Genomic DNA, 144,179 nt, shown 5'->3' with positions numbered 1-144,179 from the left:
GGACTTACCTTGGGCAAATCCTCCTGGTGGCGGTGGCTCCGGCAGTGGTGCAGCGGTGGCGCGGCGGCGGCGGTGCGGCGGCCGGTCTTCCGACCGGCTGCCGCCACCGCCATTTCCAGTAAAAAAAAAAATGTGATAGGCTACGTAAAGATTTACGTAGCCTATCACGGCTAGATTTTTTTAAAATACCGTGATAGGCTACGTAAATGTTTACGTAGCCTATCACGGCTGAGTGGAAAAAAAAAACAAAAACCACGCGTACGCAAATGGCGGCACCCATGGGCGCCGCCATTTGTGTTCCTTATTTTGGCACGTCTAGTCTATGTAAACATTTACGTAGACTATGGCAAAAATAAGGGGAACGCAAATAGCGTAGCATCTACGCTATTTGCGTTCCCCTTATTTTCGCCGTAGTCTACGTAAATGTTTACGTAGACTAGACATGCCAAAATAAGGAATGCAAATGGCGGTGCCCATGGGTACCGCCATTTGCGTACGCGCGGGTTTTTTGTTTTTTTTTCACTCAGCCGTGATAGGCTACGTAAACATTTACGTAGCCTATCACGGCTGACTCCAGGGACGCAAACGGTGGCGGCTACGGCCGCCGCCATTTGCGGCCCGGCCGGCCAGGATTCGGGGATGGAGGGACGAAGCGCCTCCCCCCCCCGCAGCCAGAATTTCGGGGGGAGGGATGGAGCGCCTCCCCCCCGGCCAGAATTTTGGGGGGAGTGACGGAGCGCCTCCTCCCCCCCACCGCGAATCAAATTTCAGGTAAGAGACTTTCGTACATCCCTACAATCCATCAATAAAATAATAAAACTAAATGTGTTAGGGTGCAATCCTATGGCTGCTAGGCAGTGGCTAGATGGCCAAAGGATTTTTTGTCTTCTGGGAACCGAGCTTGGAGCCAGCACTCTGAGCTCAGTTCCCAGAAAACTGCCTCCTGGCCCCTGGCCCCGCTGCCTCATAGGTGGCATAGTTCATCCCTGGCTCTGTGCTCATAAGAGCAGCACAGAGTGGGGAAAGGGGGTGTTCCTTGGGGCAGGGAGGAGAGGGGGCAGCAGAAGCACTGTTACTATGCTTCCTATGCACGGTCCGGCCTTCCCCCCGCCCCACTCTGAGGCACCCCAGCTAGATAGCTGAAATCAGCTGTCTACCTGCAAATGCAGGGCGGCCAGAGTGCAGAGGAGAAGATTCCCTCCGTGCTCCGCCTGCCCTGCATTGGATAGTTGGTCACCTCCAAGTTCAGAGGTGGCCAACTATCCCCATAGGATTGCACCCTTAACTAACTCCATTTTGAAGCGTTGTGTTTGAGATGATGTGAGATGGGATAAAGTAATGGTTTTTCTACCCAGACCTACCAACAAACTGGAAGCTGCTTGAGAATGTCCTTGGGTAGTAAAAGACAAAAGAGACCCACTGACCTATATAATGAGTAAAACTGGAGGAGGGATATTTAAGGTAGTTCATATAAGCATGATCAAGCCATATGTTTCTAGAGAGCCTTCGGTTTATCATTTATCAGTAGTCCCAGAGGATGAAACCCATCCTGCCATAGATTTCTTGCAAGCCAGCAAAGAAGCAGGGGGAACAGAACAAATCATATGGGCTGCTGAAACACCTGAAGAAGTTTGCTCTGCCATCATACCACTTCTGCTCATTTGTTTAGTTCTAAGCCAGGTTGGACTAATCTGGTAAATCACACTATTAACACCAGAGATCATCCACCCATTACAACCACAGCTTATAGAATCAATGGGAAGGTGTTAGGTGACATCAGAAAGGAAGTAAAAGAGATGTTGGACCTTGGGGTCATCAGAGAGTCCAGTAGTCCATGGGCTTCACCAACTGTTCTGGTTCCCAAGCCTGATGGAACAATAAGGTTCTGTGTGGATTACAGGAAAATTAACAAGATTAGTTATGCCTAGGATGGATGCCATATTAGACCAACTTAGCTCTGCCAAACTTCTATCAACGATTGATCTTTGTAATGGTTTTTAGCAGATGAATCTAGAAGAAACATCATGGGCCAAGTCTGCATTCATTACCCCAGATGGGTTATATGAGTTTACAATTCTCCCTTTGGGGCTTGCCAGTTGTCCGGCTTTGTTCCAAAGACTAATTAACAAAGAATTAAGGGGGGTGTCAGAGTTTTCCATTTCATACATAGATGCTGCTGCAATTTTCAATCAGAATCTAGATGACCGTCGAGATCACTTAGCGCAGATCTTCAAAACCCTAGAATCTGCAGGTCTCATGATCAAAGCTGCTGAATGTCAGTTTGGTAGCTCTGAAGTATTTATACTTGAGACATAGAGTGGGTAGCGGCAAACCTGTAGAAAACAAATTAACTGCTATAAAAGAATGGCCCGTTCCTACCAGCAAGAAGCAAATTAGAGCTTTCTTAGGCTTAACTGGATACTGCTGATGGTTTAATGCCAAATTTGGGGAGGTAGCTGCTCCATTACAGGACCTCACCCAGAACAATAAACCTGACAAAATGATGTGGTCAGAGGCATCCCAGAGAGCCTTTGATGAGCTGAAAAGAAAACTTTGCAGTGCACCCTTATTAATGTCTCCTGGCTTTTCAAAAAAGTTTATAATAGCCACAGACGCATCTGATTTAGGAATAGGGGCAGTCCTATTGCAGGAACACAGCAACATAAACAATTGCCTATTTTAGCCAAAAATTAAATGAACAAGAAAAGAACTATTCCTCTGTTCAGAAAGAATGTATTGCGATAATCTGGTCACTTAGCAAAGTTCACCCTTATATATGAGGACAGAAATTTATAATTCAAACTGACCACTGAGCTTTACTTTGGCTCCAGTCCATGAAAAACTAAAACCAACTGCTCCAGCATTGGACATGGGCCTTACAAGACGTCCAGATCGAATTTCAACATGTAGCTGGTTGAAACAGCCTGATTACTGATGGGCTATTGAGGCAAGGAACTTCAGAAGTTCAGAACATGGTTACAGACCAGGTGCAATCACCACCGGAGAAGAAAAGCAGTGTGGTTGCAAATCGAGTGCAATCACCACCGGAGAAGAAAGGAAACATGGTTACAAATCAAGTGCAATCACCAACCCAGAGGCCAAAGAGGACCAAGGAAAGCAGGAAGACAGAATACCATCCTGGTCAGAGGGAAAGCCTTGAGGTCGAAGTCACATGGACCAACAGAAGATGATTTTCTTGTTGCTGTTGGGACAGGGTTTTTTTTTCTGGTGAAAGGCTTACAAGTTTTGGTTGCCAATGGAGGGAGGGGTTTTTTTCCACAGGTTTTGGAGTTTTTTTTAAAGGTTGCTTGTGAGTAGGGATGGCGGAGAATTCCACCACGGATTTCAGTGAGGCCGAACACACTGGCATTTGCCCCACTGAAACCCATGGTGGATGTCAGGGTGGACACTGAGCCCATAGAATCCCAGAGTAGTTCTGATTCGGAGGAAGAGCAGTCGCTCCTGGGAGAGGAGTGCGCCCCTTTTTCCCAGGGCCCGCAGCTGACAGAGATTCCTCCCACCCACATTCCTAGATTAGAAAGCAGTCCAGGGAGTGACCCAGCACCGATAGCAGACTGGTTGGATGCGCGGCGCAGACGCAGAGAGCAGCGCCAAATGGAGAGCGCGGAAAGGAGGCGTAGCGCCAGGTTGGCGCTCAAAGAACAGTTGCGCCCAGAGGATCCAAGGGAAGAGGGGAGGGATTCTCCCTAGTCCTTATATTCAGGGGTCTGCCAGTAATTGCCTTTCAAACGGGGACCAAATGTTTCACCTTAGGGCATAGGGATATGTGGTGGCCGCCATTTGCGTCTGGCCAGGCTGCCGTGATAGGCTACGTAAGTATTTACGTAGCCTATCATGGTAAAGGCAGCCATGCAAACGGCGGCCACTACGCCATTTGCGTGGTTGCCTTTACCGTGATAGGCTACGTAAATACTTACGTAGCCTATCATGGAAAGAGCAGCGGCGCAAACGGCGTAGCGGCCGCCATTTGCGTCCTTGCTCTTTGCCGTGATAGGCTACATAAATACTTACGTAGCCTATCATGGCAGCCTGGAGGGATGCAAATGGCGGCTGCTATGATGGCCGCCATTTGCAGCCGCAGCAGCCCAGCTACGGCCAGAACTCCGGCTGCAGCTGGCCCTGGCCGGCAGCTCCGCAGACCTGCTGCGGAGTGGAGGCCGGGGAGGATTCCGGGGGGAGGGACGGAGCGCCTCCCCCCCACCGCGGATGCCCCAGCGCGGAACCAGGTAGGTGTTTCGTACATCCCTACTTGTGAGGAGGAACCAAAGGAAAGGACTTGGAGGGCGCAATCCTATCGGGATAGGCGGCTGCCTCCAAACTTGGAGGCGACCGCCTATCCAATGCAAGGCAGGAAAAGCGCGGAGGGGATCATCACCTCTGCATTTCAGCTGCCCTGCATTTACGGCTAGACAGACCATTTCAGCTGTCTAACCTTGGACCTTGGGTGGGACCTTGGAGCATGGGAAGCGGCAGCCAGACAATAAGTAGGATGTGTCGTACTGGCATTTCCAACTTCCCCGCCTCAACACGTGCCCAAGAACGCCCCTTTTTGGCCACTCCACGCTCCTCTTCTGAGCGCAGAGTGTAAGGCCATTCCACGCTGCCTACAAGGCAGAGTGGGAGGGAGTGGAGGTCGGTTCTCAGGGAACTGACCTATCCTATGGCCGTCTAGCCGCTGACTGGTGGCCATAGGATTGCGTCCTAAGGAACTGTTTCCTGTTCTGTAAACTTATAGCTTTTCCTACCAGCACAAACACTCTGCACAGCACCGTTGAGCCAAGTACTATGCTCCACATTGAAAACAGGGGGAGAGGGGAAGTATGGCAAAACCACCCCATAGATTTGTTTATTTAAACCCTGTGTTTATGGTTTAGTAGCATGTCCATACATTTGAGGTTGCCTGGAGAGTGAGTGAGAATGTATGGGTCTGTATAATTGGATGAGTGCCTGGTGCCTGGTGTCCAATCGGACAGTGAGAATGTTGGATGGGAGGGGGGTGCAGGAGTGAAGGAGTGTCAGTTAAAAGAGGGAGGGGAAGATGTAAGTCATTCAGGTAGGTAGGGATTGGCTTGATTAGCATCATCATCTCCTGGAGAGGTGTGTGTGGGTATGGATGGGGGCCTTAGGCCTCAAGTTAGGTTAGGTTAGGTTAGATTGGGAGGTTAAATCACAATGTAACCAAGAACAAGAACTTCGTATTGAAGAAAACCTTTGTAATTTATTTTAAACTAAACAAATTGTTTTGTTTTACACAGAGTCTGTACTTGATTCATAATCCCACTACTCATACATAACTAAGGAAAAAACTAAAAGGATACATCTCACACACACCACTACTCTTAAGAAATATAAAGAGTATGTTAAAGGTTGTTAAAGGCTGAAGTCTGAGGTGGGTGGGACAACCTGCCGTGGGGGGAAGTAAAAGCAACCTCCCCCTTTGCGGGACCGTAGGCTGGGAGAAGAGAGAAGGGGTTTTGCTACAGTGGTACTTGGCATCGCACCTACAACTGCATATCTAAAGTCCATGCTTCCAGTTTTTTCCTTTTAATAAGATTACATTTATTACCACTGAAGAAGAGCCTGGGGATCCCTTATGCATGAATTTCTAGAGCTAACTCCCATGCCATTGTTAGCGAGGTTCCCCCACCGCCCCACCCCAGATATTTCTCTATGGTGCGTAATCAATGGGGTAGTGACAGTTATTCATAGCAGGGCAGCTGATTTTAATGTTCAATTTAGAACTAAATGACCTATTACCTCAAGAAGTCATCTCCTCAGCTAAGATGTTTTTATACTTGCCTGTGCTTGGGGTATAAATCCCAGACCATATAAATAATTTAGAGCACTGTCAGCCAAAGGTGAAGGCCGGTCTAAAGCGATTTGGTGGAATTAGATGTACTTTAATCAGCCCAGTAAAGTTTATCGCTGCAATTTCAAAGTATGAGGCTTTGTTTAAATCTCATAACAGAAAAGGCTCACAGTATATCACAAGGCATAGTTTATGAGGGCATATAATATTCACATTGGGAATGAGCCTTCCCCAAAGATAGTTTTCTTTACAGTTTTCTTGATAGCAAAGCAACAGCTAGAGGCAAAAAAAATCATCACAACTGCAAAATGTGTGTGTGTGCATGCTGATATCTGTCTGTCTGTCTAGGTATAGATATCTCAGCACTGATAGAAATTCAACAAAATTATCATATTAGATTTTTTCCCAGATTTTTAAAGTGAAGCCTTTGCTTAGATTATGTTTGCTGTTTGATATTGCAAGTAGTAATGGCATCAAATGTTGTATTTACCTGGCTCAGAGTACAAACCTGTCTAGCTTGGCTGCATTTAGGGATGTACGAAAATCACTTACCTGTTCGTGGATTATGTTTATGGGGGGGGAGGTGTTCCGTCCCTCCCCCGGAATCCTGGACAGGGGGGGAGGCGCTCCGTTCCTCCCCCCCAGAATCCTCCACGGCCGGCTGTGCTCCGCAGCAGCTCCGCGGACCAGCCAGCCAGGCCCGGCCAGGTCAGAGCCATCCGCAGCCAGATTTCCAGCCACGGAGGGTTCGGGGGGGGGGGGAACGCGTACGCAAATGGCGGCAGCTACGGCCGTCGCCATTTGCGTTCCTTATTCTTGACGTCTTAATCTACGTAAATATTTACGTAGACTAAGACGGTGAAAATAAGGGGAACACAAATAGTGCAGTGGATGCTATTTGCGTTCCCCTTATTTTCGCCATCTTAGTCTACATAATTATTTACATAGACTAAGACGGCCCAAAATAAGGAATGCAAATGGCGGCGGCCATAGCCACCGCCATTTGCATAAGCCTTTTTTTTTTTTTTTACCCAGTCATTTTAGGCTACGTAAGTTTTTACGTAGCCTAAAACATCTGGGTAAAAAAAAAAAAAAGCGTACGCAAATGGCGGTGGCCGTAGCTGCCACCATTTGCGTACGCTTTTTTTTTTTACCCAGACATTTTAGGCTACGTAAAAACTTATGTAGTCTATTACATGTGTGTAAAAAACAAACAAACCTGCAAATGGTGGCGGCAGCCGGTCGGAAGACCACCCGCTGCTGCTGCCGCCGCCGCCGCCGCCACCGCCCGGAAGATCCGCCCCATGTAAGTCTCATCCCGGGATGATCCGCGGGGGGGGGGCGGGGGGGCAGGCCGTTCCGCCACAGATTTCGGGGGGCCGAATGCACTGGCATTCGGCCTCCCGAATGCACTGGCATTCGGCCTCTCCAAGATCCGTAGCGGAATTCTCTGCCATCCCTAGCTGCATTGCAAATTGAGTGGCATTCTCCCCCAAACATCTTCTGGAGCTTTCCCATAACTACCTAGTAGGTTGAACACCCTGCCATGACATCGGGGAGCTTGGTAAACGTAATTGTCCAGGAACCTAAGGGAACCTGAGACCTTAGTATGGACACTAGTTGACCTGGAGACTACATGTCCCAGGGCTCCTAATATATGGGATGCTGCTGCTGCAGCATCCAAAGTACTGAGGGAGGAATAAAGAGGCCTCCAGCAAGACGTTGTTGCTGCCACTCTGAAGTAAATGGGAGGAAAGGGGGCTGCCTCAGGGGTTTGCAAGTTGGGAGGATCATGGGGGTGGGAGTGGAAAAGCATTTGGACCCTGCCATGCTCCCAATAGCATTAGAAATACAACAGGGTCCAAATTTCAGTAAAAAGAAGCAGCTTTTTCTCATGTTCGGGGGGGGGTGGGGAGAAAGGAAATAGTTTGGTTTGCCAAGCCCACTTCCAAATTCAGCTGAAGGGGAGGAGTTCACCCATCACTATTCCTAAGATAGCAGTTTTCACTTCTTCTTTTTATCATTGGCATATTTACTGAAGAAACCCTCGTGTTTCCCATAGAATCCCTGTGTACTGCAAAGGATTCTGGGGTCATGGCTAGGGTACTCAGCTCAAGGCAATGTAAGCAGTCTTTTGGGGAAGCTGGTCTGCCATTATATATTATATATTATTGCACCCATTTGGTGCACAAGCAACAGCTGCCTCCCATGGACCCAAGGGAAAGAGGGAGGATCTCTCCCTAGCCCATAAGTTCTGGGTCTTCAAGTGACTCTCTTTCAAACAGGGATCAACTGCCTATTCGAAGCTTAGGCCACTCTGCTGTAGTCGCTGGTGATTAGCATCTGAAAGAGTCATTAAGTTGTAAAAGGATTAAAGCTTTGAAAAGAATCCTTTCGTCTGTGTCTTGAGTTGGCTATTGGAGTCTACTAAAAGAGGCCGCCAGGGCGCTCCTGACACCACCATCCAGATGAGGAATACTGGAATGGCCTCCTCTTCAGTGGAGGCTAGCTATGTGATAAGCTGGGAGACCAAAGAAATAAGCAGCCATGGATCAAAAGTGGCACTACCAGAAAGTTGTGGTGGATTTAATTTGCTCGGTGGCACCACTATCTTGATGAAATACTCCCATAAGCCCAAGATGGCACTGTGAGTGATATGGCAAATGCAGAATAAGAATGCTTCCCCACTAATTCCCCTCCATTACAGGGGAACATGCATGAGAATGAGCAAGAGGCTGAAGATCAGTCAAGCAGAGGCAATGAAACCAAGGCCTACAACAAGAAGAGAAGAGTAGTAGTAGTGGGAGACTCCTTGCTGCATGGGATCGAAACCCAAGTATGTCGCAAAGACCCGTGGACTCGCTAGGTATGCTGTCTCCCAGGAGGATGGATTAGAGACGTGACTGAAGGGTTGCCTGCACTCAGAAAGCCCACTGATGGGTATCCCTTTCTTCTCATCCATGTGTGAACAAATGATACTGCCAAGCAGAGATACGAAGAAATCATGTCAGACTCTGAAGCTTTGGGAAGGAAACTCAATAACTTTGGGTCCCGGATAGTTTTCTCATCCATCCTTCCACTAGTTAGAAGAGGGATAGAAAGGGAAAGAAAAATACTCCAGGTAAATGACTGGCTACAAAGGTGATGCCGACGAGAGAGATTTCGATTCTGGGAGGAACATGAGCTATACTTCCTGGAAGATGGACTGTTGATAAGGGACGGGTTGCACCTCACAAAGGCTGGGAAGAATGTGTTTGGCCACAGCATGAAGAACTTTATCAGGAGGGCTTTAAACTGACTCCTACAGGGAAGGGAGATGTAAAGTTGGGGGTAACAATGGATGAAGGCTCATGCACCGCAACGGAGAGAACAGCTCTAATAGCGCCCAATAATAGTCTTCACAAACATGTAGGAAGAAAGCCAGACCATGAAGCACATGGTCTTCGATGGCTATATACTAATGCCCAGAATATGGGAAACAAACAAAACGAACTTGAACTCTTAATACAGGAGGGAAATTATGACTTGATAGGTGTAACTGAGACTTGGTGGGATGACTCTCATGACTGGAATGCAGCAGTTGAAGGATATAACTTGTTCAAAAAGAACAGGAGGAACAGAAAGGGAGGTGGGGTTGCACTATATGTTAAAAATACATATCTCTGCACAGAAACAGGAGGATGAGCTTGGTAGCCCCTTCGGGAGCATCTGGGTTAAAATAAATGGAGCAAAGAATAAAAGGAACATGGTGGTCAGAGTCTACTACCAGCCACCCTATCAAAGAAGATGAGGATGAAACTTTTGAAAAGCAAATAGCTAATGTTTCAAGGAAACATGATGTAGTAGTAATAGGGGACTTCAATTTCCCCAATATTTCTTGGGAGACAAATTCTGCAAAACATGGCCCCTCCAAGAAATTCCTGACTTGTCTGGTGGATAACTTCCTCCTACAGAAGTAGAGGAAGGAACTAGAGGATCGGCTATCCTTGACTTGATCCTAACCAACAGAGATGACTGAATGGATAAAGTAGCAGTTACAGGAACTCTGGGGGAAAGCGACCATGTTATACTTGAGTTCTTGGTTCTAAAGGAAGCAAAAGCCGAGTATAGCCAAACATGTACCCTGGATTTTAGGAAAGCCAATTTTAATAAACTCAGAACAATGGTAAGTAAGGTCCCATGGCAAGTGACTCTAATGAGACAAGGAGTCCAAGATGGGTGGGAGTTTTTTAAAAAGGAAATTCTCAAGGCAAATTACAAAAAATTCCAACAAGAAAAAAAGTGGAAGGCAACAGAAGAAGCCAATGTGGCATCACAAAAAGCTTAGAGATGACCTGAAAACAAAAAAGCACACACAGAGGAAGTGGAAGGAAGGCCAAGCAACAAAGGAAGAGTACAGGCAGGTAGCACAGAATTGCAGGGATGGCATCAGGAAGGCTAAAGCTGAGATTGAGCTGAGGTTAGCGAGGGATGCTAAAAGCAACAAAAAGGCTTTCTTCAGATACATGCATAGTAAAAGACAGAGGAAAGAAATGGAGGTTCAGCTATTAAATAAGAATGGCAGAATGATAACAGATGACAAAGAAAAGGCAGAAGCGCTCACTTCCTACCTTTGGCTCAGTCTTCTCCCAAAAGAGGGTCTATGAGCCCCCTGGCAAAGGTGAAGTACAGGCTGAAGGGGCAGGTTTGTAGCATGAGATTGATAGGCATATGGTCAAGGAACACCTAAATACTTTGAATGAGTTTAAATCTCCAGGGCCAGATGAACTGCATCCTAGAGTAATAAAGGAATGGCAGAAGAACTCTCAGAACCACTGTCTATTCTCTTTGAGAAATCATGGAGGACGGGGGAAGTGCCAGATGACTGGAGGAGGACTTATGTTGTCCCTATCTTCAAAAAGGATAAAAAGGAGGAACCTGGGAACTACAGAACAGTCAGACATCAATCCCTGGGAAAATTCTGGAGCAGATGATCAAGCAATCCATCTGTAAGCACCTTGAAAACAATGCAGTGATTACTCGAGGCCAACATGGATTTGTCAGGAACAAATCCTGCCAGACTAATCTGATCTCATGTTTTGATCTGGTAACCTCCCTTGTGGACTGTGGGAACGCTGTGGACATACTATACCTTGACTTGAGCAAAGCTTTCAGCAAAGTGCCCCATGATATCCTGATGAGCAAACTAGCTCAAAGTAGGGATGGCAGAGAATTCTGCCACGGATTTCAGTGAGGCCGAATGCACTGGCATTCAGCCCCCCCGAAATCCGTGGCGGAACGGCCCGCCACCCCCCCACGGATTCCCCCCCGGGACAAGACTTACCTGGGGCGGATGTTCCGGACGGCGGCGGCTCCAGCAGCGGCTGCGGCAGCGGCAGCAGATGGTCTTCCAACCAGCTGCTGCTGCCACCATTTGCAGTCTGGTCTTTGTTTTTCTTTTTTTTACTCAGACGTGATAGGCTATGTAAAGACTTACGTAGCCTATCACGTCTGGGTAAAAAAAAAAAAGCGTACGCAAGACGTGATAGGTTACGTAAGTCTTTACATAGCCTATCACAGTTGAATACAGGGACACAAACGGCAGCGGCTACAGCAGCCGCCATTTTCATCCCTGCTACCCAGCGGCCGGATGTCTGGCTGCTGGCGGAGCCGGCCGGCGTCTCCACGGAATCCCCGCGGAGTGGAGCCGGCCGGGCAGGACTCTGGGGGCATGCCTCCCCCCCCATCGAGGATTCCAGGGGGAGGGACGGAGGATTCCAGGGGGAGGGGTGGAGCGCCTCCCCCCCCACCGCAAAGCAGATCCGCGAAACGATAAGTGACTTTCGTACATCCCTAGCTCAAAGTGGGCTAGACGAAATAACAAAGGTGGATCCACAGTTGGCTACAGAATCGGACTCAAAGAGTGCTTACCGATGGGATCTTCTCCAACTGGGGAGAGGTAACGAGCAGGGTACCGCAGGGCTCAGTCCTGGGCCCAGTGCTCTTCAACATTTTTATTAATGACTTGGAGGAAGAGGTGCAGGGAATGCTGATCAAATTTGCAGATGACACAAAATTGGGCAGGATAGCTAATACCTTGCAAGACAGAAACAAAATTCAACATGATCTGGATAGACTGGAGTGCTGGGCTGAAAACAACAGAATGACATTTAATAGGGATAAATGCCAAGTTCTGCACCTAGGAAAAAGAAACCAAATGCACAGTCAGAAGATGGGCGAGACTTGGCACAACAACACCACATGAGAGAATTCTTGGAATTGTTGTCGATCACAACTGAATATGAGCCAACAATGTGATGTGGCTGCAAAAAAGACAAATGCTCTTTTGGGCTGCATTAATAGAAGCATAGCTTCCAAATCCCAGGAAGTACTAGTTCCCCTCTACTCAGCACTGGTTAGGCCACATCTGGAGTACTGCGTCCAGTTCTGGGCACCACACTTGAAGAAGGATGCAGACAAGCTGGAGAGGGTTCAGAGGAGGGCAACAAAGATGATCAGGGGACTGGAAACAAAGCCCTATGAAGAGAGACTGAAAGAACTGGATATGTTTAGCCTTGAGAAGAGAAGACTGAGGGGAGATAGGATAGTGCTCTTCAAGTACTTGAAAGGCTGTCACAGAGAGGAAGGCCAGGATCTCTTCTCAATCATCTCAGAATGCAGGACACAGAATAATGGGCTCAAGTTACAGGAAGCCAGATTCCGGCTGGACATCAGGAAAAGCCTTCTGACTGTTGGAGCAATACGACAATGGAACCAATGACCTAGGGAGGTGGTGGGCTCTCCTGCGCTGGAGGCATTCAAGATGAGGCTGGACAGCCATCTGTCAGGGATGCTCTCACTTGGATTCCTGCATTGAGCAGGGGGTTGGACTCGATAGTCTTATAGGCCCCTTCCAACCCTACTATTCTATGATTCTGTGTTTCTATGACTATCATGTGAGTTAATTTAAGGAAATCTCAAGGGCAAGGGAGTTCATCCCACCAGAACACTGGAAGGGGGTCCCATCAGGTAAACCCTCCACAGCCCTTCATACTAAACACCTGCATCCAGATGCGATGGAGATCCAATGTGGTGTAGTGGCGAAAGTGTTGGACTGAGAGTCGGGAGATCCAGGTTCTAGTCCCCACTCGGCCAGGGAAGCTCACTGGGTGACTTTGGGCCAGTCACAGACTCTCAGCCCAACCTGGCTCACAGCGTTATTATTTTGAGGCTAAAATGGAGAGGAGGAGGATCATGTACGCCGCCTTGGGTTCCTTAAGGAGGAAAAAAGGCGGGATATAAATGTAATAAATAAACAAAGCGATTCCTGGTGGCTGTTTTTTGGGGGGGATTTATCCTGTGAGTTCGAGAGGGGACTAAAGCTCTAACTAGAAGTCATGAAAGGGTGTGTGCTCCTCTCCTTGTCTCTTCCTCACAACATCTAAGGGATTCAACATGGTAGCAGGTTCACATCTCTTTTGATGTCTAGTTAGACTGCAGATGCTGGGCAAGTCTTCCCACCGCCCAGGCTTTTGAAGCAGCCAGCCATTGACATAGCACATTGTCCTATCTTTCACCCAGAGAAACTGTGTGAACCCATTCCAGATTATATATAAAATTAGAATAGACATCCTAGACCTGTAGGTGCACTGTCTTCTTCCATGAAAGTACACCTGCCTATATCATGATGTGCTTGCATTTCCAATGCATGTTCGATATAAAGCAGGGGTGTGAACCTCTGGCTGTCCAGATGTTTTTTGACTACAGCCCCCACCAACCCTGATCATTGCCCATGCTGACTGGGAATAATGGGTGTTGGAGTTCAGTGACATCTGGACAGACACACGTCCCACCCCTGGTATCAAGACTAAATTGTCTGATTATGAGCTGCTGTGGAAGTACAACCGTTCTTAGGATCAAGTCATCGTTTGTTCTAAGCACACTGCTCAATTGCCCATCTATTTGTAAACCAAGGGTGTTGAACCTCTTTCAGACCAAGGGCCAGATTCCATTTCAGAGAAGCTCTCAAGGACTGCTTTCCAGGGGTAGGGATGGCGGAGAATTCCGCCACGGATTTCAGTGAGGCCGAATGCACTGGCATTCGGCCCCCTGAAACCCATGGCGGAACGGCCTCCCAACCCCTACCACCTCGCGGAATCCCCCCGGGACAAAGCTTACCTGGGGCAGAGGCGGCGGCAGCTCCGGCAGCAGCTCCAGCAGCAGCGGTGGCAGCTGGTCTCTCAGCCAGCTGCTGTGGCCGCAAATGGCAGCCGTCGTAGTGGCTGCCATTTGCGTCCTGCCAGGCTGCCGTGATAGGCTATGTAAGTATTTACGTAGCCTATCATGGCAAAGAGCAGGGACGCAAACGGCGGCCACTACGCCATTTGCGTGGCTGCCTTTACTCAGGCTGCAGCCGGCCCTGGCCGGTGGCTCCACGGAGCCGCCGCAGAGTGGAGCCGGCCAGGGAGGATTCCAGGGGGAGGGACGGAGTGTTTCCCCCCCACTGCAGATCCCCCACTGCGGAGCCAGGTAAGGGATTCGTACATCCCTATCCAGGGGTGGATGAGGCTGAAGGCAAAGCGGGGGGGGGGGTAAAGACAAAACGGGTTGGGCCGAAAATGCAAAAAATGCCCGCATATTATAGCATAAAGATCTTCCTGCCAGTAGCTAGGCCTTAAGAGAGGCATTTCAACCTTTTAGAATGGGGAAAAAACTGCACCAAAGGCGGGAAGCCATGCAATGATCGGCAGCTGGAGAAAAGGAGCAGGATTGGGGCAAGGAGGCCTGGGCATCTGGGGAACCCTGGAAGTCAGCAGTGGGACCACAGGAAGGCTGGATTTGGCCCCCAGCACTGTGGTTGCCCACCCCTGTTGTAAACATACAAACAAAATGGAGGGGGTTTTGTTGTTGTTAACCGACAGAATGGAAGGAGAACCTCTAGAACCCTTTATGACTTGTAATGTTATTTACGTAATTCAATTCCCTTGTAAGAAAATGTATGTGGATAGAACGTCTAGGGCCCTTGAGTGAGCATTTGAGCAATATTAGGAATGGTGGGGAGCCCCCCCCCCCCTTGGTACATCATTATCTTAAGAAAAATCATACAGTTTCTGATATGAAATTCTGAGCAGTGGAAAGGATGTGTTGTGGAAATGAAGAGAAAAAAATCCTGTTAAGAAATCAAATTCTTGGATTCTTGGATTCTGGAGCTGGGTAATTTATCCCAGGAGGGTTGGATGAGGAGTTAAAATGTCTTCCTTTTTATGAGTTTTTCCCTTTCTAGTTCAGTTTGTTTTTCTCTGTATAAATGGAATTTAGTGATAGTCCCTAAGAAATGTTTGAGATGAGCCCTGGTTATTGATTACATGCACCTGTGGGAGTGAGATATAGGCTGCCTTTACATTAAAGAAAAAATCCACAGTCCTCCCATTGTGGAGCTTTTCTGTGTTTACAGAGGGCTCCCAGACAGCCACCATGTGATTACTGAGAGGTGAAGTTTTTAATTTTCAAGGTTCCATAGAACTCAGTGAAGCAGCACCATCTAGTGGCTGTTTTAATAGCATTACAATCCGACTTAATTTGATAGTTCATTATTTCTGGATCTTTTTGAGATGGAATAACCAGGAAATACCTCTGGATGTGCCCTGGATGTTGACAACATCATGAAAAGGACCTGCAAACCTCCATGAGTGAGCCATCTCAATAGCAGGATAAAAGCTCCATGTGAAAAAGCCCATAAAGAAAACTGAGGAAAATTTATGAGTGATGGTTTAAGTTTGAGTTGCTCAAGTGTATTCAAGTAATGCAGGTAAAAAGCCTTTTGCCTAGGATTTTTCCCCCCTTTGGAGGGTAGCTTTATTATTATTATTTTTTGTAACAGACTGATATTCTCTCTAAATCTAGATATAGATGTATGTATTCAGCCCATGGTTTGCTGTATTGTTTTTATGGAAGAAAGTTTTAAATTTATATATTTTGTGATGTTGCATGCAGCCCCCGAAGGAGGAGATTTTTCTCTGAACACGAAACAAATAGGCACCGTTGTGACTTTCTCACTTGTTTTTCTTTCTGTCTCTTTGTTTGCAGCTGAGCCCCGATGGGCAGACTGGAATCACTGGATTGGGGGGCCATGTTAAAAAATTCACTAGGCTCACTTCTGACCCATCAGATCCTTGCCAAAATATGACAAGGACTGCAGCTTCTGTTTTTTTGTTATACTGTTTATACAGTATTTTGTTATACTGAACTGAACCTAAATCTTTCCCTGTTCCAGAGGTGAGGAGCAGAAGGATTTAGTAATGTTCAACATGTGCAGAAAATCTTTGACAGATGCAGGAAATTGAACCTTGCCCTCTTAAGTATTATTTCCAATGCCTTCACCATAAGACCATGGCTTCTCTCTTTTAAAATGACTTCACTTTTTCCATTATATTTGACATTTGAAAGTTAATATTTTTGCAGGCATTTCCTAATTTTCTAAGGCTTTCCAGAATCTCTTTAAGATAGTTGCACTGTAAAAACTAAAACTACTCTTATCCGATAAGCAAGAGAATGTGTGTATATATATACACACACACACGCCACACACACACAAACACACAGAGAAATACACACAACTGTAATTTCACTTACATGTTTTATTTGAAAATAAAATCTAGTCTAAACATGATTTTGGAACATGAACCAAGTTACAAATTAAAGACACAAAAATACAATTATTCAGGGGCAGGCAACCTTTTTGGGCCATGGGCACATTTGGCAATTTGAGAAAGAGCATTTCTACATGAGGCTTTTATTGCACCCTTGTGACTAGTCACTCATGGAAGTTTGTGGGTCCTTTACATGATGTCGTCAACTTCCAGAGCATCTCCCATAGTTTTTTACCTTTATCCTGCTTTTTAAAAGATAGGAGATAATGCAGTATTTAAATGTAAATCTGCTTTAATGGCATGTGAAATTATGCAGTTCTGCTATAACCACAGCAGCATGAGGTAAATATAGGGTGGCTCCATATGATAAGCTACTCCATCATGGAAGAAGGAAAGATACTCTGGGCTAGTCTCTCTCTCTCTCTCTCCCCCCCACCCAAGCTACCTCACAGAGTTGTTCTATAATAGAAGGAGACATGTATGCTGCTCTGAGTTCTTTAGAAGAATGGCAGGATAAACATGTAATACGGAGTTGATGTTACATATTCTGGGTGGTCCTCTCTGACTGGGCAAATTGGGGTGCCCTCTCTGCTGCCGCAGTGGAGTCAACAAGATGAGGAGGAAACGAAAAAGCATAGCAAATTCTATGCTGAGCACCCCACCCCCCAAGCATTTTTTCTCCCACCCCTTGCTCTCCCCAGTTCCTAGACCAAGCGGATAGAGCCAGCAAATTCTGAGGAGGTGGTGAAGGAGCTGCAAGAATTTGCCAAGAAAGGCAGCGCTGAAAAACAGCCTGTGTCAGCCAGTGTAAGGAGCCAATCTTAATCCTGAAAGAAAATCCAGAAACAGAAGCTCCGATAAATTGCGGGATAAAAAGCCTGGTGTGGTGAAGCCCAAACTGTCCTGGGCACAACTACAAAATGGCTGCGATGGGAGGTGTGGCAAAGGACAAGTAACCTGCCCAAAAGACTGAGTACAAGGCAGAGGTGGGGTCTGAGCCCCAGCACTCCTTTGAACCCACAGTTTTCAGCACCACCAGAAACCTATTTCACAGCAATCTCAGCTGGGGGTACGAAAATCTGTTAATTTTTTTAAAAGTGGGAAGGGTACAGCACTCTGGTGCGTGCCAAGAAAGGTGTCTGTGGCCTCACTGCCCATGGACACCATGCTGCCTATGCCTGGGTGCAGCTATTTTCTTTGTAGTATCTCTTGCTTCCCCATCCGCCCCACCTCAGTGCCCTCTCCCCTTTTTGTCACCTACCTCTGTAAAATCAAACGGCCAGGTATTTTGTCTTAGAAATAATTTTCCCAAGACACAAAACACTCGATTTCAGCAGGGATGGCAGGGGTGCTGGTGGTGAAATCATAGTTTTCGCCTTGTAACACTAATGTAGAGTGGGGGTGGGAAAGCATTTGCAGGGGAGGATTTGTGGCTAGGAATAGAGTACTTCACACTTCCCTTCCCCACTTTCCTCCCACAGCCAGGGTCCAAGCTTAGAAAAAATGGTATGTAAGGGGGGACATGACAGGGGTGTTTAAAATTATGCATAGTGTGGAGAAAGTGGGTACAAAGCAGATCTTCCTCTAGTATTGTGACAGAGGGAGAAAAATGTCTCCCTTTCACAATGCCAGAACCCAGGGTTGTCCCATGAAGCTGAGTGGTGGGAGATTCAGGACTGATAAAAGGAAGTCCTTCTTCCCACAGCATATAGTTAAAATATGGAATTAACTTCCACTTGGACGGCTTTAAAAGGGAATAAGCCAAATTCTTGGAGGACAAGATTATCAGTACCTACCAGTTATGATAGTTATGTGTCACCTCCAGTATCAGAGGCAGTATCTGCCTCTCGATACCAGTTTGTGGGGAACATGAGCAAGAGGGAGTTTTGTGCTTGTGTCCTACTTGTGGCCTTCCTGTGGGCATCTAGATGGATATTGTGGGAACAGAATGCTGGAGTAGATGGGCCTTTGGTCCAATTCAGCATGGCTCTTTTTACAATGTTTCTCAGTTGCTACTTACACATACTTTAAAGGGACAACCCACAAATACATGCATGTATCCTCCATAACTGATATGTATTTCTTGCAGAGGAATACATGTGCAAACAAGAAGCCATCTTTAGAATTCACAGATTTCCAGAAGCATTGTACTAGAGCAGGGGTGGGCAACTTGTAGCCCTCTGGACATTTTGGTCTACAGCTCCCATCAGCCCTAGCCAGCATAGCCAATGGCGAGAGCTGATGGGCGTTACAGGCCAAAATATTGGGAGGGCCCCAAGTTGCCCAGCCCTGCCCTAGAGTCAACATCATAAAATACATTTTTTTAATGATCATATACAGTCCACTTTCAGCTTTTGAGGCTCCCCAGAGTGTGGAACTTGGGGAAATCAACATACATTTAGGTTGGGCATTCATTGGAGCTCCTGATGTCCACTTTCAAAACCTGACTTCTAAAACTTCAGCTATGTTTCAAAGTCCTTTTGTAACACAGGTCCAGTTTGAAGAGATTCCTGCTTTCCAATGTTTTGTTCGCTCCAACTTTGGCAATGTCAGCTTAAAGAGTGGGGCATCTCATCAGTCACCATCTCTCTAAAGTAGGGTGCAATCCTATGCATTTTAGACAGAAAAAAGTCCTACAATTCGTGGGGCATTGGGTATCCTGGCTGGGGCATGCTGGGAATTGTAGGACATTTTTCTGTCTAAACATGCATAGGATTGTGCCAATCACAGTGAAGAGTAGGGCCAAACAACACATTATGAAGAAGATCTGTGACTGATCTTCTCATTTTTTGTGGTGGTAGTGTTTTGTTTTGTTTATTTACTAAAATACAGTCTTTGCTGGGGAGCTGCAGTGATAACACATCACCAGCCCCATGTAATGTTTATTTTGGCCCAAAGGGATAATGCCTTATCTTCAATAGAGTGGAAAAGGTAGATTAGGTTTATTTGATCAATCAGAACTCATTTTCTCCCATTTTAAACTGATTTAGAGAACAACCTCTTTTACGGTCTATATGGATTATTTGCTCAGCCATAATTTCTCATCAGATGCAAATGGAGAGAAATACAAGTGTAAAAATGTCACGCATGCGCATATTGTATGAACTCCAATCACAGGACTGACTCTGATGACTTAACGAATGTTATAATTAAATGTAGGTGTCTGAAGAACATTTGGGGAATAATATTTCCTTTAGCATGTAAAAAATCTTGACTACAAGGCAACTGCTAAGAGATTGTTTGGCTATGTAGAACATCACATGCAAAAGAAATAAACATGGTTTGGGTCTAAATATGCCCTGACTTTAAGAAAAGCTATTTTGAGACTTCTTAAGTAACTAAATACTTGAGCCAAGTTTGAATACAATACAAGATAAGAACATAAAAATAAGGCCTCCAAACCAAGAATGACTCATGGAATTTGGACCATAGCAGATGGCTAAAGGTCGTCTTGTTTTAGGATGGAATGATGCAGGATATTGAAAGGAAGCTAGAGCAAAACTTAACAATTCACTTTCAGAGACGATTATTATTAATTCAGTTTATGAGTCACCCTCTAGCCAAAGCTCTCGGGGTGACATGCATAGATAAGATTATCATTTTAATTAGGAATAGGCTGTTTGGCATGGGGGAGTCTGAGGGAGCATTAAAAAACAAAAACAAAGCTAGGGTTGAGCCAACCCTACGTATGAGAAAAAGGGGCTGGAGGAGTTGTTCTTCAGAAGTACCCCTAGAACCTTTTCTGTTTGCATCACTTTGCCCCATTGATCCTCTTTAGCATATGATTTTTTTTCTTCATACTGTATGATCCAGCCAATGAGATATCATGGGAATAGCATGGTAATGTCATAGCACAATGTAGCAAATTAGATCTGGCTACATGATGACATCATGACATAAGGACAGTGCTTCCAGTCTTCACTCTGAGTAAGAGACACATGCATAGAATCAGGCTGTATAGCTCAGGGTAGCCAAAATGAAACTTAACTTTAATCCCAAACCACTTTTTTACCCCTGGGAACCCAAATATCAAATTTTACAGCTACTTTGATGCCAAACCTGATTGAATCCCCCACCTCACCCCACCCAAAAAGCCACCGGTTTAAAATAAGTGCTTCAGTAATGAAGTACTCAGGAGAACCTTGGCGGGGGGTGAAGAGAAAGGCTCAGAAATCCAGCAACCCAGATGGGACCACCATTTCATTCTCAGTTCTTAAGGGAAAGCTCCATCCTAAACATTGGCAGGTTTATTCCCCGAAGCAAGAAAGCTGGCCTAGCTGAATATCGGCCAAGTTCCAGACAAGATTTGGATACACATTTTGGGATTTTGTGGGACAAATGTGAAGTCCAGATTTTCTCCACACACACACACACTGAGGTTCATTTGATTTGAGCCCATTTCCCTATGCCTAGAGGAGGTCCTTATACAGACTGAGAATAAAGTTAGGAGTTCACTGCATCTGTTTGCCCGGAAGAACTGGAGCAAAGGTGGCAGCTCTCGGAGGAGTGCTCAGCAAATACTACGGTTGAACTGGGCTCTATTGCCTGTTGTCACAGGGCTGGGACGTTTGGCAAAAAAAGCTTCCCCATCCGAGTGGAGCTGCAATGGAAAAAATGGTATCTGCCGATTATCACCAGTCTGCTTTAAAGGGCTCAGGAAAGCACTTTGATCTCTTCTCATACGTAATGAAACATGGACATTTATAGAAGGCTGAGTGTATCTTTTTTTGGTGGGGGGAAGGGAATGTTCTAGAAGGTTCTACAAAGGATCTGACATATCCTTCCAGTCTCGGGCATATAACATTATGGTGGGCCTTCGCATGACATAACGATCCCATTTGGAAAGCTGACCTCTGAGTGGGTTCTGTCCTTGTGACACTCTTTGGGCTCCTTCACATGGAGCTTTTATCCTGCGATTGAGATTGCTCCTTCATGGAAGTTTGCGGGCTCTTTACATGATGCCGTGACCCTGCCATGACCCTCCTGCACTAAATGCCCTTTGTTCCGTTTTTAAGTAGATCGCAGATAATGAGCGATCAAGTTACCCCGTTGTGTTCCACCGGAGTTCCCTCCGTGAAAAAGAGGAAAAGCAGCAAGAAGAGGAGCTAGATCAATGAAAGATAATGGAAGACTCAGATACGGAGAGAAGGAGGGGGAAGAGGGTGGGGGGAAGGAAGCATGTGAAAAAGGGAGTCGTCGTGATCCTGCATTTAAAAAGGAAGCAGAAAGCCCCATTTTAAATGCAGGATTTTAGGCTGGTGTAGAGATGCCCTTTGTATAACTAAAGAATGTAGATTAAAGCTACATAAATCCATTCTACTCTGCCCCAATCTCCAGAGTGGATTGCAGCATTCAGAATGGATTCTACTTCCCAGTCTACTCTGGACATTCACAGTCATTTCTGGCACACCAAGGAAACAGTAATCCACCCCACCCGCGCAATCATTCTCGACGACGACATCCCTTCTTACGTTCCAAGACCTTTAGCGTGCTGACAGGCACTGATGCCACCATATACTCCATATGAGTGGGTACCTCAGAGCAAACAAGCTTAGGCTGGATGACGTCCTGCTAGGCCTCACTTTAGGTGTCTGGTAAACCAGCAGCTAAGGGGCATTGGGGAGGGCATAGCATGGCCTGAGAGTGTCTCAGACCACACTTTGCCAAATTCTCATGCATTTCTGGAATGGGCCCAGAACCAACAGGAAAGCAACAGTCCTGGTTGGGAAAATGCTTTTGCCCCAACAGGAAGCCATGGTTTTAACTAGTGATGCCAGCGAAACTCAAAATTAGGTGGCTCATAAGTTGAATCTGCTGCTTGTATTGCTCATATGTGTACGTCATATGGATGGCTATCCAACAAACCTCGTTATTCAGACCAAGATTGATTACAAGTGCCTGCATCGTCTGTATGACTTTTTCTGCGGGCCTGCAGCCAGAAAGGAGTTTTTCTAAACTTCTTACTGTTTTAGAAAATCACTCATGCTTGTAGCTCCAGAGTTGTCTCTTTTTCAAGAGGAAAATTAAAATACCATTTCAGCCAAACAGGCACTTCCTGAAATGATCACGTGACCCCCAATGTGACACACCCTGGCATGGTCATGTCACCATTCCAGGAAGTGCTGCCAGACTGAAACGCTCTCTCTGAAGCCAGTGGTGCTTGCTAGGAGCACACTCAGAGGGCGTTTCAAAAAAGGGATCATCAGGAGGGGAGTGATGCAACCTGGAGTGGTTGGCTGGCCGGAAGGAGACTTGTGCTTCTTCAGTGGTTTGTATATACAAAACGAGAACTCAGAATAGTGGAGAATTTCCATCCAAGATTGGACAGAGGAATTCAGAGCCCAGTGAGCAAGTTATGGTTTCTGTTGGGGTCAGTTGGCCCATTACTAGTTTTAGCCCACATTCTGGTAGGGTGGCCAATTGTTGTTGTTCAGTCATTCAGTCGTGCCTGACTCTTCGTGACCCCATGGACCATAGCATGCCAGGCCTTCCTGTCCTCCGCTCTCTCCCAGAGTGTGCTCAAGTCCATATTCATTGCATCAGTGATGCTATCTAGCCATCTCATCCTCTGCCATCCCCTTCTCCTTTTGCCTTCAATCTTTCCCAGCATCAGGGTCTTTTCCAGGGAGTTTTCTCTTCACATTAGTTGGCCAAAATATTTGAGCTTCAGCTTCAGTATCTGTCCTTCCAATGAGCACTCAGGGTTGATTTCCTTAAGGATGGACTGATATGACCTCCTTGCAGTCCAGGGGGCTTGTAAGAGTCTTCTCCAGCACCACAGTTCAAAAGCATCGATTCTTTGGCGCTCAGCCTTCCGTATAGTCCAGCTCTCACAGCCATTCATTGCTACTGGGAAAACCATAGCTTTGATTATATGAACCTTTGTCGGCAAGGTGATGTCTCTGCTTCTTACTATGCTGTCTAGGTTTGCCATAGCTTTCCTCCCCAGGAGCAAGCGTCTTTTAATTTCATGGCTACAGTCACCGTCTGCGGTGATCTTGGAGCCCAAGAAAATAAAATCTGTCACTGCTGCCATTTCTTCCCCTTCTATATGCCAGGAAGTGATGGGGCCAGATGCCATGATCTTAGTTTTTTAAATGTTGAGTTTCAAACCAGCTTTTGCACTCTCCACTTTCACCCTCAACAAGAGGCTCTTTAGATCCTTTTTGCTTTCTGCCATTACAGTAGTATCATCTGCGTATCTGAGGTTGTTGATAATTCTCCCGACAATCTTAATTCGGACCTGTGATTCATCCAACCCAGTGTTTCTCATGATGTACTCTGCATATAAGTTAAATAAGCAGGGCAACAATATGCAGCCTTGTCGTACTCCTTTCCCCATTTTGAACCAATCGGTTGTTCCATGTCTGGTTCTTACTGTTGCTTCTTGGCCCTCATACAGGTTTCTCAGGAGACAGGTAAGCTGGTCTGGTACTCCCATCTCTTTAAGAATTTGCCACAGTTTGTTGTGATCCACACAATCAAAGTCAATGAAGCAGAAATAGATGTTTTTCTGGAATTCTCTTGCTTTCTCCATGATGCAGCGAATGTTGGCGATTTGATCTCTAGTTCCTCTGCCTCTTTGAAACCCAGCTTGTACTTCCGGTAGTTCTCGGTTCACATACTGCTGAAGCCTAGCTTGTAGGATTTTGAGCATAACCTTGCTGGCATGTGAAATGAGCACAATTGTACAGTAGTTTGAACACTTTTTGGCATTGCCCTTCTTTGGAATTGGAATGTAAACTGACCTTTTCCAGTCTTGTGGCCATTGTTGAGTGTTCCAATATGTTGGCATATTGAGTGCAGCACTTTAACAGCATCATCTTTTAGGATTTTAAATAGCTCAGCTGGAATACTGTCATCTCCACTAGCTTTGTTGTTAGTAATGCTTCCTAAGGCCCACTTGACTTCACTCTCTAGGATGTCTGGCTCAAGTTCAGTGACCGCACTATCATGGCTATCAGGGACATTAAGATCTTTCCTGTCTAGTTCTTCTGTGTATTCTTTCCACCTCTTCTTAATCTCATCTGCTTCTGTTAGGTCCCTGCCTTCTTTGTCCTTTATCATGCCCGTCTTTGCACAAAATGTTCCCTTGAGATCTCCGATTTTCTTGAAGAGATCTCTAGTCTTTCCCATTCTATTGTTTTCTTTGATTTCTTTGCATTGTTCATTTAAGAAGGCCTTCTTGTCTCTCCTTGCTATTCTCTGGAACTCTGCATTCAGTTGGATATATCTTCCCCTTTCTCCCTTGCTTTTTGCTTCCCTTCTTTCCTCAGCTACTTGTAAAGCCTCATCAGACAGCCACTTGGCTTTCTTGCATTTCTTTTTCTTTGGGATGGATTTCCTTGCTGCCTCCTGAACAATGTTACAGACCTCCGTCCATAGTTCCTCAGGCACTCTGTCTATCAGGTCTAATCCCTGAAATCTATTCCTCACCTCCACTGTATATTCATGAGGGATATGATTTAGGTCATACCTGAATGGTTTAGTGGTTTTCCCTACATTCTTCAATTTAAGCTGAAATTTTGCAACAAGAAGCTCATGATCTGAGCCACAGTCAGCTCCAGGTCTTGTTTTGACTGACTGTATAGAGCTTCTCCATCTTTGGTGCAAAGTACATAATCAATCTGATTTCAGTATTGACCATCTGGTGATGTCCTTGTGTAGAGTCGCCTCTTGTGCTGTTGGAAAAGAGTGATTGCTATGATCAGTGTGTTCTCTTGGCAAAACTCTATTAGCCTTTGTCCTGCTTCATGTTGTAGACCAAGGCCATGCTTGCCTGTTATCCCAGTTATTTCTTAACTTCCTACTTTAGCATTCCAATCCCCTATGATGAAGAGGACATCTTTTTTTGGTGTTAGTTCTAGAAGGTATTGTAGGTCTTCATAGAACCGATCAACCTCAGCTTCTTCGGCCTCAATGGTTGTGGTATAGACTTGAATTACTGTGATGTTGAGTGGTTTGCCTTGGATTCGTACTGAGATCATTCTATCGTTTTGGAGATTGTACCCCGCTTTTCCCATCCTTTATTGACTATGAGTGCTACTCCATTTCTTCTAAGGGATTCTTGCTCACAATAGTAGATATGATGGTCACCTGAATTAAATTCGCCCATGCTTGTCCGTTTTAGTTCGCTGATTCCCAAGATGCCAATGTTCAATCTTGCCATCTCATTTTGCACCACCTCCAGCTTACCTTGATTCATTGATCTTACATTCCAGGTTCCTAAACAATATTGTTCTTTACAGCATTGGACTTTCTTTTCACCACCAGACACATCCACAGCTGAGTGTCCTTTCGGCTTTGGCCCAGCCGCTTCACTCTTTCTGGCGCTACTTGGAAATATCCTCTGCTCTTCCCCAGTAGTATATTGGACACCTTCCGACCTGAGGGGCTCATCTTCCAGCGTCATATCTTTTAGCCTTGTGATACGTTCCATGGGGTTTTCTTGGCAAGAATACTGGAGTGGGTTGCCATTTCCTTCTCCAGTGGACCACATTTTGTCAGAACTCTCCACCATGACCTGTCTGTCTTGGGTGGCCCTGCACGGCATAGCTTATGGCTTCACTGAGTTACGCAAGCCCCTTCGCCACAACAAGGCAGTGATCCATGAAGGGGAGGGTGGCCACTTACGCACCACCAAAAGAGAGGAAATACTTCACCAAAAAAGACTACAAAAGAGGGCAGCAATTTGCGTAACATTTGCATATGCGTGTGTGTGTGTGTGTGTGCAAATGTAGAAATAACAATGTAAATAAAAATATACTACATCCCACCATGGTGTGGAAGATTATGATCAGGTGACCTGTGTTCCTGCTCAGCCTAGTGCTCAGATATTCATGGTTGATGGGCAATTTGAGGGCCCCTGCTCTCCCTTCTTATGGTTCTTTATCTTTAAACTTGACTTGGACGGGACAGCCCTTCAAACAGAGGACACCTTCAAATAATTCTTTTAGGTTCGTTGGTTAGGCTGAGAGATCGTGCCTGTGCCCGGGACACTTGATGAACTTAATGGCTGACTGGGGATTTGAACCTGATCTTCTCAAGGTCTAATTTAACCCACCCCAGACAATGAGTAGTAGCATTAGAAAGGCAGTGTGGTGTAGTGGTTAGAGTGTTGGATTGGAATTCTGGAGCCCAGGGTTCTGGTCCACCAGGGACAGCCTCAACCTGGAGCGCTGAGCTAAGGGAGGCACCAAGCTGAGCTCAGTGACTGTTTTTTTTAATGTACTGTCTGCGGTGAGCTAGGGTGGCAAAGAACAAGTGTCTGTAACCTTTCTTTCAAGGTTTTGCAAGTTGCTTGGGTACTAACTACAAAAATGATCTTCCTTCAGTTATCTTTAAAGTATGTTTCTTTTTCTATTTCCACTTTGTTATCATTTGCGCTAGGTAAAAATTAGCAGGACACAGCTTTACTTCGAGCACTTAGCGCTTCAAATACTGTAAACGCAATTGATGATGATGTTGCAAACTGTAAGGGGTCATCTGGATACTTTTTTTTTTTTACTTATACCTTTTCTTTCTTATTTTTAAAGATAAAAATAATGGGCATTCTAAAATAAAGAATGCTTATCAAAGGATAGGAACTGCTACAAAACCAAAAATATTGTTTTTTGGATACATAGGATATTGTGTTATCCGGGAACCGACCTTGGAGCCTGCACTCCAAGGTCAGTTCCTGGAAAACCGACCTCTTCCCACTGCATAGGATTGCACCCTAAGATTTTGAGCAACGTCATTCTCGATGGAAATCACACCTGCACCAGGCCCCATAAGTCCTCTGGGTGGCCCTGCAAAACTGACTCCAGGGGGAGGGGGGCACAAAAGGCACTCCTCGCCCGGGTCACTATTTCTCCTAGGGCTGGCCCTGTGGTTCCCACTCTGCATGAAGCCCACTGGGTGACTTTGGGCCAGTCACTAACTCTCAGTCTAACCTACCTCACAGGGTTGTTGTGAGGCTGAACTGGAGCAGAGGAGGACCATGTAAGCAGCCTTGGGTTCCTTGGAAGAAGAAAAAGGGTTGTTGTTGTTGTTCAGTCATTAAGTCGTGTCCGACTCTTCGTGACTCCATGGACCATAGCACGCCAGGCCTTCTTGTCCTCCGCTCTCTCCCGGAGTGTGCTCAAGTCCATATTCATGGCATCGGTGATGCTATCTAGCCATCTCATCCTCTGCCGTCCCCTTCTCCTTTTGCCTTCAATCCTTCCCAGCATCAGGGTCTTTTCCAGTGACTTTTCTCGTTGCATTTGGTGGCCAAAGTATTTGAGCTTCAGCTTCAGTATCTGTCCTTCCAATGAGCAATCAGGGTTGATTTCCTTTAGGATTGACTGATTTGACCTCCTTGCAGTCCAGGGGACTCGTAAGAGTCTTCTCCAGCACCACAGTTCGAAAGCATCAATTCTTCGGCGCTCAGCCTTCCAGAAAAAGGGTAGGATATAGCAATAATAATAATAATAATAATAATAATAATAATAATACATGGAAATATGACAGTAAACACTACTTTGAATAATGCAATGTAAAAATTACATGGGGTAACTGAGAATGGACACTAACAGTAGCCATCATAGCCATTATCTGGGATTTAATGCAGCCCTTGAATTTTAGCCAAACCTTTACATAGGATACAATAAGGAAGGGAAAGATACCAGGAAATAAAGGCTTAACTTCTAGATAATGGGAATGTCATACTATGAGATAAGCAACTAAAATATAGCCCAATCATATGACAGTGCTTCACAGCTACTTTCCACAATATATTAGATTAGAGGGAAAATACAAAGGAGGAAAAAGCTCTAAATCAAGATAGTGGATAACAAGGGCAAGTGACATACAGAAAGACTTTTACAGTAATAGAACTACACACTGGGGGCGGGCAGGGGGGATCATCTGGTCTTTGTCAATGTCATTGGCTTCCTTGAATACAGAATAACAGAATCTCCATTCGGCAATTGAAAGATAAGGGGCCAGCATCTTGATGAATCAGAATATCTGTTGCCACTTTGGAACCTTCATTTTGCAGAGAAATAAAGTTCAACCTAAATTCATTCTTGTGTGGGGTCTCCCTAAATTCTACACAAACTGTGAACAAATGGTTTTCCTCTAGCAACAGAAACAATTTCCCCTTAATTGCTAACGTGGCATTAGTCCTGATCTGTTATTAGTAGTGTGATATATGTACCAACTAGAAACACAGTGAACAGGAAACCTGCCACATCAAGAAAGCAACTCCTAATTGCAGCCTCTCTCTGTAATCCTATAAGATGGGATCAAATCTCTACGGGCTGGTGAGAGTCCTCGCATGGTGACGGATCAGGTGCACCCCTCCCCTTTTCAATGCAACCTCCCCTTCCACTTTTGAAGAGTAAGAATCAAGTACACTAGGTATCTGTGTGATCAGGCATCCATGCTGGATTGCTAACATAATCTGTGCTCTCCCTCTCTCTTAACTGGCTTTATGTACCCTCAGTGACATCATCACATCATCTTATCTAATTGGCTACATACAGTTGTGATGTCATCCTGCACATGATTTCTGACTAGGAAATGTGTGCTTGAGAGGGGTAGGGGGTGGGGAGTAGTGCCTAAGCAGTAGCAGAGAGTAAACTTTGGCAGTATTATTTTTAAAGCAAAGGGTGGTATCCCATGTTAGTCCTACTTAGAGTAGACCCATTAAAATGAATGGGACTTAAGTTGGTCAGGAATAATTTAAGTTCCATTCATTTCAATGAGTCTACTCTAAGCAGGAATAACACTGGCTATTACCCAACCCGTTTTCACAAATGGGTGGGGTGGGGGGAATCCAGAAAATATTTGACATACATGCAACCCAAAGCACTACTTTCAATCTGAAAATCATGAGAACATTTGGCAAAGAACATTCCTAAGAGACTTGTGGGTCAGTTTCAGCTCTACTGAGAAACACTTCTATATACATGGAATCCAACTCAGAGTTCATTGGAAAGAAAGAGGAACCTGGTATTAGATCAGGGACTTTTTCACATTCAGTACAAACAGGAAAACAATCCCATTCCTTTTGCTTTCAAAGAGCAAAGAGATACTGCTGTGGAAACAGACTCTTCCATGAAATCTTTTTCATCCTTCAGTGTTCGAGTTCATTCCCATGTGAAATGTAGCACTCCAATCTCAGCCTGTGCAATTTTGCCCCATGATGTGTTCTTTGTTGAATGAGTGCTAACAGTAGGCTTACCAGGCAATGAGGAGAATGACTCCATGACCATTTTTTTTCTTAGCAGACTTTGACCATGCCTCCAAACTCAATTATTTCCCAGCAGATTCATATTTGTGTAAAGGGTGACCAGGGCATTTAGCAGGGAAAGAGATTAACAGACTATGGGTGGGACGAGTTGGTCTTCACTCTGACATAACAGTCAAGCCACACCACCAAGGCATCCACACTCAGATGTTGTCCTTAATGGAGATCGCCTGGATCCCATTTGTAGTGAGGAGCTCTGGGATCCCCTCCCTTCTGATCACCTGACAGGCCACTTATAGAATTTTGGTGACCTTTGGGAATGCACAAAGCAGTAGTCCAACAGCAGAGGTATTCTGGAAAATGTGAATGCCCCAAGGGACTGCATTTGCCCCATTTGTTTATTGTGCACTAAAAGACTGTCGTCACAACTGCAACATGAAAGGTTTTCATAAAAGCCCATGTTCACTGGTGCTGATGGCCATGTCCCTCCAGTGACCACAAATACAGTATTTACAGCTGTATGGGCAGTGGTGAATTTTGAAGTGCAGGCATTCATCATGACACTCCCCATAGCCACACCCCCAATGAGAGTCCGAAAATGCAGGCAGTTGTCTGGATCTATATCAAAGAGCCAGTTCCGGCAGTTTTGTCTTCACCAGGAGCTGGACTTTTGTAACACTAATTGCCCATTCAACACCAGCAAAATACATTGCATTACAACAAATAATAATAGATGGTCGGGAAAATTTATTCCTTCCTAGCTGCTGTGAGAATTGCAGCTCAGCTAGGAGGGAACAGGGAAGTCTGAGGGAGGCGGCAGATGACATCAGCATCCCTAATTCTAAAAAGTGATGGCGCTGTGTCCCTGAAAGCCCTGGCTCCCCCACACCACTGTGCCTGTGTACAGGACTCTTCCACACGGCCAGGTCACGATTGCCCCAATCATGAGGGAAACCCTTGGGCAATTGGGTGCATGTGGTTTCCTCCACCTAATAACTGCAAAAATATTCATCAGAAACAGCTGATTTTTCAAATCGATCCATAATTTGCCACGGAGAGATTCTGTGGGGCTGTTCAGAAACATTCCCCCTTGCATGCACTGAATGCATGGGGTAGGGAACCTCACTAGATGTGCCCCCCCTCCCTGCAATTGCTGACACCCTCACTAGCCATGTCCCCTGTAGCCACACGTATAGTGTTAATGAGAAAAAAGCTGTATGCATATAGTGCAGACTCTGAGCCAATAGCATTTCCTCACTGCTCGGTGACTTTGCCACCTCAGCTATTCGGCTGAATCCATCACTCTAACAAGCAGTGGAATCATTTGGCTCCCACACTGATTAACCTGTGAAAATCTACGTTAGGTTGGAGAATGCCAGAGTTATAGGACTTTTTTCTGTCTAAACATGCATAGGATTGCACCCTTAGCAAGCGTGGGCTGCGGGTACCATCATGCATCAAGTCCCTTTCGGCAACAAACGAAAGTCTACATGTTTCTTTGGAAGTACGTTTCGCTGTGTTTACTCCCCAGTAAGTGGGTACAGGATGACAGCTTTGGCTTCTGTTTAGTGACTGCATGCATGATGGGAAAAACTGGTGGCATACATCCAACCTATGAAGGGTAGAGATAGCAATGCCATATTCAACCCAGATATACCACAGCCAATTTATATCCAATGGTGAAGTTCTGCAAATACTCCACCATAGTTTGTGCATGCAAGCCCCAAAGAGAGATGTAACCTTAACGTGTGCAATAGGGCTGGATGCGCCTGATCTTGTCTGATCTCAGAAGCTAAGCAGGGTCAGCCCTGGTTAGTACTTGGATGGATGGGAGACCGCCTGAGAATCAGGCTTCCTGCATTGAGCAGGGGGTTGGACTTGATGGTCTTGTAGGCCCCTATGACTTCTATAAATACCTTTCTCATTTTCTCTTCTTGAACATAAACTTTTGGGGGGCTATTTTTATTGCACCTTGATTTAAAATTGAGACTCCAGTATCCAGATTCAGCCCCCCACCCCTTATTTAATGCATGCATGTTTTTTTTTCTTCTCACAGCCACTATCTTCAATTTAAAAACAAAGGAACAAGACTGCTTTCTTTAAAAAAAAATGGTAACAGAAATTATAAGGTGCACAACTATCTTAGGTGCTGGGAATGAAAGAAACGAGACGTGAGTGTTGATCGGCGGCATACAATGCAGCCAAGAGCATAATTACATTGTAAGACACTTGCTGAGCAAAGACTTTTGGTTCATAGCTTGACTGTGTGCAGCAATTTCATTGATGAGGCCACTTCAGAATACTGAAATGAAGCAAATCACAAAACCCTAGGTAGCAACAGTTGGTATGTGTGTGTGTGTGTGTGTGTGTTTCAAATTTTTAAAAGTTAGGGATGAATTATGTTAAACTTTAAAGTGGTGGCAATGTCTTCTCCTGTGGAACCCTTCCATGATCCTATCCAGTATTCCAAAGAACATTCAGTAATGCAGGGTACTCTATACCAGACATAGACCATCTAGGAAGAAGAACTGGAGGCATGATCTGGGTACCACTGTCCTATCTCTAGCCTAGTTTTTAAAGCATCAGGTTTTAGTGCTGTTCCTGTAAAGTCTCCTATGACATGGCTAATGGTCTGGCAATGGAGCAAGCACTGACTAGGCCAGGCTTTCCCAACCTGATGCCCTCTGGATGTCTTGGACTGCAACTCCCATAATTCCCAGCCATTCCCTAACATAACGTATTGGCCCCAGGAGTGTAACCAAGCCACTTGTAGTGTTAGAGGGGCCTAGAGATCCATAATGCCTTGCTTAAGTTCATTATGGGTGCAATTTCCTTGCTAGTAAGCCTCTGAGCATATGAAGATGAGTCAAAGGGCTGATAGCCTTGTAGGCCCCTTCCAACCCTACTATTCTATGACTATTCTATGATAGCATGGCCTAGCACATTCCATACTATTGAGTGAATCAAGATATGCCTGGGAAGTGAAGTTTGTTTGTCTTAAAGCTGCAGGTGGCTGTGCTGAGAACCAGACACTTCTAGTCTATGCTGGGAATGAATGCTAGGTGGTACTTGCTGCTGTCATGCTGCCTCATTGCTAACATGTATGGTATAAAACCCATTGTACCCATGGTTCAGGGTTCAGAGAAGCTGTCTGATCCAACCACTGGGTACGCCTGTGTGCTGTAAGTTACTCAATAAAGTACTCCTTGTAAGTAAACCTTGGTCTGACTCATCACTATTTTGGCGCCTCTAAATTAAGAGGTCGAAGCCCACAACTGGGGCAACACACATGCCTGTCAGTTTGGACCTCTGTGATTGCCTACATGCTTAAACATTCTGTTGTGCTACACATTACTGGTAAATGGAAATTTTCATTTTATATGACACTTAAGACATTTCCGCACTCCAAGGGGATAAAAAGATTAATTATTAGAGCTCAAGCTGGTTCTGGGAGTTGATTATAGTTTTTGTGATGGGGTGTGGTAGGCGTGGGGAGATGGCTGCTGGAGCAGATTTGGGGAACATTCTTTTCAGACCCTGGTCAACTGTGCACACTTCCAAATCTCACTGGTGCATATGCTACAATGGATAAAATATAGAAAGGTTCTTAGAAGAACAGCTTATACCGGGGTGGTACAACATAATGCCCATTGGTTTCTTGCAACCTCCTCTCTATTTGCAGCCCTTTGGGTGAATTAAAAACAGCCATTGTCCTTGCAAGTCTTTGGGGAACATGGAAGGACCATGTGTGGATGAGCGCCTGCATTACTGCCTTAGCATGACTCTTCTTCATTGTGGATCAGATGTGCATGTAGGATCTGGAGGCAGTTTTTCTAGTCTGTAACTATCACCCAGCCACACTGCACAGCTCAACTACCTCTGATATTTGTCCATCAGTGAATGCTGCTGGGAGAATGAATAGCTTACATGCACTTGCTGCTGAAGTGGCAGACGACAGAAACAGAACAAAAATGTAGGCTGAGGGATGAAAAGAAAGAAGACGGCAATGGCCCATTGAGAACGCACAGGAAGGATATCAAGATAGGGCTGCATAGGGACTTGCAGTGGTATATAGAGAAAGTACTATGTGATCTGAGAAAAAAAATGGGGCAATATGGGTATAGGGAGATTTCTGGATGAGGAAATAATGGCTTACAGAGATGGAGGTGCAGAAAGAACACCTTTCTGGGAAACAACAGGAGGCAGGGTGAGCTAAGAGACTGTCAGGAGTGCCTCTGAGCATAGGCAGTGGCAGAATAGCTCAGATTCCCAACAGGAACTGGAAAACGTGGGGGAGGAACTTTCCCAGACTCTTCCAGACAGGGAGAGACAGACTCCTCAGGTTTCAATAGTCCAGCTGGATGGAGAGGGCCTCTCTTCACACACCCCTGTGAGAGATAGCGAACAGGGAGAGGTGGGGCTTGGACAGCCTGAATTCTTAGATGCCAGGCACGGATGCAGAGCCATGAGAGAGATGGCAGGGGCAGAGCTTAGGTGATCTGCCCGACTGGCCCGGCAGGAACAGCTGCGTGTAGAGACCTCACGAGATAGAGGGAGATCCCCCCCTTAAGTTAAGAAAGCGTGCCCGCCTTTTCTCAAATGGTGGGCAACTTTCAACCTTCGTAGCTTCCCTTTGAACTACCTGAAGGCATTTCCTTTGTAGACTGTGAGTTACTGACAATTTGCATCTGTATGAGCCATTGAAGTAAAAGGATTAAAGAGCCATGGATAGAAGCCTCTTGTCTGTATTTTGATTTGGCTATTTGAAGTTCAGCAGGGACAGAAAGGAACCCTGACAGTGACTGGGTGGGCTGAGAGAGATCTGTGGGATGGGAAAACAGGAAATGAGGGTAACAGATATGGGCCACAGAAAGACCTGTGGTGGTACAAGGAGAGGGGAGGGCTATAAGATGGAGGGGCTACCAAAGCGGGCTTCAGAGAGACCTTTGGGTTGGTGAGAACAAAAAAGTGGCAATAATAGAGATAAGGGTGCTAGAGTGGTGGTGGAGCAAAGAGAGAGAGAGAGCACACACGCGATAGGAGAGTAAGAGAGAAAGGTGTTCTGAGAGATCTAGAGTGGGGTAGAGAGAAAACTATGAACGCAGAGGGGATAAGGTACTTAAAAAAAAAGAATGGGTTAAAAAGGAAACAATGAGTTAAGGTCATATCAAAAATGCTTTTCTGTCATTAATATAATGATGAGGTTTGTCTATGCCCATATGGAAGGAATGAAATCGAATTGGTGATTCATGTCTTACTTTGCTGCTCCTTTTATATAGAGATTAGAGAGAAATTACTGTCTGATACTAGATCAGATATAAATGTACTTTTTTACTGTTTTAGGGCAACAGAGGATAGGGATACAATCGAGGCTTTTGCAACATTCTTTTTGAATGCTATGAGAATAAGATCTCTTCAGAACTGATTTTACTGTATATTTCCCAAATGTGTTTGTAGACTCTTCGTATTTTTGTATGTTCAAAGTCTGGCCAGTGACCGTAATAAAGATGATGACGATGATAATAATGATGAGGCCTTCCTGATGAGGCCTTCCTGAGCATGATGAGGCCTTCCTGAGCAATAAATAAATTCGTAACTTCAAGGACAGTAGGAGCGGAGAATGCTCAATATTCTGGATGTGTTATGACCTGAGAGCATTTATGCTGTTTCTGTGGCAACTGTAGCCTACCTTGAAATTACAAGTGACGTTCCTGTGACAAAACCATACTCCTGCTGCTCATCGGGCTGGTGTGTCAGAATTTAATGTGATGTTCCTCTGATCAGATGAATCTTTGGAATGTGCCTCCAAACATGGTTTCTTCCTGGCTTGCTCCATCTTGATCAAAATGGAAGAAGGCCCAAGTGTCAAGTCAATTGCCAGAGCACCCGACATATACAGTAGAAACCGCCTCATTGTGTTGGCACAGTAAGACACTGAAATTGCTCCCCAAAACGAGACTTACCAAATACAAAGGGAATGGAAAGTACACAGGCACCTGAACCAGCTCACAGATGCATACTCATTGCTTGATGATTGCAATACCAAGCGATGGCTTGCATGTGTGAATGGATATCACAGATAAAAGACAGCAGCTAGTACACCTCATAGCTCTTCAAGGACCGTGTGCTTCATCAGTGGAGTTAGTTCTTCTGCCAGACCTCTCAAGTGTGAAGTAATCAATTGTTTAGCACTAAGGTCTATCAAGGCAGAAGAATGGGTGTTGACATTCATCCTAACACATTTTGCAAAAGGCTCAAGAAACGGTGGCGACTTTCCCCCACGCTAAGTCTGATTGGAATTGCATTCCATCTGCTCCCTGAGGGTTTGCAGCTCTGTTCCTGATCATGTTACAGAGCAATACAAAAGGTCAGAACTACAGACCCAGACATTGCTATCGCTTTCAGTGCAGGAAGCACTACCATTGTGGTATTCTCATCAAAACGACAACAACACTTCCTGTAGATAAGAACCTGTTGAATGGAGAAAAGGTATGAGAGAAATACAACAGGAAAAATAACCGTTTTCCCTCTTCGGTCTGAAGTGGTGCATTGTGTAAAATGTTTAACACAATGCTATTTACACAAAACCTTCCCACTTGATTTCCTCTCTATATTCTATTAAGATTTCTATCAGTAACTTTAATACAGTATTCCCATGCAGCCCCCGCCCCCCAGTGCTACCTCATTCACTTCAAAGGGGGGGCTAGATTTGTATGCACAAAAGGCATAAGCTGAGAGAGGCGGGGAGGGAGGGAAAGAGAGCGACTGAGCAAGCAGCACAGCAATGAGTCTTCCATTCAAGTGAATGGGGAAGCCCTTGCAGGTATGGAAATTCATTGCAGCACAATATATGAAGAGCAACATTGCATGCACCCTTCACATGTAAATTACAAGTGGGGGAGGGATGGGGGCAAGGGGCTTTACAGTTGTCATCAAGATCCAAGCCTGAATATCTCAGTTAAACAATATAATGTCTTTTTCATCTGGCCTGGGCCCAGGATAAATAAGAACATTTACTTTGGTGGTATATTTATTATTAACATTAATACACTTCTGTTGGTTTTGACCTTTAAAGCACTTGACAGCCTAGGCCCTGCGTATCTCAGACCACATCTCTCTGTATTATTAACCCTACACGCACAACACCACCAACCACTCACACAACACACTGTTGAGATCTATAGGTAGAGCTCTGCTCAGGGTTCTGACACACATTTTTGTATGTGTAGGTTTATTTGACTCTCAATGTTATGCTTGCTATAGATGTGAAAGAGTGGGATCTTTTACATGTAATCCCTGGTAAGAGCTATAAACTCCATGCTGCAGCAAAAACAACTCATTCTGCTTTCTCATACTGTTCAGTAAGCTATAGACCAGCTTTCCAGGAGAGGCTCATGTAAATCAGTATACTGTTAGTATAATGGAATAACCTTCCTTATGTAGAAGCCACCAATGACAGCAATCAAAATATTCCCATAAATATGCAAGCACAGGACCAAATCCTATGAAGAAAGGATGAAGGAGTTGGGTATGTTCACCTACAGAAGAGAAGTTTAAGAGGAAATATGATAGCCATCTTCAAATATTTGAAGAGCTGTAACAGAGAGACGACCCCTTCATGGATCACTGCCTTGTTGTGGTGAAGGGGCTTGTGTAACTCAGTGAAGCCATAAGCTATGCCGTGCAGGGCCACCCAAGACGGACAGGTCATGGCAGAGAGTTCTGACAAAATGTGGTCCACTGGAGAAGGAAATGGCAACCCACTCCAGTATTCTTGCCAAGAAAACCCCATGGAACGTATCACAAGGCTAAAAGATATGACACCGGAAGATGAGCCCCTCAGGTCGGAAGGTGTCCAATATACTACTGGGGAAGAGCAGAGGGAATTTCCAAGTAGTGCCAGAAAGAGTGAAGCGGCTGGGCCAAAGCCGAAAGGACACTAAGCTGTGGATGTGTCTGGTGGTGAAAAGAAAATCCAATGCTGTAAAGAACAATACTGTTTAGGAACCTGGAATGTTAGATCAATGAATCAAGGTAAGCTGGAGGTGGTCAAACATGAGATGGCAAGATTGAACATTGACATCTTGGGAATCAGACAACTAAAATGGCCAGGAATGGGCGAATTTAATTCAGGTGACCATCATATCTACTATTGTGGGCAAGAATCCCTTAGAAGAAATGGAGTAGCACAGTCAACAAAAGGGTGGGAAAAGCAGTACTGGGGTACAATCTTAAAAATGATAGAATGATCTCAGTACGAATCCAAGGCAAACCACTCAACATCACAGTAATTCAAGTCTATGCCCCAACCACTGATGACGAAGAAGCTGAGGTTGATCGGTTCTATGAAGACCTCCAACACCTTCTAGAACTAACACCAAAAAAAGATGTCCTCTTCATCATAGGGGACTGGAATGCTAAAGTAGGAAGTCAAGAAATCATCGGGATAACAGGCAGGCATGGCCTTGGTGTACAAAATGAAGCAGGACAAAAGCTAATAGAGTTTTGCCAAGAGAACACGCTGATCATAGCAAACACTCTTTTCCAACAGCACAAGAGACGACTCTACACATGGACATCACCAGATGGTCAATATCGAAATCAGATTGATTATGTCCTTTGCAGCCAAAGATGGAGAAGCTCCATACAGTCAGTAAAAACAAGACCTGGAGCTGACTGTGGCTCAGATCATGAGCTCCTTCTTGCAAAATTTCGGCTGAAATTGAAGAACGTAGGGAAAACCACTAAACCATTCAGGTATGACCTCAATCATATCCCTTATGAATATACAGTGGAGGTGAGGAATAGATTTCAGGGATTAGACCTGATAGACAGAGTGCCTGAGGAACTATGGACGGAGGTCCGTAACATTGTTCAGGAGGCAGCAAGGAAATCCATCCCAAAGAAAAAGAAATGCAAGAAAGCCAAGTGGCTGTCTGATGAGGCTTTACAAGTAGCTGAGGAAAGAAGGGAAGCAAAAAGCAAGGGAGAAAGGGGAAGATATATCCAACTGAATGCAGAGTTCCAGAGAATAACAAGGAGAGACAAGAAGGCCTTCTTAAATGAACAATGCAAGGAAATCGAGGAAAACAACAGAATGGGAAAGACTCTCTTCAAGAAAACTGGAGATCTCAAGGGAACGTTTTGTGCAAAGATGGGCATGATAAAGGACAAAGAAGGCAGGGACCTCACAGAAGCAGATGAGATTAAGAAGAGGTGGAAAGAATACACAGAAGAACTATACAGGAAAGATCTTAATGTCCTTGATAGCCATGATAGTAATATCCTTGATAGCCATGATAGTGCTATCAAGGCACTGAACTTGAGCCGGACATCCTCGAGAGTGAAGTCAAGTGGGCCTTAGGAAGCATTAGTAACAACAAAGCTAGTGGAGATGACAGTATTCCAGCTGAGCTATTTAAAATCCTAAAAGATGATGCTGTTAAAGTGCTGCATACAATATGCCAACAAATTTGGAACACTCAGCAATGGCCGCAAGACTGGAAAAGGTCAGTTTACATTCCAATTCCAAAGAAGGGCAACGCCAAAGTGTGTTCAAACTACCGCACAATTGCGCTCATTTCACATGCCAGCAAGGTGATGCTCAAAATCCTACAAGCTAGGCTTCAGCAGTATGCAAACCAAGAACTAACGGAAGTACAAGCTGGGTTTCGAAGAGGCAGAGGAACTAGAGATCAAATCGCCAACATTCGCTGCATCATGGAGAAAGCAAGAGAATTCCAGAAAAACATCTATTTCTGCTTCATTGACTTTGATTGTGTGGATCACAACAAACTGTGGCAAATTCTTAAAGAGATGGGAGTACCAGACCACCTTACCTGTCTCCTGAGAAACCTGTACGAGGGTCAAGAAGCAACAGTAAGAACCGGACATGGAACAATCGAGTGGTTCAAAATTGGGAAAGGAGTACGACAAGGCTGCATATTGTCACCCTGCTTATTTAACTTATATGCAGAGTACATCATGAGAAATGCCGGGTTGGATGAATCAGAGGTCGGAATTAAGATTGCCGGGAGAATTATCAACAACCTCCGATATGCAGATGATACCACCCCAATGGCAGAAAGTGAAGAGGAACTAAAGAGCCTCTTGTTGAGGGTGAAAAAGGAGAGTGCAAAAGCTGGTTTGAAACTCAACATTAAAAAAACTAAGATCATGGCATCTGGCCCTATCACTTCCTGGCATATAGAAGGGGAAGAAATGGAAGCAGTGACAGATTTTACTTTCTTGGGCTCCAAGATCACCACAGATGGTGACTGTAGCCATGAAATTAAAAGACGCTTGCTCCTTGGGAGGAAAGCTATGGCAAACCTAGACAGCATAGTAAGAAGCAGAGACATCACCTTGCCAACAAAGGTCCGTCTAATCAAAGCTATGGTTTTCCCAGTAGTAATGTATGGCTGTGAGAGCTGGACTATAAGGAAGGCTGAGCGCCGAAGAATTGATGCTTTCGAACTGTGGTGCTGGAGAAGACTCTTAAGAGTCCCCTGGACTGCAAGGAGGTCAAATCAGTCCATCCTAAAGGAAATCAACCCTGAGTGCTCATTGGAAGGACAGATACTGAAGCTGAAGCTCAAATATTTTGGCCACCTAACGCGAAGAGAAAACTCTTTGGAAAAGACCCTGATGCTGGGAAAGACTGAAGGCAAAAGGAGAAGGGGACGGCAGAGGATGAGATGGCTAGATAGCATCACCGATGCAATGAATATGAACCTGAGCACACTCTGGGAGAGTGCGCAGGACAGGAAGGCCTGGTGTGCTATGGTCCATGGGGTCACGAAGAGTCGGACACGACTGAACGACTGAACAACAACAACAACAACAGAGAGAAGAAGCAGACAGATGGTAGATCTAGTTCTACTGTCAGATCTTCGGGTAATTTACAGTAAATCAGTAATGGTTTCCAACTCCCAACTGTTTTACAATATCAACAACAAAAAGCCTTTTCCACCTCCTAAATTAGGTTACTGAAATCAAGAAAGCTTGGAGGGAAACAAGAGTAGATTTGCATGTGAAAGAATTTGGGTGTAAGCTCCAGTTCTGGTAAGGACACTACCTTGTTCCTCAGTTTTATGTACACCTTCTCAAACCACTATTTTGCACCTGACTCTAGTTGGTGGACCTCAGTCAGGACTAGAATGAAAAATCAAAGCCTAAAGCTCCACCAGCCATGGCACACCTGAAGGAGCAAATTCATTTTCTGTGGCTCGAGAATGTAAGCCTCCCTGCCTGCCCCCCACCCGTGCCCCAAATGGGTTCAAATTACAAGAAAAAGGAATTTCAACTAAATACTAGGAAGAACTTCCAGATGGTACAATATGTTCAACAATGGAAGTGACTGCCTCAGAAGGTGGTGGGCTTTCCTTCATTAGAGGTTTTCAAACCGGTGCCCATCCAGCCTCTATCAGGGATACTGTAGTGGCAGATGTCCTGTATCGGCAGGGATTTGGGCTATACGACCTTTGTAGTCTTCCATTCCAACCCTACGATTCTATGTGCTTGCCAAATGTAGGCATATAGTATCCTATGCTGACACACTGATAGCCAGCTCCAGATGGGAGAAAAATAGCATATTCCTGTTTGAAACTGAATGCTGTTATTGGCTAGCATCCAAAGAACTGATGCAACTAGTTCTGTGTGCTTAAGAAACCCTGGGACATATGTTTCTTAAACATACTTCTCAACACCACATGGGAAATCCCTTTCAAAACTGAGAAGCTTTCAAAAGCAATTTGTGATTTGGGACAAAAGTCTGCTGTGGAAAGAAAGAAATTAACACATTCAACCATGTGTCTAGAAGTCCTTCCGGAATGGATACTGGGTTCAAGCTTTTACTCCCCTGGGGGGGGGGGGACTTGTTTTAGCCAGAACTCCCATGATCCCTCACCATTGGCTATGCTGGCTAGAGCTGATGAGAGTTGAAAAGATTTGGAGGACCACAAGTTGCCCAACACTGTTCTACTTAGTCATGAACCCCCATGGCAATCTTTAGCCAGTCAGTATCTCGCAACCTACCCTATTTTACAAAGCTTTTATGAACACAGAATGGGATAGTCTCCATCCCTGCTTCGCTAAGTTCTTTACGGGAAGGACTAGATTCCAAGTGTCAGAGTAGTCCTCTGGATATGGACCATTCACACCAATCTAGCTGCAGTTTCATGTCAAACAAGGTGAGGGACAGCACAGCACATCTTGCATCACATTCAGAGAGAATACAGAGCAGAGACAGACTGCATTGCCACTCGCACGCACTGAAAATGGATGTCCAATTTATGCTCAGGCTGCCCATTTGAGCAAGTGATGCACAAATGGAGGCATGCTAACAATGCATAGATCCATTTAGCTAGATCAGGACAAATGTCTTCTAAAACATCTAAAAGAACTGTTCTTTAGATGCCCTCAGAAGGGAGCCTCTGAATTCGGAGGCTTCTGAGCATCCAATGTCCTGCTAGGCTGCTGTCAGCAGGGTAGGAGTGACAATGGCGATTTTCACCACTCTGTCCTCTTTTTACGAATTTTCCTCGAGATGGGCCTCTAAGCCTATCTAGAGACGGCACATTGCTGGGGCTGGGACTGGAGAGCCATAAGATTTCTCATTATCTGGCCTCTCCTCTCCCCTCCTCACCCACCAGAACACCCCAATTTATCTCCCTCCTAGGCCACATTTGTGACCTCCGGAAGCAGCCAGCACAGTTCTTTCCTCAGCGGCTGTGAGGGAGGGGGGTCATCATCTCCCTCCTGAGGACATAGCAGTGTCTACAGCCTCGGGTGAAGGATTCCATATAATCCTATGTTCCCTGGGACTCTCTCCCAGGGACCAATTGCTCTCTTAGTTAGTTTGCTTTCGTGCTAACCTTTATTCACTCTGGTAAATGCAGCAGAACAGAGAGCTGTCCAGTGCCTCATCTGGTTCTATTTTTGTGCATGATTGTAGCAAAGAAAATAAATAGCCCTGTTCCTATGCCCTCAACCACATGTTTTATGGCTCTGACATCATTGCAAATTCCCTGCAAGTAGACCAAAGAAAGAGAATGCTTCCTGTTGTGTGCCATAATATTCTCTCTTTTTTTCAGATTGTGTACACACAGTCGCACAGGAAAAAGATCTCCTATTTATAGAAACAACCTTGAGCGTCTTTACCAGCAGGCATCTCAACAGGCAAACAATGTTCGCTTCTGTGCGCCCGCGCTCTCTCCCCCCAATTGATCCAACTGCTTTTCATTATGAAAGAGCACTTCTAAACAGCCTTATGCAACTGTCCAGCAAAGCACACCTGGATAAAACTCAGTCTAATCAAGCTAATGTTTTCGAAACAGTATTTATAAAAAGAGATGGAGATAAGAAGAAATTGAGGTCAAGGCTTAACATTTCCATGGAGGCCAAATCACAGCTGCAACCAAGCAAATCTTCCCAGATTCTGGTTGTGAAGACGCATTGTGGATCTCTGCAGATTTGGAGCAGACCCTGACAATAGCAAAGGGAAGTCACCTCAAGTCAAACTCAAGCAACAGGCTGCCTTCTTGAAGTTGGAGGGACCATAGCTCATTGGTAGAGCACATGCTTTGCATGGTTCAATCCTTGGCCTCATCAGTGAAAGGATCAGGCAGCAGATTCCCCCCCCCCCAATTTCCCTATTTGTGCAAATTCACATTTGCACAAATTTGCACTTGCAAAAATGCACAAATCCCCCCCCCCCCCCCAGCACAGTCTTATGCTCTAGCCCATGGGAGAAATATGCATTTTTGGCTGGTGGTTTGGTGGGTTTTTTAAACATATTTTTCTACAACTACATTTGCATAAGATTCCAGAAATTAAGAAAAATGGTCTGCGAGTCCACGGAATCCACACGACTCAGGAAAAGCCAGTCCATTGCAGAATCCATGGGTCGGGATTCATAGAAAATCCAAACTCACTTGATTCTGTTGCGGATTCCTCTAACATCCGTAATCGTGACGCCCAAACACCGGCGAGGGTGGATGGCTGGAGTGTTTTCCAAAGAACCCTGAAGCCCATTTCTTGTTGTAGGGTAATCATGTGAACCTACTGTATGTGTCAGGACATTCGAGTTTCTCTGGAATTAGCTAAGGCATCAGTAATAATGACGTTTATAAGAGAGAGGCACTTAGATTTAGATTATGGGGCTTAAATGAAGCTAGACCACCTTATAATAACTAATCAGTAAGCATAGTTACCAAGTTTGATATTGGACATCGGGTTAGCATAGAACTTAAGGGTATAAATGGAAGTTTTATCTGATGGTCAGGGTTCCTGTCTTCTATCTTGACTCTAAAAGAAGAACTTCATCTTTTTGGTGAGAGAGGGGACAGGACCTCTGCTGGCAGATTTGTTTTAAGTTTAACTCTTTCTTTTCTATTTCTGTACTACGCAAGAATGGTGTGAATGAATCTTTATAATAAAAAGTACTTTATATCACTCTAACTGGTTGCATGTGTAAATAATACATTTGCACATGAAACTTCGCACTTCATTGTGTCAGGACAGTCATATCCCTTAGCTCAAGTCAAATTGTAGAAGACAGGAAGTAAAACCCGGTATTAATTGAGGTATCTTTCACCTCTTTCAGCCCAAGGGTCCAATTAAATTTTGGAGAGTGTGTTCCAGTGGTGGGCAGGGCAAAGGGGTGGGGCCAAAATACTAAAAATACCAGTGTATTTTAGCTTAAAGCGCTTACTACAAGTAACTAAGCTTTAGGAGGGGCATTTCAGCCCTTTAAGATGGGGGAAAGCATGCAAAAGTTGGGAAATCACCAAATGGTGGGGAAAGTAGGTGGGGCCACCTGGGGGAACCCCAGAGGGCCACACGGGGACTTCAGGTGGGCCAGATTTGGCTCATGGGCCTGACGTTCAACAACCCTCCGCTAATGGTTAATGACTTCCTGGCTTGATGACGAATGCCTTACTTTGCTATACAACGGTCAGCAGCGCAGAAAGGAATTCACAGCAGCCACACAGAACAGGCACTCAGTGGACTTGTACTCCACACAAGCTACTAGGACTAGATCATGCCAAGTATTTCTAGCTTGACCCCTGAAGAATTAGGCCCACATTGTAACCACACTGCACTGGCTATAAGAGATGTGGGCAGGGGGGCGGGGGAGGCATCCCAGGAACAATGTTGGAAGGTATTCCAATGGGCAAAACCTGTTGGTCTAGAGAGAAATAAGAATGGCAATGTGGCAGACACAGACCAATGGGTCACAAATCAAGTTACAAGGCAGTGTCAGTAATTATCAACTGACTGGAATAATATTGTGAGTCACTGCACTATGGAAATATGAATAAAATCTGTCATGGGATTATTTATAATAAAACAGATAAAAGGAAGAAATGAAGGTAATGTATACTTGCTTGAGGAGAAAGTGGAAGTAATGGATTGCTAGAATAAAGGGAGGGTTAGAAGCCTGGAACGGCCTCCCCCAACCTGGGGAGTGTTGTTCTAGTCCTCTGCTTTTGGGGCTAGTCTTTCTATTCTGCTAATTTCTAAAAAATAAAAATCAGAAAGTCCTGTTGAAAGAGATTTCTTAGAAAACATGGCCTACCAAAAGCATCCGGTATCTAATGACATGTGATATTAAGTATCTTTTCATGAGACTGTATTACTGCACTTAATCCAGAAAAACTACCTTTCTGGGTCCACTGACACGAATTATGGCAGCACTGTCAATGAGTGTTAAGGACCAAGTAACTAACCTACAATCAATTATATCCTAAATTATTTACAAATACGTACCATCAGTTGGGAGGAGGATAAGATTGGCTATTATACTGGCCACATTGTACTGAACTTGCATAGTGGTTTTAGATAGGGTGCTGAAAGTACACGGACCTATAGAACACTTTAACATGTACATTCACCAAGTTCCCCAGTAGAACTGAATGGCTTTGCAGAAGCTCAGACTTTGGAGACAGATTCTTCTTTCCAACCACTCAAAAGCTTATGCCCACCTGGCATGTGATATTCCTTTCCAAGTAAACATGTATTGGATTGGATTGTAAATTTCTGAACTCTGTATGATTTAACTTCCAACTGAACATGCATTGGATTATAAAGGTTTTATGCCAACATGATCAGGATGTATATGCGAATAAAATATACAAATATGTCCTTAGGTGTGAAGCCATGTTTGTTCCATTTCCTAACTTGGTTTGTTGGCTTTGCAATCTTAACATTTTAACATAACTTTTTTTCCTGGAAATTAAGCATAGGATAATTACTTTTACAAAATCTGTATCCATTTACAAAACACATCGTAATATATTAAATTAAGGCTGCCATCTCTTACCCCCTTACCTGCAAATAAACCCCATTGAGCTCAATGGGAACTACTTTGGAGTAGACACATGTAGGATTGTGCTGTGAATGTGTAAAACTTCCACCTATAGATTGCACCTTATGAAAACATAAGGTTTCAAATTAAAACTATTAAAGCCAAGCACTTAAAATAAATATTACATTTACAAATTAGAATAACTGAAAATAAGCCTGGCTTATGATAGCTGAATGTCCATAAAACTATGTATCACTAGAACCAGAAAACTCAAATTGTGATTAGCATAGTTGTGATTTTGGCTTCATCCATAGATAGTATCTTTGAGTGCACTTTCACTGGATCACTGTTAAATATTTCATTGGCCTGCATAAATTCTTACCGAACTACTGCCTCCAGAGTTGGCATTTCTATCTATCATTTTTCTTGAATAATGGCTTCAAAAAACAGGGGGCTTTTCATATTAAACCTGCTTCAAATATTTTGCATCCCCAGCTATTGCAGAATCATTTAATGGGTGAATTTCCTACTGTGGCTGAATGAGAGATGATTTTCTACACAGAACCAATGCTGCATCAAATGTACAAATGCGAGAAGTATGCTTTTAAGGAGGGCAGTTGATCTATGACTGCCTGATCTAACCATGTCTTCTTTCATGCCTGTTCAGAGCCTGATTTACTGTTTCAGCACCATTTCCCCCTCCCTCCTCAATGATTCTTTCCTCATCCACTGTGATCCCAGCCAATCAAAGATTACATAAATGAGCACAATATTGTCAAGACACCACAGAACCAATGATATTTGGTGCTTTGACACCACCACTGAAGGCAAACAAGGCCAATTCAGTAAAAGCGATACTTCCTGAATCACATTGCCTTCACTCTGAATAGCTGGGGGAATGGAATGGAGCACGATTACATCCTGGATGCGGGAAGAGGGGAGCACCATCGTGAAGATTGCCATTGCCAATGCAGACACTTCCACTCCCTGAGCTCTCCCCCAGCTTTCAATAAAATCCTACAAAATTGGTGAACACTTTTGCCCACCCTCCTGAAGTCACTGAAAGGGGCAGCTTTTCACAGGGGGCAAAAACCGTCAACAAGGTCCTTCTCTTTTAGCTCAGCCCTGGAAGGGGCTCACAAATTTGTTTCCAGTTCCAGCTAAGACCTATCCAGTAATAGCTTCTTGGCTGTCCATTATCTACTGCTGCTATGTTTCTACTGAGGATGCAGCTCCTTAGAAGGATATTATAGACCTATTTCTATCAACAGAATTGCAGAGATCAAATCCATACAAAGCCCTGAAATTACAAAGCAAGCTGGGAGAAGAGGTTGTGGCTGGTGCCAACTCAACTACAGCCAATCCTTATAGATACTTATCTTGCTAGTATTTACTAACTAAATTCAGCAAAAAACTAATCCTTATAAAATGATAAGTTAATGGTACATTTTGATCAACAGTTTCAGCTTTGGCAATAAACAACATTCCCAGGCAGAGGCTGAGAACCTCTCTGAGATGACTTGAAGTGGACTTCATACATGGCCTTTGAGCCAGTCTCTAACTTTAATAGGATGTATTTAAGAGCAAGGGGGTAGCTTCTGTCAAAAAGTGGCAACACTGCACAACATGGAGAAAAAAATTATATAGAAAGGTCTTAAAGACTGATAATTCACAATGTTAAAAAAACGATGGCTCAAGTTTTTATGTTAAGGTGGTTAGGTCACATCTAGCACCATTATTCGTACATTGATTATTGCTCTTCTCAGTTTATTTCCATATTTAGCAAGGTCGCTCAATTGTGGAAGCAACTGAGCAAAATTTTATTGGCAGTAACTTCTTTAAATCTTTTTTTATAGAGAGGGGGTCAGGATTGTAACAATTAAACAGTTTTAGAACTCAACAAAACAATTGCCACAAAGATGTATTTGTATTTCCACATAAGCATTTGAATTTACTCAAATTTTATTTTGTTTGCACTTCACTTATGGTTACAGAAGGCGTTCCATCAGTTGTGTTTAATGAAAAAATATTTCTTTCAGACAAGGCACAATAACTTAGATTGAAATCTTCTTGTAATTTAATTTTCTTGCTTAAAAAAACTGCATTAATGTACAAAATCTAATCTTAAGGATGTAGATACAATTACTACCAAATACTTCAGTTGACAGAATTATATGAATCGAGCACTATAATACACAACCCTAAGTGTTCCAGAGTACATAAATTATTTTCTGATACTAATACTTTAACATGAGTCAATTTAGACTTGTTTAACCGATCTCCACCACTAATAAATGACAATTGTCATTATTTTCCTCAGTAAAGGTTTGCTTGAAAGCACATCTATACTGCCCTGAATTTTTTATAGGAAGGACATAAAGGAGATTAATACTGATAATTTCTCAGAATAATGGAACATGGATAGAGTAAGAAATTAATAGCAATGTGACAATTTAGACAGAAACTGAGAAATGCTAGGGATCTCGTTATGTTTGGAAATGTTCTGTCCAAACATAACACCAAACAGGTTATTTTTCCTTGCTTTGGTAAAGGGGAAAGGGAATGAAAGACTGATAACACGTGTTCTCTAGGAAGCCCTACAACATACCAACCCAAAGCAATATTTGTAATTTGGTTATGCTCATATTTTAGTTGACAGAATGATAGAGAAAGCCACGTCAGTATTTACAAAACTCCTTATTTCATGTACATAATGTATTTTTTTTTTAAAAAAATCTTTATTGGCACTACCATAAGGCAATGCACAGCTGAGCTCCAATTCGAAATAGCATTTTACATACCAGTAGGGCACAACACACACAAGTTGGGGCTATTATTGATATTTTTCCACAGCAGCTCTTTCCTGAAAAGCCAAGGCACTATTCAGTAAGTGGCTTGCCTCTTCAGGAGGGGGAGTGGAAGTTAATGATGAGAAACCTTCAGTGGAATCTACATAGCACATCCAATGGTCCATGTGCAGTATTCCACATATTCATGGGGCTTTCCAGTTTATCCCTTGTAGCAGCAGCACCCTATGTCCTTCAAATTTAACTCTGAAGACCACGGGCTCTCTAGATAATCACCTCCCCAGAAAGAATCTACTGCCAAAAGGAGAACATCTGCCACATCTCCTCCCCATGTGTGGGTGGAAGTACTTTACGCAAGTACACAGGCCGTTTCGGATCCTAGCCACTAACATTAAGTTGCGACACTGGTGATCCTCCTTGGACAAATCCATTCTGAAAGTGTGCCAAAAAAAACTGTTTTGGGAATGTATTTTGATTACAATGGGTAACATACCTACTGATCTGCGTGAACAATTTTTGTGTTTAAAAGGCAGTATTAAACTTTAATGGAACTCAAGTTAAAAGTAAAAGGTAGTGGCCAACCTCCTGAGAAAAGGCAAAGAAAATCTACAGAGGTAAAACCGCAAGTAGTTTGAAATGTCCAATTTCCCCCACCTTACCTCATTGGCTTTAATTCCAGGACCTTTCCTTTAGCATGTCACATCATAGATACTTCGAAGCTCAAACAACACCCCAAAGAAATATCAAATAGCTATAAAATAGGCTATGATCCAGACAGACATGCATATATTGGGCTCTCAGTGTTATGCTCTTAGCTATGATAGAAGGAAGTCTAGAATGTATAGGGCATGCACTTTCCCGTATACATTAGTATCTTACTTCTACATGCTGGATCACAGCCAGTTTTCTTTCACTTTTTAACTGTTAATTATTTGGCATAGAAGAATAAAATATGTGAGACTGGTTTGTTTACTGTAATTTTGAATATTTGAAGAGGGTTCTCTTACATTTGAGCAAAAACAAAAAACAAAACAATTCTGGGAAAATTGCTGGGGCATTTCCTATTTAATCCTGAGCAAGTGTAGAGAATCCTTTTTATAATAAAAAGCCTACCACATTACTTAGAGATCTATAAATAAAATCTAAGAAAAAATTAAGGCAACATGCATAATATGGAAACGTACAAGTTTTTTTTAAAGGGTCTGTTTAAATAATGAAAAATCCAAAAGGCAAAACATTTTTCCTATAGAAAAAGCAGTCTTTGAAACATGGAAACTCTATAGGCTGCATCAAGTTATTAAAATATTTTGTTCAATGTTTATAATAAAGAAAACACAGTCACAACTAACCACACAATCAAGTTGTTTTGATTGATGCCCAACATTATTTAAATCTATACAACATAAATAACAGTGTTTAAAGATGCAAGTACTGTATTGGTCTGACCATCGGTTTGCATCTGTTACTATGTAAACCGGAAAACCTTAGTTTTTTTTTAATTGATTCTTCAACCTAATCCAAGACCAGAAAAAACAGATTACATAAATAAAAACATAAACGTATTCATGGTCTTAAAAACAACACTATGACTGATTTGGTTAATGTAAAAAAAGATGGATTACAATTTGATGTAAATGTTTAGAATAAGCCACAGTCTTTCAGGTTATTCTTTATGATAACATCAGTTACGGCATCAAAGACAAACTGCACATTCTTAGTATCTGTGGCACATGTGAAATGGGTATAAATTTCCTTTGTGTCTTTTCTCTTGTTCAGGTCCTCAAATTGACACTGGATATATGCAGCTGCCTCTTCATATGTATTGGAACCTTAAAAAAAATAAGATACACACACTTAAAATTCTAAAACAGAGTACTGCACTAATTCCCCACCCCCCTCTCAAGATTTGAAGGATTGTTTAAGGTGCCTTCAGCAAGGACCTACATTTTAAGAAATACTGTGTTGTTAATAGGGTGGAGGAGGAATCCATTCGGGGGAGATCTGCACACAGTGACCAGCTGCGGCTGGGAGTTCAAGCGTTCCAGCAGGGAATCTGTGGCTCGGCTTGCGAACGCAAGAGGGCTGGATTTCCTGCACCGGACATCCCTAGTTGTTAATGGGGTTGTTAATGGCTATGCTTTTACTTTTCTGTAATAGGTGGTGAATTAGATAAATCAGTGTTGTATATTCTTATGGACCTGTCCACAATTTCCCTGTAATATTCTGAAGTTAGAATACAGTGAGGAAATGGGGTTGGGAGACTTGTTATCTTTGCTGAATAAGAGTTCTTTATACTATCAATGTTTTTCTTATTCAATATACAATCTCAACAAATTCTTATTTATTTATACATTTGGTAAAAGCTTCCAGAAGGGTAGACATGTTAGTCTCTTGTAGCGAGATACAACAAGGAGTGCTGCAGCACCTTATAGACTAACAAAAAGATTATGGTATAGGTTTTCATAGATTAGATTCCACTTCAAATGCATGAAGGGTTATCCTCAGCGGGCAGGTGTGTGTGAGTGTGTGTGTAGGTAGATACAGAGGACTGAATAAGGATGATGGTTTCCTTTTCCACTACAGGTGTTAATTCAGCAATCCTAAAATGACCATTAATACCAAATCCTGTTGTGCATTTTGCACATATTTAAACGTCCGTTGAATTGTCAGACTGATATTTGCAGCTTGCTTCATTTTTTTCCTGTACTACATGGGTGGGGAGTTATATCTAGTCCAAGGACCAAACTGTCACCCCACCACTAGGGTGGATGACCTTAGGGTATGGGCCCCGCTGGTGACATCAGAGGTGGGGCTCTGCCTTTTGTCATCACCAGTGCCCTGGCCAAAGTGCTAGTTGCAGCTCTTCTCACTGGCTGGGGAGGCAGCTTCCCTCATCCATTTCTTTCCCCATGTGTGGAAGGCGAAGCAGGAGCACTTTTCCCTTTTTGTGCCATGTCTTTTTAGCTTGGAAGCCTACTTATTTTTATGTACTGTATGTAAGTAGGGGTGGTGCGGGAGTCCAAAAAGGGGGTGGAGTCTGATGGACTACCCCCCCAGCCTCCTGGACCCCGCTCGCTGAGCTTTAGGGCACTGCAGACCTGGCCGCCAAGCACCTGGAGCTCAGCGAATGGCTGGGAGTGTTGTGGCACCCCAGTGCTCTTGCCCAGGCTTCCTCAAGAGGAGGCCAGGACAAGAGTGCTGGGGGCGGGCCGTGTTGAGACCCATCCTGCCTCTGCCAGCTGTTAAGGAAGCCCTCAACAGCCGGCATGGGGACAAAGGGCCTCAGCAGCACCCCAGAGCAATAGCACTGGGGGGTGCACCACGCTGAGGACTCTGGCAGTTAAGCCCTTGTGCACATAAAGCACAGGAGCTTGGCTGCCCGAGTCCTTGAAGCGGATAGGAGGGGTAGTTCAACAGGTGGGCAGGGCGAGCAGGGAGGCTCGCTAAGTGGGTCTGGGCTGCGTGAGCTGGGGGGGGCAGCTGGTCGAGTTCCCCGTGCCCCGGACAGAGATGGGTCCATGCATCCCTATATGTAAGCCACTCTGAAACCCTTTTTGGCTGAGGAGAGGGATAAAAATGCTTTAAACTAATAAAATAAATAAAAAAATTAAAGAGAGATCAAAATTTGGCTCACTAGAAGAAAATAATAAGCCTAAAGCTTTGTAAACGCTGTCTTAGGCTTACACTCTCATTTAACCTGACAGCAAAACAATACCAAGTATTAAAATATCACACTGCTTTATGTAAGAGGTTAGAGCAGACTATATGAGATGTACAGTGAATGCTACTGAGATACAGTGCTATCCAGACCTTACTAGGTAACTATTATTTACAAAACTGTTTTTTCCACTGCTATTATACTGAGAGGTTTCAGATCAATGCATTCACTCTCCACTTCCTCCTCCCCTTCCTGCTCACAATTTTTTTCATAATAATGCAAATACCTGGATATTCTGGGTAACAAATAGTGAGAGGACTCCTTTTGATTTTTTCTTCAAAGAGATCCTTTTTATTTAAGAAGAGGATAATAGAGGTGTCTGTAAACCATTTATTGTTGCAGATGCTGTCAAATAATTTCATGCTTTCATGCATCCTATTCTGCAGTTGAAAGAGATGATGATAAATCAGTTTAGTCGTCTCTCCCTTCCTTTCCATAGCAAAGGCAGGAAATCCAAAATACCCAATTGCTTTTTGAACCCAGAGTGCCCAGACATTTTCCCAGTTTTTTAGCTCTCTAAAAGGGCAACAGCCAAAGGGTCAAATGATATAGGCACAAAATCATCTCTCTTGGAGTTATTATTTATTTCAGACAATGGGATCAATCCATCCAAAATTAAGCACTTTGAAATCCCATTCATATGGGATTTGAAAGTGCTTAACTTTGAATAGGTTGAGCTCCATAATGTTTGTCCTATTCTGATCACATTCCAAAAAACGCATCATTGGAAAGTTGCGCATTCTATCACTGATTAGCTTTCAGTGGGAGTCAACCTAGAAAAGGTTAGATTTCTAACTTTACAAAATCAGTGAGCCACCATTAGACTAGGTCTGAAGATCACCTCACTGACTCTTCCTGTCCACAAATGATAAAACAGGAGAACATTTAATTTAGTAACTTCAAGGCAACACAGGACCTCCCTCTCCTGTTACCTAGGTGAAGTGAAAACTAATGCAGTATGTGCACCTCCTGCAGCACCGTCATAGTTTTGGAAGATCTATACAACATAAGAGGAGCCCCTGAGATGGTTCCTTCCCATGTCACCGTCAGACACACACAGGAAATTGAACAACGCTGGCACTGTAGAGACCATGCTGACTGGGAAATGCTGGGGATTGTAGGACTTTTTTCTGTCTTAACATGCATAGGATTGTGCCCTTAATCACATAATGGCCTAGTTGAGAACTTATTAAGAAGAGCCACGCTGAATCAGAACCAGCATTCTATTCACACAGTGGCAAACCAGTTGCCTCTGGGAGGCCCACCAGACTTGAGTGCAATAGCACCCGCCGACTCATACTTCCCAGCAACTGGTATACAGAGGCATCCTGCTTCTGATACTGGAAGCGTTATATAGCCACGACTAGTTGCCATTGATAGCTTTATTCTTCATGATTTTGTCTAATCCTCTTTAAAAGCCACCCAAGTTGGTGGCCATCACCACTATGTGCAGTATAAAAACGTACTTTTTGCCTGTCCTGAATCTCCCACCATTCAGTTTCATTGGATGACCCCAGTATTTGGCAGAGGGGGAAAAAACAGATGGAAATAATTCATTCAGCTTCTCTGCAATCTCCTTACCTTCCTTTAATACACCTTTAACTGTTTTGCCATCCAACGGAAAGGTCACTGATCTTTCAGACATCAAAGCCAAACCATGCTTCCGCTGTTGTGAATGAGCTTCAAGTTCCATGCTCAAATCCCTCCCCCCCTTACTTTCTGGTTTGCACTAATGTACAAATCAAGCAAGCCATGGTTACTATAAACCAGTAAGATATAACACTGATGCTCCAAACTGCAGATGTTAGACCATGAATGAGCAATAGCCCTCCTCCTCTTGCCACATGCCAGACTTGAGAAAAGACTTCCTAGTCCGTTTCTAATCATGACTGAACTAGGAAAGTGTGGTTTACGTGCTGCTTGTTATACTGGTTTGCAAACCAGATCAAACCATGATTTGCAATCCTGGTTTGTAGGCAATCCTATAGTTTCCTATTTCAGATGTCATAGGAAACTGATTTAACAAACCAGGAAGTCTCTTCTCAAGCCATGCACGCAAGAGGAGGGAAGGGCAGGAAGAAGTAGCTCATGGTCCAGCAAACCAGCGTATGTCTGAACTAGGCTTTAGCGCAGAATTGGAAATCTAGTTCAAAGCTTGGCTACCATTTCTGGTGTGTAAATGAGCAATGGTTTTCTAGTAATCATAGCTTGCCAGATTTAGATGTCATGGCAAACTACAGTTATTACAAACCAGGAAATGTGGGAGGAAATCAGAACATGTAAGGGGAGGAGCAAGATCAAGGCAGGAATATGGAAGCCAAAAGCTCATTCATAACAGTCAAACCATGGTCTGGCTGTAACATGTAACCAGGTGATGTTTTCCTATAATAGTATACTTTTTTATTTTTTACTATGAATACTTTTAAAAGGGTTTATTATTTGGACTTGGAAACAAGTCAGCTGAAAGCAAAAAATAAAGTAAGAATTAGCAGATATTTTCCTTACATGCTGCAGAATAGTTTATTGAAAGGCAATCAAATAAATAAATAAACAAATAAGTTCATTTTCTGTAAATTCATCCTAAGATTTAAATTCTATAAATTCATCATGAGGTTAAATTATACAAATGTTTTAGACCAACTTTTAGTTATTAGACACAAGCTATTAAACATTTTGCATGTCTACTGATGCTAATTAAAGTATTAGGTACTGCCGTAATTTACAAGACAGTGCTACAGAAGAGGAGAAAGAGAAATGTAACTTCTGAGGCAGATAGATAAGGGCAAGAGAAGAGTAAACAAGACCCTTAGCTGGCAAGTTCAAGCATTCCTTTACTCTACTCTCAGAGTTTTAGTAACTCTGAAGGGTTTTGTTTTTTTTTTAAGAGAAAGGTACAAGCCATGGCCACAATCCAGAGCCTATTTATGCATGGTAAATAGCATTTTCAAGCTATCATTTATTCCATATTATGACCTTGAAATATAAGCTAACCTATCCAAATTATCTGTTAACTGCGTAAGAGGATATAATTACCTCTTCCAAGCATCAACACATCTTTAGATAAACCAAACGGATGTGTTCTTAGGAAACAGTAGATTAGGGACTAACTTTTTTTTTGGTAAAGTCAAGTCTCTACAACTTCCTAATGTTCTTTGTTTTCAAAGTGAGTTTACTTGCCATTTCCTCATCTTCAGCAAGGACCAAGTCGTAATCACTAAGCGCCACACAAAAAATTATGGCTGTAACTCCCTCAAAGCAGTGAATCCATTTTTTCCGTTCTGATCTTTGGCCCCCAACATCAAACATCCTGCAAAACAGAAAAAAAGAATTAGTCACCGACTCTCAGCCTAACCTACTAACGGGGTTGTTATGAGGATAAAATGGAGGGTTCCTTGCAAGATGAAAAAAGGTGAGATATAAATGTAACAATAAATAAAATAAAATAGTGCACTGAAGATGGGAGTGTTCCTGCTGCAACACTACCCCTACTTTCCTACTATACTTTCCTACAGTAGCTCTGCTTACAGTGCTTTCTGTAGCTCAGCCTTTAAATTGTAAATAACAGTGATAAGTGCTCTTTCCCCTCTTCTTCTGCTTTTAAATCAGGAAAGAGAGAGGGAGGGAAGTCCACTAGTTACTACTTGGGATAGGGTAGGACGATAGGTGTGTAACTGACATGCTATATACCCTATAGGGTTCTATATAGGGTTCTATATACCCTCTCATTCTCTCCTTTCTGGCTTTAAATGCTAGAAGACAGAAAGAAAGCATGTGTCGAGGATGACCTCTGCCAAAGGACAGAGCTTCATTTCTCAATGAGGAAGACACAACACCGTGCTATGATATGTGTGGAAGGACAGAAAAGAAGATAGTGGTGGTGAAGAACTTCCACTCCAATTAGCAGATGGAAACAAAGGTGCAACCATCTTCTTTAAGACTTATTTGAAAGGCTGTTCTGTCATGTATACTGATTAGTTTAAATTGTATGAAGTATCCAAATGCCAATTTCAATCATCAGTAAGATAGAAATTACGCACCATTTTCATTTTTTCCAGCTTTAAAGAAAAGGAAAACTCATTTGTATCCCCTTTAAATGCACTAAAACTTTGCAAATGAAAATGGTAATATACAGCAAATTAAATATTTACTTGTTCCCTGAAAAGTTTACTATGGACTGCAGAATTAATTCCAACGTCCAGGGTTCCATACAAAGAAACCACTATACTGATTTCCCAAAATAAGGCTGTGTTGACATTCCTGGCAATCAATGCAAGTTGATGCAGTGTACCTTTGTTGCAGTGATATGGGGCAGGGAAAGGATAGCAAATCAGCACTTTAAAATTACACTACAAATCAGCATAAAGAAAACAGTTCCAGTCCTATCAGCACTACATATAAGGGCTTGGATCCAAATGAACTCTCACACAAACAGAACACACTACCAATTGTGCAAAGTCCTCCCCCAACCATTTCCGATTACCCCCCACCTCCACCCCACCCACATCTCATGCTGTTCCAGAGAGTCCAGATCCGCAAGAGCAGGTTTTGGGTGTGGCATGGTGGAACTGCAGTAAGGAGTAATAGGAAAACCGCATCACACAAGCAGAGTTCTGCTTGAAGCTCTCTGGATCCAAGCCACAGAGTTTCACAGCAGTAAAGGATACTTCAGGAGTGATAAGTTTTCCAGAATGGTTTTTTTAAAACTCCAAATACACCATTTAAATGGCAACTAAAGCAAGTAGAAACTAGACTCTGACCATGCAGACTTCATGACTTCAATATGAAACCAGCCTCTTTCTTTTTTTCCTCTCTCCTCTCCCTCCCTGCTCCTTTTTCTAACATATTGCCTGATGAAGAGATCTGGAAAGCCTGCACCTTTTTGTGACCTTGAGTTGGCCTAATAAAGGGTTTTTGCTTAATATGGTTATAACCATATACCCTAGTATTGTAAAAATTGTAAACACAATAACCCTAGTATTGTAAAATTATAGTTGATTGTGTATTGGAGACCAAATATTGGAAGCAACACGTATCCACAGTGGATTAGTAAAGAAATAAGTGGCAAAAGATTCTGATGTATAAAATTACTTAGAAATTATGGGATAAACTAAATCTGTTAAGACTCTCTGGAATATTGGTATTCTTTTATAGACTACTGGAATTGGAAAAATTATGAAAATGTAAGATGAAAGTACTGAACTTAGCTTAAATTGCTCATAAGAGATTATGTGTGTAACTTTTCCTCTGTTTGATTCTGGATATTGTATACTCTTAATTTGACCCTCAATGGCTTTGCTTTTTTAAAAACTGTATTGCAAATATTGTTTAGTTCTCCACCCATTTATAAAGGAACAAAGCTGCCAAACTTATAAACTTTCAATTTTTGTAGGCAAGTACAATACAAACAGCTATGGAGCTAAAGTTTTCCATTTAAAACTTTTCCCCTAGAGCTGCAATAATTGACCTTGGTATGCCCAATGAATTACTCTGTTCACCTTTTTAGAATACTTAATATGTTGAAGCTCCAGCATTTCATATACACTTGGATCTCACCGATGGAAACATCAAAATGGTTAAAAACTTCCTTAAAACTAAAATTCTACATTTTGGCATATGCATAATCCAATGCAGCCAGTTACTCGAAGAGCCTGAAAAAGGTTTAGCTCTCACAGAACTCAAGACATGAATTCTGCATCATAATAGCTCCAAGCACAGAATTCACCAAAACACAACTGGGTTGTGTACTGTTAGGTTGTGGTAGTTCCCTCTGCACATTTTAAGTAGCCTCCAATCTGGGAAGATAGGAATTAACAGTGAAAACCATGAATGTAAATTTGGAAAATGGGCTCATATCTCGTCACATGCTTTAATATATCTCATATTAGATTGTAGGTTTTTCCAGTGGAGGCCAGGAAAATATATACACTTGTAAAATGCAAGTTACAATTACTATTTTTATATTGAAAGCTCTTAAAAGGTTATAATAAATATATACACAAAGTATATTTCACATTTCATGTGGTTACTCACTTAAAATGGAGATCTTTGAAAGTAAAGTGAGTTTCTACTATTCCTGTAGTTTTCACTCTAGTCCTGAGAACATCCTGCTGCGTTGGGATATAACTAGTGTGGGCTATCCTGTCCAAGTCATTCAAGTAGCTGAAAATATAAAATAAATATTGTGCAAAATTTACAAAAAAATAGCAGGCAGATTATTACACCTTTAGAATGTGTAATTTGAAATAATCAAGCAATGGATCTGGGATGTAGCCTTACAGGAAGACAGGGCAAGAGCAGCTGGTAATCACAATAAAAACTTTGCTTTCACAGATTACCTTTACACTCTGGAAACCCCTAAATATTGCAGAGCCTTTACCCTGGCTTGTTTTAACGTCTTACCATCAGCTCTTCTGGAAGGTAGATACTCACGAATCCCGCACTCTTAACGTGTTTGCCCCTGTCAATCAGGCATGATTGAAACAGTTGAGCATGTCTTATTATACTGTTTATATTATAAGGACATTCACTCCCATTATATTGCCCTGATTTTAATAAAATTCCCAGGCAGATCTGATGTTCTACTCCTCCATTCTTCTTTCAGACTCTATGAAGGAACTTACTTTTAAGGTGACAAAATTCTGTGCCCAGGCATGTTCTATTAGGAAGAAGTTGGTTAAATCTTATTGCAATTCATCTTAGTATTAGCTGATACTAATAGATACTTGAAGCTAGTTTTGAACTGAACTTGTTGTTCTATGTATGCTTTGTATCTGTAGCTCATACTGTATTTGTTAGCCTGACTCATATTTTGTATTCCCAGTGGCTGGTCTGTGACCATACTTAAATAAAAGTAAAGTACATGTAATTTTAAAATAAACTGCAAGTACAATAAAGACCAACTTTATGTTACACTAAGGTACTCCTTACGGCAGAGGTTTAAAAAATATTATAGGCAATTTCAAAAAATTATATTCTATACCATCTGGCCCCTTTAATATCTAGTTGTTTATCCATTAAAAATTATTTAAAAGTTTTGTATCGACGTGATTTGCTTAACTACCGAGAGTCCTTAGTCTTCACCAGACCGCCTCTCCGGGAGACCAAGGTTGCTGAGTGCATGTACTGGAGGTTGGGCCCGAAGGGCAGTCTGGGGATTCTGCTCGTGTACCGTCCACCCCGCTGCACGACTGACTCCCTGGCCGAGGTGCTTGAGGTGGTCTCTGATGTGCGTGTACAGTCCCCTAACTTACTGGTGTTGGGGGACTTCAACGTACATTCGGAGGCCATCCTCACAGGAGCACCTCGGGACTTCATGGAGACCATGGCCTCCTGGGAGCTGCACCATATTCTAACTGGGCCCACCCATGTAGCCGGTCATGCACTAGACCTTGTGTTTGTTTCTGGAGAAGCGGGGAGTGATCTGGAAGTCAGGGGTATATCCACCACCCCCTTGTCATGGTCAGATCACTATCTGGTGATGTTGGACTTCTCGGTTCCACAACCCCTCCGCAGGGGTGGAGGACCCATTAAAATGGTCCGCCCCAGGCGTCTTATGGATCCAAATGGATTCCTGAACGCGCTTGGGGATTCTCTGGGGCATGCCAATGGCCACTCGGTCGAGACCCTGGTGGGTGGCTGGAATGCCGCAATCACCGGGGCATTAGATCGGGTGGCTCCGAAACGCCCTCTCCCCCTGAACAGGGCTCGGACTGCACCATGGTTCAATCCGCGGTTACGAGCTCTGAAACAGGAGGTGAGACGGCTAGAGCGCCGGTGGCGGAAGTCTCGCTCCAAAGACGATCAGACACGGGCTAGAGCTATATCTTCAGCCTATCATGTGGCGGTGAAGGCAGCAAAAAAGGAATATTATGCTGCCTCCATCGCGTCTGCAGAGTGCTGCCCCAGGAGGCTGCTCCAAGTGGTCCGGAGCCTGGTCGGTCCTGTGGCTCCGGAACCACTGGAGCATTCTAAGACCTCCTGTGAGGCTTTGGCAAGGCACTTTGCAGATAAAATTGATCAGATTAGGTGTGTTACTCTGCACACTGTGGATACAGTTAGTGAGCAAGAGGCGGCCTGTGGCAAACCGGTTTTGTGGGATCGGTTCCAGCTTCTTCCTCCTGATGAAGTGGACAAGGTGCTTTCATCTGTAAGGCCGACCACCTGCTTACTTGATCCTTGCCCATCTTGGCTCATTATGAGCTGCAGAGAGAGACTGGGTGAAGGGATCAGGGCGGTGGTGAACGCCTCCCTTGAGGAGGGAGTGATGCCAACAGCCCTCAAGGAGGCAGTTATAAGACCACTCTTAAAGAAGCCCTCCTTGGATCCTCAAGTTCTGAACAACTTTCGCCCAGTCTCAAATCTGCCATTTTTGGGCAAGGTGATTGAGCGGGTGGTGGCGGTGCAGTTGAAGGCACACTTGGAAGAAACTGATTATCTAGACCCATTTCAGTCGGGCTTCAGGCCTGGGCATGGGACAGAAACGGCCTTGGTCGCCTTGGTGGATGATATGAGGAGGGCTCTGGATAGGGGTGAATGCTCCTTCCTTGTTCTCCTCGACCTCTCAGCGGCTTTTGATACCGTTGACCACGGTATCCTCCTGGACCGCCTGGAGGGGATGGGCATTGGAGACACTGTATTGCGGTGGTTCCGGTCCTTCCTCTCCGGCAGGTACCAGAGGGTAGCACTGGGAGAGGAGGTTTCGGACCCGTGGCCACTTACTTGTGGGGTGCCACAGGGTTCCATCCTCTCCCCGATGCTATTTAACATCTATGTGAAGCCACTGGGGGCTATCATCAGGAGGTTTGGGGTGCAGTGTCATCAATATGCGGATGACACGCAGCTCTACCTCTCATTCAAATCTTCACCAAGGTTGGCCGTAGAATCCCTGTCCAAATGTCTGGAGACGGTGAGTGGCTGGATGGGGAAGAATAAGCTGAAGCTCAACCCTGACAAGACCGAGGTACTTTTGGTGGGAGACAAGAGGAGGCTGGGGGATGTTGACCTGGTGTTGAATGGGGTACAGCTACCCTTGAAAGACCAGGTCCGCAGCCTGGGGGTCATTTTGGACTCCCAGCTGTCCATGGAGGCTCAGGTGTCAGCTGTGAGCCGGACAGCGCTGTATCAACTCCATCTGATACGGCGGCTGCGCCCCTACCTTCCCGACCATCTGCTCCCATCGGTAGTACATGCCCTGGTCTCCTCTCGTTTAGACTACTGTAATGCGCTCTACGTGGGCTTACCCTTGAAGACGGTTCGGAAGCTGCAGCTGGTACAGAACGCGGCGGCTCGCCTGATTAAAGGCAGCCGCCGGCGAGATCACATCACTCCAGTGCTGAAGGAGTTGCACTGGTTACCAGTTGTTTTCCGGGCCAAATTCAAGGTGTTGGTTTTGACCTTTAAAACCCTATATGGTTCCGGCCCAGCCTATCTTAAGGAGCGCCTCCAGCAACACCAGACAGGCCGCTTAACAAGATCAGCCTCAGATGGCCTTCTCTCTGTCCCATCAGCCAGGACAGCTAGACTGGTGGGGACGAGGGAGAGGGCCTTCTCTGTGGTGGCCCCCACTCTGTGGAACTCCCTCCCTAGGGAACTCCGTCATGCCCCCTCTTTAATGAGCTTCCGTCGTGCATTAAAAACGTGGTTGTTCAGGCAGGCATTTGGGGTAGGTTAGGGTATTTAAAAAAAAAAAATTATGGTAAAATTTTATTTTTAAATTGTTTTATGGGGGTTGTACATCACCCAGTGGCTGGGTGACCAGTCAGATGGGCGATTAATAAATTTAATAATAAATAAAATAAATAAACTATGTTGAACCCAGGTAAAGTTCATGATCTGTTATTTGAATAATTGTTTTAATGAATTCTGTATTGATTTCATACTGATTTATTAGTTTTATTACATTTCTATACCGCCCCATAGCCAAAGCTCTCTGGGCGGTTCACAAACAATAAAACCTCAACGTACAGCGTAAAACAATATAAAATATGAAAGCTTAAAACTACAATATAAAAGTACAACCAGAAGAAAACCTTGCAGCAATGCAGAGATTTAAAATACAGATTTAAAACAGCGGAGCTAAAAGTGCTAAAATGCTTGGAAAATAAAAAGGTCTTCACTTGGCACTGAAACAACAACGTGGGCGCCAGGCAAACCTCTCTAGGGAGCTCATTCCTCAGCCAGGGTTCCACAGCAGAGAAGGCCCTCTTCCTGGTAGCTACCCACCTCACTTCCTTTGGCAGGGGCTCCTGATGAAGGACCCCCTGAAGATGATCTTAGGGTCCAAGCAGGAACATATGGGAGGAGACGATCCTTCAGGTAACCTGGCCCCAAGCCCTTTAGGGCTCTGAATGTTAATACCAGCACTTGGCAGTCAGGGCTACTGGAAAAGTACTGGCATTATATGATCTTGTTGGCCAGTCCCCATTAACAATCTTGCTGCCTGGTTTTGGACCAGCCGATGTTTCTGAACCATTTTCAAAGGCAGCCCCAAGTATAACACATTACAGTAATCCAGACAAGAGGTTATCAGAGCATGGATAACTGTAGTTAGGCTATCTCTGTCCAGGTAAGGGCATAGTTGGTATATCAGCCTGATTTATTCTTGATTATATGTTAATTAAATTCCTGGCCTGAGAAGGTCTCCTTTTGAAGAGACATTTGCTGTTCAAGCTTATACTGGATATTTTCCTTTGTCTTTTTTGGTCAGATGGCTTTGAAATTCTGATGAATAAGATACGTATTCATTAGGGTTGGGTGCGGGGATGAACTACTTCTGATGATCTTATGTAATTTGATCATATGTTTTTAAATATTTTAATAGATACAGACTTTCTCCCTCTTTTTTTCTCTTCCATTGTAAGTTAGTAGGAAAATATATATTGATAGTATTTAATGTTTAGAATTTGATGTATTCAGGGTTCAGAATTAATTTACATAATTATGTATTTATATAATGGTTGTTTCGATTTTGACAAAAAATATGGATAGAAGCCTTCAGTAGAGAAGAACTATTTTAATATGCCTCCAAAAAAGATAGAGGATGATAACATACAGAGAGGGGTTTTAGTGGAAGATATAAGAGCAAGTATTCCTAAATAATTTAAGGAATTTTGGTAAAGCATGTTGTAAAAAGGAAAAATTGCAGAAAAAAAGCTGTTTTAAAATTATGGACAATTTCAAAGAGCTCTGTTCTACACCATCTGGCCCCTTTAGATAATAGCAAGTTGTTTATCCATTTAGAAATTATTTAAAAGTATGTATTTAGAAGCAATTAATAAAGTCAACTACACTAACAGTGAAACCCTGTGTATGTCTACTCAGAAGCCAGTCCCATAGTATTCAACAGGACATACTCCTAGGTAAGCGTATATTGGATCGCAGGCTTGTAATCCCATGCACACCACTACCTGAGAATAAACCCCACTGAACATGATCAGATTGGTTTCTGAGTAACCATGCATAGGACTGTGCTGTAAGGCTGCAATCCTATGTAAAGTTACTTGAAAGTTAGTCCCATTGAGATCAGTGGAATTGCATTAAGATATAGGGCATTTCTACACCAGCCTGAAATCCTGCATTTAAACAGGGCTTTCTGCTTCTGTTTTAAATGCAGGATCACAACGACTCCCTTTTTCACACACTTGCTTTTCCTCCACCCCTTTCCCTCTCCTTCTCCTCGAAGCTGAGTCTTCCATTAGCTTTCATGGATCTCACTCCTCTTGCCACTTTTCCTCTTTTCACGGAGGAAACTGAAGCGGAACAGAACCGTAATTTGATAGCTCATTAACTGTGATCTATTTAAAAATGGAACAAAAGGCATTTAGTGCAGGAGACGCCTTAAATGATCATGGTGGCATGGAATGAGCCCGCAATCTTCCGTGAAGGAGCAATCTCAATCGCAGGATAAAAGCTCCATGTAAAGAAAGCCATAGTCAGAATCATTCCTATAGCCTCAGAAAGAATAATTCTATCAGTTTAACTGTTAAAAGTTCATCAGACTTTCTGGGATCAGATCGTGATTTACCAAATTAATAAATTTAAACTAAATTTGATCCCACAAGTAAAAAACCATTAGAAAAAATGAGGGAATTAAAGCTATGATTTTATCCATAGCTGGGCTGCTTTAATATTATTGAATTCAGAGGTTCCTGTGTTCAGCACAGTATAGCAACATAGATACCTTCGAATGTGATTATCAACTTCCATGTTTAAGAACATTTCAATTACTTCAGTCTTTAATATGTATACTTTAATTTTAAAAGTTTATAAATAGAACATAGATCTGCTGGGAAAAACAATATTCTCCCTGTTCTTGACCGAATGAACTAGAATAAGTATGTTTCTCTTGGATGATAAACTACTAGAATGAGTTCAAAAGTCACACAACAAATGGCTTTACAGGGAGATCTCTCCACCACCAAATATATCAACCTGTTACACAGCAGTATTACTAGTCTGAATCAATAGAAAAGATTCCCAGATGGGAAAATTACTTCAGAAGCTTGTTTTGGTTACATCTGTCTAGGTTTTTCTATCTAGATAATAAAATATTTTATTTATGTCTAATTTCAAAGTGTAGGAGAAGTCTCCCCCTGTTATCTTCTATTTCAACCTTGAACAGTCAGAGAGATTTCAGACCGCTTAGAACTATAAATGATGTCCCACTATGTATAAAACAACCTATGTATGCTTACAGATTTAATTCAGATATTAAAGATTATTCTAATTCTTTCTGAGACCATAAACAGAATGGAAGTATAGGAATTTCCGTACTTCCATTCTGTTTATGGTCTCAGAAAGAATTATTCTATCTGAATTAAATTAGAATTAGAAGCTTTGCTATAAATATATAGAGAAAAAGTATTTCAGGGATGTGAATGTCTTACAAATGAATTTTACCCACTCTTTTAGTATGTAAAGGCCTAAGTAGGACCCAAAGAGAGCTTTACTTTCAGTGGGAGCTTTCCTTTCATGATACTAGCATCTGGGGTTGGGGGGAATAGTAAGGACTGTAGCAGGGGAGGAAAGGATTAAACCTCTCTCCCACACATGCCGTGATCCTGACAAAAATCACGTACACTTTTTAAAAAAATGACACAGATATGGTTGCTAAAGATGCATTTAGTGTCACATATAATTTGTCCCTTGGAAACAGGCAACTGAGTAATTCTTGCCACATGCTGAGATCTGTGGAATTGACTGCAAAGGTTTTGCAAATGGTGCATTAGCAAATAAATGGGGGGGGGGGGGCTAAACTGGTACATTTGGCTGACTGTTGAGTACTATTCAACACGAACTCAGCAAATAGGTCTGATAAAAAAATAAAATATACTTCACACAAGGAAGGTTCCAAATGCTAAAGACTGGTACCAAAGTTCAGGTTTGTAAAAGTTTATTTGTTTATCCTAGGGTATTATTGGCCCACCAAAGCCTTACTAGTGTTTTTTTTTACACACCAAAATTACATTAAAACTAGACAAAATTGTATATTTGACCCAATATGCTCTTTTCTCACAAATGGAAAGTGAGAATAGATATGTCTATTGATATCTAAGTATCAATAGACATAAATAATAATAAATAATTTTGACAACATTTGAGTGATCACTAGGTCCCTAACAACCTCTGTGCATAACACTTTCAGTTTCTCACTGGGATAAAAGTGACCCCAAAGCCATCAGTATATACACTACACTTTACAAACATTTACAAGTCGAAGTGGCATGAAACACCACAGGGCAATTGACAACATTAAGGTTGGAGAATATGTGTAGTATTGATTCCCCACAGCCCTTCTCTGAGTAAATTTTACCCCGTCATCTGAGTGAAGCCATTTTATGGTGGCAGTTATCAGTCTCACTGAATCAACAGGAGCTTAAGAATTTCACTACCTTATCATTTTAAATTGTGTGTGTGTGTGTGTATACGTACGTACGTATGTACGTACATACATATACATACATATATATATATATATATATACACACACACACACACACACACACACACATAAAATACTGAATATTCATTGTAGATTGTCTGATTACTGGTCATTTTAGTTACATTTCAGCTATCTGGCAGCATTATATACTATATATACTTGATATAAAATATGCTACAACTAATATTTTGTTCAGCTAACTTAGGGCGCAATCCTAACTAGATAGGCGGCCGCCTCCAAACTTGGAGGCGACCGCCTATCCAAAGCAAGGCAGCAGAGGCATGTGGGGGGGGGAGGATCATTCCCTCAGCACCTCTCCTGCCTTGCTGTTTTTCGCTAGGCAGCCGTTTTCGGCTGTCTAGCGGCGGGGGGCCTGACTGGGAGAGGAAGCTGCCGTACGACACACTGGATGTGTCGTATGCGCAGCTCCACTCTCCCCACCCTGGAACGCCCCACAGAACGCCCCTTTTCAGTTGCTCCATGGTCCTCTTACGAGCATGGGGGATGAGGCTACTCCACGCTGCCTCGGAGACAGCGCAGACAAGGGGGGAGGTCAGTTTTCCAGGAGTGCAGGCTCCGAGGTCAGTTCCTGGAAAAGAGCATATGCTATGGTCCTCTAGACAGTGTCTAATGGCCACAGGATCGCTCCCTTAGTTGTTTTAACTAGAAAAATCCAATTGATAGACATTAGAATATGCCCATCTCACTGTCTCTCTGAACCATCCTCTAATAACTGATTTCAGTGTTTCTCACTTGTTGCATCTTGCACTTTTTGCAACATTTTTCAGCAGCAAGATGGATTTGGCAATTGCAGTATCACAATAATAGCGGCAAAAGGCATAATTCTTGTTTTATGCTTACTATGCTGCTGAGTCATTAAGCTGATACTCTCTAGATCTGTTGAAACAAGCTTGAACACCACTGTCTTTCCATAGTCTCTTGATAACTCCAGCAAGTTCTGCTGTCATAAAGCCTTCCTCTGCCGCCCCAGCTAGAACAAAGAGTTGACGAGCATCATCCTGTTAAAAAGGAAGAGAAAAGCTGTGAAAAATTCAAGTAACTTTATTCAGTTAGTGAGAATCTGTTATTCAAAGTGTTTATACTATCATAATGCTGTTATATGGCTTTTTGTTGCAAAATGACTTTGGAGGATGAAAAATCATTCCACATAAACCAAACTAACAAACTTTTAATGCCTGTGCTGCAAACAGAGTTGCTGTTGTTGTTTTAAATGGCACTTCCACGATGCCATGTTCAACAAAAGTCCTTACTCGCAGAACTAATCACATATGCATTTTAGTAAGTGACTGCTTCATGTTGATACATTTTTTTTTGTTAATTCACTGACTGGAGCTTGTACAGGTATATTCAGGTGGCTGGAACTGCCCCTCAAGAGTTGTCCAAGTATATGTTGCATGGTATACGTATTCAGGGCAGACTTCTGAAGTTTGCCTTTTGCTTAGTAATTGGTCCTGTTTTGATGATATCCTTTTTCTACTACGCCAGCAGTGAGCAACACGCAGCCCGCAAGACACACACAGCCCCTACAGCCGCCCACCGCAGGCCCCGCCACCTCTTGAAATTCAGGGAGATGCCTCCCAAAAATTATAATAAAACTCCCCCCCCCAAAGGGCCGCTGAGCTGCTACAGAGCACCAAAAGGGTCAAATTGGTTTGCTAACAAGCTAATCTTGATCTTTTTGGTGCTCCATTGCAGCTCCAGATGCCATTTTGTTTTTTAAAATTTTCTCCCATTTTCAGCACCAACAAGGGAGGGGGCATGAGGGGCAAGGGGTGAAAATGACCCCCAGACCTTCCAAAGTTTCCCACCCCTGCCTTAAGCCCAAAGAAAGATTAGAAGTGCATCTTTGTCTGTCCCCTCATGCTTAGAAATATAAGGAGAGGTGAATAACTGAGAAACCCAGTTACCGCAATGCAAAATCTGCTCTAACCCTGGGATAGTAAACTATCTGAGCTATTGCCTAAGGGCAATGGAGATCATGCTTCCTACTACTGCAGTATTTTCCACTCAATTGTTCACTTCTCCCTGCACTGATAGTAGCAAGCCTGCATGCCTTTCAAGACCCATACTTGCCTCACTCTACAATCACAGAAAGAAAATAATGTACAAAAGGACATTGTTTTTTTAATATAAGAATCACAGCTATGCACTTATATGAAAGAGATAGTATGATGAAACTATGAACTTTTATTTTTTGCCTATGATATCTAAAAATACGGTTTTATGAGAATTCCTTAAAATACTTCAGTTTTGAAAGTACTGTACAATCATTTCATTCTGTTGGGTTTTAGAGCTGAACTTAAATTGGAGGCACGTTTCCTGCACCTATTAGAAGTTTTCCCCATCTTGAACTGAAGATTTTATATTCATTTATTTAACTTTTTTTACCCATTCCAGGATTTGGGATATAGAAACTAGCCCTATTTTGTAAAGTGTTTCCTTGTTGCCGAATCAGAAATTAATTCAGGGAAAACCAATTCTCTAGGGCTCTCCCACACTGGAGGCATTCAAGATGAGGCTGGACAGCCATCTGTCAGGGGTGCTCTGACATGGATTCCTGCATTGAGCAGGGGGTTGGACTCGATGGTCTTATAGGCCCCTTCCAACCCTACTATTCTATGATTCTATGACGATTCTATGAGAAAAGAAAAAAAGGTTCTGTCTGTAATTAAAAAAAAAGTTCATAAATTCTTATAAATGGATTTCAGAACTAAGAACAGCATTTAAGGTAAACATTAAGTAAGGAATTACATCAATACTTACAGCCCTGGTGGAATCCCCAAAATCTATCTTCAACCTCCCCATTGCTCTAATGATAGCAATAATGGACTGAATTGTATTACTGTAAACAACAGCTTTGTACTGTTTACATTCCTCTTCTGAATAACCAGCTTCGTGGATAATCCTAAACAAGAAAAAAAAATCGGCTTTTCATTTAATTATATCTATTAATATTATTAACTTTATCGTATCGCTCTTAAAACATACTTACTTCATTTGTTTGACAATTGTACTTTTTCCTGATTCACCAGCTCCTAAGAAAAACACAAACACCCAAAACATTGTTAATGAAAGCCTGCTGTTGGTTCCATATTTTAAACATAATATAATATACATCAACAATTTTCAAGCTGTACTTCCAACGAGGCTTAGAGGTTCTGTAAACAAAAGTAAAGGCAATCCAAATTCCTTTAAAAACAGTTTGTCTGCCACTACTGATCTTCCCTTCCAATACATAGCCACAGGGAACTGCGGGGCATACTCTAGGATGGGGAGGGCAGACTTCAGGCTCGCACAACCCACTTTCTTTTTCTACTTGAACCCCTAGGTGCACCAAATGGAGGTGGATGCAAATGGCCGCTCAGGAGGCAGAGCCAATTACTTACTGAGTGCCATGTAGAGGTCATACACTAGGATGACCTCTACATACAAATACAAATCTACATTTCAGTTACTACAGATCAGGGATTCTAACGGTCTCAGTATAAAACTGTTACTGTTTAACAACTGAGAGTTGGAGACCCATACTGATCTACTACAAATCACCGAGAGATCTACCAGTACATCCCAATCTGCCTTTTGACCACTTCTATTCTAGGGAGCTGTTGCAATTCAGGCATGAGTGCTAAACAGGCCTTGCCAGAGCACCATGCAGACAGCACATGCTAGAATACAATGCAATGCTCAGGAATCAGACTGAAAAGGGAACCTGGAGTATAGGAAGTTTAACTCTGTTCTGCTATACTAAAGGTAATATATTATTTTTAAAATGTGTTTACAATGCTGCTTTTGATACCATTTCATATCAGTAGTTTTTAAACTACATTTTTCTGTACGTTTGGCAGTTTCATTTGCTCATATTTATAATTTCCTCATTTGGAAAAATAAGGGGGAACTGTAACAAAATATTACAGTGTACCTAGCCTGCCATGTTCTCCTCCTGTACACGTAAGTTGTAAGGGGCTCAAACAGAGTAATTCATTCCCCCTCCCCCCGCCCCAAATCCATTTTCTGTTTTTCTTTCCAATTGTCACGCAACATTCCATGGTTCCTGGAGGCCACAGAATATGCTTAATGGGCTGTTTGGGGGTGGAGTGGGGTCCCTATGTTGGACTTAATCTTTTATTTTCCACAATTCTTGGGGTTCATCCAAGCCTAATGATACCCCTCTCTTGTTTCTCCGTGGATGTTTTGGTGCCAAAACTGAGCACTCAGCCACCGGAGTTTGTTGTCAGAGGAAACAAAATTTACAGCTCTGCCATTAGGACAATGACATTAAGCCAACACATGCAAAAACTGAATTGCTAGCCAAATACATCTTGAATCTACTTTCCTACCCCCTTGCTTCACATTAAAATTACCAACTGTTTCCTTTCACATTTACACTGTGGTCTGATTAGTTTACAATATCTCTCAAAAGTAATTAGTATCAAAATTCCAACCTGGCTGCTAACCAGGAAATTAGCTTCTTTGTTCAGTCACAAACTTACTCCAAATACCAAAGTCTGAAGACAAAATAGGAAGTGGATATCACCATTATATCCCCACAAGTGGCATTTCTTGGGATATCTGGCTGATTGCTGCCATAGAAGATGTTGATAAGCTATTGGCAGTTCCCAGTTGCTATGATCCTAGCAACACATGCCTGCGCAAACACAGAAGAATGTGTTTTGGCACTGTCTGTATATGGACATGCCCACACTTCCATTTCAAAATACATGGAAGTTACCTGAGAGTAGTATTTAAGTAACAGGTTTTTCAATAAACAACTAAATTAATGAATGGTAAAAAAAGAAAAAGGATTTAATAAAAATGTTCTGAGATTTCATGATATTGGACAAAAGAGCTAAAAATATAACTATAAGGAAGAACACTACCACGATTTCAGTTATACTCCCTTCTCACGACAACAGGATATAGATGAACTTGTATATAGTAGAAGCAAAGTAGAAATTCGTACAACATGAAAAGTGAAGTAGTAATTCCAACTGAGGAGCCTAGGGCAAAATGCAGAGTAAAAATCTAAACAAATTGTGGAAATATCTTTACCAAGAATCCAGAATATTGTACTTTTCTGTCTGTAGCTGTATCAAATGTAATATATCTTCATGGGAAAACAGTAATATTTACAGGAACTTTGCATCTGGAACTGGACTAATATCAGCAAGGATGGATTTAGTCTAATGCCCTGTCAAAATGCAGAACGGAGGGGGGAACTGTACCCGCTGGACATGTCCCTAAACTGCACATGTTCAGCTGATTTTATGAAAAAGGTCTCTGTATGACTGGGAACCCCGATCACAAAGAATCACATGGGAGCCCCTATGCACATACAGTTGTATGTGCAAAAGGCCCGTTTCATGCATTCAGTCCAACGTATGTATGTTTGGAGACTGGCTAGTGGGTGTGCTGACATCAGGGGTATGGCCAGCATTTAGGGGAAAATGAGTGAAAATGGCTTCAAACTTCCATACATTTCTGAATATAGTTTTCCTCCACTGGTTACCAGACTATAGACAAAACTACTGCACCATATTAGAAAGACCAGAAGAACTAGCCACATTACTGTACAATCTTTAGTAATGTCATTAAGAACATTTGTTGTTGTTGTTTATTCAGTCATCGTGACTTCATGGACCAGCCCACGCCAGAGCTTCCTGTCAGCCGTCGCCACCCCCAGCTCCCCCAAGGTCGAGTCCGTCACCTCCAGAATAACATCTATCCACCTTGCCCTTGGTCGGCCCCTCTTCCTTTTGCCTTCCACTTTCCCTAGCATCAGCATCTTCTCCAGGGTATCCTGTCTTCTCATTATGTGGCCAAAATACTTTAAGAACATTAGCAATACATAATTGTTTTACTAAGAATGTATTGGATTTGTAGAGGAGTTGTAATTGAAAGTAGCTGACAGAAATTCATTTTCTGTTCTCCTGAAAAATATGTACGGCATTACTAGAGATAATATTAGCATAAGTTTTGGGATATTCTTATATTTGGTAATACTATTGATTACGACAATGCCTATGAATTTTGAGTTTTCCTAGTTATTTCCTAGTACAGAAATAGTACAGTGTTTCCTAGTACAGAAATTCTAGAGAAAAAAAATTGTTAAAGCTTAGTCTGTCTTATCTACTGAAAAGCACTTGCATTATATTAGTTCAAAACAATGATGTTAAACTACATTGTTGGTGGAGACAATCCTCTCTAAATCAAGTGTAGGCAACCTGGTGCCCTCCAGATGTTTTGGACTACAACTCTCATAAGCCACAGCCAGCATGACCAATGGTCAGGAATTATGCGAATTGTAGTCCAAAATATCTGGAGGGCACCAGGTTGACTATGCCTGGTCCAAACCATTGTTTGCAGAACTGGAAGCAAGTTTCAAAGTCACACCCGAATCCATAGTTTGCCTTCAAACAAAAATTAGAAAAATAGTTGAAACTGTGGCTTCCAATTCTGGTTTGTGCATACCATAGTTTTCCCAATTCAGATGTCATGACAAAGTACAACTTGCTCAATCTAAAAGCGAAGGGAAGGAATCAGAATGCACAAATTGAGGAATGGATTTACAAGCCTGAGGCTTGCTTCCAAACCTCAAAACCAGGGGTGGGTAGAAGGTAGATCAAGATCTACTAACAGGCTAGCGTGTCTGACTCCCAATTTAACACTGGTAATAACAAAAAGGGTGTTGTTCCCACCCGCCACAAAATAGAGGCTTCTGAAACTAATACAGCTTGGGAGTAAAACTAAAACCATAAACAAATTTCCATGTGAAAAGGCAGCTCAGCTCTGGGACTGGAAACAAATCCATAAGCTGAGCACATGCTCAGGGGCACCCTGTTCCTTAATTCTTACAACATCCACCACCACCCAAGCCAGTATTTTGCACCTTGCTTCTGTTGATGGACCTCAGGGTTCTAGTAAAAAAAACAAAATAGATCCTACAAGCCGAAAGCCTCCCCACACCAGCTCCTATCCAGGAACTGATCCACCATTTAACAAAAAAGGAAAAAAGGCTATATTCCAATTCATTGGGATCAGCATCACATGGAATTTTCCTATCCTGGCTTATCAAGGGTCCATTTTCTTGCAGGTAAACCAAAAATAAACGTAATCAAGTTCAATATGAAGTGTCACTCCTCTTAAAGTCAATTTTCTTTTATAAATACAGTCCATATAGTTAGGAAAGCAGTGATACTGTTAAGATCTTCTGTGCAGGCTCTTCTTCAGATGCCCTGCCAGGTGAAGTGAGCGGTGACAGAAAAGAAGGCCTTGTCAATGACAGCATCGTCATGAAATGGTCTCCCTAGGGAGGTTTGCCTGCTGCCAACTCTTATCTTTCTAGCACCACACAAAACCCTTTGTTTTCTCCTAGGCTTTTCTTTCATCATTATATGTTGTTTTCAACTGTTTTAATGTTGATAATGGAGGCAATCAACCTGCGCACATGATGGTTTAATGTGGGGATGGGATGCAGGCTGACTATGCAGGTAGTCAGCCTGCTTACGTGAGGGCTAAAAGTGGGGAAGGGATGCACATGCAAGCCTGCCGTCAGTGTCCCCACTCCCATTTTCTTGTTCATCGACCTTTCTGTGTTGAGGGGGAAGGTCTGAAGGGGGCTTCTACTTGAGTTCACTATTACAAGCCTCCATGTAATCAGGAAACCTGCTATATCAGGGTTCCCAGTCATGTTTATGTTTCTACTTGCTTTCAAGTGACCGGAAATAGAAGCCCCCTTCAGACTTCCCAGCTTGCTGCAAGAAGATTGAGCACGCACGCAGGCCTCACCCCACGTCCCCATCCCCACCCGCTCCATGCTCAATCTTCTTGCAGCAAGCTGGGAAGTCTGAAGGGGGCTTCTATTTCCGGTCACTTGAAAGCAAGTAGAAACATAAACATGACTGGGAACCCTGATATAGCAGGGTTCCTGATTACATGGAGGCTTGTACAAGTGAACTCAAGTAGAAGCCCCCTTCAGACCTTCCCCCTCAACACAGAAAGGTCGATGAACAAGAAAATGGGAGTGGGGACACTGACGGCAGGCTTGCATGTGCATCCCTTCCCCACTTTTAGCCCTCACGTAAGCAGGCTGACTACCTGCATAGGGCTACTGCTGTATTTTTTTTTTAATGATTTCACCTTTTTTTAATGCACTGCAAAGCTGCCTGGAAAAATCTTTGAAGGGGGGATATAAATTCCCAAATAAATATATAAAAGGTCCCTTATTTGATCCAGTACAAGTTCTTGCATTCTTCTGGAAAAATAACAAATACCCATCAAGTAGAGTATTCTGTTTCCAGCAGTGGGCAGCCAGATGCCTCTGGAATGTCACAAGCAGGTTATGAAGGTGAAGGATGTCCTGTTTGTCACCAGTATGCAGTACTTAGAGGCTGGTAACAGAAAAGCCCCCTCTGGATGCATTGCAATGTATTATTGTATTTCCTCTTTTTCTAGTGAAGACTACAGAGCAATAGAAGGCTGCTTTTCCAGATTAGAATTCTTACTATAAAACAGCCCCAAGTCCATCTACAATTCCTTCTGCCACCTCTCCCTCTGGAGCGAAGAGTCTGGAAGCTGAACTGTATCATCCAATGTCAGGCATCAGAAGACACTGCCCCCTTTTACACATACCAACATATCCCTAATTATATTGTAGCTCTTTATGGATTCTAATTATAAGCCATGTTGGGAACAAAATTATTTAAATAAATAAGTCTTAATTAGCTTTCCACCAAGATGCCCTGAGAGGAGGCTGATGCAATCACATTTCAGGAAACAAAGATATCCCTGGGATGCTGCCTCGCACATGCTGTCCTTTCAACTCCTGTACATTTCCTTCCCAAACATACAACATAAATGCTCAGCAAATGGTAATAATTAAGCACTATTTCCATTCCTTATCACATCTGTCTCCAGCAATTAACACACATCTTCAAAGATGCACTTGAAAAACCCAGTTTTACACTGGCTTGTCAACATTTGCAAGTGAGGTTAAGCAAGAGCTCTCATACCCAATTGGCCAAGCATACACATGTGGGCACATATGCACAGAGAGAATATTTTTGTAAAAGAAAAAAAAGTGTGCGGTGTGTGGGGGGGTGTACATCAGTTATCACCCATTGGGGAAAGCTGATCACCATTTGATATAAGTATGTAAATATCTACATCTTAGCTTAGTAATTTATTGCATCTTAGGGCCATGTTAAGAACTATTAATGTAGAACTCAAACGAAGACATTGGAAGTGTTTTTACTTTTTATTTCCCTATATTATCAATTAAAAAAACTTTTTTTGGTTTAACTACTCTTTAAGACTGGTATTAAACTGCAGCTCAACAATAACCACACATGCATAGGTTTCTCTGCGCATAACTGATCTCAGTAGCAAGGTGTCCAGGGAGTTTGGAAAAATCCAGTCTTTGAAGAGAGAGGGAAGAAAGGGGTGTCGCGGACCTGGCCTTATATAAGGCCATCTTCCCAAGGGTACCTACAGAAGGCTGGTAGAAGCAAGTAACCTACACCTGAGGTACAGCTTAGAGGAATAGTTTTTCATCAGAACATGTGAGACAGTATGCACAAGGAGCTGGCTGAATATGCTCAGATAGGTAGTTTGTCTCTGAATATTGAGGTTCCATTGCCTACTTAGCAAGTTTCTAAAAATATTTAACTAGATGCTTTTGTGGAACATTTCTACTTCCACTGTTAACAAAATCATGTATTTTGTTTTGTCTTCCACGATAGTATATTATCACTATCAGTAAGACTACAGATACTGAACTTGTTTTTCAAAAAATATTTTTTAAAATCATATGTTGCTCCAAATTGCAATAAACGACCAGCATCCAGTTTATAAATCATATGTTGTTATATATTGATCTTAAATCATTTTCCCACTGATCTATTTCAATTTTCTTTTACACACAAAAATATGAACAATTGGAACAAGAAAAATCAGCTGAAGTTGCAGGTGTCATCCAAATATTACACTCAAGACAAAAAAAGGGTCAATTATCATGCCATCTTTTAAACACAGAGTGTCAGGGCAGATGCCACAATGGATCCTGGAGTGTTTAAAAAACACAGAACCAGACTATCAGGAAGCTACACTTATCCACAGAGTCTCTCCTCCCTGAACAAATTCCCTTCTTCCCTTTTAACCACTGTTAAGCAGTTTGTCAGCACAAACGTTAACCATGATTCCAGGTTTACAAAGACCATCCGTGTTCACATGTAACAACAACCCATGATTTAATTAATCCATGGGCTGTTGCCTTACCCAGAGTTAATCCATGATATGACTGCCAAATGAACGAGCAAACTGCAGGTTGTTTTTTCAATTCCTGGGTTGTTGGCTTCCATCCTTTCACCACTCCCTCCCTATATCCCACATACCTTGTGGCACTGAAGTAACAGCATGTAGAGCTGCTGGATTTTTTTTTTTTTACCACTCTTACCCACCCCCTCTGAAGCCTGGTGAACAACCCATGAAGAACCCACAGTTCTGGGTTTGCACGTAACGACACCCATGGTTTAAACACCCAGAGTTCACAACCAAACAACAAACCATGAGTTCTTTTTTGTGAGTTGTTCATGATTAACAGCCCATAGTTAACCCATAGTTCTGAATTCACATGTAACAACAAAGCATGATTCAAGAACCCATACTGACATAAACCATGATTTAGCATTATGTGCAAATGCAGCCTAAATCATGGTTTGAAACAAGCTTCAGATACTACCTTAACAAGAACATATACTAAATAAAGGCAGTTTTGAAACATGACTAATCTAAAAGAAATCATTTCTTAGTCTAAGCTGCACCATTAGCAAAAAAAATAATCAGGGAACAATGATAAACACACAATAAAAATGAAAAGCAAGTTGGTATAGATGACTTCATTGTATCTTGGAGGAAGGGCATCTAGACACATACGATATTTCCACTTTTAGAAAGCAAACATGTTAAGAAAGCATTTTAAATAGTTCAAAATGGCTTCCTTTCATTGTTTTTCAAATTCACACACTCTTGTCCTGATTTCGTAAAGAAACATTTTCTTCTCATATGTCTTCTTAGGATCTTCACCTGGTAGTTTTGTAGTTTGGTAATTTGGTAGTTTTTTACAGCCTCAAATTATCCTCAGACCCAATGTCGATTCTCAGACTGTCGATTCTGATACAGACCACCCTATTCTGAACTCCAAGTTCTCTGGCCTAAGTTCCATCCCTAACACAAACCACCCCAACACCCATGCACACTTTCATACTAGGAGCCTGTGATTATCAAAGGTCACATGACTATTCTCCAACTCCTTTCTAAGACCTCTGGCATTTCAGTAACCCACACATTTCCATAGAATGTCATTGTTGTTTTCTCTATATGCACCATCAATAGAGCTTTGTCAACAGGCTTCATAGTTTATGCTTCTTTAGTCATATTCAAAGAATCAGCTTTGAGAACATAATATAATGTCCAGCTGTCCCTTAATTAAATCAAGATACACATAGTTGACTTAACAAATAAGTCAAGTTGTTCACTTGACTGAAAAAAATGTTTTCAGTTTAAATGATTTAATTGTACCTGTCTTCCTGTTCACTACAATTTGAACTACTCATACCGTTACCTGGAAACCAGCTTATATTTCTAGTTAAGCCTTTCTGCTTTTCAGAAGGGTGAAGATAAACATATGGGCCTATTTAATGGAAAAGGAAGGTAGAACCCTGAAGACCACATCATACTGCAACTTCAAAAAATATACGTGAAATATCAGCTCTTTCAAGTGGTATTTAGAACTACTCAAACCTGGATTCTGTGATCATGTACGTCTGCACATTTTAGATTAAAACAGGAAGTAACAAGGACACCTCAAAAGAAGTGCTATTAGTGAGGGAGGAGGGCTCCTTCTGTGAACTATATATATATATAGTTTAATATTTTGATCTTAATACCGTATATAGATCATATAAGATGCATTCAGCTTTCCCAAATAGAATCAATTGTGTAGTTATTGTAAAACTGTGGTAAGCAGAACATTAGGAATATAGGAAGCTGCCTTACACCGAGTTAGACCATTGGTCCATCCAGCCCAGTATTGTCAATATTGACCGGTTCAGATGATCAGACACCCTACGGTTAACAAACCATGGAGTGTTCTGGTTCTGGTTCCCTCCTGCCCACTTCTGCTTTCTGAAACAGCCCAGGAACCCATGGTTGTTATTTGGTTAAAACTCTATCCCTAAACAATCCAGAGTGCCAAGGTCGCACATCACAACAACTGGGTGTTCCTGGGCTGTTTCAGAAATCAGAAGCAATGGGCACGTATGAGGCAACATGCTCACCGCAACTAACTACAGGTGAAACAACCCAGTTACCCATTACAAGCAAACTGAGTTGCTGCCTGGCAGCAGCTTTCCAAGGTTTTAGGTAGGTGTCTTTTGTAGCCCTACCTGGTAATACCAAGGATTGAACCTGGGAGTTTCTGCACTGATTGCCATCTATTATAGATCGCTGGATGATCAGCAAGGGCTTCCTCACCCCCTAAAAAAGGTTGTTGGTACCCTTGATCTGTAATAACTTAGATGTAGGTCTGTACTGGTATATATCAATCATTCCATTTATTTATTTATTACATTTATATCCCACCTTTTTTTCCTCTTTAAGGAACCCAAGGCAGCGTACATAGTCCTCCTCCTCCTCCTCCGTATTATCCTCACAACAACAACAACCCTGTGAGGCGAGTTGGGCTGAGAGTCTGTGACTGACCCAAAGTCACCCAGTGAGCTTCCACAGCCGAGTAGGGCCTAGAACCCAGATCTCCCGACTCCCAGTCCATCATATAACTCAAGAATGGCAGTAGGTAATTGGCTCTACTTTAAGCCACCATTTTGCAATCAGCTCCAGCTGCTATTTTTGTGCATGGCTCTGATTGGTGAATCTTGGTATTCTAATGAGAACAAAAACAAAATACATCTCATTAGCCTGAAGTATATCCCATTCTGTTGTACAACATTGGAATGAAGAAAAACTCCACATTCTTCAGAGATCTTTTTTTTTTTTAATTACTTTAGACCAGAATTAATCAAAGTACACTTAACTCAGTACTGGATTCATTTAGCATGTAAATCTGAAATACATTTTTAAATATTTACATGCAGAATTTCCTTAATTATGTGGAAGAAGATTCTACACACAGTTTTTCAAAAATGTCTTATAAATTTATTATATGAAATGTGGTGCATCTCTGGAATTTTAATAACCTAAAACTTATACCAAAGATGTACAACACATTCTACAGACATTTCTAGCTGGATCTCCACTAATTTGTCTACTACAGTGCAAAGAAAAACAACAGCAAAACTTCCATCTGTGAGAAAATGTTTATAGACTGCCCTATCATCAATGTTTGGAACAGGGGGTTTTTAGTTTTAGAAGACATACAGTATTTCATTAATGTTATATTAAAATCCTTAAAAAAATTCTATGAGATTAATCAAAGCCAGCCCAAACAGGGATCATTTACAGTAGTTCTGAAAGATGCTCAAACATGAGCTTTTGACAAACCTCCAAGAAGAGGAAATTCTGTGATGCAAATTATTAATGTGTACAGAATTTTTGAAGTGATTTATTACAGTAATAAAGTATAATACTATGTTTTCAGATGGTATCCCAACTTACAGTAAAAATAGAAGACAATGCTGACAGCTTTTTCCAGCACAAACAAGGAAATTAAAGCTCAATACTGGATTAGCACTAAACAGTAATTTGACCAACAAACACTTCAGTGACCAATAGAACATGCATACTTAGCAATGCCTGTCCAGTTCTTAGCAATAGTTTTTTTTTTTCTTTTCCTGCATCCTATGTATTCAGTTCAGCTTCACAAGAGTGCAAAAGAATTAAGTTTCAACTTTAAAGTGTTTCTATCAGCGTCTCACATGGCAGCCATAACATTAAAAAATGGCCCACAAAGAACATGCAAACCAGAACAGCAGTCTACATAAGAAAATTTAAGAATCACTTCATTGCAACCACATCCCTCACTATACATTCTAGCAGTTCCTAAACTTTGCAGTACAAGCAAATAGTGCTGCAGATGAGACAGGCCAATAGCTATCACAGCAACTCATTCTGAAACTCGTTTAAGAAATTGACCAAAGATCCAAAACCTGTGGGATCAAATGGTTATTTCCATTTAAAAATAAATAAATCCAAACTGAAGCCAGATCTAAAATTTTACTCAGTTCCACTGAATCTAATGAGACTCACTTCCAGGAGAAGCTGTAAATCTCATGCAATGACACACAGGAATGACACTCATTAAGAGTAGTGAAACTTACTTCTCCATAAACATGAAGATCAGGCTACAATCCTATGCACATTTACCTAACGGCAGGAGTCAGGGCTCAGCAGTGAAGTACATGCTTTGGATCCAGAAAGTGCTAGGTTCAATCCTAGCATCTTCAGGTAGGATTGGAAAAAAAATCCTAAAACCCTGGAAATCCTAAAACCCTGGAAATCCTAAAACCCTGGAAAGCTGCTGTCAAACAGTGCAGAAAACACTGAGCTAGATGGACCAATGATCTGACTCAGTATTAGGCAGTTTCCTATATACTTGGGTGTAAGCCCCACTGAAGTTGGTGGGGATCTGAGAAAACATATATTCAATCAGGCTAGAACGGCCACATTAGCCTTGACAATTTTTCTATACAAATACCACTTCAGCATATTTGGTTGTAATGCATAGGATAAATAGACCTTTTTGTCACATGTGATTGAGTTTGTATTTTTTTATACAGGATGCGATATAATTATAGGAAAGCTATCATGTGTGAAGAGGCCCTGAAATGCAGCAAAAGATATCTATGAAAAAGGTATCTATGAAAAATAAAGCACTTATGACCTTACTGTCCAGCATAAGCTTTCAAAAGCAACAACTTAAGCTGCAATCCCATGCCTGTTTAGACAGAAAATAAGTCCTACAACTCCCAGCATGCCCCAGCTAGCATGGCTGGCTGGGGAATGCTGGGAGTTGTAGGACTTTTTTTCTGCCTCAACAAGCATAGGATTGCACCTTTAATGCATCAAATATTTGAAGTGGAACTGAGAAAGCTGGAGATCTATGAACTCTTGGGGGGAGGGGGGACTAGTTTGTGTCTTCTTCCACATCAGACACTGTAACATGGTTTTACCATGCAGTAAATGCCTGTTAGTTTTCCAGATGTGCCACATCTGCAGAGATTTCCCTCTTCACCCTTACACAAATTCCATACAACATATGTGGGCCGGGGTGGGGTTAAATGTAAACATTGCAATCCTGAGCCATTCCTTATCCCGACATCATTTATCCAAATATTCTAAGAAACTTACAGCCCAAGCCTAACGCACGTTCCTGTCATATCCCCCGACACTGCGCTGAGTTAACTGCAGCCTTAATACTATCGGTGCTTCATCTAAGCAGCAGTGTGGTTGTGCTTCTGCTGTCAACAGAAACAGCCCGGCGCACATGACCATTCCGGGCAGGCAGACAATGGGGCCCAAATGACATACTGCAGTAAGGGGTACAATATGGTACTTCAGAATACAGCCCTGAAATGCATTTGTGGCTGGCCTCACGCAGCCCTGAGATGCATTTGTGGCTGGCCTCACGCAGCCCTGAGATGCATTTGTGGCTGGCCTCACGCAGCCCTGAGATGCATTTGTGGCTGGCCTCACGCAGCCCTGAGATGCATTTGTGGCTGGCCTCACGCAGCCCTGAGATGCATTTGTGGCTGGCCTCACGCAGCCCTGAGATGCATTTGTGGCTGGCCTCACGCAGCCCTGAGATGCATTTGTGGCTGGCCTCACGCAGCCCTGAGATGCATTTGTGGCTGGCCTCACGCAGCCCTGAGATGCATTTGTGGCTGGCCTCACGCAGCCCTGAGATGCATTTGTGGCTGGCCTCACGCAGCCCTGAGATGCATTTGTGGCTGGCCTACACAGACTAATAATCTCTGAAAGCACTTTAAAACACCCTAATCTTAATTAGGGTGTTCAAAACGTGGGTTCCTTCTCTGTTCAGTCTAACCTGACGACTGCACGAGAGAGAGCTTTCTTGAAGGAGGAGGAGAACGGTGAATTGTGAGGGCGGGAGTCAAAGGGTGGAAGCTGAGTACAAGGGTGTGATCTGGGGTTTAAAAAGACCCTTCGAGTTCCGCAGAGGAGGGGGGCGCACAGCGGGCGAGCAAAACTCTCCGTCAGGCCCTACGCGCCCCAGGAGCATCGTGCGCGGTTTCCGCGCCGTCGAGACCGCGATGGCAACGGGGCGGGGCGGGGGCGAAGGGAAGGGAAGGGAAGGGAAAGGAAAGCAGGGCGAGGCGAGGCGAGGCGGCGACCGAAAGCCGCCCGCGCCGGCCGGCCGGCCGGTCTCGCCTTACCCAAGAGCAGCAGCTTGACTTCCCGGGCCGCCTTCTCGCCGTCCTCCTTCAGGTTCCGGTCGATCATTTTGCTCCGCTCCACCGCCGCCTTGTCCTCTGCGCTGAGGGTGCAGCCCATCTCGGCGGGCTTGGGGCGAGGGGACGGGGGCTTCCGAAACTGAGGAAGCGGAGGGGGAGCAGCTCCTCCGCGGGTTCCCCGGGGTATTTCGACACGGGGGGGCGGCGGGGAAGAAGGGCCCCCGCTCGGAACGGGGGACGAGGGGCGCTGAGCAGCGAGCGACCGTCGGGAGTCCCGGGCTGAGCAAGCGGGAGGCACAGCCGCGGGAAGGGGCTCGGTCCGGCGCCGCACGGCCACTGGGACGGGCCTCCCCGGAGGCGGCGGCGGCGGCTCCGCCCGCCCGACGTCCCACGCCGGGCGCCCTCCCCTCCTTCGCCTGTCCTCGACGTGCCCCGCAGCGGCTCCGCGCCGCCGGCCCCTCCCGGGAAGGGCGCCGCCGGGGCCGCACGGCCGGAAGGGCTCCGCGGGCGGGGCCGCCTCCGTCCCCTCACGCCGCAGGCGAAGCGCCCAGCCTCGCTCGGCGGCGCGCCTCCGCTCTGCCCCGCGCGACGGTGCGGGCTCGCTCGGGGGGGGGGGCAGGGAGGAGAGGGGCGCATGCGCCAAGGGGAGGGCGGGGAAGCAGCCGACGTTACGGGCGGGCGGGCGGACGGTCGCTCGCCGGAAAGGGGGGGAGGGGGGAGGATGCAAACGCTGAAGGGCGGTTGCCATGGCTTCGCCGCCGCTCCCCCCCTCGCTCCTCGCCAGCGACGCCCGCGTGACCTCAGCACGCGCGTTATTCAAACCCGCGCATAAACGAGCAGCGGAGGGGAGCGTTAACGGTTCTCTGCTGCTGGGTGGGGCCGTTGCGAGCGGGGGGGCGCCGAGCGCGGGAGCGCGTCCGCTGTGCCGCCCGCGGACAGGGCCGGCGTCGCCCCGCCCGAGCCTCGCTGTGGGCGGCGGGGCCGGCCCGACCGAGGGTGTCGGGAGCGCGGGCGGCGGCCTGGCTGCTGGCGAAGGCGCTCGTAGACCGCCCCGCGCCGGTGGAGGCTGGCGGCTCCGATTGTGGCGGGGCTGAGCACCCGTTCTGGGTTTCAGCCAGAACCGGCCAGAACTCCGCTTATCCCCCTTCCTTAAAATTAATATACGTCAACCAGCCAGAACTCTGAAGGAGCCCTCCAAAACAAAGATGATCAGGGGACTGGAAACAAAGCCCTATGAAGAGAGACTGAAAGAACTGGGCATGTTTAGCCTTGAGAAGAGAAGACTGCGGGGAGATATGAGAGCACTCTTCAAGTACCTGAAAGGTTGTCACAGAGAGGAAGGCCAGGATCTCTTCTCGATCATCCCAGAGTGCAGGACACGGAATCATGGGCTCAAGTTATAGGAAGTCAGATTCCAGCTGAACATCAGGAAAAGCCTCCTGACTGTTAGAGCAATACGACAATGGAACCAATGACCCAGGGAGGTGGTGGGCTCTCCCACACTGGAGGCATTCAAGACGAGGCTGGACAGCCATTTGTCAGGGATGCTCTGACTTGAATTCCTGCATTGAGCAGGGGGTTGGACTCGATGGCCTTGTAGGCCCCTTCCAACCCTACTATTCTGTGATTCTGTGCTATGATTCTAAGGTGCTACCTAGAACCTGAACTTTGCCTTGCTTGATGTATTGATCTGGGGCTCTGATTCTGTCAGGTCCCAGTCAAATTAGATTATTTTATATTACCAAGATGAAACAAAGCCACTTGTGCAAAAGAATGACAGTTTGTTGTTGGAAAATAGATGCAGAATAAGAATAAATATGCAAAGAACTTCACACCCTTAATCAGCGAATGAAGCTGTCACAGCTGATACGTCTATCTGAGTCCCCAAGATGGACTAGAAGTCGTTCCTCTAGGACCGGCAAAAGTTCTCCAAGCTGGTAGCATGTATATTCCCCCTTGGAGTAAGACCAGAGACGCAAACCAGCCTGCTTGATTTTATGGGGTTCCCTCAGTTTAATTCAGGAGCTGACAGGCTGCCTCTGCCCACCTGGGGGGGGGGGGGTCAGTTTCCCATGGGAAGCGAAACCTGTCTTATCTCAGGATGAACTAATACAGCTGGCCAGAACAGCTCCAAGGTAAAGTGAATTACTGATCTGTGTGAAAGGCCTATTTAATTAACTATAAAGCTGCTGGCTAGGCCAAACTACACAGGTCTCTAGGTAGCTGCCAAAAGCATATAGGAATGCTGTGAAGTCCACAGTTTTAGCTGATCTCAGAACATGGAAGCTCCATAGGCAATTGAGAGAGAAAAAAGGCAGATATCATGGGAAGAACATAATTCCCCCACCCCAGGGAATAGTAGTACTGGCCTAAGTGACTAAAGCTTCATAGGACATCCCCAACACCTCACTCCAACTCAAAGGCTGTCACAGAGAGGAAGGCCAGGATCTCTTCTCCATCACCCCAGAGTGCAGGATATGGAATAATGGGCTCAAGTTACAGGAAGCCAGATTCCGGCTGAACATCAGGAAAAAAATCCTGACTGTGAGAGCAATACGACAATGGAACCAATGACCTAGGGAGGTGGTGGGCTCTCCCACACTGGAGGCCTTCAAGACGAGGCTGGACAGCCATCTGTCAGGGATGCTCTGACTTGGATTCCTGCATTGAGCAGGGGGTTGGACTCGATGGCCTTGTAGGCCCCTTCCAACCCTACTATTCTATGATTCTATGAAAACGCCGAATCCTGCCCTCCAATAGGTCCAGCACTTGGGATGGCCCGTTAGGTTTCTGGCTGGTTCTGACTGAAACCCAGAGTGGATGCTCAGCCCCGCCGAAATCAGAGCCGCCAGCCTCCACTGACCCAAGTGGAGGTCAGAGTCGGGGCGTCTCCGCACCAGGCTGACATCCTGCATTTCAGACGGGGCTTTCTGCTTCCGTTTTAAATGCAGGATCACAACAGACCCCCTTTACACGCACTCCCTTCCCCGTCTCCCCTGCCCCTTTCTCCTGTAGCTGAGTCTTCCCTTGTCTTCCATTGGTCTAACTCCTCTTCTTCCCGCTTCTCCTCTTTTCAGGAGGGAACTGAAGCGGAACACAACACAAGGGAGCAATTGGATAGCTCATCATCTGCGACCTATTTAAAAACGGAGCAAAGGGCATTTAGGGCAGGAGATGCCCTGGGGGGACACGGCGTCATGTGAAGACCCCGCAAATGCCCGTGAAGGAGCCATCTCAATCCCAGGATGAAAGCCCGGTGTGAAGGAGCCCCAAGACAAGACGGCTTTATTGTAACCACCAGTACTGAAAAGGGGATAATAGAGGATTTCCTGCCTAGTAGTATTCGCTAGGTGCTCTGCAAAGGGGACGGTGTAAAAGCCGGAACAGGCCAGAACGGCCCCTTTATATTAAAAAAAAACACGTATGCCACGAATAGTGGCATGTGCTAGAAACATTTGAGAACAATATTTTAGGACTAATCCCCTTGCAATATTAGATTATTATTATTAACCCCATAATGCCCAGAACACATCAGGAATGGAATGGCACAGAACGGACACTTCCGAAGGAGCGAAATCAGCCAAACTCACCAGTCACTCTGAACTCCATGGCAGGGATGCAATACGCCACGAAACGTCCACAGAAACCGTGTTCCGATAGCCATCCTGGGCCATAGTCTGTATTCCGAAAAACACGCTGGAACAGCATCTTCCGAGTGAGTCAAATCAAACTCACCAGTCACACCGGACTAGATGGGACTTACATAATAATCTCCAAAACTTTCATGGAAATCACATTTCAATAGCCTTTCCAGGCCATAGTCCGTATTGTGCAAAACAGGCTGGAACAGCAACTTCTGAGTGAGCCAAATCAACCAAACTCACTAGTCACACGTTAGTAGGTAGGACAGATGTAATAAGCTCCCAAACCTCCAAGGAAACCATGTCAGTAGCTGTTCTGGGCTATAGTCTGTATTGTGCAAAACAGTCTGGAATAGCAACTTCCGAGTGAGCAAAATGAGCCACAAACTGTTGTGGGGAAATAGTCTAGAAGGGCAACTTCTGAGGGAGTGAAATTAACCAAATACACCACTGTCATTTTATTAGATGGAATTGACGCAGTTAGGGTGCAATCCTACGCATGTTTAGACAGAGAAAAGGCCTACAACTCCTAGCATTCCCCAGCCGGCTGGGGAATGCTGGGAGTTGTAGGCCTTTTCTCTGTCTAAACATGCGTAGGATTGCGCCCTTAATCATGAAATCTCCACAGAATCCAGAGGGAAGATCATCAAAGACCATTTCCAACAGAAGCCCATAGGTATGGTGTGGTTTATGCTTAAAATATCAGACTAGGATGGGGGAGACTCCCTCACTCCTGAATCTTAAAATGACCTTTGGCCATTCACATCTCTCAGCCTAACAAACCACACAGGGTTGTTGCAAGGACAAAATTGGGGGAGACCATTATATTTCACCATGTGCTCCTTGAAGTAGGTGGGATATAAATGTAGCAATTAAATAAATATGTTGCCAGAGGCATGATGTAAAGACCGGGTTCAGACATCATGATAACCCACAATATCGTTATCGTGTCATCTGTTGGGTTTTTTTAGTTTTTTTACGCACAATGGCATATTTGGCCGAAATAACTCACGCTGCTAACCCACAGTCTGCATTAGGGGTTATTTAACCCACTGTGGGTTATCATGTCTCTGGTGATCACTGTGGATTATTTTGGCCACCTACAGAATTGTGCCGCAAGAGCATTTGAGATTGCTGCCGCTCTGCTCCTTTCAGGCAGCCTGTATTTGTTGCATGTGGGATTTTCCCTCTTCTGGGGTAATTCTGCAGGGTTTTGCTGATGCGTCAGGTGCCTCCCCAACTAGGAGTGGGTGTGTGTGAAGTTTGGTCCTGATCCTGCAAACTTCCAAGGGTTTAATTGTGCCACCCCCTTTTTGGTGCACACTGGGATTTTGCGCCTTGTAGCCCCTGCTGTGATGTAAAGAATGGCTATTGAGTTTCAGGGGTATCTCTTACAAGCACATGAACAAGACACATGATATTATAACATGGGAATAAAGCAACCTAGCCTAGTCCAAAATTCATAGGTCTAATTCATGTTGCACAAACAAATTGAGAAGTCATACAAGATATTCTGATACCACTTCCTGACAATGGACGGTCTGGTGAACTGGTCCCTTTGATTTCAGTGGGTCTACTCTAAGCACTGGAAAGTCCTGGGATCCAACTCTGTATTTTTAGGATCTTCCTGGGAAGCTAAGATGGTGGGGCTTGGGAGGCTGGCAGAGGACTGGGAAGACAGGTGGAATTAATACTGGGAACTGGAAGGCTGGGCAGACCAGCAAGGAGCAGGGGAAGGCAGTGGAGCAACAGTGGAGGACTGTAAGAGCAGCAGACTCCCGAGGCTAGGGTGCAGGGGGAGGAGGTGTGAGTGTGTTAAGGGCCCTTCACACTGGGCTTTTATCCTGCGACTGAGATTGCTCCTTCATGGAAGTTTGCGGGGTCTTTGCATGATGCTGTGATCATCCCAGGCATCTCCTTTAAACTTCTCACAAGGAACATTCCACAGGGGCATTGTGGGTAATTAACAGGGTATCCTGCAGGCTGAGAGAAAGCATCTTTCAAAGAGCAGCCCAGGCAAGGCATCTGTAGTAGGCCCTGGTGGGGGTAGTCTCGGGCTCTGGCAGCTGCCAGAGGGTGCTGAGTGCTGATGCCAGGCCTGGAACCACCACTGAATAGGGATGGCGGAGAAATCCGCCACAGACTCCAGTGAGGCTGGACTCTAAAGAATCCATGGCGGAACGGACTACCCCCAACACCACCCCCGGAATCCCCCCGGAACGGACCTACCTTGTGTTGGCCGTCCGGGCTGCTGTGGCTGCAAATGGCAGCCGGCGTAGTGGCCACCATTTGCGTCCCTATGCTAGGCCATGATAGGCTACGTATTTATTTACATAGCCTATCACAGCTAAAGCAGGGACGCAAATGGCCATTTGCATCCACAGCAGCCCGGCAGCAGATGGAGGCCCCGCTGTGGATTGGCCCAGCCAGCGGCTCTGCGGACTGGCTGAGGAGTGGAGCCAGCCAGGCAGGATTCCAGGGGGGAGGACCGGATCACCTCCCCCCCATTGAGGATTCTGGGGGGGGGGGACCGGATCGCCGCCCCACCGTGCAGACCCCAGCGGAGCAAGGTAAGTGGGGTTTCGTACACCACTACCACTGAAATGCCTTGGAACGGGTTGCAGTTCTGCTCCTGTGCTAGGAAGCTTCCTGATAAAGCCTTATGTGGTCACACAGGCATTTGTTACATCCAGATTGGATTACTACAACACGCTGTCTGTGGGGCTGCCTTTGAAGAGTCCCTGAAAACGTCGGCTGGCCAGAATGCAGCAAAATCCTTGGGAGTGTATAACACCTAGTTACAACAGTTGCATTTGTTTCAAACTGGCTTCTGGGTAGGGATGTCAGAGAATTCCACCACGGAACTCGGGGAGGCTGAATGCCAGTGCATTCGGCCCCCCGAAATCAGTGGCGGAATGGCCTGGCCCCCCCGGGACAAGACTTACCTGGGGCGGATCTTCCGGGCGGCGGCGGCTCCGGCAGCGGTTCGGCGGCGGCGGCGGTGGTGGATGGACTTCCGACCAGCTGCCACCGCCGCCATTTCCAGTTTAAAAAAAAAAAAAAAGACATGATAGGCTTCGCAAAGATTTACATAGCCTATCACGGCTAGGTTTAAAAAAAAAAAAAACCGTGACAGGCTACGTAAATGTTTACGTAGCCTATCACATCTGACTAAAAAAAAAACGCGCGTACGCAAATGGCGGCCATGGCCGCCGCCATTTGCGTTCCTTATTTTGGCACATCTTAGCCTACGTCAAGATTTACGTAGACTAAGATGGCGAAAATAAGGGGAACGCAAATAGCGTAGCGTCCTTATTTGCGTTCCTTATTTTGGCACGTCTTAGTCTACGTCAAGATTTACATAGACTAAGACTAAATAGCGTAGCATCCTTATTTGCGTTCCTTATTTTGGCACATCTTAGCCTACGTCAAGATTTACGTAGACTAAGATGGCGAAAATAAGGGGAACGCAAATAGCGTAGCGTCCTTATTTGCGTTCCTTATTTTGGCACGTCTTAGTCTACGTCAAGATTTACATAGACTAAGACTAAATAGCGTAGCGTCCTTATTTGCGTTCCTTCTTTTGGCACGTCTTAGTCTACGTCAAGATTTACGTAGACGAAGACAGCGAAAATAAGGGGAACGCAAATAGTGTAGCGTCTGCTACGCTATTTGCGTTCCCCTTATTTTCGCAGTCTTAGTCTACGTAAATCTTGACGTAGACTAAGACGTGCCAAAAGAAGGAACGCAAATGGCGGCAGCTGGCACGGTACGCTGCCATTTGCGTACGCGTGTTGTTTTTTAGTCAGACGTGATAGGCTACGTAAACGTTTACGTAGCCTATCACGGCTGACTGCAGGGACGCAAACGGCTACAGCCGCCATTTGCATCCCTGCTAGCCAGCGGCCAGATGTCCGGCTGCTGGCAGAGCCGGCCTGCGGCTCCGCAAAATCCCTGTGGAGCGGAGCCAGCCGGCCAGGGTTCCTGGGGGAGGGACGGAACGCCTCCCCCCCAACATCAACATAATCCGCGAACAGGTAAGTGACTTTCGTACATCCCTACTTCTGGGCACAATTCAAAGTTCTGGTTATCATCCCCCCACCCCGTTTTTTCCAGATTTCAAAGATGAGTGCCATTGCTTACATAGCCATAACAGCACCATCCGCACACAAGAAGGAGGCTCAGGGAAATCCCACCCTTTGCAGGAGATTCGCAACATATTTAGGAAAAAGCCCTAAAGCCCTTTTCCCTGCCAAATCTTGACAAGGACTGAGTGTGCTCAGCGAGCATGGAATACTGACTGAATGTGTGAGGGGAGGGGGACATCTGGGGATAGGGTGGAGAGGGAATGCTATGGCGTATCCTGGAAGAGTGCATATCTGGCTGACTGGAACCCTGACCAGGAGCGCTCCACACTCTAGCATATTGTACTGTACATGATATTTAATTGTACCAACTTTATTTGACTTAGGTGAGGGATACAGTAGCTGTTTAATGAGAAAGGCATTCTTTAGGGTCCAGCTGTATTATTTGGTTTGATTTTGTTGTAGTTAGCCCTGTTACTCAGTTCAATGAAATGGGTTGATCAGTCGAATGGAGTAGGAGGGAGCAAATCTCCTTCTCCCAAGTGTGAGATTTCCAGAGGAGGAGGATGAAAATGAATGAATGGGGGGTGAGGGAGGGAAGGCTGTACTTGAAAAAAAACACGTATGTAGTATGGTAAACTGGCTGTCCCTCTTCCTTGTCCAGAATGGTGGATGGGTGGCAACAACATGCCACAAGTCACTCCTTGTTGTACTCATCCTGGCAGTGCATTCTCCTGCTTTATGTATGTTCAGCCCTGACAGAGAGAAACCAGAAGCTACACTTTTGATGCTCATGACCTCATAAGTATTTAGACATTGTGGCCTGGCGTCGTTCTGTTCCCTTAGGATGACAAATGTCAAAGCCTTGAGTCTGGCTTCTGAGAAGAAACCTCATGTGGGCTTCTTTCTTACTTTTGTTTGTGTATAGGGTGAAGCTTAGGTGAGAAAAGAGCACCCTGAAGAACAACATGGGGCATACAGCGGATCCCCTGAGTTTGAGTCAACACAGTGGAAGAAAAAGGAACCGAAAAGAAGTGGGATCATGCTTCACATCAGCTCTACTCCCTGTAGGATGACTTTGCCTCTGGGACCATCACAAGCAAGAGCATTCCAAATAGGAGATGGAATCATTGGACTGAGATGTTATGAAGGGATCTGCCGGGACCAGCCCCAACCTCCCTGTGAGGTAGGACACTCAAGACCCGTTCCTGGCTCTCCTTCCAAAAATAGGACTGGCCAAACGCAGACTTCCAGTCCCCCAAAATACCCAGGAGCCACCCTCCTAAGCCAAGAGCACTGAAATTAGCACTGAGGTCATGCAGAGAAATCACACCAACTAAAGGTTTGATAAAGGTCTATTAAGATAAAAATAGAGGGGTGGAGGGAAAGGGAAGAGTGGAAGTAGCAAGTCACACAAAAGGGTACAGGGATACAGTGGCACTACAGATCCAAGTCCCTTTCAGTCCAAAGTGCCACTCTTGTCTGAAAGAGAAAGGTGGACTAAGAAGGTGTCCAGTACAAAATATCCCAAAGAAGGTGCTCTGCCAGCAAGTGGCTAATGTGGGAAGCAGAACAATGAAAAGGAGAAAGGAGGGATCTCCCACTGAATATCCTTGGTGAGGCAACATGACATTGCCTAGAAGAAGATACAAAATAGCAATAAAACAAGTCAGATAAAAACAAGATAAAACAAGACAAAAACAAAAAAAGCAACTCAGATAAAAGTCAAGATAAAATCAGCACATAATAAAACCAGGAGTAAAAACATCAGCAGGGATGAAACAATATAAAGACCTAAAAGCACTAAAACATAGTTCTTGAAAGTAGGGATGTACAAAACTCACCTTTTCGTGGAATCTTTCATGGTGTGGGAGGGAAGCACTCCGTCCCTCCCCCCGGAATCCTCGACAGGGGGGGAGGCGATCCGGTCCTCCCCCCCCGGAATTCTCGATGGCCAGCAGCTCCGGCAGCGGCAGCTCCGGCGGCTGGTCTCCTGGCCGGCCGTGGCCGGGCTGCTGCCACCACCATTGCCATCCTGGCTTGCAGCCATGATAGGGTACGTAAGAATTTACGTAGCCTATCACAGCTGGGTAAAAAAAAACAACACACCAGCATACGCAAATGGCGGCGGCTACGGCAGCCGCCATTTGCGTGCCCTATTTTTCGACGATTTATCTTATGTAAATATAGCGTAGTGGGCGCTATTTGCGTTCCCCTTTTTTTCACTGTTTTACGTAAATATTTACGTAAGATAAGTCGGCGAAAAATAGGGCACACAAATGGCGGCTGTCGTAGCCGCTGCCATTTGTGTATGCTCAGTTTTTTGTTTTGTTTTTAACCCAGCCGTGATAGGCTATGTAAATTCTTACGTACCCTATCACGGCTGCAAGCCAGGACGGCAATGGCGGCGGAAGCAGCCCAGCTGCGGCTGGCCAGGAGACCAGCCGCCGGAGCCGCCGAATCCGCCGCCACTACCGAATCCGCCGCATCCGCCTCAGGTAAGTACCGTCCCGGGGGGATTCCGCAGGGGGGGGCAGGAGGACGTTCCGCCACGGATTCTGGGGGGCCGGATTCTAAAGAATCTGGCCTCACTGGAATCCGTGGCGGAATTCTCTGCCATCCCTACTTGAAAGGTAAAAAAATGTCTTCACCTGGTGCCAAGAAGACAACAACATAGGCACCATGAAAGTCTACCTGGGAAAAGCATTCCACAGACAGTGGGTGATGGGTGGGTGATTCTGCTGAACAAATTTGTGTCTAAAGTAGTGATGACAAACATTTCCCTGATGGAGTCTCCCTTGTATGTTTAACTGCAAGGTAAAAAATGCCCAGTATCTTCTGTTTAACCCTCTCAATATGAAAAGCAGGTGGCTTTTGCTTGGATCCCCTGCCAGCAAGCCCTTCAGCATTAATTCCATGGTCTCTGATGAGGATTTATAGAGTTCCTGAATGGATCAGGCCGGTGTGTGGAGGCTGAATGACCCACTTTGCCGACAGAGCATGACTACAGACAGGCAACAGAAAGCCATGGAGCTCAGCCTATCCAAGGACACCCTCCTGCTGGAAGCTGCTCCATGGATTCAGGACAAGAAGGGAAGATATGCCATAGCTACTTCCTGCCTTCTCTAGGGCACTACATCTGCCCACTGCCCCCCTCAGGATGGAACCTGTCCCCACAACTTAAAGAAGGGACCAGGCACCACAGACCCAGACCCCAGCATCAGTGAGTTTCTCCAGAATTTACCCAACTGTGGGTATTTGCTGTTTCAGTTCCCATGCAGAAAACTCCATGAAAGGCTATCCTCAGAATTTGAGCCCATGACTGAGTAGAGGCTTGCTTTTTCTTGTAGAACAAAAGAAAAAGCCAGAAGCTATAGTGAGGGAAGGACTGGTTCAGGCTGGTTCGAGGGCAATACATTGGGTGTACCCACTCACAGCCCTGTATTTGCAAGGCTGTTCACTAGGGGTGTTGAACCTCTTTCAGACAGAGAGCCACATTTGACTTAGGAGATGCCCTTGGGGGCTGCATTCCAGTGGTGGGCAGGGTCAAAAGCAAAAGGGGAGGGGCCAAAAATTGGCCAGCATATTTCCGCTGAAAGGTCTTGCAGCCAGTAACGAAGCCTTCGGAAAGGCATTTCAACCTTTCAGAAAAAACTGTACAAAAGCCGGAAAATCATCAAATGTTAGGTGGTCAGGGGGGAGGGGTCAGGGGAGGGGTGTGGCCATCTGGGGAACCCTGGTGGGCTGAATTGGGACCCCAGGAGGGCTAGATCGGCTCCCAAGCCTGAGGTTCTGCACTCCTGCCTTTCAGGAAGGCTGCCCATCTTCACCTTTCAGTAGTTATATCTGTGATAACACTATGATATCTATGATAACACTGATATACTTGGCTGGCCTGCATTTCCAGACTCCTGCTAACTGTTCCACACTTTTTTTTCTCAATTGAAATTGGAGGTAGAAGTCGTTGTGATGTGGAAAAAGTCACTTGGAGGGTATAAAGAAAAAGTCGAGCACATTCACAAGAACAGGAAAGAGAAAAAGGGAGTCGAATGTCATCAGCAGAACAAGTGATAGTGCAAACTGAAAGAAGTAACAATTTTTCCCAAGAGGTCAAGTATACAAGGTGAAAAGGATTGAGAGCCTAGAGCAACCCTGACATTGGATTAGACGACATTATGTGGGGTTTATTTGATTGGCTTCTAAATCACACAGGACGCCTATGTGTGTAGAACAGGCACCCTGCTTTAGACTTTCAGTTCCAATGTCGTGGATGAGAGCGGTGGTAGAGATGAGACCAGTGGGCATGCACCCGCTTTCCACCTCACACAACTGGAATCGCGTGAGTAATGAATGCCTAAAGAGGACTTGAGTAGACATCATCATTCAGAGACAGAGGAATGTCCAAAAATGAAGATCCCTCAAAGATATGGTTTGCATTTCAATATCAGGGGATCATGGGTTAGGAACGCAATTGCCCAAGACACTTAGATTTACATTTTAAAGAAGGGCTATGATTCTGGACCAAAATATCCCTGCACCAACCCCTTTCTATAAGCAGGATAAGATGGGCACCTTGGAAAATATGCATATGTTTACTTAATTTGCATATTGATTCATTATAATTATATGGTGACTATGTGCCGCAAGCCTGAACAAAGCCTTTTTTCCCCCAGTCGAAACATTTTACTTCAGATGTTAACGTAGCATCTTGTATGTGTTTTGTGTGTCTTAGTTTTTTGAAATAGTCTCTGGAAATAGCTATTTGCATTCATAAAATCATAATGTCCGTAAGATCAGTGTGTGCTACTTTATACAAACTAATGTGACAATTTTATTCTCTATGAGAGATAGCAACCCCAAAACTGGCTCAGAAAACTACATCATCCATCCTGCCCTGTGTAAGATCTGTTGCTGTAGATAAAGATTCTGGAATTCAGGGAATGTCCACAACCATCTTTGCCTCTGGTCTGACAACTGTGGGACACTAGGTCATATTTAGGACAGGAGCTATCTGTTGCTGACCCCTCATCTAAGGAAATGACACAAGCAATACACCATCCCTTTATGTCATTCTTTTGCCATGTCAAGGATTACCTGCTGTCATTTCTGCAGAATGCTTGAAGTAACCAAACGACACGGAAAATTGCAATATAAATTACATGAAATGAGCTCCTTATTTGTTTATTATATGTAATTACATTTTTATCCCACATTTCTTTTATTCTAGAACTCAAGGTGCTACATGGGATTCCCAGGTGGTCACCCCTCCAAGCAACGACCAGACCGAGACCTGCTTAGGTGGTTGCTTCATGTGCCTTCAGATCATAGCCTGGAACTGTTTGAGAACTTTTTTGGACCAGCACATACTTCCCTTCACAGCAGGAGTTTGGATTAGGTTATTTCTGGCCTTTTCTAGCCCTGAGATTGCACAAATACTGACATATTCAGTTACCCAATTACACAAAAGAAGTGCCATCCTTCGGGGGAATCTTTAGTGGCAAGCTCCAGTAATTGTAATAGGTTTTGTGTCCGCACAACATTCTGAGAAGTGGGTGACCTGTAATTAAATAATGTTAAATAAATAAATAAATCTGTGTTGGAAATTCACATTCTTGGGCTAAAATTTTTCTGAAAACTTGTTCAAAAGCAAAGGTAATGAAGCTTAAACCACCCATCAGTCACTTCAGGCTATACAATCATCTAGGTGGCACAGTTTGATGCCAGTTCATTAACTGCAGAACTCAGCTGGTATCCACTTGTTTCGACATCATAGCTCACTAAGGGCTATTTTTCCCCATGTAATGCGTTTTGTTCAGTGAAATTATCTCGTAAGTTGTTCTCGTGATGAAAACCATGATGTAAGGAGGACTTGTAGCTATGCCTCCTCAGTGATGCAGTCCACATTAGGATTGCTCAGTGTAGCTAGGTAATTTTAGACCCTGGATTTAATTATCTTCGAGTGTGTATGTGTGTGGGGGTGCTTTCCGACGGTCATGTGTATTACTTCAGTTGCAAAGCACACAACAAACATTTCTTTCCCCACCACCATTGCATGGTTTACAACTGCTTCGAAATTCCTGATATTTTAAAGCAAAAAGACCCCCCCCCCCCAGCAGCCTCTCTTTGCTAACCCTAATAAAGGGGGGGGGAATATTCTGAGGATGTGTAGTTTTGCCATTTAAATTCACCAAAATCATGGCACCTTCATGACGAGAAATAAAACGGAGTTTGCTTCCACTGCCTCGATGCTAAACAGACTTACTTGGGAATAAACGCCATTTTGTTATAGAAAAGGATAATATATTTTTAAGTAAAAAAAGAATAAAATGAGTATCTATAACCATGCGCATGCCCAGCCAGCCCCACCCTGATTAAAAATGTCTTAGGAATAATACGAAAGAAAGGATGCTGCAAGAGGCAGTGGCAGCCCCAGTGGGTCCCCAGATGCTGACTCTGGCCCTATTTGCCACTGTCCCCATCACCTGTCTCTGGGTGGTCATTTGGGAGGCCCTCTGGGCTGTGGGGATCTGGACTTTGTCCCAAGGTCCAGCCCCAGCTGTACCACTGAGCATGCTCTGATTCGGGGCTGGCCAACTTTCCTATAAATCTTACAAGTGGAAAACAGCTCCAAAGACCCGGGGATCCAATAGTGCATGACTATCTACCTACTAGCCTTCCACAGGACAATCTGGGTACCAACTGACAATGTGTTATAGGCAGAGAGCAGTAGGGATGCTGGGTCCGGGAGTACATCACCCCCACAATCTCCGGACCGCACCCACCGAGCCCCTGCCTTCGCTCGCGCCTGCGCGTGCTGTCCCAGACTCACCATGACCTGTCTGGCGAGCACCTGCCATTTTGCTCGCCCATTTTTTTAATAGAAAAAAGGGATTTTAAAAAATGTGTATATTTAAATATGTGCAGTTTGGGGCAGGGAAAGCTTAATATCTGCAATATTAGAGTCATAAAGCCTCTAATATTGCACATATTAAGCTTTCCCGGCCCCAAACTGCACATATTTACATATGTGCATTTTTTTTAACTCCCTTTTTCCATTAAAAAAAAAAAGTGGCAAAATGGCGGGCACGTGCCGGATGGGCCCGAGGTGAGTGCAGGCGACTCGCTGAGCTCATGGGGGCTCGAGTGTAGGTCTCGGGGGAGGGGGCAAGCAGGGGCAGTGCTTTGGCGGATGCCTGGAGAGCAGATGCATGGTAGAAACGAGATTGCTGATCAAACAACTCCATCTGACTCAAGTCAGCAACTTAAGCCACAAGGCAGAAAGAAGAACAACCCAGCCAGGTTGACCTGAAATATTTCTTGATCATGCAAAATCCTTTCACCTAGTCACTGTTCTCAAACTGTCCTTATTAATCAGTGTCAGTCCATATTTCCTTGTATCTTCCCTGACAAATCAATGTTTCTTTTTTGGCCCTCTTTTTGGTGAAATCTTGGGCTTCTCTACACCGGGCTTCTCTACACCAGGCTTTTATCACACACTTTTACCGTGGCTTCACGGGATTAAAGATCAGCTCCTTTACATGTGCTTTTTTTTTGGGGGGGGGGGATTTCCTTTGTCTGCAAGTTCTATATGTTTCATTATATAGCCACTAGATGATGCTATGGTATAGCAGAATTGCAGAAATACACCAGCTGTTGGAGTGCTTCAAAGCACTATTAAAACTAAACACTGCATTTTCCCTGTTAAGAAAAAAGCTGCAAGAATGGTTAGAAAGCATGGGAGTGGCCCTGGAAGTTGACAGTGTTGTGTAAAGGACCTGCAAACCACTGTGAGTGACCAATCATGAGTACACAATAAAAGCCTCATGTAGAGAAGCCCAAGTTGTTAGAAGTTTTAGAGTAAGATGCTAGTTTTGCCATTCTTCAGTGATCAGCTCCAGGCTGTCCAGAAGTTAAATCTTGAGGAGCAGAAAATGGAGGCATTAGCCCCAGTGTTAATGCGTACACATGATAATTACGGCACTATCCGGTAGATAGCTTGCCATTCCACACGTTGCAGTGCTGAGCTCACCCCCAGTGCTGCTGATAACTCTTAACAATTATGTCCTACAATGTAGAGCATAAACAACAATCACCCATGTGGAAATTAAAGTGGTGGGGTACTGGTACTTGTAGAGTAAATCAATATGGTACACAGAAGTGGGATTAGAGCAGCCTTCCCCAACCTGGTGCCCTCCAGATGTGTTGGATTGCAACTCCCATTATCCCCAGCCAGTCCAACACATCTGGGGGATGCCAGGTTGGGGATCAGAGCCTTCACCAATGTGTAATGGGCAGGGACAGATTTAGAGGCAGGCAATCTTGGTGATTGTCTAGAACAGTACAGCACAAAAAAAACCCTCTCGTTGCCTAGACAACGACACAGCAGTGTGCTTCCTTGTCTCTGTCACCAACACAATGGAAAACTTTCACCCATCTTGAAGCCCCTTGTCCTTGAAGCACTGATTAAAATGAGAGGGTGGGGGCAGGAGGCAGGAGGGAGTTTCTCACCTTGTAACTGCTCTAGCTTGAACTTCAGACCATACATATTTGTCACAGACCATACCTTTTGAATCTCATGGCCTTTTTCTCTTTATCCAGACCATGTATGTAATTTGCAAGCTGAGGATAACAGTTCATGCATCTGTTGAAGCGGGCTCTAGTCCACAAAAGCTTATGGCACTATAAATGTTAGCTTTGCAGGTCCCAAAGATTCGTCATTACATCGCTTTTATGTTACATTTAAAGATCTACTCGGTGTATTCTGTAGAGTAACAGAAAAGTTATTTCTACCACGTAGGGAGCCAAAAGTGTTTGAAAGGCCTTAAGTGGATTTAGTCAAGAGTTCACAGGGCCAGCTCTTCTGTGAACTGTATCATTTGATTTCTCCTCGAGGAGCCCAGTTTAATGAGCTAACCATCCTCTGAGCCCAGTTTTCAGTCTGTTAAATTAAATGAGCCTGGAGCTACAAGTCCTAAAGTCAGCCACCTGAAGGAGCAGCTTTTTCATCTGCACTTTACAAAGCATGGCGCGACTAGCTTGTTGGATAAAGTGTCAGGGTCTCAGGTGGTGGAAAGACACCAGAAATAAAAACGAAGAAGCAAACGTATTTTGTAGCTCTCTTATATAATGTTCAAGCAACACATTTAAGGGCATTCTGGATAGTGTGGGCTAATTATTACAGAGGAGATGTTTTGCTGTTGCTATGAATGGTATCACTCTATGACCCTACGCAGGTATTCAGCCCAGGGGCGCTGTTAGAAGAGGGCCCACCTGGGCACGCGGCACAGATATTTTGAGCTGTGCCATCTGGATCTTTTGAGCTGTGCCATCCGGATCTTTTGAGCTGTGCCATCCGGATCTTTTGAGCTGCCCTAATTGCCTTTTTTTTTTTTTTTTAACATTTTCCCATTGACTTGCATTGGAAAACCGAAACGGCCATACCTATTTTCTTTTATATGATAAATACATGACATTTGGAGACCTGGCAGCCCCTATATAGATGACTGAATCTGCCCAATCTCAGACAGTTTGGCCTGGTGGTTTTTGTTCTAGCCACAGGTAAAATTTGATTTTTTTCAAGAAAACGTGTCAAAGCAAAGAGCTATACTTTTTTTTGTTCTTCCACATACATGCATGGAATTTGGGAACTGGCAGCTCCTGTGGAGCTGATTGGACCTGCCCATTTTCAGGCAGTTAGGTGCAGTGGCTTTTATGCTAGTCACAGGTAAAATTTGCTATTTTCAAGAAAATCTGTCAAAGCAATGAGCTATATTTTTTTTTGTGCTTCCACATACATGCATGGAATTTGGGGACCTGGCAGCCCCTATGGACCTGACTGAACCTGCCAAATTTCAGACAGTTAGGTCCAGTGGCTTTTGTGCTAGCCATGCGTAAAGTTTCCTTTTCTCAAAGACTAAAACAAAAAGTAAAAACTGCCAAGCTACACAGGGGATTAGAAATCCTAATCAGAAGGTATTTAAGGTGACCATTAGGAGGGCACTATCCGTAATCTCTGGTGTAGGTTTTTTTGAGGTGAAAAAAACCTTTCTCCCCCTACTTTTCTGCTCTTACATGCCCACTGTTGGGAGCTTGCTTGCAATGAAATTTTGAAGGGGGTGAAGGAAGGGAAGAAAGAGCTTCATGTGAAATACTGGTATTTCACACAGCACCTGATTTTACTGCACCAAAGTGGAAACTTTGGCTTCTGCAGAAGTTTAGTAGCTTCAGTACAGCAAAGGATCCAATCAGCCTCCACAAACTTGTTTCTCCCCCGCCTCTTTAATTTATCCTAAATGGCTGTAGGACTCAAATTATTTCAAAAGGAGGGTTAGGGCTATGTGGCATCATGATTGAGGAACTGCTAAGGCTTTTAAACAGGTTCTACAGTTTTAAAAAAGCTGTTTTTTTCAAGCCCTCAGCCACCTTACCTCATAAAGTTCATTTAAGCAGGAATGTATGAAAGTCACTTACCTTTTCGAAGGGTGACATTTGCAGTGGGGGGGGGAGGCACTGTGTCCATCCCCCCGAAATTCTCTCCGGCCGGCTCCGCTCCACGGAGATTCCGCAGAGCTGCCAGCCAGGACCGCCCGCAGACGGACATCTGGCCGCTGAGTATTTTGCCGTGATAGGCTACGTAAATATTTGCATACCCTATCATAGCAAAAAAAAAAAAGGAACGCAAATGGCGGCCACTACGCCATTTGCGTTCCTTTTTTTTTTGCCATAAAAGCCTACGTAAATATTTACGTAGGCTAAAACAGCAAAAAAAAAAAGGAAATGCAAATGGCAGCCGCCGGAGCTGCCGCCATTTGCGTTCCTTTAGGTTTGCCATGATAGGCTACGTAAATACTTACGTAGCCTATCACGGCTTCCGCAGGGACGCAAATGGCATCCCTGCATTAGCCATGATAGGCTTATGGAAGAAGGGAATGGCGGCTGTAGACGCGGCCGCCATTCGCAAGTCAGCACGGACAGCAGCAGGTAGGTGCTCCGTTCCGGGCCCATTTTGCGGGGCGGGGGGGCGGGGAGGCTTCATTCCACCATGGATTTCGGGGGGCCGAATGCACTGGCATTCGGCCTCACTGAGATCCGTGGTGGAATTCTCTGACATCCCTACATTTAAGTACATGCAATCCTTACAAACCCTCCACAGCATCCTAAATTTCTCTGAAGTACTACGTCTCTGAAAGGAGCCACTTGGCTTAGGGAATTTTCTCTACCCCCTCCCACCCTGCATTTCCAGTAGGGATGTATGAAAGAGACTTACCTGGAGTCCGCGGGGGGGGGGGAGGCGATCCATCCCTCCCCCCCGGAATCCTCACTGGCTTGCTCCACTCCGCGGTGAGTCCGCAAAGCTGCTGGCCGGCTCCGGCTGCTGGTGGACTTCCGGCAGCTGGGATGCAAATGGCGTCCAGCATAGTGGATGCCATTTGCATCCCTGTTCTTTGCAGTAACAGGCTACGTAAATGTTTATGTAGTCTATTACTGCAAAGAACAGGGATGCAAATGGCGTCTGCTATGCCATTTGTGCCCCTGCTCTTTGCCGTGATAGGCTACATAAATACTTACGTAGCTTATCATGGCCTAATGCAAGGACACAAATGATGGCTGCTATGATGGCCACTATTTGCAGCCGCAGCAGCCCAGCAGCGGCCGGAAGTCCAGCTCTGGCCAGCCGCAGCTGGTGGCTCCGCAGCCTTGCCACAGAGTGGAGCCTGCTGGCGAGGATTCCGGGGGGAGGGATGGATCTCCTCCCCCCCCCCATGGATCCCTGGAATGGAACAAGGTAAGGGATTCGTACATCCCTAGTCGACAATACCAGGCTAGATGGACCCAGGTCTGACTCAGTATAAGGCAGCTTCCTATGTTCCTATAAACAGAAAGCTTTAATAAATAGGAGGTTTTGGTTAGTTCTTTAAGTGGAGGGGAGATAAATACTGCTCATTTGTACAATCCTATCTATGCCTACTCAGAAGCCGCATTATGTTTAATGAGGCTTACCCTCAGGAAAGTGTACATAGGATTCCAGTGTGAGTTACTTTTGCAGGGAGATTTGCACTTTGATGTTCTGTATGTTTTCTCAGAAATAAGTCCCAAGTTGTGAGCATGGTATTTTAGGCTTAATTCAGTGCCTACCCAAGTCCACCTAATGAATTGACTACCCTTTCAGCTCAGTCCTATGCATTTTTTGTCATTTATGCATTTAGGGGTGTGTGTGTGTGTGTGTGTGTTTGCATAAACTCTATCTTCAGTGGTGAGGGAAAGGCACTTAGTACATGCTCAGAGTTTCTCCATAACTTAGCCCTAGTTTTGAAAACAGAGTCTTTGGCTGAATCCTGGTGAAGTCTTGGCACAAATGAAGTTATGGGGAGGAAGATACAATGAGAGCTTGTGCATAACAAGAAGGAGGTAGAGAGCAGTTGCACAAAACAAGACATCAGTTTTTATGAAGAGTTGCTAGAGGATGGTAGGATGAGTATTCCATGGAGGGGAATAGAATTGGTAGGGGGAGAATGTAAGTGCTTAGTGGTGAAAGAAAAGCATTCTGCATATGCTCAGAGGCACTCTCTATTTAAGAACATAAGTAGAGCCAGGCTGCATCAGACCAAGGTCCATCCAGACCAGCATTCTGTTCACACAGTGGCCAATCAGATGCCCATGGGAAACCCACAAGCAGGACATGAGTGCAATAGCACCTTCCCACGCATGTTCCCCTGCTGCTAATATTGGTGAAATGTAAATAAATTCTAGTCATTGTAAATTTGCATGTATGTATATCCTTCAGGAACTTTGCCTGGGAGACACCTCTGCATTTTCATACAAATTTACCCAAAAAACTATTGGGAAAGGGGTGAAGGGAAAGGAAATCACTCCCTCCCCAAACTGGAGAACTCCCCTTCCACATGAACTGCTGCACCTATCCTTCTGAAAGTTTGCTGGTTTCTTACTTAGGGACAACTCCAGGCTGTCTGTAATTTTCAGAACAATGGTCCACAAGGAAAATAAGGACAGAAGTATGTCCTCTTTTGGAGCCCTCAAAATGTCAAGGCCACCCTTGCACAAAAATCCATTCTGAAATTGGGAGACATGATCTCCTCTGATGGGGCAATGATTCCTGAAACGTGTATCCAATTCTTCCAAGTCATAAAATTTTTATTGGCAGTTCCCTTTTAAAAAAAAGGAAAATATAAACCCTGCACCTATTTTTCTGATATTGGGCAGGTGTAATCCCCTTCTAGGGGGCTACTATGCCTGAAATTACCATCCAGTTCTGACCAAGAGAAAAAAGTTCATTAAAAAAAAAAAGTTTATTCGGTCAGTCGCTTCCGACTCTTCGTGACTTCATGGACCAGCCCATACCAGAGCTTCCTGTCGGCCGTCGCCACCCCCAGCTCCCCCAAGGTCGAGTCCGTCACCTCCAGAATATCATCCATCCACCTTGCCCTTGGTCGGCCCCTCTTCCTTTGGCCTTCCACTTTCCCTAGCATCAGCATCTTCTCCAGGGTGTCCTGTCTTCTCATTCCTTTCCTCCAAAATACAAAACTAAAATAAAATCCCAGCTCTTGCTCCCAGTAACCAAGCCTTTGGAGAGGTACTTCTACCTTTTAGAATGGGGAGAAAAACTGTACAGAAGCTGGAAAACCATCAAAGGACAAATGACTGTGGGAAAGGGACTGGGGACAGGGGACAGTGGCATGGCCATCTGAGGAACCCCAGAGGGCTGGATTTGGCCTCCGGGCCTGAGGTTCCCCACCCCTGCTCTAGGGTCAGGTCCATGACTCACCTAGGGATAGACCAGTGTCCAGTAGACCCACGGAAGTTGTCAAATCTAACATCTGTTCTGCCTTGCACATCCTGGATGAAGAAATCGTTACCCATTAATTTGTGTGGCACTTCCCCACAAAACTGTGCCCCGCATGGTTCACTACGTAAAGATTACGTAGACTACGGCGAAAATAAGGGCAACGCTATTTGCGTTGCCCTTATTTTCGCCGTAGTCTACGTAAAGATTTACGTAGACTACAGCGGCCAAATAAGGAACGCGAATGGCGGCTCCCTATGGGGGCCGCCATTTGCGTACGCTCTTTTTTTTTTTAAAGTCACCCGTGATAGGCTACGTGACGATTTACGTAGCCTATCACGGCTGACTTTGCAGATCTAGCTGTGATAGGCTACGTTAATTGTCACGTAGCCTATCATGGGGGCGTTTTTGTTTTTGTTTTAACTTTTTATTTCGCGGCCAGGCGAGGCGAGGCGCCTCCTCCCCGGCCTGAATTTCAGCCGGGCGAGGCGGGAAGCCTCCCCCCCGGCCTGAATTTCGGCCGGGCGAGGCGGGAAGCCTCCCCCCCCAGCCTGAACTTCGGGGGGAGAGCAGCGAAGCGCCTCCCCCCCACCGCAAAAAGCTGCGAGACCAGGTAAGTGACTTTCGTGCACCCCTAGATTTAAGGCTTGGGCTGTCCGGAGATGTTCCAGGTTACGGTGGTCAGTTCTCACTTCAACTGGGCGCTGTGCCTCCTCCAAAAGGTGACGCCACATCTCTAAGGCAGACTTTATGGCTAACAGTTCTTTCTCCCAGATGGTATAATTCCGCTCGGACCCGCTTAATTTCCTGGAGTGGTAAGCACAAGACTGCAGCTCACCTCCTGCTGTTCCTGGCTGGAGTGGAAGACTATGGCCCCCACTGCAAAATCAGAGGCATCTGTTTGCACTACAAAAGGCTTCCGTGGGTCGGGATGTAAAGGGATCGGCTCAGAGCTAAATAGCCTCTTCAGCATTTCAAAAGACTGTTGGGCAGAGGCGGTCCAGTGAAAGGGAGATTTCTTGCCTTTGAAGAGGTCTATGACAGGAGTTGTCAGTCTTGCATAGCTGGGCAGGAACTTTCTGTAGAAATTGGCAAAACCCAGGATCCATTGTAAGTCCTTTTTTGTGGATGGAGCCTGCCAGGAGAGGACCACTTGGACCTTTGCAGGATCCATCTTGATGCCTTCCCCTGAAATAATATAACCCAGGCAGTAGGGGTGTACAGATTCCCCATTGTCTGTTCCAGTGGGGAATCTGTGGAGGGAGGAGGTGATCTGTTCTGCCCCCCCCCCCGGAATCCTTTGGGGATCCCCCCCCCAATCGCCATTTTTTTTTTTTTTAACTGGAGCAGAAAAACTGCTTGGGGAAGATGAGGAGAAATGCTGAAGCCCATTTAGGTGCCATGCCTGAAAGCAGGTTAATGATAAACCCCACACGAATCTGGTCTGTCTGGAAATCCTCCGGCCGGAGGTGCATATACAGTTCCGATTGGGCATGGAAAATTTGAAACAGTCCTTTGTCACCAGCAAATTTCTCTGGCAGTGCCATCCGGCATTTCCGACAGGGAGGGATCAGGGGCGGAGGGGGTTGAGCGGCCACTTGTAAGGCTTGAACAGCACCCGTCAATTGATTGACCTGATCGCGAAGAGCCTGGTTCTCCTGCGTTGATGTGTTCAAAGCCTGTTCCATGGCGCTGCCCGAGAGCATGGTCAGTGAAAGAGGCCGATGAAGAGAGGAGAGGAAAAAAAAGAGGACAGCGGGCAAGCTGTCAGGATTCCTGTCAGGATTCCTTTTGCCCCAATTGACTTCAAACGCCGAATCAAACACAGACAAGAGGCTTCAGTCTACAGCTTTTAATCCATTACTTCAAAGGGTCATACAGATGCAAATTCTCAATGACCCTCAGTCTACAAGGAAATGCCTTCAGGGGGTTCCAAAGGTAGTTACGAAAGTTGCCCGCCATTTGAAAAGGAAGGCGGTCTCACTAACCTAACTTAAGGGGTGGGGGCAGGTCTCTCACTCTCTCGTGAGGCTTCAAAGCTCAGCTGGTCACACAAGGCCAATCAGGTAGACCATCTAAGTCCCACCCTGGCCTTCTCTCTCTTTGCTCTGCGTCTGCGCCTGGCATCTATTAATTCAGACTCCCCAAACCCCACCTCTCTCTGTTCGCTATCTCTCATGGGCGGGGGTGAAGAGGAACCCTTGTCCTCCGCCAGCCGGACCTTTGAAACCTGAGGAGCCTGCCTAGTCATGTCTGGGCTAGCCTGGGAAAATGCCTCCCCCATGTCTGGCGGTTCTTCTTTAGAATCTGAACTACTATCCCACTCCCTGTGTTCGGAAACACCCCTGACAAATATAACACTTTGTATAACATAATAGGAGCAATTGCAAATAACCATGGCATCCATATACATAATGCCAGTCCATATGGCTTTGTATAAAACAATATAAAATGACCCGATCCAACATCATAATACTAAACGGGAAAGAGAATAAAGCTTAACACTGAAATAAGAACACATTACAAATAAAGCCAAGTGGATCTCCTTTTGGCAAAGGAAACGTGGGGTTCTCCACAATTAACCTACACACATTGGTTGGTAGCCACACCTCTGACTTGTGGAAGCTTTCCTCCCAGCTCTCACCAGCATCTCCTCTCTCTGGCACTTCCCCAGTTCACACCCTGGCAGGTAAAGATGTATTTATTTTATATCCTGCCTTCCCATCAAAAAATGATGCTCCAGTTGGTTAACAACAAAATCCTGATTAAAAACAAAATCTTAATTAAAACATAACAGAAAAACAAATACATTTAAAACACACGGAGGGAGCAATCCTATGGCCGCTAGTCAGCAGCTAGATGGCCTTAGGATATGTTGGTTTCCGGGAACCGACCTTACTCCCATCCCGCACTGCCTCACAGGCAGTTTGGAACGGCCCTGCATGCTGTGCTCGGAAAAGGAACATGGAGTGGCAAAAGCAGGGCGTTCTAGGGGATGTTCCGGGTTGAGGAAGGCAGAAATGCTGGTACGACACATCCTATGTGTCATCCGGCAGCTGCTTTTATCCCCCACTCCACCTTCCCATGGCTAGACAACCAAAATTGGTCTAGCTGCAAATGCAGGGCAGCTGAAGTGTGGAGGGGATTATCCCCTCCATGTTTCTCCTGCCCTGCATTGGATAGGTGATTGCCTCCGAGTTCGGAGGCGGCCACCTATCCCCATAGGATTGTGCTCTTAAAAACAGAACAATAAAAGTAACAAACAGCACCAATTAAAACTCCATTCAGCAACAGACATGGCAAAGGCTTGCCTGAATAAAAATGTATTTGTTTCCAGCAGAAGGATAACAGAGAGGGAGCCAATCTAGCCTCCCTTGGGAGAGAGTTCCAGAGCCTCGGAGCAGCCACCAAGAAGGCCCTATCTCACATCCCATATGCCTCTAATGGCATCAAGAGAAGGGCCACCCCCAAAGAATTTAAAATGCAGGCAGGATTGTATGGGAGAAGGCAGTCTTTCCAGTAACCTGATCCAAAGCTGTATACAACTTTTTATCACAAATTATGCAGTCGAGTTTCCCACATCAGTTTTAACCAGTAATTTGAATTGTGCCCAGAAACAGGCTGGTAGCCAGTGAAGCTGTTGTAACAAGGGAGTCACGTGCTCCCTGTAATTGGCTCAGGTCAGCAGTCTATGAGTATTTCTACACTAGGCTAAAATCCTGCAACTTTACTGGGACTTTCTGCTTCTGTTTTGAATTCAGGATCATGATGAGCTCACTTTACGTGCGCTTCCCTCCCCCTCTTCCCCCTTATCTACGTGTTCTATATGGTTCATTATACAGCCACCAGATGGCGATGTTATCTAGCTCCTCTTATTGCGGGATTTCTTCTCTTCATGAGGGAACTCATGTAATTGGATAGCCCATCATCTCCGATCTTTAAAAAAAATGGGATAAAGGTCATTTAGTGCAGGGGATGCCCTGGAGGTTGATGATAACATGTAAAAGACCCGCAAACTTCCATGAGTAACCAATCTCAATAGCAGGATAAAAACTCCATATGGAAAAGTCCCATCTCAGGAGAGCATCCAAATCTAGAGAGCAAGCAAGGAACTGCCTATCTTTGCTGTCTTTCCTGTTACTGGTGTTTCTGTCTGTTTGCACATATATGTGTATTGAATATGGAAGCCAAAACTCGCATCATTATTCTTTTTCACGTTTTCACCACATTTTGGGGAGTGTAAGGATTTTCTGCAAAAGGGCCAGTTCTCTTCCTTAGATACGGACCTGTAGCATCATCCTGTTACAACCCACTATTAATGCCAGAATACTGTGGTGACATAAGAACAAGAATTCGTTATGCTTTATTAGAGTATAGCAATATCCTTCATTGGAATATAGATATCATTCAGAATACACAAATATATTGCTTTGGGATGTTGGTGAAATCACTGTTTCAATATGTCTATGAAGCCAGGAGAACAGATGTGATATATCCTCCTCACCGCTTTCCCCCCAGCAGAGGTATAAATCAGCTAATGCATGATTCACGGTGCTCATTCTGCTGCTATGTTAATATAGAATTTGCTTTGGGCTGCCTCTGTAGGGAGGCCAGCTAGGTGTCTCTGCAGATAGGAAGAAAACCAGCCATTCAACAATCATGGTTGTGCTATTGATTCAAGAACGATTTAATACCATTAGCAAGCTCGTCACTGTTTGGGGTTGAAAATGCTCTAGAAGATGTCACTAACTGCATGCTCCCATTCCCTCTCAGTGGTGAATTACTGCATTGCTTGCTAGCAGTCAGAGGATTTGTTTTTCCTTTTTAAACTGAGTACATTTTCAGTCACTGTTTGTTTGTTTTTTTAAGTTGTATGGAAGAGAGGGACTGAGAAGTTCCCCCTTCCCCTTTTAGCTCTGATAAGCCATTAGTTTTGCAGGAAGGCCATGCTGAGAATGAGATGATGGGTGGTTGTTTAGAATTAGTCATTCCCCTCCCCATACCTGCCACTTGCTCCTCCCAGGTGAACTGTCAGAAATTCCCAGTGCCATAGTCCTGACCTTCCACCAGGCCTGGCATGGAGGGTACATAAGAACATAAGAAGAGCCATACCAGATCAGACCAAGGGTCTATCTAGTCCAGCAGTCTGTTCACACAGTGGCCAACCAGCTGCCCACAGGAAACACACAAGCAGGGCATGAGCGCAACAGTGCCCTCCCACCCATGTTCCCCAGCAACCGGTGTACATAGACTCACTGCCTCTGGTATTGGAGGTTGCACATAGCCATCAGGACTAGTAGCCATTGATAGCCTTTTCCTCCAGGAATTTGTCCAACTCCCCTTTAAAGCCATCCAAATTGGTGGCCATCACTACAAACTGTGGTAGCAAATTCCATAGTTTAACTTTAGGGTTGGGCACCTGCCGAGGACCCACACCTAAGCAAGGGCCACCTGACAAGACCCTCCTGGACTTGTTCCTCCTCTTCACCATTGCAGCCTGCTCATTCTCCTAGGGGTGTACAGATTCCCCACCATCTGTTCCAGTGGGGAATCCGTGGGGGGGGGGAGGTGATCCGTTCCTCCCCCCCGGAATCCTCCAGGGTGGTTCCGCTCCATGAAGATTCCAGGAGGGAGGGAACCGGCTTGGGGGCCACTTACCTTCCCTCCTGCCAGCCAGAGCCATTCGCCTCCTCCCTGTCCCTGCCGATTGACATGTCTTTTCTTAAAAAAAATAAAAATAAATGGCGATTGGCAGGATGTGCCCATAGACTTAGATGCAAATAGAGTCATGAATTTCTCTGGCATCCCTACATTCTCCTGCCTCTCGCTCTGGCCCAGACAACATGGTAGTGAGAAGTAGGAGCAGTGCTGGTCACTGGTTCTCTTCCTGTCAAGCAAGCTGGTGAAAGCGGTGATGAGAGAGGAGATGAGCAATTGCAGCTGATGCCAATGGCAATGAACAGTCAGACTCAGTGAGGGAGGGGCCCACTGAGGGTGCCTTGCCCCGGTCAGGCTCACTGAGGGAGGGGCCCACTGGGGCAAGACACCCTCAGTGGGCCCCTCAAAAAGGGCCATCAAAAAGATGGAGCCAGCACTGCCTTCTACACAGTCTTCTTGTCTCTGAGGTTGCACTGGATGGAACTCCATTTGGCCCTGGGGCTTCTACTTGCAGATTCCTACTTTATGATGCACAATGGCCATCATTTGACATTTAGAGGTTGTTCAGGTTAATGCAATTTTCCTGAACCTGATACAACTTGCTAGTGTCCGAGGAAAAAGAAATGCTCTCTGCCCATGTTCCCTTCTCCTTCTGTGAAGAGGAATTCTATCCACTGTACATAGCAGTGACCTATTCATGAATAACGTTCCGTCTATGATACCTGATGTGAAAGAAATATACCGTATATGTGCATAGGTGTTGCTACGGGGTTTTAAAGATTCAGGGCCGAGTCCCATAAGACATAAATCTGCATAACATTTGCAGATGCTAATTTATATTTATATAAGCAAATTTAGAATACTTACTAGGACTTATTTACATTTCAAAGAAGGAAAAGCCACCCAATTAATTTCTCATCCAAACCTAGGGATGGGTGAAGTCACCAGAGCCTGCCTCGTGCGCCACTTGCCAGGCCACCTCCAGCTGGCTGGCCCTATTTGTTGTGCCACACAAGCTACCAGATGGTCTGTGGGCACCCAGTGAGCAGCGCATGGCACACCACATCCTGGGAGTAAAAATGGCAGCTCCACTATTTATGGGAGTCGCCATTAGTGACAATTAGACCATTTACTGCTGTCATTTTGCATAAATGGGGCTATTTGCGGCTGCCATTTTATGCAAATGGCAACTTACATAAATAGTGCAGCTGCCATTTTTATGCAAAATGGCGGCTTGTGGACAACCAGGGATCCCCGCACTTGTCCAACTTGGTGTGCACCGAGTCAGGCAAGTGGGGATCCGCGGACTGGCATCCGGGGGGATGAGATGGTGACAAATTGCTGAGCCTCCAGCCCTAATTGGATTTTTGTGACATCCCTAGCTGAATCCCTCAAAAAAAATAAATTCTTTAATTTGCACCCCAGCCCAGATCATTCCAGATCAGTAGTTCCTCTTCAGTTACAATTCATTTGCAATCTCACTGTCCCCCCCCACACACACTTCTCTCCCCCACTCCCACTTCTCTCTTGTTCCTTTGGAAAATTGCCCCCATCCCATGCAATAATTAAGCTTAAAGGAAAATCTTCCATTGACATCAATGGACACCCAGGGCCCTGGGAAATATATCTGGGGCCCAGGAAAATATATTCAGGGCTGGTGCCCCGTGGGCCCAGGCATAACAATGCCCTGTGTATGTAAATAAATCATTGCACACTAATGCCTTTGAGAAAATCCATGACCGTCAGACAGTATTCACAGAAAGAAGCACATCATATTGATAAGTCATGTCAGATTTATTCTGCCAGGATTTGTTTGAAACACAGCTTGTAGCAGAATGGAGGTGGCTGAGAGTGATTCATTGGAGCCATTAAATCTTATTAGCAGGATTGTTTACAGACACTGGGATGGGTGTCTGTCTACAGCAGCTGTCCGGGATTTTGTTTGCTCAGATTTCAGTCTCAAACAGGTTTAATAATGGAGTGTGTTTGTCTTCGCGAACATTTGCGGATGTCTACATCGTAAAAATATGAATAATTTTAGAACTGGAATATATTTCCTTGAAAATAAGTTTTCCTTTGAAAATACTTTTTGTTTTTCAGCAGACTCCTAAAACAAACAAAAAAACCTCCTGGAGGATAAGAACATACCATGTGACTACTGAACACCCACCAAATTATAGATGATATAGAGAGAGTAGTTAAGCTGGTTGTTGCTTGCCTCTACATTGTATGCTCGTTCTCTTGCTATTTACCAGTGGCAATCCCTGTTTTCTTGACTCTGCCCAGTGTTCATCTGTACCTTTGGGGGATGCTTTGTTAATGGGTTGCTTAGAATTGAGTTGCCAGAAGGGACATTTCCGAACTGTGCATCTTGTCTCTATCGCACATGGATAGAAATGAATGCACATAAACACTAAGGCCCTTTCCAGTGCATCCCCTGTCAGCACACCTCAGCACCTCCAATGTGTGAAATAGGGATGGCAGAGAATTCCGCCACGGATTCCAGTGAGGCCGGATTCTAAAGAATCTGCCCTGGAATCCGTGGCAGAACGGCCTCCTGTCCCCCCCCGTCCCCCCCCACGGAATCCCCCAGGATGGAACTTACCTGGGGCGGATGCAGCGGATTGGGCGGCGGCAGCAGTTCTGGCAGCGGCGGCAGCTCCGGCGGCTCTGCTGGCGGCGGCTGGTCTCCTGGCCAGCCGCAGCCGGGCTGCTGCGGCCGCCATTTCCGTCCTTCAAGCTGTGATAGGCTACATAAGAATTTATGTAGCCTATCACATTCTAACCCCTAAATATTCTAACCCCTAAAAAAAAAAAAAAAAACCCAGCGTCCATTTACGTTCTCTATTTTTCGCCGTTCTAGCCTACGTAAATATTTACGTAGGCAATTACGGCGAAAAAAAGGGAACTGCAAATAGCATAGTGGGCGCTATTTGCGTTCCTTTTTTTGCCATTTTATCAGGTAAAATATTTACGTAGGCTTTTACGGCGAAAAAAAAAGAAACACAAATAGCGCCCACTACGCTATTTGCAGTTCTTTTTTTTGGCCGTAATTGCCTACGTAAATATTTACGTAGGCTAGAATGGTGAAAAATAGAGAACGCAAATGGCGGCCACCGTAGCCGCCGCCATTTGTGTATGCTGGTTTTTTGGGGGGGGGATTAGTCGTGATAGGCTACGTAAATTCTTACATAGCCTATCATGGCTGCCTGGCTGGACACAAATGGCGGCCGCTATGGCGGCTGCCATTTGTGTCTGCAGCAGCTTGTCCATGGCCGGAAATCTGGCTGCGGACGGCCCTAGCTGGCTGCTCCACAGCCTGACTACGGAGCAGAGCTGGCTGTCGAGGATTCCGGGGGAAGGGACGGAACGCCTCCCACCCCACCGTGAAAGATTCCATGAAAAGGTAAGTGAGTTGCATACATCCCTAGCTTTGAGCTGTGAAAGTGCAGCCTTCAGCAATGTGGAATGGCAGGGGTGGGATGGTGGAATAAAAAATAGGGATGCTACTAGCATGCCCCTAGGTAACCTCATTAATTCTTGATCCTTTCCTTCCAAGCTTGTTAATCATGGCACCTGTTGTCTCTTTCCCTTAGTGTGTGGGGTTGTGCTGGCTGGTTGCTAGGCTTGCAAATAGGTCTGAGCAGAAAGTAGAGTAATGGCTACTGATGTTACAAAGATACTGATGTCTTCCTTGATAAGCAGCGTATTCCCTTATGCAGTCTATGGCAGAAGGGGAGATTTGGGATAGCTCTCTGCCCCAGGTCAAAGATTTTAGGTTACCCATATAGTCCATCCTTCTTGAACCTGGTGCCCTCCAGATGTTTTGGACTTCAACTCCCATCAGCCCCAGCCAGCATGACCAATCGGGAATCTTGTCCAGGTACAATGGATACTTTTCCATTTGTACAGCCCAAGGATGTGGACAGGGTCCTTGGAGAATTGAGGCCTACCACTTGTGTGCTGAACCCTTGCTGTTCCTGGCTTATAAAAACAGCCCAGGGGGAAGGGTGGGGGGACACAGACTGGTTGAATGGGTAAGGGTAGTGGTGAACGCCTCTGTATGTCAAGATGTCGTTCCTTTCCTAAAAGAGGAGGTGGTAAGTCCTTTGTTGTTGTTGTTGTTTTTTAAAAAACCTCCCTAAACCCCACTATATTGGATAACTTCTGGCCAGTCTCCAATATTCCCTTCTTGTGCGAGGTACTGAAGCGTGTGGTGGCTTCTCAGTTTGAGGGATTTCTGGAAAAGGCAGATTTCAATCTGGTTTCAAGTCCAGTTATGGGACAGTGACTGCTTTGGTCATCTTGGTGGACGATCTATGGCAGGAACTAGACAATGAGAGTGTGCCCCTGTTGGTTCTGCCAGACCTCTCGGCAGCTTTCAGTACCATTGACAATGGTATCCTTCTGGGGCATCCGTCTGAGATGGGACTGGGAGGCACTGTTATACAGTGGCTCTGGTTCTCCTTGGAAGGGTGGTTTGAAAAGGTGCTGCTGCTGGGGCATTCCTGTTTGACGTTTGGCCATTGGCCTGTGGTGTCCATCACGGTTCCATCTTATCTCCCATGCCATTTAACATATGCATGAAACAGCTGGGAGAGATTGTCTGGAATTTTGGGGTTTGGCGCCACCAGTATGCTGATGACACCCAACTCTCTCCTTTCCAAATCCAAGGAAGCTGTTCTAGTTCTAAATCGGTGTCTGATGTTAGTAATGGATTGGATGAGGACAAACAAATTGAAGCTTCATCCAGACAAGACAGAGGTGCTCCTGGTTAGTCAAAAGGCAGATCAGGGAATACAATGGTGGTGGCAGCTGGCTGCCCACCACCTCCTCCTCCCCCCTTCCCTCCCTGATGATGGTAGTGGAGGAGGAGGCTGCCACCACCACCCCATCATTCTCTCCCCCCACTGCTGCCTCCCCTCCTCTTTCCCTGCCATAACAAGAGTGCTTGCAGCCTCCTCCTCTTCCTCCTCCCTTGCCCCTGCCACTGCCCTCTCTCCTCTCTCTCCCCTACCCCAGCCACAACAGCCCTCCTCTCTTCTTCTCTCCTCTCCTCCTCCTCCTCCATTCCCCAGTGACAACAGCAGTGGTTTCTGGTTTCTGCCCTGCCTTAATCCTACTCCTCTCCCCTTCTTTATGGCAGAGTTTGGGCCAGGCTCTCTGGAGAGGCACTGTGGTCACTGTATCTTCTGAGTGGCCAGCAGGCTTCCTAGAAAGTCTACCTGCCCACTGCTGCGCTCTGAGGGGTCCTCAAACTGAGGTATCGGGTGGGTTGTGCTCCAAAGAGCCATGCCAGCTGCTCTTGCCATACCAGGGGAACTGCCAGTATTGTTTTCTGGAGCTGGCTGTGCTTCAGAGGCGCATTTGGTGGCAATGTGAGAGGGGCCTTCTCAGTGGCGGCTCTCAACTCCCTGCTGAGGGAGGTCAAGCTTGCTTCCTCTCTGTTGTCCTTCCGAAGGCAGACAAAGTCCTCTTTATTCACTCATTGGCATGTAAGAGGGTATGTTGGGCGCTGTTTTTATTCTATTATTGCCACTTTTTAATTGTGTTTTAATGTATTGTTTTATTATTTTTATTTATGATTATAAGTCAACTTGAGTGCCAGTTTTCTTGGTAGAAAAAAAAGGTAAAGGTAAAGGTGTCCCCAGCCAGTCGTGTCCGACTCTAGGGTGCGGTGCTCATCTCCGTTTCTAAGCCGAAGAGCCAGCGCTGTCCGAAGACGCTTCCGTGGTCATGTGGCTGGCATGACTGAACACCCAGGTGCACGGAACGCTGTTACCTTTCCCGCCGAGGCGGTACCTATTTATCTACTTGCAATTTCTTGCTTTCGAACGGCTAGGTTGGCAGGAGCTGGGACTGAAGACGGGAGCTCACTCCGTCATACGGCACTTGGGTCTCGAACTGCTGTCCTGCCGACCTTCCGGTCTGCAGTTCAGCATCTTAGCCACTAAGCCACCGCGGCCCCTATCTTGGTAGAAAGGGGGGATACAAATCTAATCTAATCTAATGAATGAATCATTCAATCATGGGAGTTGTAGTCCAAAACATCTGGAGGGCACCAGTTTGGGGAAGGCTACCATAGTCTATTTCCTTCTCTTCCCAGCATTGACAGAAAACTGCTCCTGCCTTCTACAGTAAAGTAATCTCAGGAGAAGGAGGATCAAGCTAGACAGATTCACAGAGATGTGGGATATTATTATAGAAGAGTATTAGATTTACGGTTAAAATGTAAGATTGTTCACACATCAGTGCTGATAGCTGTGAAACTAATTTTAAAATGTTATGTATGGGTGCATGAGAATGTCTTGATACGATATCAGACATGCTAATACATCTTTTGAAACATTATGTATTTGTTTGCGATAGAAATGATCTGGAATAACTGGAATAATTGGATGCAGGATTTTAGCCCGGGAAAGTGGTTTCGACTTGACGTTCACTTAAATCCAATACTGCCCCACCCCACCCCCGAATCTCTCAAATTACCAGTGTGTTGTATGTTTAGATTAGATATATATGGTTGTGGAAAGACATGCAGTATTTTTTTAAGAAGTTGGGAAAAAAGAGGCTTAGGAGGAAACACACTTTTTGTTGTCAAACAAAAAGCACAATAATTATCATTCCTGCAATATTCATTGGAGTATTTTTCTCAGCCTAATATATATGAGCCCCTGCAAAAAAAGGAAAGTAAAATAAAGCCATCCCTAGAATTATCTTTGTATTGGTAGCTGTCTTTAAATAGAAGCAAATCAGATAATTTATGAAGATGAATTGTTGCTTAAGCAAAGCTGATAAGGAATATGAAGATTATAAACCCAAATTAAATTAACATACATTTCAAAATGCTAATGACCTGACTAGTGGATTATTATATTTCATTGTTCACGAACAAATAATAAAGCTTGCAGATGCTAAAAGCAGCTATGTTGTTTTCAGAGAGTGGGAAACAAGTAACTGGCCAGTGGATCCAACATTCTGTTTCTCACATGGTACAGTCATCTCTCAGAACAAAGCCATCTCTCAGTCTAAATGGGATTGTTTGGTTTGCCAGTCTTCCTGAGGCTGCACATGATGTAAAACATACAATTCCATATCAACAACAAGTTAATAAAATCATAAATCTATTTTTTAAAAAACGTAAGAATAAGCCAGTTAAAACCAGCCAAATCCAAATGCCACCAAAACAGCATATTATTATTATTATTACTATTATTACCACTATCACTATTATTATTATTATTATTAAAAATACTCTGTTGCTTTGTCACCCTGGGAGATAGAAAGTTGTATGCAGGAGCTAATATCTTAATGATACAGGATATAAATGTATAGGTAGATAGATAGATAGATAGATAGATAGATAGATAGATAGATAGATAGAATGTTTGCTAATATATTGGGGTATTGGGGTGTGTTGGGCTCTTTTGTTTTTTGTTTTAAACACACAAGTTTCTAGGCCTTGTGTTAGTGAAGAAAATACTGAAACAGTGATATATATGTAATATTTCCAAAATGCAATATTGTAGTGTCATAAGGTGATCTGTGAGTTCTCTTCAAGCCAGGAGATGCATCCATCTTGAAGTCCAGGTTGCGGTGCAGAAAAAATGGTGAAGTAGAGGGAACAGGGTCCTACATTACACAATCTGCCAGTACAAAAAGTCTGCTCATAACATCAGAAATAGTTGACAAGTGAGCTGGAGTATGAGAGAATTAACATGGGTATATATACAAGACGGTTCAGAGGATATCTATGTGGTTCTGTGTGATGGACTTTGCACATATATGGCAGGGTAGTAAACTAAGGCTTTATTTGGGATGGAATTGTGATTGGAATGATTCTGTAAGCAGAAATATGAAGCATATGTGAGTAGTAGGTGTGGGCATTTACATGAGTAGTTCATGGTATATGATGGCATATGGAAATAATTCTTTAGAGTGGGCTAATCATTCTATCATGTTTGAAAAGCAGCTGGATACGATTGCAACCCATCTCAAGAATCAGAATGACTCAAGAATGTGACTAGCTTAACTACAACCTGATCAAATGACATGACAATATTTCTAGTTGTGAAAAAGATTTCTTTTCTTCCCTTTTTCTCTTCCTCTGAAAAAAGAGGTTGCCTTGCACTTCAAAAGGTTCCTTTGCACTTTTCTGAGTATTTTTAGAGTACTAAGAATGATATAAGGACCTGTGTATTTCTCAGAATAATAAAACTACCAGAGGTAATAATGATGCCGCCAAGTTTTGTAATTAGTTGGCTCATTGGTCAAAACTCATTCATTCGTCGTGCTCACATTTATAATGAGCCTGGATTAGGGATGTGCGAAACCACCCCCGCCCGGGTTCTCCAGGTGTCCACTGAATCACTACCCCGGCTTGCACCCCCTGGACCTGCTCTCCAGGCCCCAGGAGCTTGGTGAGTTGCCCGCACCAACCCCAGGCCTGTCTGGTGAGCGACTGCCATTTTGTCCCCTTTTTTTCTTATCAAGAAAGGGAGCTTTAAAAATGCGCACATTTGAATATGCACAGTTTCTTTTCGCTCCCTTATTTTCGTAGAAAGAAAGGGGGGCAAATTGGCTGGTGCTAGCTAGAAGGGGTTGGGGTGAGTGTGGGGAGCATCCAGGATGGTGCCTGCGGCGGGGCGCCACCTCCTCTTGCTCTTGCCTGGTCAGCTGTCAAAGGGAGCCACTTGGGCAGCGGGAAGAGGAGGTGTGGGGGCACCCCAGCTCGCGAACAGGAGACGCCGGTGGAAGCAGTGCCCCATGTCTTCTCCTGCTGCTGCCCAGGCGGCTGTCAAGGACAGCTGACCAGGTGGCCAAGTCTGAGCTGTTCCCGGCCACTTGCTGAGTTCCAGGGCACTCGTCAGCCAGGCCTGTCAGTGCCACCGGAATTTGGCAAGTGGAGGTCAGGGGGCCGAGGGTGAGGGATTTCGCTGGCCTCTCAGACTACATTCGGCGCTCGCGACATCCCTAGCCTGGATCGATGTATTACACATTCACTATTAAGTTCGGAATTGATTGTGAGCTATTTCCTCTTACTTTGCTCTGATTTTCCACCTTCGCTACCATATCCAGTCATAGTCCCCTCCCCCACCTGTCTATATGCAGTGGTGTTTGTATTTCCCCCCTGACCAATCACAGCTATCAACAGCCCCATGTCTTCTTCCGGTGACCGATCACATAGCTTCCCCAGCAGCCCCCATTTCCTCAGCAACAAGCAAAGGGCTGGATGTGTGCGTGCTTGTCTGATCTTGGAAGCTAAGTGGGGTCAGTCCCGGTCAGTGCTTGGATGGGAGACTAGGGATGGACGAAAGTCCCTTACCTGTTCTCGAAGCTTGCTTCGCGGTGGGGGGGAGGCGCTTCGGTTCTCCCCCGAAGTTCAGGCGAGGGGGGGAGGCGCCCCGCCTCACCCGGCCGAAATTCAGGCCGGGGGGGAGGCGCCCCATCCCTCGCCGGCGAAAAAAAAGTAAAAAACAACAACACACACACACACACCCGTGATAGGCTACGTAACGATTTACGTAGCCTATCACGGCTAGATTTCCAAAGTCAGCCGTGATAGGCTACGTAAATCGTTACGTAGCCTATCACGGGTGGTTTGTTTGTTTTTTTACTTTACTTTTTGTTTTGCAACGGTGGCGGCGGCAGCCAGTCGGGAGACCGGCCGCCGCCCCCACCCCTGACGAAACGCCACCGAAACGCCACCGGGACCCGCCGCCGAGAGGGACATTCGGCCATGGTAAGTCCCATCCCGGGGGGGGCAGGGGGCCGGCGGAGAATTTCCCCACCAATTTCGGGGGGCCGAATGCGTTGGCATTTGGCCTCCCGAAGATTTGTGGAAAAATTCTCCGCCTTCCCTATGGGAGACTGCCTGGGAATCAGGCTTCCTGCACTGAGCAGGGGGCTGTTGTATCCCTTCAAATGCGATTAAGTTTTACCCCCTCCCATCCCCTGCTCTGGATGTGTGTGTTTTTAATTAAGGCGTTATCCTCGCAGAATCAGGGCTTCTCCGTGATGCTTTTTTTTCTAATTGAGGCATGATCTTTGAAGCTTCAAAGTTGTGAAGCTTGCAACTTCGAAGCTTCGAAGATCATGCCTCAATTAGAAAAAAAAACATCGCGGAGAAGCCCCGCTTCTGCAAGGATAACGCCTTAATTTAAAAAACAAATCCGGAGCGGGGGATAGGAGGGGATAAAACTTAGTCTCATTTGAAGGGATACAACAACCCCCTGCTCAGTGCAGGAAGCCTGATCTCCACGTGGTCACCCATCCAACTACTGACCAGGGACGACCCTGCTTAGCACCTGAGATCAGACAAGCGCATGCAGGAAAACAGCTCAGCGCTCGAGTGTGAACTGAGCTCATGCATTTGATGAAGCACTGCAATGGGGAAAATGGGTGAGTGTGAATAATCACGTTTTAATGCGAGAGTGTTTAACCCAACAGGACACTGAATTCATTGCAATGGCAGGCGCAGGTCACTTCCTGATTCTCCCCTACAAATGCAACATCACCCCAACATTACCCTTAGGAGAACTGGAAACCTTGTGACTTCCTCTTAATGTGTAGTACTCTCCTGTGAGGTGGATAGATACCCAAGCCTTAGGTCTTCCAGGAAGGTTCAGTATGCTACTACCAGGATTTCATTGGCTCCCAGACAAAACCATTCACAAGCATAAATATACAGCACTGCTTTATTTCAAGTTAAATGATAACAATTTTAAGAAAGAATCACTTAAAAACTCCCTCAGAATGAACAACTATGATAACATGCTAAAACAATAGAGTCTTGCATAGCTTTAAAGGCTAACAACTTTATTCTGGCACAAACTTTCATGGATACTGTCTATCAGATGGCTGAAGTGTTAACCTCCAATAGACAAATTTATATACATATTCAGGGGGATGTAAAACCATGTGGTCGGAGGGACTTAAAATGCAAAAGATACAGTGATAATTATCTTAACACTTGCCATTCACACAGTGTTGTTCGGTGATAACATAGACACCATTGCAGTGGTCCTCAGTCTCTCAGAAATGGGCTCCTGCTCTTTGTATTTGGTTAGAAAGATATCTGTTTGTATCTGGCGAGTTTCTTGGTGTGGTTGACAGATTTCCACTCCACATGGCTAAATCTGGAAACGGTTATGCTGTGAGAGGAGAAAGTTGTCAGAAACGATATAAAAATTGTGGCATGAACTCCTGTTCTCTCCTTGATATGTACACACAGTGACTCCTCCACATTCACCAAAGGCCAGTCAGATGATTGCCTCAACCATGACAGAGCTATGGTTTTTAGTCAGCTGACCTTTAGCCACTGCCACAGGCTGAGGCAGCCATGCGATTGGTGACTGGCACATTGACGTCTGCACGAATCAGATTCTGTGCTTAATGACAATTGCAGCTTTTCAGGCAGCTGTGATTGAGTGTACGGCCAAAACTTTTCTGAAAAGTCCTGAGATTTTCCTTTACTTTGTTGTTGTTGTTCAGTCGTTCAGTCATGTCCGACTCTTCGTGACCCCATGGACCATAGCACACCAGGCCTTCCTGTCCTGCGCTCTCTCCCGGAGTGTGCTCAAGACAAGTTCATATTCATTGCATCGGTGATGCTATCTAGCCATCTCATCCTCTGCCGTCCCCTTCTCCTTTTGCCTTCAATCTTTCCCAGCATCAGGGTCTTTTCCAGGGAGTTTTCTCTTCGCATTAGGTGGCCAAAATATTTGAGCTTCAGCTTCAGTATCTGTCCTTCCAATGAACAGTCAGGGTTGATTTCCTTTAGGATGGACTGATTTGACCTCCTTGCAGTCCAGGGGACTCGTAAGAGTCTTCTCCAGCACCACAGTTCGAAAGCATTGATTCTTCGGCGCTCAGCCTTCCTTACAGTCCAGCTCTCACAGCCATACGTTGCTACTGGGAAAGCCATAGTTTTAATTCTACGAACCTTTGTCGGCAAGGTGATGTCTCTGCTTCTTACTATGCTGTCTAGGTTGGCCATAGCTTTCCTCCCAAGGGGCAAGCGTCTTTTAATTTCATGGCTACAGTCACTGTCTGCGGTGAAGGCCACGTTGCAATATTTTCTCCACTTCTTTTTTCACCATGATTTTTTGTGGTGGCTGCATTCCCTCTCCCCCCACCCCCCAATACCCTGGAATGGAGCTAGGTATATGGGGTATTGTAGAGGATGCAAAAAGGAGCTAGGCTGCCAACACAGTTCATGCTTTGCCCATTGCGATGGCAGTGCAAAAAAACCCTTAGGAGGGGAAAAGAAAAGAATGATGCTGTGCTACAACTAGGGATGTACAGATTCCCCACCGACTGTTCCAGTGGGGAATCCACCCGGGGGGGGGAGGAGTTCTGTTCCTCCCCCCCCCGAATCCTCTGGAGCGGCTCCGCTCTGTGAGGATTCTGCAAAGCCACCCAGCTTGAGGGCCGCTTACCTGCTGGACCCGTCCCGTTCTCTACGCCAATCACGTTTATTAAAAAAAAAAAGGCGATCGGCAGGATGTGCCCATAGACTTATATGCAAACTAGAGCCGTGAATCTTGCATATAAGTCTTTGTGTCCATAGGCTTATACACAAGATTCACAGCTCTATTTTGTATATAAGTCTATGGGCACATCCTGCCGATCGCCTTTTTTTTTTTTATGGTGATCAGCGTGGAGGAGAGTGGGACGGGTCCAGGAGCAAGCAGCCAGAGCTGTTTCACGCGGAATCCTCCTGGATTTATCTTGGCAAATGCATGTTCCCAGATCTGCACGTGCCAAAGTAACATGAATGTGGGGTCAGATGGGACACTGGGTGAGAAGAGTGCTCTCCCTTTCATGCGTGCTGTTTCTCCCCTGCAAATACCCTTCCCTCACCATTTTTCCCTCTGACATCCCTAGCTACAACCCTTGCCAATGGTGAGCCCTACCTGTGAGAAATTGTTGGAGAATTTCTCCTCCCCCTGAAGAAATTCAGGGAAATTGCCCTCCCAATTTCTCTGCCCACAAATAGGGTCGAGAATTTCAAGAGGCCAGCGGTGCACAGCTCTACTTTGTTCTCTGCTGCCTAGGAGCTCTACTTTCATTGCATTGCTATGGGAAAAAAATGTTTTTAGAGAAATAGGGTTTCTCGCTATTTTCTCACTGGCAAAACGCAGTGGCAGTGACCCTAGGCAGCAGGTAGCCCCTTCTCAGCTAATCTGTTGCTCTTTCCCCATAGTGTGAGACACTGGGTGAGAAGATCTGAGATGCTGCTCACCTACACTCAGCCATACTAGGCAGTGGGGGCTGGTGGGTCCCAGTTCTGACTGAAACATAGAGCAGATTCGGAGCCCCACTGACATCGGATCCACCAGCCTGCACTGGCCATAGGACTGCCACTGCTGCCTTGCTGCAGTGGAAAAACTTTCCTGTGATCCCAGGCATTTGGCAGCATATGTTGAGGTCTTTAACTGGAGCTCGGATGTTTATTCTTGAGTGTTTTAGATTGGTTTGTATGCACCTGCTTTGTATATGATATTCTCTGGGAGCCCCTGCCAAAGGAGATGAGGCAGGTGGCTACAAGGAGGAGGGCCTTTTCTGCTGTGGCTTCCCGCTATGGAATGACCTTCCTACAGAGGTTTGCCTAGGGCCTACGTTGTTCTCCTTCTGGCACCAGGTGAAGAAGACCTTTTTATTTTCCCAGTATTTTCACATTTTAGGGCCCAATCCTAGGCGGCCACCTCCGAACTCGGAGGCGACCGCCTATCCAATGCAGGACAGGAGAAGCATGGAGAGGATCGTTCCCTCTGCACTCTTCCTGCCCTGCATTTGCAGCTAGGCAGCTGGTTTCGGCTGACTAGCTATGGGAGGGTGAAGCAGGGGAGGAGGCTGCCAGATGAAACATAGGATGTGTCATACTAGCATTTCCTCCCTTCTTGCCCCGTAACACCCCCTGGAACGCCCCGTTTTGGCCACTCTGCAGTCCTCTTGCGGGTTTGGAGCACAGGGCTGTTCTTTGCTGCCTGTGAGGCAGCGTGGAAGGGGAGGAAGGTCGGTTCTCCAGGGACCGACCTCAGAGGACAGGTTCCAAGGTCGGTTCCTGGAAAACCAGATATCCTATGGCTGTCTAGCCGCTGACTAGCAGCCATTGGATTGCTCCTTCCACTTCTTAATTTTTTAGCTCTGGTGTTTTAAATCTGTATTTTAAATCTCTGCATTGCTGCTAGGTTTTATTCTGGTTGTATTGTTCTATTGTGTTCTTAAGCTTTTATGCTTTATATTTTATGTTGCACTCGGTGGTTTTAATTTTTGTGAACCACCCAGAGAGCTTCGGCTATTGGGCAGTATAGAAATAAATAAATAAATAAATTGTATTTTTAAGGTTTTACTCTTTTGTGAACCACCCAGAAAGCTTTGGCTATTGGACAGTATAGAAATGTTAATAATACCCTTGACAACCTTGTGAAATGTGAGAATAGGCCAATTGTTGCTCCGGGTGATATAATCCTTCGCACTCAGACATGCTGTAGTGTATCGTGCCGGCTGTATTCTTCTCCCCACCTTTTAAAGACTTCAGATGAGGGCTTGCATGCTGAAATCGTGATTGTCGAGCAACTTCTGGAGACAGTGTGATGGGGAAAAGCATCTGATTGCTATAGCAACATCACATATTTGTACTGTTAGCCAATGTGGTAGGTGTTCGTGTGTTTTTGTTTTTGAAAGATCATGAAGATAATTCAATATACTTTTTAAGGCAAATAAAGAAATAATGAATTCATGGTTTTTGGCAAATGCTTCTGATTTATGCTGAAATCTGATGAATGCAGTGGCTGATCAATGCAGCCACTTACTTCAAGTTAGCAAAACATGCACATAACAGTGCAGTCACGACTGATAACTCATGTAAGGATGGGTGGGTGAAAAAGTGACGATCCGGTTTCAAACGTCCACTAAGGTGCTGCGTGCAAATGAATCGTCAAATGGAAGAGGTCTTTCAGTCTTTCTCTTGCATCCATGAGCATGTGTCTATTGGTAACTTATCTCTAGCAGTAGTCCCAAGAAAAGGGAATGGAGCTGAAAAGCACTTCCTAGAAATAGTCAAATAGAGAACAAAACATGTCATAGCTCTGTTGTTGATGCAAAAGGACAGAGTTGTGCGTGCGAGGCAAGCAGCCCTGTGCCTCTTAAGCTAGCCTGTCATGTCCACTGACGTAAGGTTCAGCTGCCGTGCCAGTCAGCTTTCTACGTGGAATGATGAGGGAGCCATCTTACCCTTCATCTCAAGCAGAAAAGTAACCCAGGCCAGCCCTGACACGATACTTTATTTATTTATTACATTTATGCCTTGCCTTTCTTCCATGGAATTCAAGGATGGCATACACAGGGTTTCAAGATTGTCTCCCATCCAAACAATAGCCGGACCCAGACCTACATAGCTTTAGCAAGTTGGACACACTATGTGCTCTCCATAGTACCTCCCTCTATGTATGTTCAGGCAACAGTAAAACAAATGGATAGAGTCATAGGTATCATTGACACATCTCATGGCCAGTTCATCTCCAGATAAGGTGGCCATGTCTCCTCCTTTACAGAGGACAGTTCTCTATTTGAAGGGCTGTCAGAGGACACTCCTCTATAATTTAAATTATAGTCATTATTTATGTTACCTATAAATGAACTGTGAAGGTTTGAAGCCCACCATCTTTCAAGGAGAAAGATCAGGCCTAGAAGCCTGGGACTGGGGTTGTTGGGAGGAGATATCCCTGAGAGCAGTGATTTCATTTCCCTGGTTAAGTTTCAGTTTCATTTCCCCCAGTTAAGTTTCATTTCTTCAGGTCTGAAGCAGTACTTCCGGCTTGGGGGGAGAAGGGTATAAAAAAAGAGAGTCAGAAAGACCAGAGCACAGTCGAGGAGACCAGAGCCAGAAGAGGGAGCAGGAAGAAGCAGCCTGGAGAAGTCTAAGTGCAGCTAGGGTAAAGGAACTTGTATTTTGCAACTTTTATTTTCTCTTCATGCCTTTCGTATCACTCAGCTCTATTATGTGAATACCTTTAGTTGTAATTTGCTTGCTTTAATTTACCAGTAAACTGTTGTCTGACAACTCTGTGGAGTTGAGTGCTCTTCCATATGTACTATTAGAAAGTGAACAGAGCTAGAAATTTGGCAGGACTTGTACTCCATTTACTAAACCAGTCAAGCTACAGCTAGAACTGGAGGGCATATGAGCAGGTCTGCATGTACACCTCACCTTAAAAAAGGTCTTCCGGATTCTGGAAGGAAAACTGAATTGTGGAATCTGTATAAATGAAGTTCATTTTCATATTTTGTCCCATTTGGCATAATTTTACACTCAATTGTAATAATTTAATCTAGCTTTGGTGATCATGGATAGGACAAGGAGCTATGCAAAGAAATGAGGCTTTACTCCTGGCTAGTGGGAATCTTTCCCAGTAGCCCCCCTGGGCTTCTGAGATCTCAGCAGGCAATGCCCACGAACCTTCCCAGCTTCCCTTCGCGGCCACAAGGCCTAGAAATGTGCTCTTTTTCTCAAGTGAAAGATGCAATGCTCGGGAAACTGAGTTCTGTGATCAATAGCATATGCTGGGCTTTGGGGGCTCCTGAAAGAAAGTGAGAGAGAAGGTATATCCACTGGAAGATCACTGGGTGATTTGTGGTACGTAGTTTAACAATAGCACACACACAAAAAGAATACCTGGCATAGCTGGGCTTGTGCTAATCACTTATTTCTCAGCTTCAGTCTTCCACAACTAGTAAATATGTGCATTAATTGGTTGTCTTTGATCAATACTTGGTGCAACGTTGCTGGACAGTTCTTCAGTCTGAATTCCTCATCACCTACTGAGAGGTAGATTTGTACTTACCGGTCATCCCAGACTATGGCTCATGGTGTGCAGTAGGTGAATGGCGATGTTCCTTAAGTCATGATTTACATCCGGCTCTGCCACTGCCCTGAGCCACCATTTTGCATCTTGCCCTTGTTGGTGAGCCTCAGGGTTTTGGCAAAACATAAAATAGACCCCACGAGAGATGTCTGCCCATCGCTGTCCTAGGGAATTGTGGAGTACATAAAGCCTTGACTGTAGTGGGAGGGGCTGTGAGGCATCTGTGGGGTATTGGAGAATGTTACAGAAAACAATGTTATTTGCATAATGCTCCACAAATTTGTCTATTGCTATATGTCTGGCTGCTGAAAATGATGGTCCCATTTTCAATGTATGAAACCAGGTACCAAAACATCTCAATTCTGTTCCTAGCTTTTCTGCTGACTTGGCTTCCAGCACAGAGTTGGGTAAAATTTCACCTTTCATTCAGGTTGAAACAGACTTTTGTTTGAGCTACTAACTTTCATGTAACGCAACTTAGCAGTCGCTGAACAAAAAAGAAGTGTTGGCTGGCAACAGCTTAGTCAAGTTTGAATTAAAAAGTAGTCATATAAAACAAAATCAGAGCAAGTTATTATAAACTCAGAACTCACACTTTGTCATCTGACAACAAAATGTTTATCCTGAGCACATGTGAAAGAGATTTTGAATAAACCTTTAAAGCAGAGGTCAAATGACAGCAGACTTTGTTGCCTATTCTGCCTCTGGCCTGTCACAGAAATTGGACTATTACCTTACATATCTTTGGTGAGCAATGCAGCAAAAGTGGCACATTAATGTCTCCCTTTTAAGAACAGAGAGAAAAGATGGATGATCAAAAGAAAGATAACAGCATGCTGAGATGCTATGGAAGATAGGGATGGGTGTATCAGTCTGTTTCTGGTTCATCTCAATTTCACATGGGTTAATTCATAAATCTGTCATGTTCCTGTTTCTGCATCAAACTCAGGACCGGTATCAGAGGTTGGCATGGTGGGGCAGCTCCCGAGGGCCCAGAAGACCTCATCCCTGAGCATGCCAACCCCTAAGATGGAGGGTGGCAGGTGTGAAATGGAGCTGAGCACCAAGTCAAGTTCCATTCAGAACGTTTCCCTGTGGTGCAACAGCACTTTTCAGTGGGAGCAGAGTCAGCACTCAGCTCCACTCTGCAGCTGAGATTACCCCAAATACAAAGCCTGATATATCAATGTCAGGCATTGCATTTGGGGTAATCTAAGATGGAGGGCTGAGGTGGCTTAGTGGTTAAGACGCTGAACTGCAGACCGGAAGGTCGGCAGGTCAGCAGTTCGAGACCCGAGTGCTGCGTGACGGAGTGAGCTCCCGTCTTCAGTCCCAGCTTCTGCCAACCTAGCAGTTCGAAAGCAAGAAATTGCAAGTAGATAAATAGGTACCGCCTCGGCGGGAAAGGTAACAGCGTTCCGTGCACCTCGGTGTTCAGTCATGCCGGCCACATGACCACGGAAGCGTCTTCAGACAGAGTTGGCTCTTCGGCTTAGAAACGGGGATGAGCACCGCACCCTAGAGTCGGACACGACTGGTTGGGGACACCTTTACCTTTTTTACCTTTAAGATGGAGGGTGGTAGGTGCAGAGTAGAGTCAAGTCTCAGCTCTACTCACATTCTTGTACCTCTGATTATTCAGACTTCTAGTCAATAATTTCCCACAGTTTCTGCTTACACTTTAGCTTCCTGTATCAGCCATTTATAGGTCCTGAAAAACATTAATATTCATACTTGTCTTGTTGAGACTTTCTCTGAATAGCTTCATACCACTCTGTTAATACAAAACACAGCCATCTGCTGTGGAATAAAACAATCAGTGGCAGCAAGGACTAGAAATATTTGGCAAGGAAAAGATCTGATCTTTCCACGTATTCACATAAATTCTGCTTAATAAAGATGAGTCTGTGTAAGAGGTTGAATGTTTATGGACCCTGAGAACCTAAATTTCATGGAGGTATTGCCAAACAGAAATGGCATCAGTGAAGATTACATTCTCACCAATATAATTTTCATTCAAGCAAATATTGGGGTCATCTAGAGATTTTTGTTTCTTTCTTAAAAACGTCCTTTTAAAATTGTCTTTTTAGTGCAAGCAAAAGCGAGCATGAGCAATAAATTGGCTTGTGCTTATGAAGAGGTTTCTGTCAACCTCCTAATGCAGCGTTTGCCTCACTGTGCACAATTAAAATTGATTGTTCTACCTCTTCATCTGTCACTGGCAACCCTTCCTGCATGCTCAGCCTCTTGCTTTGCATAATATAAATAATGCATCAATATAATCCAGCATCTATCGGCCTCTCGTGGCATTTCTTTTCCTTTTTGGGAATTGGTTCAGCAATTAACATAACATAAGAACATAAGAAGAGCCATGTTGGATCAGACCAAGGGTCCATCTTGTCCAGCATTCTGTTCACACAGTGGCCAACCAGTTGTCAATGAGAACCCACAAACAGGGCATGAGTGCAACAGCACCCTCCCACCCATGATCCCCAGCAACTGGTGTACATAGGCTCACTGCCTCTGGTACTGGAGGCAGTGCACATAGCCATCAGGACTATTAGCCATCGATAGTCCTCTCCTCCATGAATGTGTCCAACCCCCTTTTAAAGCCATCCAAATTAGTGGCCATCACTACATCCTGTGGCAGTGAATTCCATAGTTTAGCTATGCACTGTGTGAAGAAGGACTTCCTTTTATCTGTCCTGAATCTCCCACCAATCAGCTTCATGGGATGACCCCGGGTTCTCATATTCTGAGAGGGAGAAAAATGTCTTCCTATCCATATTCTTCACACCATGCATAATTCTGTAGACCTCTATCATTCTGTCTCCCAATTACATAATTATACATTGGAATTATACCCAAGGGTTTTTTTTTCCATTGGAACTCCAGGGACCAAAGAAAACTACACCATGCTCAAAACATCACCTACATGCTCACCTACATGACCCCCAGCTACTCCTTCATCCTCATTTCACTATATTTGTAACAAAAATAAAGTCTCTCTCTCTCTCTCTCTCTCACTCACACACACACACACACACACACACATTCCATTCTCTATATAGTTGAGCACTGAGCTTTGGGCTTGTGAGTCTCCCCACTTTTAAATAGGGCATTTTATGTAAACTGCAGCTTGTGCATATGTGCTTGATCATGAGCATGCCTCACCCATGCCCATCAGTCCCCGCTCCTCTGCCTTTTTTAAATGGATCATGCAAACAGGGCCTAATCGATTTTATGCAAATCTTTGTCCCCTTGGTCCTTGTAACATATGTCTGTTATATTAATGTATGTGTTTGCACTGTTTTATGTGACCCAGGTAAGATAGTGTTGACAGAGTGGTAGCAAGTGAGGGAAAGGTGGTAGGGGCTGGTGTGTGTGTGTGTGTGTGTGAGAGAGAGAGAGAGAGAGAGAGAGAGGATTCTGAGGTTATAAAAGGAATGAACTGACAGAGGTCGGAGAGAGCCTTAGGGATTGAGGAAGGTACATCTAGTGAGTGGGGTTTGGGAATAGGATTTAGAAGGGGTTGAGTAGGTAGATAAGTTAGGACCAAGTGTAAATTGATTCATAGTAATGTATAACTCTTCTTATATGAAATAAATGTTATTTGCTTGTTTTTAATAGAAAATCCCATGTGTTTGTTTGGCTTATTCTGCTACCGTTACAAAAACACTTTTCCTTATTACTTCTCCTGTATTGGGTAGAGGGAACCAATTTGGCGTATGGTAGAGGGAACCAATTAGGCAGCCCAGAGAGTAAAAAGGGCTGAAGTTGTGTGTGTCCGTGGAGGCAGATGTCCTGAGGGGTTTTTCTGTCCTAAGGGGATTTTGTTTTCTCCTCAGTTTCATGAGGTGGAAGCTGGAGAAGTTAGAACTCAGGGCAGGTGCATCACAATCCTCATTTCTGGAGATGTATAAGTGGCCCCCTCTCAATATTCTTCAGAAGCATTTTATTTAGATTGGCCACTTGTAATGGTGGAAATTGGTTGTAGAGTTTGCTCTATTCCATCCATTTAATCTCTCTCTCTCTCTCTCTCTCTCTCTCTCTCTCTCACACACACACACACACACACACACGGATTATTTGTGTGTGTGTGATGCACTGGGTGGTATTTTAATAATTAAAAAAAATCTGTGCTACTTTTCCAGAACACCATGCTGTCAAGCGGATCCAAAAGCAGCTTCAAAAAAACTCAAATGCTTTGGACAAAGAAAATCACACCAGTTATAAAAAATGCTTCCTGGGACATTTCTCTTGTTTAATCAAAATGCAGTGATTTTTTTTTTAATTGGATATTAAACTGTTTTAATATCTGTTCTGTACAGCAGCTTGAAGCACCTTACAGCTGAAAGTGTGGGAGTCTAGAAATATTTTGATAAATAAATGAATACACAAACATCCTCAGGTTTACCTCAAACCATTGCTTTACTTCAGCAATAGAGAACCTCCAACCTGTGGGGCAGTTGTGGACTGCAGCCTCTCCCCAGACCATTCCCCTTCAGAGGCCCTGCTCTAGATTATAAATCTTCTTTACTCCCTCCTGCTCTGTTCCCCAACTACAAAGCCAATTGCCTTTCAAAAGCTGGGAAGGAGAATACAGGGATGCAAAGGTCTTTTCCCTCCCATTGCATACCGATCGAAGGCAAGAGACACATCTGTAACTCCACCTGCGTTTTGGCTCTGCTCATGCCCACTACTGGAATGCAGAGCCTGACTGGTTTTGACTGAGGCAATGCAGACTTGACAGCAAGAAGTTTCTCCACTCCTACATGAAGTGAAACTCACTCACAACTCAGGTCCCCCAGGTCTTATTAGCTTTGTCCAATGCATGGAGAGTCCTGTTAGAAGGACACCCAGTGCTGATGAAAGGCAAATGACACCCACAGTAGAGTTTGACTAAGAAACTGCATATTTATATTCCTGAGAAATATTGCTGATCATATGAAAATGACTTTTGCTTCCCACAAAATCCCTCATGAATTCTCTGTGAGCAGGAAACTCCAAATTTGACCTGAAAGTTTGTTCTAGGTTTGTTCAGTAGCAGCAGATCTTCAAAGTTAGTAGGTATCTTTGGTCTATGGCATATCAGACTAACAACATGAAAAAGCCCCAATTTAAAAGTAGCAGGTGTCTTAACCTCCAAAGAATTGTCCAAAACTTTATGTCTGTGACGTTCAGAAACTTTTCTTCCCTGTCAATTTCCCAAATGACATTTATTCATGCATGGTTTATATGAGGGTTGCCAGACGTTCCTTTATTTGAAGCAGTTCTTCTGAAGGAATGTTCCTTTTTTGTTGTTGTTCTTCTCTCTTTTCAGAACATCACATCTCCAGGGAACATGATATATGGGAGTCAGGGAACTGGCTTGCAATAAAGAAATCACTTACTAAGCTCCACACACAGATCTGAGGGTAACAGCATGGTCAGCAAACTGCAGCATTGGGCCTAGTATCACATAATTTATTATCTGTGAAAGGCTTAATGTGTTTTAACCCTTTCAAAGGAACTTTAGTATACTATAATATACAGGTAATAACATCACCTTAGCTTTTTAAGTTCTGAAAGTCAGTTACTGAAAATAACAACATGGATCTATTAAAGTTGAGTAGAAGCACTGCTTTTATACGAATTTGTTTAGCCTTCTTCCCCCACTCCCATCCCCCATCCCACATTTTCTGTCTAATCTGTATCAGGGTTGACAACTGTTGAACCAAAAAGTCCTGATGCTTGGACAGGCTTGGAAATGTAGCCCTCTGGGTCAGGGGCTAGGGCCCAGATTGACTCTGGGGTATCCTCTTTTATAGAGAACAGTCCTCTGTTTGAAGGGCTGCCGGAGGACTGTCTGTATTTTGAAGGTGTCCTCTATTTGAAGAGCTCTCCTGTCCAAGTCCAGTATAAAGATAAAGGAGCCATCAGAAGAAACAGCTGGTCCTTGTAGTTGCCCATGAACAGTGATCACCTGGGCAGCAGACTGAGCAAAGCATACAGGTCACCAGATCATAGTCTTTCACACAATGGTGAGATGTACTGTACTTCTATATAAATTATTGTAATTATTTCTACATAGAATCATAGAATAGTAAGGTTGAAAGGGGCCTATAAGACCATCGAGTCCAACCCCCTGCTCAGTGCAGGAATCCAAGTCAGAGCATCCCAGCCTCATCTTGAATGCCTCCAGTGTGGGAGAACCCACTACCTCCCTAAGTAATTGGCTCATTGTCATATTGCTCTAACAGTCAGGAAATTTTTCCTGATGTTCAGCCGGAATCTGGCGTCCTGTAACTTGAGACCACATGTCCTGCACTCTGGGATGATTGAGAAGAGAGCCTGGACTTCCTGTCTGTGACAACCTTTCAAGTATAGAATCATAGAATCATAGAATCATAGACTAGTAGGGTTGGAAGGGGCCTACAAGGCCATCGAGTCCAACCCCCTGCTCAATGCAGGAATCCAAGTCAGAGCATCCCTGACAAATGGCTGTCCAGCCTCAGCTTGAAGGCCTCCAGTGTGGGAGAGCCCACCACCTCCCCAGGTAATTGGTTCCATTGTCGTATTGCTCTAACAGTCAGGAAGTTTTTCCTGATGTTCAGCCGGAATCTGGCTTCCTGTAACTTCAGCCCATGATTCCGTGTCCTGCACTCTGGGATGATCAAGAAGAGATCCTGGCCTTCTTCTCTGTGACAACCTTTCAAGTACTCGAAGAGCGCTATCATATCTCCCCTCAGTCTTCTCTTCTCAAGGCTAAACATGTCCAGTTCTTTCAGTCTCTCTTCATAGGGCTTTGTTTCCAGTCCCCTGATCATCCTTGTTGCCCTCCTCTGAACCCTTTCCGGCTTGTCTGCATCCTTCTTCAAGTGCGGTGCCCAGAACTGGACACGGTACTCCAGATGAGGCCTATCCAGTGCTGAGTAGAGGGGAACTAGTACTTCCCGGGTTTTGGAAGCTATACTTCTATTAATGCAGCCCAAAAGACCATTTGCCTTTTTTGCAGCCACATCACATTGTTGGCTCATCTTCAGCTTGTGATCTGCAACAATTCCAAGATCCTTCTCGCTTCTAGTGTTGTTGAGCCAAGTCTCCTCCATCTTGTAACTGTGCATTTGGTTTCTTTTTCCTAGGTGCAGAACTTGGCATTTATCCCTATTAAATTTCATTCTGTTGTTTTCTGCCCAGCGCTCCAGCCCATCAAGATCACGTTGAATTTTGTTTCTGTCTTGCAAGGTATTAGCAATCCCACCCAATTTTGTGTCATCTGCAAATTTGGTCAGCATTCCCTGCACCTCCTCCTCCTCCAAGTCATAAAAATGTTGACGAGCACTGGGCCCAGGACTGAGCCCTGTGGTACCCTGCTCATTATCTCTCCCCAGTTTGAGAAGATCCCATTGATAAGCACTGTTTGAGTCTGAACCTGTAGCCAGCTGTGGATCCACCTGATAGTTGTTTCATCTAGCCTACTTTGAGCTAGTTTGCTCTTCAGGAGATCATGGGGCACTTTGTCGAAAGCTTTGCTGAAGTTGAGGTATATTATGTCCACAGCATTCCCACAGTCCACAAGGGAGGTTACCTGATCAAAACATGAGATCAGATTCATCTGGCAGGATTTCTTCTTGACAAATCCATGTTGGCTTTGAGTAATCACTGCATTGTTTTCAAGGTGCTTACAGATGGATTGCTTTATCATCTGCTCCAGAATTTTCCCAGGGATTGATGTCAGACTAACTGGTCTGTATACATTTGCATCTATACATATAAATTAGCAAATGCAAATGTTATGCAAATAAATGTCATCTTTTTCTGGCAACACATGTCCTCTTTTTTGGCAATTCAGGGCATGACCCTATGGCCACTAATCAGTAGATAGATGGCCATAGGATTGCCCAGAGAACCGACCTCTACCCCCTCCCGTGCTGCCTCGTAGGCAAAGAGGATCGGCCCTGCACTCCGTGCTCAGAAGAGCAGAGCAGAGAGGGGAAAACGGGGTGTTCCCAGGGGTGGGGTGGGGTGGGGAGGGGAGTTTGGAAATGCCGGTACAACGCATCCTATGTGTTGTCCAGCTACCCGTGCTCTGAGGTCCCGTGGCTAGACAGCCGAAATTGGCTGTCTAGCCATGAAATCAGGATCGGGGGGAAAGTGTGGAGGTGATCCGCTCCTCACCACTCCTCCCGCCCTGCATTGGATAGGTGGTTGCTCCCAGGCTCGGAGGCGACCGTTGATCCACATAGGATTGCTCCCTCCCAGGTGGCCACTGTAATGCCTCAGAGCAACACTACACTGGGGGCACTGGGAAAAACTGAAATGGCTGCTAGTGTTTGGAACTCTGGGCAGAAAAATGTAAAAGCATGGTGGGGTGGGAGGCAGGGTAGGTGTCAGAGGTGGCCCCTGCCAGGGTGGTGTGGCCTTGGTAGCTACCCAAGGGTGCAAGTTGTTGGCACTGGTCCTGCATGTCCTAACTGTGCTACTTTTGTGTGTTTTGCTTTGACTTCTGTGTGAGTATCAAAGCACGTGTATTTCACTCCAGGTTCTGCTTCTTTCCCCCCTTTTACTTCATTCCTGCTCTCCATTAGGGATGTCAGAGAATTCCGCCACAGATCTCGGTGAGGCCAAATGCCAGTGCATTCAGCCCCCTGAAATCTGTGGTGGAACAAAGCCCCCTGTGCCCCCCACACACAAAAGGCGTGTGAAACAGAGCACTTACCTGCTGCCGTTCGCGCTGCTTTGTGAATGGCGGCCGTGATTCGCTTCTTCATTATAGCCATGATAGGCTATGTAAATATTTACGTAGCCTATCACGGCTAATGCAGGGACGCCATTTGCGTTCCTGCAGAGGCCGTGATAGGCTACGTAAGTATTTACGTAGCCTATCATGGTAAAAAAAAAAAAAAAGGAACGCAAATGGCAGCTACGGCGGTAAGGATGTCAGAGAATTCTGCCATGGATCTCAGTGAGGCTGAATGCCAGTGCATTCGGCCCCTCGAAATCCGTGGCAGAACGAAGCCCCCACCCCCCCGCCCCACAAAAGGCATGCAAAACGGTGCACTTACCTGCTGCCGTTGGTGCTGACTTGCAAATGGCGGCCGCGCTGCAGCTGCCATTCGCTTCCTCATCTCAGCTGTGATAGGCTACGTAAATATTTACGTAGCCTATCACGGCTAATGCAGGGACGCCATCCACATCCCTGCGGAGGCCGTGATAGGCTGCGTAAGTATTTACGTAGCCTATCACAGCAAGCTAAAAAAAAAAACAGCGTACGCAAATGGCGGCAGCTACGGTGGCTGCCATTTGCGTTCCCTTTTTTTTTGCTGTTTTAGCCTATGTAAATATTTACGTAAGCTATTACGGCGAAACAAAGGGGAACGTAAATAGCGTAGTGGGTGCCATTTGCATTCCCCCTTTTTTTTTGCCATAATAGCTTACGTAAATATTTACATAGGCTAAAACAGCGGAAAAAAGGGAACGCAAATGGAGGCTGCCGTAGCCGCTGCCATTTGCGTACGCAGGTGTGGTTTTTTTTCCTTCAGGCTGCCCAACGGCCAGATGTCCGGCTGCGGGCAGCCCCAGCCGGCGGCTCCATGGAATCTCCGCTGAGCGGAGCCGGCCGGATTAGGATTTCAGGGGGAGGTGCGGAGCGCCTCCCCCCACCGCGAATCACCACGTTGGAAAGGTAAGTGACTTTCATACATCCCTATACGGCGGCCACCATTTGCGTTCCCTTTTTTTTTTGCTGTGATAGGCTATGTAAATATTTACATAGCCTATTACAGCAGAAGACAGGGGTGCAAATGGTGGCGGCTACGGCAACCGCCATTTGCATCCCTGTGCAGGCTACCCAGTGGCTGGATGTCCAGCTACAAGTGGCCCCAGCTGGCGGCTCTGCGGAGTTGCCGTGGAGCAGATCCGGCTGGGGAGAATTTCGGGGAGAGGGATGGAGTGCCTCCCCCCCACCGTGAATGTCACCCTTCGAAAAGGTAAGTGACTTTCGTACATCCCTACTCTCCATTCATTTGAATGCTTTTTAGGATATCAGGAAAAAAATATCTGCTTGGCCAAGCACAGTTTCTCAGTCCATTAAAAAAATGTCATCTTGAATCAAAGGAGTACAACATATGAAATGTAGGATTTTATTAGAATATCAAATTGTACACTTATCTTGGTGACAAGAATGGCACCTTGATTCAAACCTCACACAGAAGCTGTTTTGAATAACAAATAAGCAAATCTGCACAGGTACTAAAACCATAGCATTGATTATTAGATGCATTATCGCTTAGAACCATCACATTATTTTTAGCACAAGAGCTTAGGTTGGCTGAAAGTACACATGCCTGCCTTCATGTTAAATTATGTCTGTTTACTCACTAATTTGAATGAACTAGGCAAAGAAAACCTCTTTTCCATATGTTAGATTTTAATTGTCTCTTTGTCAGCTAACAAATATGCTTTGGTTTGGTTTATGCATTTTTTGTATTTACATAGTCCATTAATTATCTTTGACATGATCTAGCTAACATTAATGTAGCTGAAATTCCATCGATTGCAATGAAAGAAAGTTAAGCATGTGCTTAACTGTCTCAGTTAAATGTGCTCCATTTTGGGTAATCACTTCCCTTGTTAGCTTTTACCTGAATTCCAAAATGTGAGTGATGTGCAAACTCACCCCTGTCCAGTTCTCCGGACACCTGCCCAGCCCCTACCACTGTTCGCCGGTCCCCAGACCATGCTTAAGCCCCTCCCACACTCAGCGAGCAGCCCACACTCACCCCAGCGGCCTCATTGAGCTCCGTGGTCACCATTTTTTTTTAAAAAAAAATCAGATGATCACAAAAATGCGCATATTTTTGTATGTGCAAAAATTGTGCATTTTTGCAAATGTGCATATTTGTGTGTGTGCGAAATGCACATTTTTGCAAAAATGCACATTTCCCTGCATTTGCAAATATGCACATTCGCAAAATGCTCATTTTTGCTTATGCAAATATGAGCATTTGCAAAGATGCACATTTTTGCACATGCACAAAGATGCACATTTTTGCAATCGCCATTTTATTTCTCAAAAACTGGCAGCCATGAAACTTGACGAGGCTGCCAGGGTGAGTGCAGGCCATTTGCTGAGTGCAGGCAGGGTGCGAGCAGGGGCAGGGGCTCGGTGAGCAGGACTCAGGAATGCGGGCAGGGGCAGTTCCACCGGATTCCCAGACTGAATTGGGTGCCTGTGTCATCCCTACTCACAATTCCTTCCTAACCAATGAAATCAGTGGGAGGTCCCCACAGAATGGGCAGCTCTAGCTCCAAATGTGGATCACCTCTCTCATTATGGTTTTCTTGTATACAAGAATTCATAGAAAATATGTATATCCATAATGTAGGACATGGCTGTGGAACCTTTTATCTACCAAAAACTACATTCCCTAAGGGATCATCTGTCAGGGGCCACGTGCCAGTTGTGGGTGGAAAAGAAGCCAATGATGGATAGGCCCAGAGTAAAAAATGCGTGGGCTCACCGGTCTCTTTCTGCCACCTACTTCTCCCTCCCTCCCATTCTTCCCATCCCAGCAGGCTACCAGTGGAAGGGCAGATCACTCTTGCCAGATGCCTGGACTGAGGGCTTTTAAAATTGCAGAGGGCTTCCGAAATCACACCGCGGGCCACATAGATTTAGGCTGAGAGGCACAGGTTGCTCACCCCTAGTGTAGGCAAATCACACTTTTTAAACTGTAGGCTTTTGGACAGAGTTTATCATTTTAATATATAACTACTGAGTTTAGGTTCTTAGGTACTTAATAAATAACTATAAGCGTCAGTTGTCCACCATTATTTCTGCATAATGCTCCTTGACATTTTGCTGTGAGAAGCATAGACAATTCCAGTCATTTTGTGTTGTTGTTGTTTTCCCCAGAACAATCTCAGCTGCAGTGATATGATTTCCTATCAAGAAGGAATCCCTTGCTATTACATCATCTTGAATAAGGGTCAAAAACTGTTGCTGGTTCATAGTCAATATCAAAAATGTGTTACAACCTCAACACAAAACTGGTGGACATAGTAACATTTGAATCCCATTGATTTTGTTGAGAGGGATTTATGCATGCTTACCTCTCCCATGGCTTAACCTTGGCTGGAATATTCCCATGTATGGAAGCTTAACCTTTCTAAGACTAGTATCTATATTGATTCTATGCTATGCAGCCTGAGTTTCATACTGAATCTCTCTGACTGATAACTAGAACTTATATCAGGGGTGGGAATGTGTGGCCCTCCAGATGTTGTTGGACTGCAACTCCCATCATCCCTAGTTGCATAGTCAATGGTGAGGGATGATGGAAGTTGCATTCCAGCCACATCTAGAGGGTCACATGTTCCCCAACCCTGACCTTTGCGTTCAGGTAAAGTTGGTGAGCAACGAGCAACATCACACCCTACCTGTGGGCTTTCCAGAAACATTTGGCTGACCAATGTTGGAAACAGGGGCTTGGGTCCACGGGGTAAGTCTAACATAAGGCCCATTGATTTCAGTGGGTCTTCTCTGAGTATGACCAAGTCTGATCCCAACCCAGGATGTTGGCCCAAATGGGCCCTGGCCTGATCCAACTGAGCTCTTCTTAGGTTTGTATGTAAAGAGCTATTCTGGAACTCACGACTTAAGATGTAATGGGAAAGTTATGCTACATCACTTATCCAAGACCATAAACTTATGTTCTGAATTATTATGTACTAATACCCTCAACATTTCATACTCAGCTTTGCTGATGCCGATTAGAAATTCCACCTTATACTTAACTATTACAGATGTCACTGAAGTCTGTCATTTATGGGGGCTGTGTTCACAAGGGATTTAGTGCAAAGTCAGAGCAGTTTGAGTCCCTTTATGACAGATGAAGCAAGAGCGGAGATGGCTAGAACGCAGGTGGAGGAAAACTCGTGCTGACTCTGATCGAACACAGGTAAGAGCCCATTATCAAGCCTACTCTGTGGCAGTGAGGGTGGCAAAGAGACAGTTCTTTTCCACCAACATTGCATCTTCTCAGTGTTGTCCAGCGGAGATTTTCCAAGTGGTTCATGGCCTGTTACAATCTGGGCCAGGGAGAGAGATGGTGGAACCTTTGGTGGCACGCTGTGATGAGTTTGCAAGGCACTATGAAGATAAAGTCACTCAGATTCGTCATAAATTGGACACCATGATTAATACAGTTCCATTGGTAGAGGCGTTTAGAGCACCGTCTGGTCCAGTTTTATTGGATGAATTTCAGTTATTGAGGCCTGAGGATGCAGACAAGGTGCTTGGCCAAGTCCGATCGACCACTTGTGTGCTTCACCCTTGTCCTTCATGGCTTATTAAATCAAACAAGGAGGGGATGTCCGGCTGGGTCCGGGAGGTTGTAAATTCGTCCTTGAGAGAGGGAGTGGTGCCTGCTACTTGTGGCAAATTCTTAAAGAGATGGGAGTACCAGACCACCTTACCTGTCTCCTGAGAAACCTGTACGAGGGCCAAGAAGCAACAGTAAGAACCAGACATGGAACAACCGATTGGTTCAAAATGGGGAAAGGAGTACGACAAGGCTGCATTTTGTCGCCCTGCTTATTTAACTTATATGCAGAGTACATCATGATAAACGCCAGGTTGGATGAATCACACATTGGAATTAAGATTGCCAGGAGAATTATCAACAACCTCAGATACGCAGATGATAACAACCTAATGGCAGAAAGCAAAGAGGATCTAAAGAGCCTCTTGTTGAAGGTGAAAGTGGAGAGTGCAAAAGCTGGTTTGAAACTCAACAATAAAAAGACTAAGATCGTGGCATCTGGCCCCATCACTTCCTGGCATATAGAAGGCGAAGAAATGGAAGCAGTGGCAGATTTTATTTTCTTGGGCTCCAAGATCACTGCAGGTGGTGACTGTAGCCATGAAATTAAAAGACGCTTGCTCCTTGGGAGGAAAGCTATGGCACACCTAGACAGCATAGTAAGAAGCAGAGATATCACCTTGCTGACAAAGGTTCGTCTAATCAAAGCTATGGTTTTCCCACTAGCAATGTATGGCTGTGAGAGCTGGACTATAAGGAAGGCTGAGCACCGAAGAATTGATGCCTCGAACTGTGGTGCTGGAGAAGACTCTTACGAGTCCCCTGGACTGCAAGGAGGTCAAATCAGTCAATGCTGAAGGATATCAACCCTGAGTGCTCATTGGAAGGACAGATACTGAAGCTGAAGCTCAAATATTTTGGCCACCTAATGCGAAGAGAAAAGTCACTGGAAAAGACCCTGATGCTGGGAAAGATTGAAGGCAAAAGGAGAAGGGGACAGCAGAGGATGAGATGGCTAGATAGCATCACCAATGCAATAAATATGAATTTGAGCACACTCTGGGAGAGAGCAGAGGACAGGAAGGCCTGGCGTGCTATGGTCCTTTGGGTCATGAAGAGTCAGACACGACTTAACAACTGAACAACAACAACAAATTAGACCACTCCTGAAAAAGCCTAACCTGGACCCAGAGGATGTTAACAATTATAGGCCAGTGGCCAGCATCCCCTTCCTGAGCAATGTGCTTGAGCGGGTGGTTGTAGGACAGCTCCAGGCAGTGTTGAATGAAACGGATTATCTAGATCCATTTCAATTGGGCTTCAGGCCTGGTTTTGGATTGGAAACTGCCTTGGTCGCCCTGTGGGATGACCTCTGCAGGGAGAGGGACACGGGGAGTGCCACCCTGTTGATTCTCCTGGACCTCTCAGCGGCTTTCGATACCATTGACCATGGTATCCTTCTGGATAGGTTGTCTGGGTTGGGAGTTAGAGGCACTGCACTGCAGTGGTTCCACTCCTACTTGGATGGCTGATTCCAGAAGGTGGTGCTGGGGGATTATTGCTCTGTGCCATGGCAATTGTGCCATGGGGTTCCACAGGGCTCTATTTTATCCCCTATGCTGTTTAACATCTACATGAAACCACTGGGGGAGGTTATCCAGAGGTGTGGGCTGAGGCGCCATCAATATGCTGATGACACCCAGCTCTACCTCTCTTTCTCATCAAACCCAGGTGAGGCAGTGGCTGTTCTGAATCAGTGCCTGGGTACAGTAATGGACTGGATGAGGGCCAATAAACTGAAACTCAATCCAGACAAGAGGGAAGTACTGTTAGTGGGTGGTTCATCTGCCCGGCTAGGTGATATTCAACCTGTTCTGGAGGGGGTTGCACTCCCCCTAAAGGATCACATTCATAGTTTGGGGGTTCTCTTGGATCCAGAACTGTCACTTGAGGCACAGGTGAACTCAGTGGCATGGAGCACTTTTTAACAGCTTAGGCTGGTATACCAACTACGCCCTTATCTGGATAGAGATAGCCTAGCTACAGTTATCCATGCTCTGATAACTTCTCATCTGGATTACTGCAATGCGTTATACGTGGGGCTGCCTTGAAAACAGTCTGGAAACTTCAGCTAGTCCAAAATAGGACAGCAAGATTGTTAACAGGGACTGGCCAACGAGATCATGTTACGCCAGTACTTTTCCAGCTGCACTGGCTGCCAGTCCATTTCCGGGCCCGATTCAAAGTGCTGGTGTTAACATTCAAAGCCCTTAACGGCTTGGGGCCAGGTTACCTGAAGGATCGCCTCCTCCCATATGTGCCTGCCCGGACCTTAAGATCATCGTCAGTGGCCCTTCTCCGTGAGCCCCTGCCAAAGGAAGTGAGGCAGGTGGCTACCAGGAGGAGGGCTTTTTCTGCTGTGGCACCCTGGCTCTGGAATGAGCTCCCTAGTGAGGTTCGCCTGGCACCTACATTGTAGGGTTGGCGGAGAATTTCTCCATGAATCTTCAGGAGGCCGAGTGCTGATGCATTCAGCCCCCCGAAAGTGTTGGGGAAATTCTCCGCCGGCCCCCCTCCCCCCCCGGGGATGGGACTTACCTTCGGCGAATGTCCCTCTTGGCGGTGGGTCCCGGTGGCGTTTCGGCGGGGGCGGCGGCCGGTCTCCCGACCGGCTGCTGCCGCCACCATTGCAAAAAAAAAAAGTAAAGTAAAAAAAAAAAAACCACCCGTGATAGGCTACGTAACGATTTACGTAGCCTATCACGGCTAGATTTCCAAAGTCTGCCGTGATAGGCTACGTAAATTGTCACGTAGCCTATCACGGGTGATAGCGCGTACGCAAATGGCGGCGCCCATAGGGCGCCGCCATTTGCGTTCCTTATTTTGGCACGTGTAGTCTACGTAAACATTTACGTAGACTACGGCGAAAATAAGGGAACGCTATTTGCGTTGCCCTTATTTTCGCCGTAGTCTACGTAAATCTACGTAGACTAGATGTGCCAAAATAAGGAATGCAAATGGCGGTCCCCATGGGAGCCGCCATTTGCGTACGCGCTTTTTTTTTTTCAAAGTCACCCGTGATAGGCTACGTGACGATTTACGTAGCCTATCACGGCTGGCTTTGGAAATCTAGCCATGATAGGCTACGTAAATCGTTACGTAGCCTATCACGGGTGTGTGTGTTTTGTTTTGTTTTTTACTTTTTTTTCGCGGCCGGGTAGACGGGACGCTCCTACCCGGCCTGAATTTCGCCGGCGAGGGATGGGGCGCCTCCCCCCCGGCCTGAATTTCGGCCGAGTGAGGCGGGGCGCCTCCCTCCCTCGCCTGAACTTTGGAAGGAGAACCGAAGCGCCTCCCCCCCACCGCGAAGCAAGCTGCGGGACGAGGTAAGTCCCTTTCGCCATCCCTACTACATTGTATTCCTTTTGGCACCAGGTGAAGACCTTTTTATTTTCCCAGGCATTTTAGCATTTTAGCTTTCTAGACTTTTAGCTTTGCTGTTTTAAATCTGTATTTTAAACTCCTGCACTGCTGCTAGGTTTTATTGTGGTTGTATTGTTATTTTGTGGTTTTAATGTTCTATATATTTTAAATTGTTTTATTGTGTGCTGTTTGGTTTTAATTTTTGTGAACCACCCAGAGAGCTTCAGCTATTGGGTGGTATAGAAATAAATAAATAAATAAATAAATAAGAAATAAGGAATAAGATGGCATCATCACCAATCTGCTGCCGACCAGCTGTTTCCCTCTTGAAAAGCCGCATTTTCTGAAACTCCTTTTACTCCAACTTTTTTTACTGAAAACAACTCCCTGGCAGTTTTATCACAGTGTGCCATGTCCCCCCGCAATCAATTCTGGCCGTGCCTCTGTGACCTGGCAGTGGCGTGGTCAAGCAGGTTGGACACCCCATTCCCTCTTGTTTCC

General features: G+C 44.8%; 1 protein-coding gene and 1 long non-coding RNA gene across 3 annotated transcripts; one reads left to right on the top strand and one right to left on the bottom strand.

The window, feature by feature from the left end:
* Window positions 1-47,909: 47,909 nt before the first annotated feature.
* Window positions 47,910-83,516, bottom strand: GNAI1 (G protein subunit alpha i1). Its single transcript, XM_084811074.1, has 8 exons — window positions 82,875-83,516; window positions 69,461-69,503; window positions 69,232-69,373; window positions 67,309-67,466; window positions 58,539-58,667; window positions 55,686-55,815; window positions 52,735-52,888; window positions 47,910-50,619 (listed from the first exon to the last, which is right to left on the bottom strand). Exons 1-8 carry the CDS (start codon window positions 82,990-82,992, stop codon window positions 50,429-50,431), a joined length of 1,065 nt encoding a protein of 354 aa, XP_084667200.1. The 5' UTR covers window positions 82,993-83,516; the 3' UTR covers window positions 47,910-50,428.
* LOC146340169 (uncharacterized) lies at window positions 82,780-96,225 on the top strand. 2 transcript variants are annotated; one of them, XR_014784484.1, is made up of 4 exons: window positions 82,789-82,926; window positions 85,970-86,607; window positions 91,547-91,804; window positions 95,846-96,225. It is a non-coding gene; the product is annotated as an uncharacterized LOC146340169 (long non-coding RNA). The 2 variants fall into 2 exon arrangements; XR_014784483.1 differs by lacking the exons at window positions 91,547-91,804; window positions 95,846-96,225 and adding an exon at window positions 87,131-87,473 and having other exon boundaries at window positions 82,780-82,926; window positions 85,970-87,018.
* The last annotated feature ends 47,954 nt before the right edge of the window (window positions 96,226-144,179 follow it).

This window comes from Heloderma suspectum, chromosome 7, assembly GCF_057233095.1.
Source record: "Heloderma suspectum isolate Gila_16-S chromosome 7, 16-S_ref, whole genome shotgun sequence".
Taxonomy (NCBI): domain Eukaryota; kingdom Metazoa; phylum Chordata; class Lepidosauria; order Squamata; family Helodermatidae; genus Heloderma; species Heloderma suspectum.
Note: the sequence above shows the minus strand (reverse complement) of the source record. Positions and strands in the feature narration are given on the sequence as shown.

Excerpts from the sequence above, each read along its gene's own strand:
- GNAI1 (XM_084811074.1), bottom strand. The coding sequence starts at position 82,992 with ATGGGCTGCACCCTCAGCGCAGAGGACAAGGCGGCGGTGGAGCGGAGC. Across the intron at positions 55,816-58,538 it reads TTCAAAGATCTCCATTTTAA|GATGTTTGATGTTGGGGGCC; the intron begins GTGAGTAACCAC and ends TCTGTTTTGCAG. Across the intron at positions 50,620-52,734 it reads TTGTTACCCAGAATATCCAG|GTTCCAATACATATGAAGAG; the intron begins GTATTTGCATTA and ends ATTTTTTTTAAG.